The sequence below is a fragment of the Lethenteron reissneri genome, chromosome 1 (assembly GCF_015708825.2).
Source record: "Lethenteron reissneri isolate LAM-NWPU_2019-01 chromosome 1, ASM1570882v1, whole genome shotgun sequence".
Classification (NCBI taxonomy): Eukaryota; Metazoa; Chordata; class Hyperoartia; order Petromyzontiformes; family Petromyzontidae; genus Lethenteron; species Lethenteron reissneri.
This window is the reverse complement of record NC_083779.1, coordinates 8,937,805-9,081,983: the sequence shown is the minus strand read 5'-3', so window position 1 is coordinate 9,081,983 and position 144,179 is coordinate 8,937,805. Positions and strand designations below refer to the sequence as shown.

At 51.7% G+C, this 144,179-nt stretch overlaps 3 protein-coding genes across 5 annotated transcripts; all 3 read left to right on the top strand.

Annotated features, from left to right (window-relative positions):
- The first annotated feature begins 29,994 nt into the window (after positions 1 to 29,994).
- LOC133350044 (pyruvate kinase PKM-like) lies at positions 29,995 to 69,442 on the top strand. Of its 2 annotated transcripts, none has more exons than XM_061564134.1 (11): positions 29,995 to 30,151; positions 44,323 to 44,483; positions 45,847 to 45,938; positions 51,568 to 51,699; positions 53,005 to 53,191; positions 54,342 to 54,612; positions 56,176 to 56,326; positions 62,305 to 62,457; positions 64,081 to 64,247; positions 66,313 to 66,494; positions 68,982 to 69,442. In XM_061564134.1, the coding sequence occupies exons 2-11, from the start codon at positions 44,333 to 44,335 to the stop codon at positions 69,086 to 69,088; spliced, it is 1,593 nt and encodes a 530-aa protein (XP_061420118.1). In that variant the 5' UTR covers positions 29,995 to 30,151; positions 44,323 to 44,332; the 3' UTR covers positions 69,089 to 69,442. The 2 variants fall into 2 exon arrangements, with proteins under 2 accessions (XP_061420118.1, XP_061420041.1); XM_061564057.1 differs by lacking the exon at positions 64,081 to 64,247 and adding an exon at positions 63,065 to 63,231 and having other exon boundaries at positions 68,982 to 69,441.
- A 6,054-nt stretch (positions 69,443 to 75,496) lies between these two features.
- On the top strand, positions 75,497 to 138,282 carry LOC133354926 (neuroplastin-like). 2 transcript variants are annotated; one of them, XM_061572156.1, is made up of 8 exons: positions 75,497 to 75,691; positions 96,455 to 96,650; positions 119,969 to 120,057; positions 121,804 to 121,940; positions 123,503 to 123,791; positions 129,117 to 129,135; positions 131,286 to 131,357; positions 134,396 to 138,282. In XM_061572156.1, the coding sequence occupies exons 1-7, from the start codon at positions 75,619 to 75,621 to the stop codon at positions 131,341 to 131,343; spliced, it is 861 nt and encodes a 286-aa protein (XP_061428140.1). In that variant the 5' UTR covers positions 75,497 to 75,618; the 3' UTR covers positions 131,344 to 131,357; positions 134,396 to 138,282. The 2 variants fall into 2 exon arrangements, with proteins under 2 accessions (XP_061428140.1, XP_061428220.1); XM_061572236.1 differs by having other exon boundaries at positions 75,498 to 75,691; positions 121,804 to 121,934.
- Positions 90,764 to 96,154, top strand: LOC133360174 (neuroplastin-like). The gene has a single exon (XM_061578820.1). It carries the CDS (start codon positions 91,314 to 91,316, stop codon positions 91,647 to 91,649), a length of 336 nt encoding a protein of 111 aa, XP_061434804.1. The 5' UTR covers positions 90,764 to 91,313; the 3' UTR covers positions 91,650 to 96,154.
- Positions 138,283 to 144,179: the final 5,897 nt, after the last annotated feature.

Here is a 144,179-nt window from a genome sequence, read left to right as displayed (position 1 = left end):
GGCACTGTTCCCATTGCAAACCCCGCATCACCAACTCCATCAGCCGCTGGAACGTCGCGGGCGCGTTAGTGAGTCCGAACGGCAACACTCGAAACTCAAACAGGCCCATCGGGGTGGTGAATGCTGTTTTTGGCCGATCCTCCTCCGTCATCTCCACCTGCCAGTAACCGGACGCCAGATCGAGGGTGGAAAAATACCGCGCTCCTGCGAGACTGTCGAAGGTGTCGTCGATGCGGGGTATGGGGAAGGCATCGCCGAGCGTGACTGCATTTAGTTTACGGTAATCGACGCAGAACCGGGTTGACCCATCCTTTTTCGTTACTAGTACCACTGGGGCTGACCAGGGGCTCGCCGAGGGCTGAATTATGTTATCGCGAAGCATGTCCCCAACCGCCTCCTTGATCTGGGTGCGTTCGGGTGCGCCCACTCGGTACGCAGGGAGTTTGATGGGTCGGGCTGCACCGGTGTCAATTTGGTGCTTAACAAGGTCGGTCCGACCCACGTCCGAGTCGTGTTCGCTGAACACGTCGGCATACTCCCGCAGTAACTCGCGCAGCCGATCGGCCTCTCCCTTAGGTAAGTCCGCCCATGGTACATGTAACGCGTCGAGCAGGGGAACGACCTCGGCTCGGGGAGTCGGGCCGACTCGCCAGGCCAGGTCCTGCTCACCCTCAGGACGACCGGGGTCCTCAGCCCAGAGTGCGAACACCGAGTCGTTAGAGTGGCGTGCGTGCAGGGGGTGTACTGTGGCTATCGGGGTGCGCCGTCGCAGTATCGCTGGGGTATTGTGGGGGTTAAACATCCGCATAAACAATCGGTCCCCATCTGCGTTTACCAACGTGGCGGATCCCACAACCCCATACCGTTTTGCCAACTCCGGGTGAGGAGTTAGCATTACCTCCCCTGATGGTCGGAGCGCGGGGTCGGTGGGGGATGTTGCCACCGGCACCAGCATCTCGGTGAGCGGGCCGATGGTGACTGCCGTCGCCAGGATAGCGGCCACAGGTGCAAAGCGGCGGCGGGTTGGTTCTCGTCCCAGGAACGGTATCCGCTCGCCGTTGCTCTCCATGGTGGCGCATCGCTGGCGGGGTTGCACGTTGAGTCCCAACCGTTCTAGGAGGTCGGTGCCTGCGATACACTCGTGACACAACGCACTCGACACGTAGAACTCCTGCGTGCACACCTGGCTGCCTATGCGGACCTCTAGGGTGGCTCTCCCCAGCAGCCCCATTCCGGCTCCGCTCGCAGTGTGCAGCGCGCGGTCCGGGGCCTGCAGGTGACGCACGTCGACCCCGATCGCGCTGCAGTGCGCTGCGCTCACGAGCGAGGCCACCGCCCCCGTGTCCAGCAGGATTCGGGTACGCACTCCGTTTACCTCCCCTTCCACCAGCGACGTGGCCCCCGTGATCCCCGCCACCAGCTCCCGCAGCCAGTCGCCAGGAGTCACCGTTTCTGTGGGCGTTGTTGCTGGAACCTGTGTGGAGATCACTCGCTCGCCATTATTCTCACACCTTGTTTGTGTCGGGGCTACGTCGATTTCACCCCCCGGTGGTCCCCTCTCTAGGGGGGCCTTAGTGTTTGACCTTAGCTCTTGTCTAGCTCGGGCGACCTGAGGACAGTCCCTCACTAGATGCCCTCGGCGATCGCACATATAACATGCCCGGGAAGGGGTGGCGGCTCCGTAGTGGGCTCTCTGCCCACTCCCTCCTCCCCCAGTGCGCTGCTGCTCATACTCTGCTTCTAGTCGCGCTATCCTTCCAGTTAGCCCTCCTACCGTGGAGTCTAGTTCCCCCATCTCGGATCGGATGGTCTCAACGGAGGATTGCAGTTTGGTCATATTTGTATTCGTTTCCTCGCGTACCTGGGTTACCCTCTCACCTACTTGGTTTACCTTGTTGTCTATCTGGGTTACCTGGCCGGAGACATCCTTTATACCCGTTTGTATACCGGCAACCCATCCCGGGGTTGTCTCGCGGGACACTGGAGGCTCTCTTTCCCGGCCCCTTACCGTCCTTGCGAGCTCCTGTTCCTCCTCCTCGTCTTCCGAGAGCAGGCTCGCAATGGCGCGCTCTCGTCCCAGCCCCCGGAGCTGCGCGCGTTCGCTGTGAATTCTTTCACACTTACGTGCGCGCTCGACAAGGGTGTTAAAGGGAAGACGTGGGCAGCTCATGTCTGGCTGCCACCACGCCGTGCGAGACAGGTACCGCTGGATTTTCTCGGCGGCCAGTTCCTCAATAACATCAGCTGCGTACCCCGGGCGTGCGATCTTTGTTAACTCGCACACATCCTCGGCGTAATCACGTAGATCTTCGCCAGGTTGGCGCCGGCGCGCCTCTAAGGCCGATTTTGCTTCCTCCTCGTCACGCGTGCCAAAACGCTGATCGAGTCGGCGCATCAGCTCCTCTAGCTGTGTCTGTGCGCTCGCGGGTAACGCTTCTACAAAATCGGCTGCCCGCCCATCAAGATTCATATTAAGTTGACGTACTGCCTGCGCGTCCGTCCATCCATTAATTTCCTTGGCCCCTAAGAGATTGCGGGCGAATGCCTTCCACGAAGGGGCCCCCCGGCCGGTAAATATTAGTCTTATTTTAGCGTGAGGTAACGCGGGGGTCCATCCCACTTCTGACACCAATTTGTAGGGGCCGTCGGCCCCCGGGGTCCCTCCCGCCTGCATCCCCTATTCCGTTTACGTTACCCCACCTCCCTATTACTCGCTACGGTTTCGCCGGCATTCGAATGCGACGCCCCTACTGTTACAGCCTCGCGCCGCGCTCCCACGCTGCGAGCATACGTGCGCACATCATCGTCAATCAAACGCCGTGCTCGCAGTATAGCCCTGTGCGGCACGTTACCAATGCGCATCCGTATCCGACATGTAACGAACGTATGCACACACACACACGCCGCTCCGTGCACTCCAACTCCACACCAACTACGCAAGTTATGATCGCGCACCTGTATCACACACGGAGTGAACACACGCGACACCCACTCTTGCGCCGCTCTGCGCAGCGCTCGCCGTCTGCTGGCCGCTTGCGTTATGATCGCGCACCTGGGGTACGCCGATTTCGCACGACGAGAGCTTACGCAAACACAGTACCACACGCGTTCCCACACGCAACCCGCGCGCTCAGCTCCGCGCAGCGCTCACTCACGTGGCGAACCACTGTGCACACAGCGCACCCGATTACGCTATGAGCGCGCACCTGGGGGACGCCGATTACGCACGCTGCGAGCTTACGCACACACGGTACCACACGCGTTCCCACACGCTCACACTGCACGACAAGATCACGCGAGACCACGCTTCGCTATTAATGATTTATTACCTGATAACTAATGTTGAATTAGTGAGTCGACGAGGCTGGCCTATTCCACTAAACCGGCACCTATTCCCTATTTATCGGCTATGATTCTAATTCCCCTTCTTACTCACTGTTAAGTGTCCACGGCGGTCCGCTGATCCTTGTGTTAACCGCGTGCCTCGGTGCGTCGCACGGACGTCCGGGTCGCTGGCTCGAGCTGCGTCTGGTCGCCTGGCGCTGGAGTAAGAGGGCGATTTCCCCTCTGCGCTCCTCTATTTATCCTCCCTACCTCCAAAGGGGATGCTGCGCTGAACAATGGGCTCGTGCACCCCAAGCCCGCGCACGGCAGTCCCCAGGCGCTGTTGATATGCTAATCAGTGAGCGACGTTGGCGGCGTACATCCTAATTACTCCCTTACCCTTCCTAACAATGGGGCCTGCGCGCTCAAGCGCAATTATCCCAACCCCCCATGACTATGCGCAACAGCCCCTGTGACCCCGCTATTCATGCTGTCTCGTGCCTCCCCTGCTTGCCCCGTCGACTCGTGGGGGTGTGTGTGGGGGGAAATGCGCCTCAACCGCGGTGGCCGAATGCCCCACGCCGCGACCACACCATATTAAGGCCGGTAGCAGCGCCGCGGTACCACGTAGCACGGGGGAGGTCATCCAATTCCCTGATCGCCGGAAACCGTGAGAATTAATCCCGATAAGGGTCTCTCGGATAAAAACCGGTCGATCAGGTAACCTTCCCTTCCAGCTCTATGGGGGGGGGGGGGGGGATGCGTGCGGGTGTTGGGGGGCAGTGCGGTGGGGGAAGCCGGGCGGCTCCCTGGCTCGGCAGAGCGGCCCCGTCGCTGTGGCACCACATACGTTTCGGTTTATTGTCTTCGATGTTTGATTTCGATTGGCATCATAATAGCTCGGTGCTTTCAGCGGTCAAACTATCGAGAGAGAAAACACGTAATAATGTCTTGTAATGGATACGCTAAAAGTGTTATTATTATTGTCGTCATAATTCGTTTTCGCGTCGGAGATACTTAAGGCACTGCTTGTCATGATGATCTTATTGTTGCGACTCTCTGAGTGGAGGCGCCCAACTTTAGTCTTGTATTTAAAGCATAAACATAAGCAGCTTCTGTTTGGCCGCATAGAGGAGGCTAAATGGGGACGACGCCGGCTGGTGAAGAGATGGAGTGATGTGGTACAGGAGGATGTGGAGCTGAGTGGACTTGCCGATGACCGGTACCAACGGTGTCAAGATCGGCCTCTGTGGAGGAGGCTCGTGAAGGACGCTACTGGGCAGTTGGAGGCAGTCGCCCTCCTGCAACAACGGAGGGCAGAGGAACGACGCTCACAACAACGAGCGGAGCACCGGGCGGCTAAAGCACAGAGCATCTACCGGTCATCTCAGTCAGTCGACCCATGGCACCTGCAGGGTCTGTCCCGAGACCTCCTGCCAGCGAGCCTTGGACACTTCACGTGGTAGCCCCAAAGTGCACCTAGCCTGGCACAAGCGCCGTGGTGACGTCGCCTGTTGTTGTGGAGGTGGTGGAGGTTGTTATTATTGTGTGGGGGAGCGGTTAATGTAGCGGTTAACGAGCTATGAACCCGGTGACCCGGTGACGATTATCTGAACCAGTCCTGCGGCCTCCCCTTAGGTCGACTCAGCCTCAAATGAGTACCTGGTTCAGTGTGTAGTCAGAATCGCCTCTGTGGTGAGTATTATTTTGGGGCGTTTTGGGTGATGAACTCATGTCTGCACCCTCCCCCTCATCCCTCCCCCTCCATTCCCCCCACCTCATCCCTCCTGCCCCCTGCACCCCCCCAACCTCCGCCCCCCCCCCATCCCTCCACCCCATCGTTACCTCTCCCGCTCCCTCCATGCCCCCCACCCCACCCCATCTCCCACCCCCACCCCCTGCACCCCCCCAACCCCCACCCCACTCCAACCACCCCACCCATCTCCCACCCCGCCCCCTACATCCCCCCAACCTCCCCCACCCCGCCCCCCCTAATCCCGCACTCACAAACGCGCCCGTGATTGGGGGTCCCGGTGTGTGGGCATCCGTCTACAGTCGGAGTCGAGGGGAATGTGGACAGGAGCCCAACCCAAGCTAACTTTAGCACCCGCCGCGGTGTCGCAACAGAATTTCATCACAACCCGGATTATCCTGCGTGGCGTTCGCGCGCGTGCGGAGGTGGGGGGAGCGGTGGCGCTGCGGTTAGCGCGTTGACGAATATCGTAGGTCAACTCGGCCACAAATAGGTAACCCCTTCATAGGCGCTGTGACTCGCCAACAGCACTTGACCCAACAGCTTTCAGAAAGGCCCTCCTAAGTGTTGCTGCTACACCTCCACCGCTCCTCCCTCCCTCCCATGATGTTTGTTGCGAAAATCGTAATTTTTAGATAAATAGTACAGGGACTCCTCTACTTGCGAACGAGTTAGGTGCCAGAGGTCTGTTCGTAAGTCGATGTGTTCATAAGTCCAACTTTACTCCTGTCGATGCCAAACACGTTGTATGGCATTGTACACTAAACACGGGGAATGGCTTTAAAAGTTGTATAATCTCCTGTAGATGTAGATGCCACTGCTTCCTCGTGTTCTGTAGATGTAGATGCCACTGGTTCTTCACGTTCTGCAGATATAGATGGCACTGGTTCTTCATGTTATGCAGATGCCACTGGTTCTTCTTATTCTACAGATGTAGATGCCACTGGTTCTTCACGTTCTACAGATGTGAATGCCACTGGTTCTTCACGTTCTGTAGATGTAGATGCCACTGGTTCTTCGCGTTCTGCAGATATAGATGCCACTGGTTCTTCACGTTCTGTAGATGTCGATGCCACCACCGCCGTCTATTGCGCGGCGGTTGAACTTACGACTGTCGGTCCGAACGGGTAACTGGACGTCCAGGCAGGTTTGTTCGTATCTCTGAAAGTTCGTAAGTCGAGTGTTCGTAAGCAGGGGAGTCCCCGTACAACCGTTGGCCCAGCTCCGGACTCGTCGCGATACGGGGCACATGGGCGCAGTGAAGCCAATCGATGGGCAGCTGCACCCATCGAAGCACGCAGCGACATTCCCTCGCTTCTGGATTCCTATTTCAACCGGTGTTAGTTTACCTGGGGGGTGTGGCGGGGGGGTGGAGATGTCTGCAACTGGCTCGGTAGTGGGTGGGTGGGTTCGGGCACAGGAGAATTGAGGTGGTGCCGAGGTCAGAAAAGGCGGTGGCAAGGGCATTAAAACTAACAAGCATTTTAATTTTTATTTTATTTTTATTTTATTTTTATTTGTTTTTAATTTTTTTTTATTTTTATTTTATTTTTATTTTGCCGGATGCAAAGCCCCACTGAGTTACCGTGTAGCTGTTTTCCAGAAGAGGGCTGGCCATCACAAACGATACTGTAACTCAACAAAGTGGGGCTTATAATCATTATCACGTAAAGAAGTATAGTAGCAGTCGAATAGTCTAAATGCGTGAAGTTGACTCGAAATGTGGAGGGAAAGAAAACCCGGAGAACTCGGAGAAAAATCCACGCGGCCACGGGGAGAGAGCAAGAGACGCGCAAACTCGGGATCGAACCCACGGTCTCCTGTACACCAAGCGAGGTAGTTAACATCTCCTCTCCACCGTGGCGCCCCATTCACTAAGCCCACGGGCTAGTGATTGGGGTGTGTGTGGCTATGTACAATAAAACACATTCCTGCGGAGGGAGCTGGTAGGAACGTTGGGTTGCTCGGTCAATGGCCAGGGTCAACGGCGGCGTGGTGTATTCCGCAAATTTGGCCGACTGTGAGGGCGGGCACGAGCCGGCGTGAGTAGGTTAAACATTGCGTTTTATAAGGGCACCACGGGGTGACCAGCCCCTCCCCACCCAGCCCCGCCCCTCCCACCCCTCACCCAGCCCCTCCCCACCCTCCCCACCCAGCCCCTCCCCACCCTCCCCACCCAGCCCCTCCCCACCCTCCCCACCCAGCCCCTCCCCACCCTCCCCTCCCCACCCAGCCCCTCCCTCCCCACCCAGCCCTTCCCTGCACGACGGCCACAATAATCCCCTGTGGGCTGGTGTAACCAGGAGGTTCCTACCAGTATAAATGTCCACATGATGATGAGTCCATTTCATTGAGCTATCATTTGATAGGCCAAGGTCGCTTCTGGAAAAAAAGCTGAACAGCTCAGTGGGGTCTTAGCTGCTAAAATAAAACATAGTTTAGTTTTAAAAGTGAGCGAGGTGACTAGTGACTGGGGTGGGTGGGGGCTACGTTACGAGTGGAGTGACTAGTGACTGGGGTGGCTGGGGGCTACGTCACGAGTGGAGTGACTAGTGACTGGGGTGGCTGGGGGCTACGTCACGAGTGGAGTGGCTAGTGACTGGGGTGGCTGTGGGCTACGTTACGAGTGGAGTGACTGGTGACTGGGGTGGCTGGGGGCTACGTCACGAGTGGAGTGACTAGTGACTGGGGTGGCTGGGGGCTACGTTACGAGTGGAGTGACTGGTGACTGGGGTGGCTGGGGGCTACGTTACGAGTGGAGTGGCTAGTGACTGGGGTGGCTGGGGGCTACGTTACGAGTGGAGTGACTAGTGACTGGGGTGGCTGGGGGCTACGTTACAAGTGGAGTGACTGGTGACTGGGGTGGCTGGGGGCTACGTTACGAGTGGAGTGACTGGTGACTGGGGTGGCTGGGGGCTACGTTACGAGTGGAGTGACTAGTGACTGGGGTGGCTGGGGGCTACGTTACGAGTGGAGTGACTAGTGACTGGGGTGGCTGGGGGCTACGTTACAAGTGGAGTGACTGGTGACTGGGGTGGCTGGGGGCTACGTTACGAGTGGAGTGACTAGTGACTGGGGTGGCTGGGGGCTACGTTACGAGTGGAGTGACTGGTGACTGGGGTGGCTGGGGGCTACGTTACGAGTGGAGTGACTGGTGACTGGGGTGGCTGGGGGCTACGTTACAAGTGGAGTGACTAGTGACTGGGGTGGCTGGGGGCTACGTTACAAGTGGAGTGACTAGTGACTGGGGTGGCTGGGGGCTACGTTACAAGTGGAGTGACTAGTGACTGGGGTGGCTGGGGGCTACGTTACAAGTGGAGTGACTGGTGACTGGGGTGGCTGGGGGCTACGTTACGAGTGGAGTGACTGGTGACTGGGGTGGCTGGGGGCTACGTTACAAGTGGAGTGACTAGTGACTGGGGTGGCTGGGGGCTACGTTACGAGTGGAGTGACTGGTGACTGGGGTGGCTGGGGGCTACGTTACAAGTGGAGTGACTGGTGACTGGGGTGGCTGGGGGCTACGTTACAAGTGGAGTGACTGGTGACTGGGGTGGCTGGGGGCTACGTTACGAGTGGAGTGACTGGTGACTGGGGTGGCTGGGGGCTACGTTACAAGTGGAGTGACTGGTGACTGGGGTGGCTGGGGGCTACGTTACGAGTGGGCGAGGTGATTGGTGACTGGGGTGGCTGGGGGCTACGTTACGAGTGGAGTGACTAGTGACTGGGGTGGCTGGGGGCTACGTTACAAGTGGAGTGACTGGTGACTGGGGTGGCTGGGGGCTACGTTACGAGTGGGCGAGGTGACTGGTGACTGGGGTGGCTGGGGGCTACGTTACGAGTGGAGTGACTGGGGTGGCTGGGGTGGTGTCCGGTCTACATCAATATAACGAAGAGCAATGAAATGCCCGCTCGCCGTCGATGTTAACAATGAACGATGAAGCCATTCTCGCCGCCGCTGTTCTTCTCCTCCTTCTTGTGTTGTGCGGCCCCTCCTCTCGTCGCATCGACCGCTCCGTGGAGCGCTTCCCAACGCCGCGCCGATCATCGTCGGGGGCGACTTTCACCGCGGAGCTCGACATCAGAATGCGGGCAGCTCGGGGTTTCAGGCGGCGAGCGGCTGGTGGGGTGGGACGAGGACACAGGGCTCAGATTCATCATTATTATAATAATTAATTATTAAAATAATTATTTCGATTTAAAGCTTTCGTGACTGCAGGGATTCATCTTCTTGGTTCTTTCGGTAAAGTCACGTAGAAGGGAAGTAAACGTCGTGAGAATAATTTTATTATGTTTTATTTTTATTATTTTATTACTTCCCTTCTACGTGACTTTACCGAAAGAACCAAGAAGAAAAATAATTATTAATTATTATAATTATCGGTCGCCACCGCCGTTAGCCACGGTCCAGCATCGAACTCGGGGCTGCCGGGCCCGTTGGCGCGGTGGCGCTAACCGCAGCGCCACCGCTCCACGCACGCCTCTGCCTGCGTGTGATGGACTCAACGTTTGACACGGTTCGTGTTCACTCGGGTAGAGTATTCGCACGGGTAGTGAACGCGTTGTTAGTGTAGTACACCGCCCTGCTAACCTGGCCGACCTGAGTTCAATATCCCTGGCGTCTGCGGTGACCGATAATTGATTATCGATTATCGGGAGCCGCCCCGTGGACTCCCACCCGGCGGCTCGGCCAACCCACGCTGATCAATCGTGGTGAAGTATGGTCAAACAGACCGGCACGGGGGTGGGGGGGGGGGGGGTCATTGCCTGGGTGGCGCTTCGACCATCGTCACGACAATTTATTCCAAACCCGAGTGGATTGCCTCCACTGCCATCTGATATTTTCTAAATTTAACTCTTGCTATCCGATTATCTTTGCACGCACGCGCCTACACACACACACTGCACTGCGCTGCACAGACAGATTTATGACTCTGCTTTAAAGGTCAGTGTTGTGGGCGAATCTTTTTTTCTCAATCCCGTAAAGTAACGCTTACACAAGTCCTAGATTTGAAGCTTTCGTGACTGCAAGGATTCATATTCTTAGGTTTTTTCGGTAAAGTCACCATGTAGGTGAAAATTTTAAATTAATAAAAGTAAAATAAAATAAAAATCACGACGTTTCGGAGGCAACACAAGCTTCCGTCTTCCACAAGTGTCTGTCCGGTCCAGGGAAGCCTGGGTGAGACACCGTTTGCGACTGAGTGCATCCGCAGACAGAGCGATGCCTTGACGTGGCCGAGTTGATTGCATCGACTAAAAACAAATGTACACGCGTGAAAAGGAGCTTTAGAGATCATCGGATTCCACCAGCATGAATGGACATTCCGATGATGATTGTGACTGTGGGAGCCCGTTCTTTTTGCCGACTGCCGCAGCGGTTGGCGGTGCGATCCCGGCGGCCGCCCTAGTTAATTGTGCGGTGCCTGCGTCTGAGCCGTGATAACGCTCCGTCATGGAGGCCCTTTGGGTGAGATCGCATAAGTAAAAATGATAAAACGTCGTACTCGAATTGTAAATGTTGTAAGTGGGTTTAAATCTGCAGACCCCATTACTAATGGGCTGTGTCGGGTGGCTATCATTCCCCACAAACTTTGCTTTTGTGACCAGGACAGTGATATATTCTTAGGTTTTTTCGGTAAAGTCACGTAGGTAAAAACTTTAAATTAATAAAAATAAAATAAAAATCACGACGTTTCGGAGGCAACACAAGCTTCCGTTTTATTTTATTTTTATTTTACTTTTATTAATTTAATTTTTTCCCTACGTGACTTTACCGAAAAAACCTAAGAATATGAATCCTTGCAGTCACGAAAGCTTCAAATCTAGGACAGTGATATTTTGAAATGTACCTATTTTCAATGAGAAAACGTGGTGTGCATTTGCGTCATTCCTTAACCAAAAGTCCTAATCACAAAAGCAAAGCTTGTGGGGAATAATAGCCATCTTATATACTTTTGAGGCATACGCAATTAGAAAATAACACTTAGTACCCATGAACAAAAATCGTGTTACGTAGCGACATTATTGACACCTGGAATTTGGACATTTCTGTGAGCTGCTCGCAGACGGGTCCGTGACACGCAAGTCTGCTGGTGGCCCTGCTTGGCCCCAAGCCAGATACAGATGTCACGTGGGGACAGCGTCATCAGGGGCCGCGGGTCTCTGGCTGCTCGCAGGCAGCGAGCACGCGGAGTCGGCGATGAAGCCACCCCTGGCTCACAGAGGGACCGAGGGACCGAGTGGGATTCGAGAAGATACGGGGCAAGGCTGGGACGTCACTCAGACAGTGCCGGTTGAGAGTGAGCGAGCGACTGGGACCATGAACAGGAATCGCCACTGCCCAGACACTATAAACTAAGCTATAAACTAAACTATAAACTAAGCTATAAACTAAACTATAAACTAATCTAAAAAAAAACATTCCCCGCTAGCAACGCAATTTGACCACGGGAGTCTCACTATGAGACCTCCTTTACCAGTGGCAAAATATAGTAGTAGGTTTTTACCCTTTCGACTGGTACAAAAACTGACACCTCTATACAAGGCATCATGTCTGCAATAACCACAACACAAGCAGTCAAAATGCAAACAAAAAGAAACAAAAAGAAACAACGCTTTTGTGGTTATTGCGGGCATGATGCCTTGTATAAAGGTGTCAGTTTTTGTACCAGTTGAAAGGGTAAAAACCTACTACTATATTTTGCCACTGGTAAAGGAGATGTCTCATGGTGTAAATGCTTACCCCGAGCTCTCAATACTCTGATAGTGCGCTGTCTTTGAGTTGTACGCCTTTTGGCGTCATCTGGTCCAACACCAATGGAGACTAGGCTCTAAGAAAAGCTGTCTCGGCTGTGGACCAATCAACTTCAAGGACAGTGCATATCATTATCATCATCAGAGTTGTTTCTTTTTGTTTGCGTTTTGACTGCTTGTGTTGTGGTTATTGCAGGCATGATGCCTTGTAAAGAGGTGTCAGTTTTTGTACCAGTTGAAAGGGTAAAAACCTACTACTACACGGCAGTCTCGTTGGTAATGCGATCCAGTCTCCACCGGCATTACCGCGACCCACGCAGACTATTTTACGACTATTTTTTATTTTACAAGGTAAGGCCCCACTCTGAGCTATGCATCTCTTTTTCAGAATTGATCTGGCGATCACAAATGAGAGCTCAACCAAGTGGCTTATCATCATCACCACCATGTGGATATTTCTAGCAGCCAAATCGTGTAATCGCGTGATGTTGATTCTAAATGTGGAGAGGAAAACTACGACAACGGGGAGAGAGAGAGAGAGACACTCCAAATACACAGCAGGCGTCAGGGTCAGGATCGAACCCACGACCTCCTGCATACCAGGCGAGGTAGTTAACATCCCCTAGTCACCGTGATGATGATGAGAGAGAGACAGACACGCAAACTACAAATATACAGCAGCAGGCGTCAGGGTCAGGATCGAACCCACGACCTTCTGCCTACCAGGCGAGGTAGTCAACATCTCCGAGCCACCGTGGCGCGGTGTGATGACAGCCGGTGGTCGAGACTAAGAACGGAGCTGCGGTGGACGGAACGCGCCCCGAGATGACGTCCACCATGGAGACGGAGCGGTGAATCCAGCCGGCGTGCAGGAGCCAGATCCAGAGATGTTTATTTTTTCTCGCCTGGTATACAGGAGGTCGTGGATTCTATCTCTACCCTGAAACCTGCTGGATATTTGGAGTTAGCGGTGTGTGTGTCTCTTTCTCTCTCTCTCATCATCATCATCACGGTGGCTAGGAGATGTTAACTCCCTCGCCTGGTGCACAGGAGGTCGTGGGTTCGATCCCAACCCTGACGCCTGCTGCTGCTGTATATTTGTAGTTTGTGTGTCTCTCTCTCCCCGTGGTCGCATGGATTTTTCTCCGGGTCCTCCGGTTTTTCCCCTCCACATTTACAATCAACGTCGCGGGTTTAGACATATTTGGCTGCTGCAATATATTTCCACGTGACGATGATGATGATGATAAGCCACACTTGGTGGAGCTGTCATTCGTGATGACCAGGTCGCTCATGAAAAACAGCCACAAAGCTCAGTGGGGCCTTATCAGGTAAAATCTAAAAAATATACAGTATACAGTAGGTAAATATGACTACTGCTTCACAACACCATTCACTGGTGGTCGAGAGCTTTCGGAAAATATTCGTCCAGCACTGGATAGATCATGGCTGCTGCTAGATGATGATGATGACGATTATGACGATGACGACGATTATGACGATGATGACGACGATGATTATGATGACGACGATTATGACGATGATGACGACGATGATTATGATGATGACGACGACGATGATGATGACGATTATGACGATGATGACGACGATGATTATGATGACGACGATTATGACGATGATGATGATGATGATTATGATGACGACGATTATGACGATGATGACGACGATGATTATGATGACGACGATTATGACGATGATGACGACGATGATTATGATGATGACGACGACGATGATGATGACGATTATGACGATGATGACGACGATGATTATGATGACGACGATTATGACGATGATGACGACGATGATTATGATGACGACGATTATGACGATGATGACGACGATGATTATGATGACGACGATTATGACGATGATGACGACGATGATTATGATGACGACGATTATGACGATGATGACGACGATGATTATGATGACGACGATTATGACGATGATGACGACGATGATTATGATGATGACGACGACGATGATGACGATCATGATGCAAACTGGCCACAGCTAGCGAGTGATGAAGTCCTCTCTCTCCGCTGTACTGACTCGAGGTCGTCGGTTTGCCTGCCCCTGCCCTGCTGGGTCTGGCAGTGACGTTGTGAAGGCGGAATCGATGTCCCTGGGAAGCGAGATTAATGAGCAGCAGCAGGAGGAGGACAAAGCCGTCTGGCCGAAGTGTCGACGCCAATGTGCGACCACCCACCACCGGGTGTCGTGGCCAGTTCGCTTCAGAGTGGAGCCCGTTCCTAAAACCAACATCGGCGTCGATGTCATCGTCAGCCGCGATGAAGCCACCGGAACAAACCGATGATGGCACAAAAGGGAAATTTTTAATAAAACCCTCCAGTCGTGGTGCGACTCTGGGTCATCCAGAACAGACCGTCACGACACGATGCGAAGAAGGAGACGTCACAGCGATGATGATACTCCGCTGACTCCTGACGCCGTTGATAATGTTACTACACCACTGGTAATGTAGTTACTACGCCACTGATAATGTAGTTACTGCGCCACTGATAATGTTACTACACCACTGGTAATGTAGTTACTACACCACTGGTAATGTAGTTACTGCGCCACTGATAATGTTACTACACCACTGGTAATGTAGTTACTACGCCACTGATAATGTTACTACACCACTGATAATGTAGTTACTACACCATTGGTAATGTAGTTACTACGCCACTGATAATGTAGTTACTACACCACTGATAATGTTACTCCACCACTGATAATGTAGTTACTACGCCACTGATAATGTAGTTACTACGCCACTGATAATGTAGTTACTACACCACTGATAATGTAGTTACTACACCACTGATAATGTAGTTACTACACCACTGATAATGTAGTCACTACACCACTGGTAATGTAGTTACTACACCACTCATAATGTAGTTACTACACCACTCATAATGTAGTCACTACACCACTGATAATGTAGTTACTACACCACTGATAATGTAGTTACTACACCACTGATAATGTAGTTACTACTCCACTGATAATGTAGTTACTACGCCACTGATAATGTAATTACTACGCCACATATAATCTTACTACGCCACTGATAATGTAGTTACTACGCCACTGATAATGTAGTTACTACACGACTGATAATGTAGTTACTACACCACTGATAATGTAGTCACTACACCACTGATAATGTAGTTACTACACCACTGATAATGTAGTTACTACACCACTGATAATGTAGTCACTACGCCACTGATAATGTAGTCACTACGCCACTGATAATGTAGACACTACGCCACTGATAATGTAGTTACTACACCACTGATAATGTAGTCACTACATCACTGATAATGTAGTTACTACACCACTGATAATGTAGTTACTACACCACTGATAATGTAGTTACTACACCACTGATAATGTAGTTACTACACCACTGATAATGTCGTTACTACACCACTGATAATGTCGTTACTACACCACTGATAATGTAGTTACTACACCACTGATAATGTAGTTACTACACCACTGATAATGTAGTTACTACACCACTGATAATGTAGTTACTACACCACTGATAATGTCGTTACTACACCACTGATAATGTCGTTACTACACCACTGATAATGTAGTTACTACACCACTGATAATGTCGTTACTACACCACTGATAATGTAGTTACTACACCACTGATAATGTAGTTACTACACCACTGATAATGTAGTTACTACACCACTGATAATGTAGTTACTACACTACTGATAATGTAGTTACTACACCACTGATAATGTCGTTACTACACCACTGGTAATGTAGTTACTACACCACTGATAATGTCGTTACTACACCACTGATAATGTAGTTACTACGCCACTGATAATGTCGTCACTACACCACTGATAATGTAGTTACTACACCACTGATAATGTCGTCACTACACCACTGATAATGTAGTTACTACACCACTGATAATGTCGTCACTACACCACTGATAATGTAGTTACTACGCCACTGATAATGTCGTCACTACACCACTGATAATGTAGTTACTACACCACTGATAATGTAGTTACTACGCCACTGATAATGTCGTTACTACACCACTGGTAATGTAGTTACTACGCCACTGATAATGTCGTCACTACACCACTGATAATGTAGTTACTACACCACTGATAATGTAGTTACTACACCACTGATAATGTCGTCACTACACCACTGATAATGTAGTTACTACGCCACTGATAATGTCGTCACTACACCACTGATAATGTAGTTACTACACCACTGATAATGTAGTTACTACACCACTGATAATGTCGTCACTACACCACTGATAATGTAGTTACTACGCCACTGATAATGTCGTTACTACACCACTGGTAATGTAGTTACTACACCACTGATAATGTCGTTACTACACCACTGATAATGTCGTTACTACACCACTGATAATGTAGTTACTACACCACTGATAATGTAGTTACTACACCACTGATAATGTAGTTACTACACCACTGGTAATGTAGTTACTACACCACTGATAATGTCGTTACTACACCACTGGTAATGTAGTTACTACACCACTGATAATGTCGTTACTACACCACTGATAATGTAGTTACTACACCACTGATAATGTAGTTACTACACCACTGGTAATGTAGTTACTACACCACTGATAATGTCGTTACTACACCACTGATAATGTCGTTACTACACCACTGATAATGTCGTTACTACACCACTGGTAATGTAGTTACTACACCACTGATAATGTCGTTACTACACCACTGATAATGTAGTTACTACACCACTGGTAATGTAGTTACTACACCACTGATAATGTAGTTACTACACCACTGATAATGTCGTCACTACACCACTGATAATGTAGTTACTACACCACTGATAATGTAGTTACTACACCACTGATAATGTCGTCACTACACCACTGATAATGTCGTCACTACACCACTGATAATGTCGTTACTACACCACTGGTAATGTAGTTACTACACCACTGATAATGTCGTCACTACACCACTGATAATGTCGTCACTACACCACTGATAATGTAGTTACTACACCACTGATAATGTAGTTACTACACCACTGATAATGTAGTTACTACACCACTGATAATGTCGTCACTACACCACTGATAATGTCGTCACTACACCACTGATAATGTAGTTACTACACCACTGGTAATGTAGTTACTACACCACTGATAATGTAGTTACTACACCACTGATAATGTCGTCACTACACCACTGATAATGTCGTCACTACACCACTGATAATGTAGTTACTACACCACTGATAATGTAGTTACTACACCACTGATAATGTCGTCACTACACCACTGATAATGTCGTCACTACACCACTGATAATGTAGTTACTACACCACTGGTAATGTAGTTACTACACCACTGATAATGTCGTCACTACACCACTGATAATGTAGTTACTACGCCACTGATAATGTAGTTACTACACCACTGATAATGTAGTTACTATACTACTGATAATGTAGTTACTACACCACTGATAATGTAGTTACTACACCACTGATAATGTAGTTACTACACCACTGATAATGTAGTTACTACACCACTGATAATGTAGTTACTACACCACTGATAATGTAGTTACTATACTACTGATAATGTAGTTACTACACCACTGATAATGTAGTTACTACACCACTGATAATGTAGTTACTATACTACTGATAATGTAGTTACTACACCACTGATAATGTAGTTACTACACCACTGATAATGTAGTTACTACACCACTGATAATGTAGTTACTACACCACTGATAATGTAGTTACTATACTACTGATAATGTAGTTACTACACCACTGATAATGTAGTTACTACACCACTGATAATGTCGTTACTACACCACTGATAATGTAGTTACTACACCACTGATAATGTAGTTACTACACCACTGATAATGTCGTTACTACGCCACTGATAATGTAGTTACTACACCACTGATAATGTAGTTACTACACCACTGATAATGTAGTTACTACACCACTGATAATGTCGTTACTACGCCACTGATAATGTAGTTACTACACCACTGATAATGTAGTTACTACACCACTGATAATGTCGTCACTACACCACTGATAATGTAGTTACTACACCACTGATAATGTAGTTACTACGCCACTGATAATGTAGTTACTACGCCACTGATAATGTCGTTACTACACCACTGATAATGTAGTTACTACACCACTGATAATGTCGTCACTACACCACTGATAATGTAGTTACTACACCACTGATAATGTAGTCACTACACCACTGATAATGTAGTTACTACACCACTGATAATGTCGTTACTACACCACTGATAATGTAGTTACTACACCACTGATAATGTAGTTACTACACCACTGATAATGTCGTCACTACACCACTGATAATGTAGTTACTACACCACTGATAATGTCGTTACTACACCACTGATAATGTAGTTACTACACCACTGATAATGTAGTTACTACACCACTGATAATGTAGTTACTACGCCACTGATAATGTCGTTACTACACCACTGATAATGTAGTTACTACGCCACTGATAATGTCGTCACTACACCACTGATAATGTAGTTACTACACCACTGATAATGTAGTTACTACGCCACTGATAATGTCGTTACTACACCACTGATAATGTAGTTACTACGCCACTGATAATGTAGTTACTATGCCACTGACATTGTGGTTACTACACCACTGGTAATGTAGTCACTACACCACTGATAATGTAGTTACTACACCACTGATAATGTAGTTACTACGCCACTGATAATGTAGTTACTATGCCACTGACATTGTGGTTACTACACCACTGATAATGTAGTTACTACGCCACTGATAATGTAGTTACTATGCCACTGACATTGTGGTTACTACACCACTGGTAATGTAGTCACTACACCACTGATAATGTAGTTACTACACCACTGATAATGTAGTTACTACGCCACTGATAATGTAGTTACTATGCCACTGACATTGTAGTTACTACACCACTGATAATGTAGTTACTACACCACTGACATTGTGGTTACTACACCACTGATAATGTAGTTACTACACCACTGATAATGTTACTACACCACTGATAATGTAGTTACTACGCCACTGATAATGTAGTTACTACGCCACTGATAATGTAGTCACTACGCCACTGATAATGTAGTCACTACGCCACTGATAATGTAGTTACTACACCACAGATAATGTAGTTACTACGCCACTGATAATGTTACTACGCCACTGATAATGTAGTTACTACGCCACTGATAATGTAGTTACTATGCCACTGATAATGTAGTTACCACGCCACTGATAATGTAGTTACTACACCACTGATAATGTAGTTACTACGCCACTGCTAATGTAGTTACTACACCACTGATAATGTTGTTACTATACCACTGACAATGTAGTTACTACACCACTGATAATATAGTCACTACACCACTTATAATGTAGTTACTACACCACTGATAATGTAGTTACTATGTCACTGATAATGTAGTTACTACACCACTGATAATGTTGTTACTACGCCACTGATAATGTAGTTACTACGCCACTGATAATGTAGTTACTACGCCACTGATAATGTAGTTACTACGCCACTGATAATGTAGTTACTACACCACTGATAATGTAGTTACTACGCCACTGATAATGTTGTTACTACGCCACTGATAATGTAGTCACTACACCACTGATAATGTAGTCACTACGCCACTGTTAATGTAGTTACTACTCCACTGATAATGTAGTTACTACACCGCTGATAATGTAGTTACTACACCATTGGGAGGACTCAGTAGATAAGGCTTATGAGTGAAAACATCTGCGCTATGCCGGTCTAGCTGCCGAAGCACAGCATCATGGCTGGAACACAGAAGTCCGACCATTGGTGGTGGGCTGCAGAGGTTTTGTGGCAACATCTACAACCAGACTGCTTAGAGACCTGGGAATTAAAGGCCAGAGCCAGCGTTCGGAAATCAGAGCTGTATCAGAGGCGGCAGAAGGCAGCAGTCAGTGGCTCTGGATGAAGAGGAAAGACCCCAGCTGGGCCCCAAAGTGAGAGGGCCGGGAGGTATGCAGTCAACAATGCTTGACTCAGGGAGGAGGACACCCCTGCCATGCATAGTCCCATGGGATGTTGGCTATCAACAACAAGGCAACTCCTATGACTAATTGGGAATGGGACGCAAGCGTAGGATTGATCACCCTGTCGCTGGCCGCCTTTGGGGAGGGTGTATAGTATGAAAGGCCGAAACACCCTAGGAACCAAAGGTTCACTACTGACGATGCGCTCCACAAATTTCACCAGGCTCACTGTTCATGAACTCTTGGAAGTGTTTGCACAAAGGATAGTAACATCTCATCCTGTGTTCTTTGGAATCAGTGTAGGGCTTGAGTATAGCGTGCCACGCGTCCCCCGCCTCTGTTGCTATGCAAGCAAGCACAGTACAGTGGGGTGATGTGAGGTAATGGTTGTTGTTGTGACTTTAGGCGAAGTGGGTCGTTAAAGGTTGAAACAGGTGTCAGGGTAGCCGGGAGGACACAGGCCAGTGATTGGCTGGAAAGGTAATTGGGCATTAGCTGGCGTTGCTCCGGCGGCGAAAACAAGGCCACGTGACACGGGGGGGGGGGGCCAGGGGGCGAGCGATAAGCGGGGGGTTAGAGATAATTAGGGAGATTAATTGATGTGGGGATATAAGCCAGAGCGGAACGGAGAGAAGGGAGTCCTGTACGAGTCGGCGTCGTGGATGGAGCTGCAGTAATGGTGCCCGGAGAGTCGCAGAGCAAGTGATAGTAGAATAAAGTGTAGAGAGACAGTGTCAGTAGAGTAAAGCACGGAGAGACAGTGGTAGCGAGAACGCAGTGAGCAACCAGGGTAGCCATGCATCGGAAGGATGCAGAGTAGGAGAAACCGTAGAGACGACAAGCGTAGCGACAGTGAGGTAGAGAGATGCGGAGCGACGCGGAGCGGAGTGAGGGCACGGAGAGACGCGGAGCGGTGGCGCAGCAGAGAGACGCGGAGCGAGTTCGCGCCGAGACGCGGAGCGGTGGCGTGGCGAAGGTGGACTCTAAGAGGAAAATAAAGAGGAGAGAAAGACAACCCTTGTACGAGTCCTACAGTAGTATAAAGTCACTGTGTTGATGAGAACCCTCCGCCACCCGACGGCAGAGCCATTTAAATCGAGTCGTCACGTCACGTGGGCGAATGCGCCCGATTGATTTGCTTCTCATCGGCCAATCCCGTGTAGGAGGAGCAGGATGAATGTTGAGAAGCCCACGCGGTGATTGGTTGTGCCTCGAACTAGGACCCTTAGGGGCCATCCATTTAGTACGTACGCATGGAGGGGGAGGGGCGGTTAACCCAAATGCGTACGCTTGCGTATGGGGGTTCTACTGACAATGTACGCATAGGAAACGGGGTGGGGGGGGGGGGGCATTAAACCTCGATAATAATTTGTCTACATTGGCCTTAAAATGAGCCACAGCTCAGTGTCTACAGCTGTCAGACAACAAGTCCTGCCGGGAGAGGTGGGACTGTGGGAGAGGTGTCACTTCGTACACCACCGTACCCCTGACTGCTAGACATCACGCAGCTCGGCAAAATAAGTGGGCAAGGTAAGTGACTAAATTATTTAATAGCAACCGGTGGTGGACTATCTGTCTGCTTAAACACGTTAATATTATTAATATTTGATCGTTTCTGCGTGGATTAAATATCGGCCGTTCTATAGGATTGGGTTGGGGGTGCGTCAAGCGTATGTACGCAGGTGGGGGGGGGGGGGTCTAAAAAGTACGCGTGCATACAGGGAGGGCAGGAGGGGTCAAGTTTTGACAGATTTTTGCCTACGTACTCAATGGATCGCCCCTTATCCAACAGAGAAGAAGGGTCTTTTGCCCGTGTAATGAGAGAGCACCATCTAGGGGACGACAAGAGCTATCTGCATAAGCCATCACTGGGTACCTAATACCCAATGGGAAGTGTGGGATTCATCTGGGCCAAAGGTGACGGGCGGAGCTAGAGAGCACGTGCGAGAACAGTCGAGAAGGTTCTATGAGGGGGCGTGTCCGTAGGCGGAGCTTGCTCCGCCGAGGGGAATATAAGGCGGGGCAGTGAGGGGACACTTGGTCGGTGTGGGAAGCCTGGAGTCCGGACTGCGTCATCGCTACCCTCTACCAGATGTCGCAACCGGGTACCGGATACCCGTACCCTACCTGATACCCGGCTACCCGTACCCGGCCGGGTACGGGTACGGGTAGACTGTGAGTCACTGGTGAGTAACTGTTTGTCACTCATTTCCCAACGTCTTGTCTCTTCTCACAATTCAAGTTCCTAGAATCAACCCACCCGCGCCTGCAACATGGCTTCATCCCAGAGGTCGCAATTGGGTACCCGATACCCGTACCCTACCTGATACCCGGCTACCCATACCCGGCCGGGTACGGGTACGGGTAGGCCGTGAGTCACTGGTGAGTAACCGTTTGTCACTCATTTCCCAACGTCTTGTCTCTTCTCACAATTCAAGTTCCTAGAATCAACCCACCCACGCCTGCAACATGGCTTCATCCCAGAGGTCGCAATCAGGTACCCGATACCCATACCCTACCCGTACCCGGCCGGGTATGGGTAGGGTTCGGGTACGGCCGGGTACGGCCGGGTACGGGTAAGGAATCAAAACCCGTTTGCGACCTCTGCCCTCTACTCGCCACCGGCCACGTGGCGTTCCTTCCAGCGAAGCCATCTCTCCTCCCGGCGTGACGCCGTCAGCCGGTGGTGGACAGGGAGCGAGAGGGAGAGACGCGCGGGGACGGTGGAGCAGAGAGGGCGCGCGTCACGGCAGAGGGAGAGAGTGGAGCGGAGCTGGGCAGTGATATAATACAGAAAAACGCCAGTCTCCTTTTTGTATTTGATTGTCAACCAACACTGGGTAAAACAACAACATGGGCATTGTCGTTCTCTTCTAGCATGTGCACCAACAGGTGCACCAACGGTTCCACATTCACTCTCTTTTAGCCCCGCCCCCCTCCCAATACGTTCCATTCATTGGCTACCACATTCAGATAAGCCCCTCCCTCCCTCGTCCCCCCTTTAACTTGTATTTAAGAACTTGTATCTTGGAATCTTTGCCTCACTTGATACAGTAAATCTGGCTGTGACGGTCCCACCTGATGACGGAGACTTGTGTTGCCTCCGAAACGTAGTGATTTATTATTTTATTTTATTTCTATTAATATTTTTAGTAATTTTAAAAAATTTTACCTACGTGACTTTACCGAAAAAAACTAAAAGTATGAATCCTTGCAATCACGAAAGCTTCAAATCTAGAATCAGTCAACAGTTGTCGTGGAAGTGCTTTATTACGCCTGTTAAACGCCTGGCAGTTCACCGGGATTGGGCCAGACAAGCCTGACTCTGCTACTGCTGATTAGGCAATGAAAATGTCGAGACCGAGTTTGTGTTTAAATCACGCACTCCCAAGAAGCAAGGCTGTGCGGCTGACGGGATGAGTGCATAGTGCTTGCCTATATTCTTTGCGCGGAGGGACGGATATGATATATGTGTACTTATTCTTCTTTCATACGGCTGCTGGTGGAGATGCAGCCACAGACAACCCGCTTCGCGAGCCAGCGGAGTAGTGCATCATCTCGATTTAAAGCTTTCGTGACTGCAGGGATTCATCTTCTTGGTTCTTTCGGTAAAGTCACGTAGAATGGAAATAATAAAATAATAAAAATAAAATATCATAAAGAAATTTATTTTTTATTTTATTTTATTATTTCCATTCTACGTGACTTTACCGAAAGAACCAAGAAGATAGTGCATCATCATCATCATCATCGCTGTGATGATGTCTCCTTCGTATTGGTGGATCTGCGCATCGCGTTGTTGCACGTTGTGTACGGTCTTGTTCTGGATGATAACCCACAGTCGCACCACTACTCATGGAGAGTTTAAAATTTTCCATTTGTAACATCATCAGGTGTCCGCATCTACTGCTGCCATGGGTTTGTGCGGCGGGATGCGATTTAGGGTGGACCAGGAGCAGCTACGCGGATGGTCAAACACAGGGGTTCTTCTTGCGTTGGGTCCTTCACGTGTGATTATATATTTATTTCGTGGAGATCATTGACTACGGTTCAGCCCGACCTGTGCGGAGCTATCAAAACCCCAATCAACATCTTCGTCAACAACACCACGTGTGGCCTTGAAAATAAGAAATATACAATCGGCGACGATTCGGGCAATCGCCGTTCCTCACGGCGCGTGGTTAGAGGCGCCAGAGAGGGAGATGGTGGATAGTGTCTCTTTTACCCTCCAGCAAACTCCCCTATGCTTTTTTGGGTTGTACCGCGCCATGTCCGACGTTTCGCCACCCCCCCCCCCTCGCCCCAACCCACGTGCTGGGAGCTTCTTCAGGAACTAAATATCCCGTCGAGTAAAATTGCAAATCGGACTGTGGCGACCTCATACCTATGAACCCATACGGTTTAGCCGTATTCTTGTGGAGGGAAAGTGAGTTTTCAGGTCCATATGGCGTACAGCCGTTTCAATACGGGTAAAAAAATATACCATGTGAGACTAGGCTCTAAGGAAAGCTGTCTCGGGTGTGGACCAATCAACTTCAAGGACAGTGCATACATTATCAGAGTTATGTTTTTTTGTTTGCATTCCGACAGCAGGTATTGTGGTCTATGCAAACATGACTCCTTGTAAAAAAAAGGTGTCAGTTTTGTTGCCAGAAAAAAAGGTAAAAATATTATCAAATTATAAAAAAAAATAGAGTCTATTTGTTTGTGTTTCTCCCTTGCCATGGGACTTTGTCGGATGAGCGTTGAGGTTTATAAGGTCACGGGATGAACAATAAGGTCTGAATTGGTCTGTAATAAAGTCGGAGGCACTGATAAGGGGTTGACTGCTATGCGACCTGCACTCCATCTCCAAAATCTACGCAGAATAACCATCGCTCGTTCGCTTCCGTGTGGCTAGGTGGGAACTTCTTGACCTGGTCTCAAAAAAGGTCCCATTTTGGAGCTGCTCATCCCTCGCTATAAATGTCCTGATAGTGCATTGTCTTTGTACTGCTCGCCTTTTGGCGTTCTGTGGTCTGACACTGGTGGTGGGACTAGGCCACAAAGAAGGCTGCTGTCTCTGGTGTAGGCCAATCAGTTTCAAAGACAATGGCACGTGTTATGAGACCATGTTTTGTTTGCATGTTCACCACAAGTATGTGTGGTTAATGCAGTAAACTTGATTTCCAGAAAGGGTAAACATACCTATTCTTATATTTTCATACTTTCATACTAGCAAAAAAAGGTCCCATTTCACGTTGCATTGCATTGTTCGCAAGAGTTGTGCTATATAAGCAACGTTTCATTGATTGCTCCTTCTCCAGCACCCCGTCTCAAATGCGCCGATCCTCTTTCGCTCGCTCAGTCTCAGCGCCCACAACTCAACATCCGCACAGGGCACCGGCGAATACCAGGACACCGCGGTCTCGTAGCCACCACACAGTGCATCGTCGCGGCTCTCGAAATATTGAGTGTCCTTTGTTGTTGTTTAACCGAACTTGTTAGAGCCGTAACAGTATTGCGTACGCGGGTACTGTACGCGGTGACTCATCCCGACCCATACAAGTTCTAGCAAGCGAGTCGTATCCCAAGCAAGACGTCGTATCCCAAGACATTTTTTTCTCGTCAAAACTCGACGTATTCCAAAGTGGTTGTATACCGAGGTGTGACTGTAGTTTAATAAAACGTGTTGCTCCCGAAGACAACGTCTGTGACTCAGTTGGACTCGCTACAAATGTCCACATTATGGCGGTGATGATGATGATGATAAGCCCCACTTCGATACTAGTTTTTTTTACCCTTCTATCTGGCAACAAAACTGACACCTTTTTTACAAGGAGTCATGTTTGCATTGACCACAATACCTGCAGCCATAATGCAAACAAAAAACATAACTCTGATATTATATGCACTGTCCTTGAAATTGATTGGTCCACACCCGAGACAGCTTTCCTTAGAGCCTAGTCTCACATGGGTTGGACCAGATGACGCCAAAAGGCGCACAACTCAAAGACAATGCACCATCAGAGTATGAGAGCTCGGGGTTAAGATTTACACCATTGGAACCTCATTTGCCAGTAAAAAATATGATAATTGTTGTTTTTACCCTTCTATCTGGCAACAAAACTTGTTGTGCACCTTTTGGCGTCATCTGGTCCAACACCATGTGAGACTAGGCTCTTAGGAAAGCTGTCTCGGGTGTGGACCAATCAACTTTAAGGACTGCATATATTATCAGAGTTATGTGTTTTTTTTTGCATTATGACTGCAGGTATTGTGGTCTATGCAAACATGACTCCTTGTAAAAAAAAGGTGTCAGTTTTGTTGCCAGATAGAAGGGTAAAAAAAACAATTATCAAATAAATTTTTTACTGGCAAATGAGGTTCCAATGAAGCCCCACTTAGTTGAGCTATCATTTGTGATGGCCAGATCGCTTCTGAAAACAAAGCTACATCGCAGCTCAGTGAGGCTTTATCTGGTAAAATGTTCATTTTAAGTTGAGTATTTCTCGGGTCCTGCACTATTGTTGTTGATTTACTGAAGGATGATGGTGGTGGTGGTGGTTTTGATGATGGGAGGGCGTGCGATGGAATTTGTCCTTTTCGGAGTTGGCGTGGCGACGTTTTGTGAAGTCACGGGGTTATTCTTTTATTTGCCAATCTGCGGTGGCAGGAGGCTCCAGTTGAAAGTCTGAACAGGTAATGCAATTACACTATGAGACCTCCTTTACCAGTGGCAAAATATAGTAGTAGGTTTTTACCCTTTCAACTGGTACAAAAACTGACACCTTTATACAAGGCATCATGTTTGCAATAACCACAACACAGTCGAAATGCAAACAAAAAGAAACAACTCTGATAATGACAATGATATGCACTGTCCTTGAAGTTGATTGGTCCACACCCGAGACAGCTTTTCTTAGAACCTAGTCTCCATTGGTGTTGGACCAGATGACGCCAAAAGGCGTACAACTCAAAGACAGCGCACTATCAGAGTATTGAGAGCTCGGGGTAAGCATTTACACTATGAGACCTCCTTTACCAGTGGCAAAATATAGTAGTAGGTTTTTTTGTACCAGTTGAAAGGGTAAAAACCTACTACTACAGATAATGCAATTTTTATGAGCAAGCGGCTCGTGACGCAAATGCATCTGTGAATAAAGAGCTTCATAGCTCATCAGATTCCTCCATTCTAGATTCTCATTCCGACATGCGATGATGCCGTGCTCGATGGTAAGCCCACCGCTCTGTCTCTGCTTTTGTTTGTCTCCATGCGAGTCTATGGGTCTCTATGTGAGTCTATGGGTCTCTATGTGAGTCTATGGGTCTCTGTGTGAGTCTATGGGTCTCTATGTGAGTCTATGGGTCTCTATGTGAGTCTATGGGTCTCTATGTGAGTTTATGTGTCTCTACGTGAGCCTATGGGTCTCTGTGTGAGTCTATGGGTGTCTATGCGAGTCTATGGGTCTCTATGTGAGTCTATGGGTCTCTATGTGAGTCTATGGGTCTCTATGTGAGTCTATGGGTCTCTATGTGAGTCTATGGGTCTCTATGTGAGTCTATGGGTCTCTATGTGAGTCTATGGGTCTCTATGTGAGTTTATGTGTCTCTACGTGAGCCTATGGGTCTCTATGTGAGTCTATGGGTGTCTATGCGAGTCTATGGGTCTCTGTGTGAGTCTCTGTGTGAGTCTATGGGTGTCTAAGCAAGTCTATGAGTCTCTGTGTGAGTCTCTGGGTCTCTGTGTGAGTCTATGAGTCTCTGTGTGAGTCTATGAGTCTATGTGTGAGTCTATGAGTCTCTGTGTGAGTCTATGAGTCTCTGTGTGAGTCTATGGGTGTCTAAGTAAGTCTATGAGTCTCTGTGTGAGTCTCTGGGTCTCTGTGTGAGTCTATGAGTCTCTGTGTGAGTCTATGACTCTCTGTGTGAGTCTATGGGTGTCTAAGTAAGTCTATGGGTCTCTGTGTGAGTCTCTGGGTCTCTGTGTGAGTCTATGAGTCTCTGTGTGAGTCTATGACTCTCTGTGTGAGTCTATGGGTGTCTAAGTAAGTCTATGAGTCTCTGTGTGAGTCTCTGGGTCTCTGTGTGAGTCTATGAGTCTCTGTGTGAGTCTATGGGTGTCTAAGTAAGTCTATGAGTCTCTGTGTGAGTCTCTGGGTCTCTGTGTGAGTCTATGAGTCTATGTGTGAGTCTATGACTCTCTGTGTGAGTCTATGGGTGTCTAAGTAAGTCTATGAGTCTCTGTGTGAGTCTCTGGGTCTCTGTGTGAGTCTATGAGTCTCTGTGTGAGTCTATGAGTCTCTGTGTGAGTCTATGGGTGTCTAAGTAAGTCTATGAGTCTCTGTGTGAGTCTCTGGGTCTCTGTGTGAGTCTATGAGTCTCTGTGTGAGTCTATGACTCTCTGTGTGAGTCTATGGGTGTCTAAGTAAGTCTATGAGTCTCTGTGTGAGTCTCTGGGTCTCTGTGTGAGTCTATGAGTCTCTGTGTGAGTCTATGACTCTCTGTGTGAGTCTATGGGTGTCTAAGTAAGTCTATGAGTCTCTGTGTGAGTCTCTGGGTCTCTGTGTGAGTCTATGAGTCTCTGTGTGAGTCTATGAGACCCCGGGGTGTAATCGCTGTGGTTGGGGCTGGCACCAAGGTGGCTAACCCAAGGCTCTCAGCGGTGGCGAATCCGCGTCTCTGCGCTCCGAGTCATCCACAGCACAGGAGACGAGACGTCGAGGGCCAATTCACCGCGTGGCCATGGTCTCGCCATCGCGCCGCCCGCTTACCTGGCAAGGTCAAAGTGAAAACAGTTGAGTTGTGTTTGTAGATGTTTTTGCAAGTTGTTTGTTTACTTTTACAATACTTAAATTTCGATTTAAAGCCTTCGTGACTGCAGGGATACATCTTTTTGGTTCTTTCGGTAAAGTCACGTAGAAGGGAAGTAATAAAATAATAAAAATAAAACGTAATAAAATAATTCTCACGACGTTTCGGCCACAACGCAAGCAGCCGTCCTCAGGTGAAGACCAGGTCTGTCGGGGAGACAGCGTCTGAATGAAGCACCACCACGCTTGGAGCGTATATTTAAGCTGGGTTGGAAGGGGGGAAGGGCGCCTTGACAAACAAATTTGCATTTCAAGAGGAATTTAGCATATTTATGGGAAATGCAGATATGTGATTAGTACTATTTGTGAAATGCGTAGGAGGTGGGCGTGGCTCCTGAGAGGTGGGCGTGGCTAGTGAGAGGTGGGCGTGGCTTGTGAGTGGTGGGCGTGGCTAGTGAGAGGTGGGCGTGGCTTGTGAGTGGTGGGCGTGGCTAGTGAGAGGTGGGCGTGGCTCCTGAGAGGTGGGCGTGGCTCATGAGAGGTGGGCGTGGCTCCTGAGTGGTGGGCGTGGCTCATGAGAGGTGGGCGTGGCTCTTGAGTGGTGGGCGTGGCTCCTGAGTGGTGGGCGTGGCTCCTGAGTGGTGGGCGTGGCTCCTGAGTGGTGGGCGTGGCTCCTGAGAGGTGGGCGTGGCTCGTGAGAGGTGGGCGTGGCTCGTGAGAGGTGGGCGTGGCTCGTGAGAGGTGGGCGTGGCTCGTGAGTGGTGGGCGTGGCTAGTAAGAGGTGGGCGTGGCACCTGAGAGGTGGGCGTGGCACCTGAGAGGTGGGCGTGGCTCGTGAGTGGTGGGCGTGGCACCTGAGAGGTGGGCGTGGCACCTGAGAGGTGGGCGTGGCTCGTGAGTGGTGGGCGTGGCACCTGAGAGGTGGGCGTGGCTCGTGGGTGGTGGGCGTGGCTAGTGAGAGGTGGGCGTGGCTCGTGGGAGGCTCCGTGTGGGTGGGGGGGGCTCCTGAGTGGTGGGGGGGGGGCTCCGTGTGGGTGGGGGGGGCTCCGTCTGGGTGGGGGGGGCTCCGTGCGGGTGGGGGGGGCTCCGTGTGGGTGGGGGGGGCTCCGTGTGGGTGGGGGGGGCTCCGAGTGGGTGGGGGGGGCTCCGTGTGGGTGGGGGGGGCGGTATCGGGGCGTGGTGACGTCAGAGCCGGCGTGTCTATAAGAGGCGGCGGGCCGGGCCGGGTGTCAGCAGCGGCTCTCGCGGCTCCGCCTCTTCCTCCCATCAGCAGCAGCCGCCATCAGCAGCAGCAGCAGCGTCATCCTGCTCCTACCTCCTTCCTCCTCGTCGTCGTCGTTCACCTTCGGTGAGGCAGGGGTCGTGGTGGTGGTGGTGGTGGTCTCGTGTGCACACACAGATAAAGGTCCCCCGTATAGCCTTGAACAGATTTGGGGCAAGTGCTGTTAGCGAACACCTATGGGCACTAAACACACACACGGTGCACACACACACACAGATAAAGGTCCCCCGTATAGCCTTGAACAGATTTGGGGCAAGTGCTGTTAGCGAAGAGCACCTGTGCCCGGCCTTCATGGCACGGGATGGGTGGGTGGGTGGCCAGCACCACGCCCGGCCGCCTTTGTCTCCCTTGTGGCGATGTGTACTGCACACCGCGCCAGGCTACTCATCATTTGGGAATCGAACTCGGGTCACCGCAGCGCGCTAACCGCTGCACCACCGCTCCCCCCCCCCCCCATGTCAAATGCTCGCCTGCACACCAAAGACAAAGGTCTCCCCCCCCCCCCCCAGCGTAGCCTTCACGGACTGTTGGGGCAAGTGCTGTCGGCGAGAACCACCTATGCACAACAACAACCGCCGTCCGCTGCTGTGTGGCGGTGACGTCACCACGGCGCGTGTGCCAGGCTAGGTGCACCTGGTCGGTACTCGTTTACGGCTGAGTCGACCTAGAGGGGAGACGGGCTAGAGGGGAGGTCTCCCCACTGAGTGTTGGCCGTGAGGGCGGGAGTCGAACTCGGGTCGCCGGGTTCGTTTAGCGCACGATCGGTGGCGCTCTTCTGTCTTGAGAGAGTTGGGGGGGGAAATTCCACGTTCCTGTGGCGGGTCCAAGACGTACTTCGCGCATTGCTGGAGGCGGTGTGCTCGCTGTCCCACGCCGTCAAATGCTGGCGTCATCACCACCATCATCATCATCATCGTCGTCTTCATCAACCATGCCCAGTCCACTGCTGGTTGGTGGTCTACGTGCCGGCAACGGAGGCGGTGATTTGGGTGCCGTTAAACATTTACAGGCGTGAGATGGGTCGCGGAGTTTGCGTGTGTGTAGGTGTGTGTGTGTAGGTGAGTGTGTGTTTGACTTTGTGTGTGTGGCTTTGTGCGTGTGTAGGTGAGTCTTTGTGTGTGAGTCTCTGTGTGTGTGAGTCTCTCTGTGTGTGGCTCTGTGTGCGGCTCTGTGTGCGTGTGGCTCTGTGTGCGTGTGTGGGTCGGTGTGCGTGTGTGGGTCGGTGTGTGTGTAGGCGAGTCTGTGTGTGTGTGTCTCTCTCTGTGTGTCTGTGTGTGTGTGTCTCTGTGTGTTGGTCTGTGTGTGTAGTGTGTGTGTGTCTCTGATGTGTGTGTGTCTCTGTGTGTGTGTGTCTGTGTGTGTCTCTCTCTGTGTGTTTGTGGCTCTGTGTGTGTGTGTGGCTCTGTGTGTGTGTGTAGTGTGTGTGGCTCTGTGTATGTGTGGCTCTGTGTGTGTGTGTAGGTGAGTCTGTGTGTGTGTGTGTCTCTCTGTGTGTTTGTGGCGCTGTGTGTGTGTGTGTTGCTCTGTGTGTGTAGTGTGTGTGGCTCTGTGTGTGTAGTGTGTGTGGCTCTGTGTGTGTGTGTGGCTCTGTGTGTGTGTAAACAGTGACTGTGTGTTGATGGCTCTGTGTGTGTGTGTAAACAGTGACTGTGTGTGTAGTGTAGGTTTCCAGTTTGTTTTGGTTGACCAGGTGAGTGAAATCTCGAGTGACCGGGCTAGTCGCTTTTCAAGAGAGACCCTCGGTCTGTGTGGGTGTGTACGTGTGTGGGTGTGTACGTGTGTGGGTGTGTATGGGTGTGCCTGTGTGTGGGTGTGTTGTATGGGTATGTGTGTGTGTGTGGGTCGGTGTGGGTGTGTACGTGTGTGTAGGGGTCTGTCTGTGTGTGGGTGTGTTGTATGGGTATGTGTGTGGGTGTGTACGTGTGTTTAGGTCTGTGTGTGTGTTTAGGTCTGTGTGTGTGTAGGTGTTTAGGTCTGTGTGTGTGTGTAGTTCTGTGTAGGTTTGTGTTTGTTGTGGGGAGCGGTGGTGTAGCGGTTAGCGCGCTGCGCTATGATCCCGGCGACACGGGTTCGATTCCCGCTCACGGCCAACACCAGTGACGATTATCTGAACCGGTCCCGGGCCTCCCCCAGGTCGACTCGGCCTCAAATGAGTACCTGGTGTGGTGTGTAAAAATTGCCACTGGGGAGACAAAGGCGGCCGGGCGTAGTGTTGGCCACCCACCCCCTCGTGTACCGTTCCGGCCTTCATAAGTGCTCGCTAACAGCACTTGCCCCTACAGTCTGTTAAGGCTATAGGGGGATCTTTGTCTTTATCTTTGTGTAGGTCAGTGTGTGTGTGTAGGTCAGAGAAGACAACATCGACCTCCCTTATTTACAGGACGCATCGCCCTCGGGTCGTGTGCTGCTCCGCCCTCAATAGTCGCTCGCAACCAACACTTGCCCCAACAGCCCGTGTAGGCTATACGGGGGATCTTTATATGTGTGTGTAGGTCCCGACCTTCATCGGTGCTGCTGCTCAGAGGTCGCAACCGGGTACCCGATACCCGTACCCTACCCGATACCCGTACCCTACCCGATACCCCTACCCGATACCCGATACCCGTACCCTACCCGATACCCAGTTACCCGTACCCGGCCGGGTACGGGTAGCCGTTTGTGACCCTGGTGCGGCCGGGTACGGGTAGACCGTGAGTCATTGGTGAGTAATCGTTTGTCACTTATTTCCCAACGTCTTGTCTCTTCTCACAATTCAAGTTCCTAGAATCAACCCACCCGCGCCTGCAACATGGCTTCATCCCAGAGGTCGCAATCAGGTACCCGATACCCGTACCCTACCCGTACCCGGCCCTGTACGGGTAGGGTACGGCCGGGTACGGGTACCCGTTTGCGACCCTGGTGCGGCCGGGTACGGGTAAGGAATCAAAACCCGTTTGCGACCTCTGCTGCTGCTACTCTCTAACAGCACTTGCCCCTACAGCCTGTTAAAGGCTACACGGGGGACCTTAGTCTTGTGTGTGTTTGTATCGTTATATACCCTTGGAGGTTGCCGCCCTCCAGCAACAGCGGAGAAGCGACGCTCACAACAACGAGCGGAGCGCCGGGCGGCTAAAATGCAGCAAGTTGGCACGGTGGCTTGCACATCTGCCGGTCATCTCATTCAGTGAACCCCATGGCACCACCTGGGTCTGCCCCGTGACCCCACGCCAGCGGCGAGTCTTCACGCGGTGGCCTCAACGTGCACCTAGCCTGGCACAAGCGCCGCTTCGTGGCGAATGGCCGCTGTTGTGTGTGGGTGTCTACGTGTACGCAAGCGCGTTTGGGTCGAGGTGGGAGGAGCGGTGGTGTAGCGGTTAGCGCACTGCGCTACGAACCCGGCGACCCTCAAGGTTCGATTCCCGCTCACGGCCCAACGCCAGTGACCATTGTCTGAACCGATCCTGGGTCTGCTCCCCTAGGTCGACTCGGCCTCAAATGAGCACCTGGTGTGGTGTGTAGTAAACATCGCCACTGGGGAGACAAAGGCGGTTGGGGCTGGCCACCCACCCCCTCGTGTGCTGTGCCTGCCTTTAATAGGTGCTCGCTAACAGCACTGGCCCCTACAGTCTGTATTTGTAGGTTGGTGTGACCATGTATACGTGTGGGTCGGTGTACGTGTGTGTGGGTCATTGCGATTGTGTGTGTCATTGTGTGAGTGTGTGTGCGCGCGTGTGGGTGTGTGTGTGTAGGTCAGTGTGGGTGTGTGTGTAGGTCAGTGTGGGTGTGTGTGTAGGTCAGTGTGGGTGTGTGTGTGTGGAGGTCAGTGTGGGTGTGTAGGTCAGTGTGGGTGTGTGTGTGTGGGTCGGTGTGTGTGTAGGTCATTGTGTGTGTGTGGGTCAGTGTGTGTGTGTGGGTCAGTGTGTGAGTGTGGGTCAGTGTGTGTGTAGGTCATTGTATGTGGGTCAGTGTGTGTGTGAGTGTAGGTCATTGTGTGAGTGTGGGTCAGTGTGTGAGTGTGGGTCAGTGTGTGAGTGTGGGTCAGTGTGTGTGTGTGGGTCAGTGTGTGAGTGTGGGTCAGTGTGTGCGCGTGTTGGTCAGTGTGTAGGTCAGTGTGTGTGTGTAGGTCATTGTGTGTGTGGGTCTAGGTCATTGTGTGAGTGTGGGTCAGTGTGTGTGGGATAGTGTGTGCGCGTGTTGGTCAGTGTGCGCGCATGTTGGTCAGTGTGTAGGTCAGTGTGTGTGTAGGTAGGTCAGTGTGTGTGTGTGTGGGTCAGTGTGTGTTGGTCATTGTGTGTGTAGGTAGGTCAGTGTGTGTGTGTGTAGGTCAGTGTGTGTGTGTGTGTGTAGGTCATTGTGTGTGTGTGTGTAGGTCGGTGTGTAGGTCATTGTGTGTGTGTATGTCAGTGTGTGTGTGTGTGTGTAGATCGGTGTGTGTGTGTAGGTCGGTGAGACAAAATTGCCCTCGCTGATTTACAGGCTGCATCGCCCTCCGGAGTCGCGTGCCGTTCCCGCCTTTGAATAGTCGCTCGCTAACAGCACTTGCCCTAACCGTTTGCTCAGGACATAGGGGGGGGGGGAGATCTGTGTGTGTGTGTGCAAGTCGAGTCTGGTACGTGTGTGTGTATACAATGACCGTCCGTGCAGTGTGCGTGTGTTTTGTAGGCGAGAGAGACGACGCGTAGACGATATTCACCTAATCCCCCGCTCCAGTAGGTCTGCGTGCCGTGCCCCCGGCCTTAATAGGCGCTCGCAGACAACCCGCGTTCTCTGCAAGTCTCAACTGCATCGCATTCCATGTCGCCTCTGCTGCTGCTGCTGTTGTTATTGCTGCCAAACCACAGGGCACCGAGTGGCCTCCCCTGCCCCTGAAACCAGCATTTCTCGTTCCCTGAATTAGTGAGAAACTGGGCACACAATGCCACTAGTCACTCTGCACTACCACTAGTCACTCTGCACTATACCACCAGTCACCCTGCACTACCACCACTAGTCAGCCTGCACTACCACCACTAGTCACTCTGCACTATACCACTAGTCACCCTGCACTACCACTAGTCAGCCTGCACTACCACCACTAGTCAGCCTGCACTACCACCACTCGTCACCCTGCACTACCACCACTCGTCACCCTGCACTACCACCACTAGTCACCCTGCACTACCACCACTAGTCACCCTGCACTACCACCACTAGTCACCCTGCACTACCACCACTGGTCACCCTGCACTACCACCACTGGTCACCCTGCACTACCACCACTCGTCACCCTGCACTACCACCACTCGTCACCCTGCACTACCACTAGTCACCCTGCACTACCACCACTGGTCACCCTGCACTACCACCACCTGTCACCCTGCACTACCACCACTAGTCAGCCTGCACTACCACTAGTCAACCTGCACTACCACTAGTCACCCTGTACCACCACTAGTCACCCTGCACTACCACCACTAGTCACCCTGCACTACCACCACTGGTCACCCTGCACTACCACCACTGGTCACCCTGCACTACCACCACTGGTCACCCTGCACTACCACCACTGGTCACCCTGCACTACCACCACCTGTCACCCTGCACTACCACCACTAGTCAGCCTGCACTACCACTAGTCAACCTGCACTACCACTAGTCACCCTGCACCACCACTAGTCACCCTGCACTACCACCACTCGGCACCCTGCACTACCACCACTGGTCACCCTGCACTACCACCACCTGTCACCCTGCACTACCACCACTGGTCACCCTGCACTACCACCACTAGTCAGCCTGCACTACCACCACTCGTCACCCTGCACTACCACCACTAGTCACCCTGCACTACCACCACTAGTCACCCTGCACTACCACCACTGGTCACCCTGCACTACCACCACTAGTCACCCTGCACTACCATCACTGGTCACCCTGCACTACCACCACTGGTCACCCTGCACTACCACCACTAGTCACCCTGCACTACCATCACTAGTCACCCTGCACTACCACCACTAGTCACCCTGCACTACCACCACTAGTCACCCTGCACTACCACCACTGGTCACCCTGCACTACCACCACCGGTCACCCTGCACTACCACCACCGGTCACCCTGCACCACCACCACTGGTCACCCTCCACCACCACCACTGGTCACCCTGCACTACCACCACTGGTCACCCTGCACTACCACCACTGGTCACCCTGCACTACCACCACTGGTCACCCTGCACTACCACCACTGGTCACCCTCCACCACCACCACTGGTCACCCTGCACTACCACCACTGGTCACCCTGCACTACCACCACTGGTCACCCTGCACTACCACCACTGGTCACCCTGCACTACCACCACTGGTCACCCTGCACTACCACCACCGGTCACCCTGCACTACCACCACTAGTCAGCCTGCACCACCACCACTAGTCAGCCTGCACTACCACCACCCGGATGGAGACAAAGGCTGCCGGGCGTGATGACGCTGCCCCTCCCACCCCACCTCATGCCCCTTGCCCAGCCGACGTAGGTGCTACTCGCTAACAGCACTTGCCCCAGCAGTCTGTTAAGGCTTTGCGGGGGATCTTTGTCTGTGTGTTGACCACCAAGTGCGAGTGTGTGTGGATCTGTGTGGATCTGTGTGTGTGTTAATCAGTGTAAGTTTGTGTGTGTGTCAATGAGTGTGGGTCTGTGTGTGTGTGTTAATCAGTGTAAGTATGTGTCTGTGTGTGTGTTTGTCAATGAGTGTCTGTGTGTGTGTTTGTCAGTGAGTGTGGGTTTGTGTGTGTGAGTCTGTGTGTGTGTTAATGAGTGTAGGTGTAGGTGTGTTTAGGTCTGTGTGTGTGTGTGTAGGTCTGTGTGTGTTTGTCAGTGGGGGGCGGGGGTGCCAGGGGGGTGGGGGTGGTGAGTGATTGTGACGTGTAACCACAATGAAAATATTTGGCGGTGTAAATTTTTTAAAAAAGCTTAATTTTGGGTAACATTTTAGTGAATAAACGCGCGCATCTTCATAATCCAGCCGTGGATTGATCGTGGCTGATGATGATGATGGTTGTAGTACAGAGCTGCACACACACACGTGGTCACGAGTATAGCCTGCAACAGACTGTTGGGGCAAGTGCTGTTAGCGAGTAGCACCTATGACGGCCGGCACGGCACACGAGGGGCTGGGTGGCCAACACCACGCCCGGCCGCCTTTGTCTCCCCAGTGGCGATGTTTACCACACTTTCGCTGCACCAGCTCCTCGTTTGAGGCTGAGTCGACCTAGCCCGTGCACACACACACACACTCCCGCACCTACGCGTTGTTGATCACAGAGCGAGCCCCCCCCCCCTCCCGACTCCTTGCCCCCCACTTCGTGAGCTCCTGTAACAGCTCCGTGTAATTCTAGCGGAGCGAGCGACGTGGAGGGGGGCACGCTCGCACACCCTCGATCGGCACGCGCCCGCCTCGTCTCGTCTGGCTCTGACCTTTTGCCAAGGGGCTATTTTTGAGATGGCACGCCGCGCACCGAGGGCTATTCACGGCACGCGCGTGTGTGGTGTACGTGTGGTGTACGTGTGGTGTACATGTGGTTCGTGTGCGTGTCTGCCCGCACATACAGTCGGTGCATCCGTCGGTCATCCTTCAGTTCTTTCCTTTAGAACTGATTTTAGTTTTTTTAAGTTTTTGTTGTCCTTCCCCTCCCACCCCAGAACCTTTTGATTAGCGCAGTTGGTTACATATGGTGCTAAAGAAATTCAACATCCGCACTGAACGTAGACTCAGTGCTCCCATAGACTCAACACTGCACCATAGACTCAGCACTGCACCGTAGACTCAGCACTGCACCGTAGACTCAGCACTGCCCATAGACTCAACACTGCCCATAGACTCAACACTGCACCATAGACTCAGCGCTGCACGGGGACTCAGTGCTGCGCGTAGACTCAGCGCTGCCCATAGACTCAGCACTGCATGTAGACTAAGCACTGCATCTAGACTCAGCACTGCATGTAGACTCAGCACTGCACCATAGACTCAACACTGCATGTAGACTCAGCACTGCATGTAGACTCAGCACTGCACCATAGACTCAACACTGCATGTAGACTCAGCACTGCATGTAGACTCAGCACTGCATGTAGACTCAGCACTGCACCATAGACTCAGCACTGCATGTAGACTCAGCACTGCACCATAGACTCAACACTGCCCATAGACTCAACACTGCCCATAGAATCAACACTGTCCATAGACTCAGCACTGCCCATAGACTCAACACTACCCATAGACTCAACACTGCCCATAGAATCAACACTGTCCATAGACTCAGCACTGCACCATAGACTCAACACTGCCCATAGACTCAACACTGCCCATAGACTCAACACTGCACCATAGACTCAACACTGCCCATAGACTCAACACTGCCCATAGACTCAACACTGTCCATAGACTCAGCACTGCACCATAGACTCAACACTGTCCATAGACTCAACACTGCCCATAGACTCAACACTGCACCATAGACTCAACACTGCCCATAGACTCAACACTGCCCATAGACTCAACACTGCCCATAGACTCAACACTACCCATAGACTCAACACTACCCATAGACTCAACACTACCCATAGACTCAACACTGCCCATAGACTCAACACTGCCCATAGACTCAACACTGCCCATAGACTCAACACTGCACCATAGACTCAACACTGCCCATAGACTCAACACTGCCCATAGACTCAACACTGCCCATAGACTCAACACTGCCCATAGACTCAACACTGCCCATAGACTCAACACTACCCATAGACTCAACACTACCCATAGACTCAACACCACCCATAGACTCGGCACTGCACCTCCGATTATGCACGCTTGGCTACGTACGGTGCAAAATAAGTTCTGCATCCAGTGGGTCAACCCCATACCATCCTGGGACTGTCCACGTGACCTCCCCGCCTGCGAGCCTTCCTCGCACGTCACGCAGTCGACCCGCGGTGCACCTAGCCTGGCACATCCGTGAACCCGGGGGTGGGCTAACCCGCGGCTACGGAAACACCGCGGCTTTTTGACTGCCCCCCCCTTTTTGCGGGCAGCCGTTTAAAACAACAACTACAACACAGAAATATTACATTTTAACGCAAAGATCCCAATCAATTCGTGAAACGTCACGGTGAATGACGGTCATTCTGGAACGACCAGGACATTCCACAGTGACTCCCATGCACCGATGAATTGATTGTCATCTTTGCGTTAAAATTAAGTTTAAGATTTGAGTTGTTGTTGTTGTTTCCCATCCACCCACCTCGTGTGCCGTGCCCGGCCTTGGTAGGTGCTGCTGCTTGCTAACAGCACTTGCCCCAACAGTTAAGGCTATACGGGGGATCTTTGTCTTTGTGTGCGTGTCTGTCAATGAGTGTGGGTGTATGTCAATGAGTGTGTGTGTGTCAATATCTTCGCTTGTCAATTTGTGTGTGTGTCAATAACTGACTCTGTGTGTGTCAAACTGTTTTGATTAAAAAGTAACTAAGGTGGTGGCGGGGACAACTACAGAGACAGCAGTTTGTTCCGTCACCTATTTTATTTAAGCCGGAATGTCTGTCTGTTGAGGTCTCTCTGTAGGGGTATTGCCTGCTGCTGTGTCTCTGTAGGGGCAATGGTGGAGCCAGGATTTTCAGGTAGGGGGCAATCCCTCCAGCAATGAAAAATTATAGAGCAGTTAGTAAGTAAGGACTTCATCTTCTTGGTTCTTTCGGTGAAGTCACGTAGAAGAGAAATAACAAAATAATAAAAATGAAACGTAATAAAATAATTCTCACGACGTTTCGGCTACAACGCAAGCAGCCGTTCTTCACCTGGGGACGGCTGCTTGCGTTGTGGCCGAAACGTCGTGAGAATCAATTTATGATGTTTTATTTTTATTATTTTATTATTTTCCCTTCTACGTGACTTTACCGAAAGAACCAAGAAGATGAATCCCTGCAGTCACGAAAGCTTGAAATCGAAAAGTAAGGACTTGTCCCTTGCTTTTCATCCGACGCGTGTGCGGCGATGGCGCAGCCGTCGATCGAGGGTCGAATTCGAACCGCGCCGTGTGATCGGCATCGCGCTCGCTGGAGCTGTTGATGCCTTCAGGGAAGTCGTGTCAGCTGTAGACGCAACTGCGCACAATTCTGAGTCTCTTATAACCGCTTGCAGTTACTTATTGACAATTATGGACTCTGACTATTGTCCTATCTTCTCATAGAGTCCCTGGCGCGTAATAATATGCTACACAGTGGCAGTGGGGGTCGCAAAATTCCGATTTATTACTAATAAACCCCAATGATCCGATCGAAATTAGGGATTTAGATCGGATCATTGGGGGGGCACGTGCCACCCCCCCCCCGTGGCTCCGCCAGTGTGTAGGGGTATTGTCTGCTGCTGTCTCTGTAGGGGTATTGTCTGCTGCTGTGTCTCTGTAGGGTATTGTCTGCTGCTGTCTCTGTAGGGGTATTGTCTGCCGCTGTGTCTCTGTAGGGGTATTGTCTGCTGCTGTGTCTCTGTAGGGTATTGTCTGCTGCTGTGTCTCTGTAGGGGTATTGTCTGTTGCTGTGTCTCTGTAGGGTATTGTCTGTTGCTGTGTCTCTGTAGGAGTATTGTCTGTTGCTGTCTCTGTAGGGGTATTGTCTGTTGCTGTGTCTCTGTAGGAGTATTGTCTGTTGCTGTGTCTCTGTAGGAGTATTGTCTGTTGCTGTGTCTCTGTAGGAGTATTGTCTGTTGCTGTGTCTCTGTAGGAGTATTGTCTGTTGCTGCTGTCTCTGTAGGGGTATTGTCTGTTGCTGTGTCTCTGTAGGAGTATTGTCTGTTGCTGTCTCTGTAGGGGTATTGTCTGTTGCTGTGTCTCTGTAGGGGTATTGTCTGCTGCTGTGTCTCTGTAGGGTATTGTCTGTTGCTGTGTCTCTGTAGGGGTATTGTCTGTTGCTGTGTCTCTGTAGGGGTTTTGTCTGCTGCTGTGTCTCTGTAGGGTATTGTCTGCTGCTGTGTCTCTGTAGGGGTATTGTCTGTTGCTGTGTCTCTGTAGGGGTATTGTCTGCCGCTGTGTCTCTGTAGGGTATTGTCTGCTGCTGTGTCTCTGTAGGGTATTGTCTGCCGCTGTGTCTCTGTAGGGTATTGTCTGCTGCTGTGTCTCTGTAGGGGTATTGTCTGCTGCTGTGTCTCTGTAGGGGTATTGTCTGCTGCTGTGTCTCTGTAGGGGTATTGTCTGCTGCTGTGTCTCTGTAGGGGTATTGTCTGCTGCTGTGTCTCTGTAGGGGTATTGTCTGCTGCTGTGTCTCTGTAGGGGTATTGTCTGTTGCTGTGTCTCTGTAGGGTATTGTCTGTTGCTGTGTCTCTGTAGGGTATTGTCTGCTGCTGTGTCTCTGTAGGGGTATTGTCTGTTGCTGTGTCTCTGTAGGGGTATTGTCTGTTGCTGTGTCTCTGTAGGAGTATTGTCTGTTGCTGTGTCTCTGTAGGGGTATTGTCTGTTGCTGTGTCTCTGTAGGGGTATTGTCTGCTGCTGTGTCTCTCTGTAGGGTATTGTCTGCTGCTGTGTCTCTGTAGGGGTATTGTCTGCTGCTGTGTCTCTGTAGGGGTATTGTCTGCCGCTGTGTCTCTGTAGGGTATTGTCTGTTGCTGTGTCTCTGTAGGGGTATTGTCTGCTGCTGTGTCTCTGTAGGGTATTGTCTGCTGCTGTGTCTCTGTAGGGGTATTGTCTGCTGCTGTGTCTTTGTAGGAGTATTGTCTGCTGCTGTGTCTCTCTAGGGGTATTGTCTGCTGCTGTGTCTCTGTAGAGTATTGTCTGCTGCTGTGTCTCTGTAGGGGTATTGTCTGTTGCTGTGTCTCTGTAGGGGTATTGTCTGTTGCTGTGTCTCTGTAGGGTATTGTCTGTTGCTGTGTCTCTGTAGAGGTATTGTCTGTTGCTGTGTCTCTGTAGGGGTATTGTCTGTTGCTGTGTCTCTGTAGGGGTATTGTCTGCTGCTGTGTCTCTGTAGGGGTATTGTCTGCTGCTGTGTCTCTGTAGGGGTATTGTCTGCTGCTGTGTCTCTGTAGGGTATTGTCTGCTGCTGTGTCTCTGTAGGGGTATTGTCTGTTGCTGTGTCTCTGTAGGAGTATTGTCTGTTGCTGTGTCTCTGTAGGGTATTGTCTGCTGCTGTGTCTCTGTAGGAGTATTGTCTGTTGCTGTGTCTCTGTAGGGTATTGTCTGCCGCTGTGTCTCTGTAGGGTATTGTCTGTTGCTGTGTCTCTGTAGGAGTATTGTCTGCTGCTGTGTCTCTGTAGGGTATTGTCTGCTGCTGTGTCTCTGTAGGGTATTGTCTGCTGCTGTGTCTCTGTAGGGTATTGTCTGCTGCTGTGTCTCTGTAGGGGTATTGTCTGCTGCTGTGTCTCTGTAGGGGTATTGTCTGCTGCTGTGTCTCTGTAGGGGTATTGTCTGCTGCTGTGTCTCTGTAGGGGTATTGTCTGCTGCTGTGTCTTTGTAGGAGTATTGTCTGCTGCTGTGTCTCTCTAGGGGTATTGTCTGCTGCTGTGTCTCTGTAGAGTATTGTCTGCTGCTGTGTCTCTGTAGGGGTATTGTCTGTTGCTGTGTCTCTGTAGGAGTATTGTCTGCTGCTGTGTCTCTGTAGAGGTATTGTCTGTTGCTGTGTCTCTGTAGGGGTATTGTCTGTTGCTGTGTCTCTGTAGGGTATTGTCTGTTGCTGTGTCTCTGTAGGGTATTGTCTGTTGCTGTGTCTCTGTAGGGTATTGTCTGTTGCTGTGTCTCTGTAGGGTATTGTCTGTTGCTGTGTCTCTGTAGGGTATTGTCTGTTGCTGTGTCTCTGTAGGGTATTGTCTGTTGCTGTGTCTCTGTAGGGTATTGTCTGTTGCTGTGTCTCTGTAGGGGTATTGTCTGTTGCTGTGTCTCTGTAGGAGTATTGTCTGCTGCTGTGTCTCTGTAGGAGTATTGTCTGTTGCTGTGTCTCTGTAGGGGTATTGTCTGCTGCTGTGTCTCTGTAGGGTATTCTCTGCTGCTGTGTCTCTGTAGGGGTATTGTCTGCTGCTGTGTCTCTGTAGGGTATTGTCTGCTGCTGTGTCTCTGTAGGGGTATTGTCTGCTGCTGTGTCTCTGTAGGGTATTGTCTGCTGCTGTGTCTCTGTAGGGTATTGTCTGCTGCTGTGTCTCTGTAGGGGTATTGTCTGTTGCTGTGTCTCTGTAGGAGTATTGTCTGTTGCTGTGTCTCTGTAGGGTATTGTCTGCTGCTGTGTCTCTGTAGGGGTATTGTCTGTTGCTGTGTCTCTGTAGGAGTATTGTCTGTTGCTGTGTCTCTGTAGGGTATTGTCTGCCGCTGTGTCTCTGTAGGGTATTGTCTGCTGCTGTGTCTCTGTAGGGTATTGTCTGCTGCTGTGTCTCTGTAGGGTATTGTCTGCTGCTGTGTCTCTGTAGGGTATTGTCTGCTGCTGTGTCTCTGTAGGGGTATTGTCTGCTGCTGTGTCTCTGTAGGGGTATTGTCTGCTGCTGTGTCTCTGTAGGAGTATTGTCCACAAACAACAAAAATGTCTCTCCTCCTACGTAGACGGATTGCCGACCACGGGATTAAACCTACACCCCGGGGTCCATCCCCCCCCCGTCACCCCCCCCCCCGTCACCCACCCGTCACCCCCCCGTCCCCCCCCCCCCCCCCGTGACCCCCCCGTGACCCCCCCGTCACACCCCCCCCGTCACACCCCCCCCCGTCACACCCCCCCCCGTCACCCTCCCCCGTCACCCCCCCCCGTCACCCCCCCCCGTCACCCCCCCCCCGTCACCCCCCCCCCGTCACCCCCCCCCGTCACCCCCCCCGTCACCCCCCCCGTCACCCCCCCCCGTCACCCCCCCCCGTCACCCTCCCCCGTCACCCCCCCCCGTCACCCCCCCCCGTCACCCCCCCCCCCGTCACCCCCCCCCCGTCACCCCCCCCCCGTCACCCCCTCGTCACCCCCCCCGTCACCCCCCCCCCTCGTCACCCCCCCCCCCCCGTGACCCCCCGCCTGCTACAAGGGGGTTATTCTTGTGCATCGTGCGTGCGGCTGTGTGGTGGGGAGCGGTGGCGCAGTGATTGACGTGGTGGGGAGTGGTGGCGCAGTGGTTGACGTGGTGGGGAGTGGTGGTGCAGTGGTTGACGTGCGGCTGCACACTACAAACATGGCAGCCCGGGTTCAACTCCAGCCCACGAAGGCCTCTTCACCACGACGACGACGACTCATCTTGTCACATCTTGACCAACACCATCTCCCCCCCCCCCCCCCAGCTGAGACATCATGACCGCCCAGCAGCCGCACGCGCACGGCCACGGCCACGGCCACCACCACCACCACCACGAGGCCGACAGCTTCCTGCGCCACCTGTGCCACCTGGACATCGACACGGAGCCGATGGTGGCTCGCAACACCGGCATCGTCTGCACCATCGGTGGGTCCCCCCCCCCCCCTCCTCCTCCCCCTCCTCCTCCCCCACGTCGCTCCACCCGGCCCGGTGCCCCCCGATCGGACCAGCGCCCTCCCCCCCCCCCCCCCCCCCACGTCGCTCCACCCGGCCCGGTGCCCCCCGATCGGACCAGCGCCCTCCCCCCCCCCCGTCCCTCCGCCTGTCGATCGTCGACCCGTGGCGGTCGCTGCGACGCCTCCTCATTGACCCCGCCGTCTGACCCACCCACCACCCCCCTGGCTTCAATCAGCACCTTTGACCCCCTGACCCACTCATTCCATATACCTGCCCCCCCCCTCACCCAGCACAGACCACCGTGACACGGACAGTGTCCCTGAATTACACTGGTCAACAAAAAAAATATTTTTTTTTCTGGCCTGCACTTTTGCAGCTGTTCTAGACTAATTTCAGGGTGCTGATTCCAAATCTGATCTCAGATTTGCTCTATCACATCTCATTTTTATGCTATCGGCATACCCCATTTTCATTGATTTTACCCGAAATGAACTCTGTCACTTATGATTGCATGTTGTTGCGAGTCAGTGACTGCTTTAGTGTTAAAATATGGTGCTGTATTTTTAGGATAGTGTGTTTATAATATCATTTTATGTAGATATCACATTTATTTAATATTTTTCTTCTGAAGTTTTTATTGAAAATGCAATATTTTATATCTCAAAAACCTGATGTGATGATGCCAGATTTGGAATCAGCACCCCAAAATTACATTAATACCGTTGGAATCCATCCAGAACCGCCAACCCCCCCCCCACCTCCCTCCCACCTGCCCCCCACCTCCCCCCCCCCCACCTGCACCCCCCCTCCCCCCGCGAGGACGAATGCAGTGCGCTCGCGACCCCGTGGGGCAAGCGACGCTTTGGTCGACGAGTTTCCGTTTTATTTTCCTCCTTTTCTTTCCTCCCCCGCTAGCAACGCGACTCTGACCACGGGGAGTTGCCTCCCGCCGACGGACGGAAGGACGGACGGACGTGCAGAGACTGTTATAGCACGACTGTGTTTAGTATTTGTTTTGCCACGTGCAAGAGCCCCACTCATCTGCTGGGTAGAGCTCCGTCCGCTGTTTTCAGACGAGCGACGTGGCCATCACAAATCCCGGGTCAAATCGTCGCCGTCGTCACAAGGACATTTATAGCGGCAGCGGAACTTTTTGACCCACTGGAGGCTCGTTGGTAATCCGACCGCCGTCTTCACCGCAGTTATTGCGATCCCACCGGTGCCGACCGACGGACGGACGCACGGAGACTATTTTACCACGACCCCCATCGTCTCGCTAACCCCCAATGACCCCCGCCCTCCCCCCCCCCCCCCGTGCTGCCGTGCCCCCCAGGGCCGGCGTCCTGCGCCGTGGAGAAACTCAAGGAGATGATCAAGGGCGGCATGAACATCGCCCGCATGAACTTCTCCCACGGCTCCCACGAGGTAACGCCCCTCGCCCCCTCCCCTCGCCCCCCTCCCCTCGCCCCCCTCCCCTCGCCCCCCCCCCTCGCCCCCCCCCCCTCGCCCCCCTCCCCTCGCCCCCCCCCTCGCCCCCCTCGCCCCCCCCCTCGCCCCCCCCCCCCTCGCGGCTTTTCTCCCGTCTCTCCGTTTTCCTTCCGTGCCCGTCGATCGGTCGCGCGTTTGTTGTCGTCTCCCCCCCCCCCCCCCTCCGAGTGTAGAACCGCAGAGCTTGGGCGACTGTCGGAGATCGCGGTGCTCGGACCGCGATCCCCAACAATCGAGCCAAGCCTGGTTCTGCTGATGAGGCACCGCATGTCGAAACCGGCGCTTGCCTCCTCGAAAAATGTTTGCAGTTCGACGAGGCACCGAGCGCGGTCGAGATCTGTGCTGCGAAGCTTCGTGGCTGATGGATGTGTAAAAATACGGAACGTGGGAGGGGGAGGGGGGGGGAGGAGGAGGGGGAGGGGGGGGAGGAGGAGGGGGAGGGGAGAAGGAGGGGGAGGGGGGGAAGAGGAGGAGGGAGGGGAGCAGGGGGAGGAGGGGGGCGCTTCGAGATGGCCTCGTCTCTCCCCGCGCTGGCGCTCGCCGGCTCCGTACGTGACCCGCAAGTCGATTCGACTGGATGCCCGTGGGGGGTGGTATGGGTGGTGGGGGAGGGAATGGATTTCTTGAAGGGGTGGGTTGGTTGGGGTATGGTTTGGCACGGGAGGGGGGTCCAATTGCAGGGTCTGTGTGGCCCCGTGCCACCCTTGCATTGGCACGGGGCCACACTCCCCCCCTCCCCCCACCCTCCTCCACCCCCACCGTCGCCTCCGACCACCCCTCCCTCCCTCCCGCTAGATTCCTGCCGGTTTAGCGAGGGCGGCTTGGGTGGCGATGGCGGCGAGGACTCGAGCCTCCTGCAGACTGACGTGGCCACGGCCCCCTTAGGGGCGTGTGCTGGGCGCTGTGTGCAAGGCTGCGGCGTGGATACCGTGCAGGGGAACCATTGAATGCTACGCGTGGGAGGGCTACGTCGCGAGCAGAGGAGCCGCCGGTTGGGGCGGGGCGGGAGGGGTGGAGCGGTGGCGCAGTGATCGGCCATTGTGCTTCTCCCGGCGTTTTTAGGCCGAACATCGGTGACGAGGTGACGTCTGAATAGTTCCTGGGGCACCAGCAGTGGATAGATGATGGCTGGTCACGATGGGACGCCCGTTGCTATGGTAGCAAGATTAGTCCGTGCCGCGTGGGCGATCGCGGTTATGATCTTCAGTCTCCTTCCATATTCAACTATTTTATTTTATATTACCAGGTAAGGTCCCACTGAGCCATGTGGTTCTTTTTCAGAAGCGACCTGGTTATTGCCGATGATAGCCCGAGGAAGTAGAGCTCATCATCGTCATCATCGTCATCATCATCATCATCGTCATCATTGTCATCATTGTCATCATCGTCATCATCGTTACCATCGTCACCATCGTGTGGGAACTGATGGCAGCAGCTAAACACCCAAAAACGCGTCGATTCTAAATGTGGAGGGAAATCCCGGAGGACACGCAAACTCCAAATATACAGCAGCAGGCATCCGGGTTGGGATGGACCCCACGACCTTCTGAATACCAGGCGAGGGAGATGACATCAATATCAGCCGCATAATCTAAACGTGTCATGTCGGTTCTAAATATGGAGAGAGAAACGAGAGAACCCGGGAGAGATCCACGCGACCACGTGAAGAGCGAGAGAGGGAGGGAGGGAGAGAGGGAGAGACACGCAAACTCCAAATACACAGCAGCAGGCGCCCAAGGTCGGGATCGTACCCACGACCTCCCGTAGACCAGGCGAGGTTGTTCACATCTCCCAGCCACCGGGTGGGGCCGTGCCGAGCTTGCACCCTGGCAGGGAGGGGTCCTGTCCCAGGCGGGACGTTTGTCTTGGGCGCCCCGTCGCACCGGGGTGCCCCGTCGCACCGGGGTGCCCCGTCGCACCGGGGTGCCCCGTCGCACCGGGGTGCCCCGTCGCACCGGGGTGCCCTGTCGCACCGGGGTGCCCCGTCGCGCCTTGGCTGTGGAGGAGCCGGAGAGCCCGGAGTAAACCCAAGCAGCACCTCGTGACGTCACCCTGCCGCGTGCGCTTCGCGGGATTGTGCGGAGTCGCAGCCCGATTGTGTTAATAGTCCAGTTCCGGTAAAGTAACGTGGAAAATGCAGTGGGCGACTGTGTGCGACGGTGATGGTGAGCGCCGATTGCGAGTCACGGCGAGTCACGGCGGGCGGTGGTGAGTGACGGTGAGCGGTGGCGAGTGGTGGTGAGTGGTGGTGAGCGACGGTGATTGGCGACGCTGAGCGATGGTGCCGTGCCGCCTGACCTTTCCGATTTGCCGAACCCGACCGCACGGAATGGCCGCGGTTATTTTCGGCGGCTTTGGGCGAATGGCAAACGGCGCGTCCGAGGTAACGCGAGGTGCTGGACTTGGGGGGGGGGGGAGTGGGTAGGGGATGGGGGGAGGGGCTGGGGGGTGGGGGGGAGCTCAGAGTGGGGTGGGGGGGGGCCTAGCCCATTGTCAGCGAGCGGTTCGCGATGAGCGATCGCTCGTTACGAGACGCGGTTGCCACGGCAGCGGCGGTGTCGTCGTCGTCGTCGTCACGGTGAGCGGCGTTGCCGGACTCGCGATCCAAAGGGGTGTCCCGGTTCGACTCCATCTCCCGGCCGACGTGGCGGTTGACACGATGGGGGGGGGCGGCTTGGTTCCTGAATCCACCCCTGACGCCCCCCAGCAGCGCGAGCTGGCACGGCCACGGCGAGTCCCATTATTGGCAGGTTGTGAGTGTGGTGGGGGGTGAGGTGAATTGTGGGTAACTCCCGCCTCATTTCAAGGTGTTCTGGCCTTGCACCTCCGATTTTTAGCACGGTTTGCTACGTATGGTGCGAAAGAAGTTCTACATCCATACATACTGCCCACAGACTCAACACTACCCATAGACTCAACACTACCCATAGACTCAACACTGCACCATAGACTCAACACTGCCCATAGACTCAACACTGCCCATAGACTCAACACTACCCATAGACTCAACACTGCACCATAGACTCAACACTGCCCATAGACTCAACACTGCCCATAGACTCAACACTTCCCATAGACTCAACACTACCCATAGACTCAACACTGCCCATAGACTCAACACTGCCCATAGACTCAACACTGCCCATAGACTCAACACTGCCCATAGACTCAACACTACCCATAGACTCAACACTGCCCATAGACTCAACACTGCCCATAGACTCAACACTGCCCATAGACTCAACACTGCCCACAGACTCAACAGTACCCATAGACTCAACACTGCCCATAGACTCAACACTGCCCATAGACTCAACACTGCCCATAGACTCAACACTGCCCACAGACTCAACACTGCCCATAGACTCAACACTGCCCATAGACTCAACACTGCCCACAGACTCAACAGTACCCATAGACTCAACACTACCCATAGACTCAACACTGCCCATAGACTCAACACTGCCCACAGACTCAACACTGCCCACAGACTCAACACTGCCCACAGACTCAGCACTGCAGGTGATGTACAGTGTGCGAAGAGAAGTCCGCTAGAGCGGCCTCTAGCGGAGGCTTTACCCCCCCCCCCCCTTTTCCCGCCAGCGGTGATGCAAGCCGGCAGTTGCAGGGCTGCTCCTCGGCCTCAAACGCGCAGAGGAAAACAAAATTTCGGCCCCAACCGGGGAACGTTCGCCAATCGGCTGCGTCGGCCACGGTGTCTCCCGCTGTGATTTGGACGTTTAAATTGATCGGACGCCTGAAGGTCATGGGGGGTCGAGGTGGTGGGGGGAGGGGTGGGGGTGATCCCTGGGGGTGGTGGAGTGTAGGGGGTGGTGTTAGGCTGGTGGTGGTGGGAGTGAGGTGATGGTGGGCGTGAGGTGGTGGTGGGAGTGAGGAGGTGGTGGGAGTGAGGAGGTGGTGGTGGGAGTGAGGTGGTGGTGAGGTTGTGTGGTGGTAGGTGTGGTGGGGGTGGAGTGGTGTTGGGTGGGTGGGGGGGGCTGAGACCCAGGGTTGCCCGGTTTCCCCGTTGCCCGCCCCGGAATGCAAGGGGCTCGGGTGTCGCGATGCCGATTTTAGCCGCGTTGGCCGCACGTCCGTCGCCACCACCGCCCCCCCCCCCTCTCCCCGCGACCTTCAAGGAGTCTGCTGCTGCTGCTGCTCCTTGAAGGTCGTGGGGAGGTCGCAGGCGGCTCCAGAGAGTCACCGCGGCGACGACGATGACGCCGCTCGTATGATCGGCTCCTTCCTCCCCCTCCTCCTCCCGCTCCCCCTTCTCCCCCTCCTCCACCTCCTTCACCTCCACCTGCTCCTCATCAACCTCCTCCCCCTCCTCCTCCCCCTTCTCCTCCCCCCCTCCTCCTCCCCCCCCCTCCCCCTCCTCGTTGTCACCGCTCTGCGGTTGGAGCGCGTTCGCCGCTGTGTCGCGGGGTTCAAATGCGGCGGCCGCCCCGGTGAATGCCGCCGTTGTGCACGAACCGTTGCAAGCGCCGTCCGCTTAATTTCTGCAGTGGACGTTAAAAGATCCCCGCGTGGCAATTTGATTTTATTTAAATGTAAAAAAAGGAGATCCCGGTGTGACGTCGTTGGCAAAGAGTCCCGGCCACTGCGGCCCCCGGCGTGGCCGTGGTGGTGCCGCGTTCGGCACTTTCTCAAATGACGCTGAAAATTCCTCCTTTTTGGAATCGCACGGCAGCACGACACCACCCCCCACTTGGCCACCACCCCCCCACTTGGCCACCACCACCCCACTTGGCCACCACCCCCCCACTTGGCCACCACCCCCCCACTTGGCCATTACCCCCCCACTTGGCCACCACCCCCCCACTTGGCCACCACCCCCCCACTTGGCCACCACCCCCCCACTTGGCCACCACCCCCCCACTTGGCCACCACCCCCCCACTTGGCCACCACCCCCCCACTTGGCCACCACCCCCAGGTGGGTGCGAGATGCCCCCCCCAGGTTAGGGAGAACCACTGCTCCTGGCAAATCGTGCCGAGACTAGCCATGGGAACGGAATCGGAGGATTGCCGCCCTGTGCGATCCCAACCGAGGGTGACGTTTTTCAAATTTGACCAAGCGCGGAAACCGTGACGCGGACGCACGATGCCCCGCTCTTGCTGAACATCGGAATCGGAATCTTCATCTCGGCTGGCAGGAATCCGATGAGCTATGAAGCTCTTCGGTGGGAAATAAAAAAACAATGTCCACGATAATCTTTTAATGTCCCCCCGTGAGCAAAGCGGACGGCGCGTAGTAGTAGTATTCGTAGTCGTGGTAGTCGTAGTAACAGTATTACATTTGTACAAACCACCACCGTGGGATTAACCAGGGCGGCCACTGGAATTCGAACCCCCGAATCTCTGCGACAAACGGCGGTGGTTGTCGTCTAGAGCTGCCCGTGACCTCCGGGTGACCTTGCAGTGAGCAAGGGGAGGGCGGTGGACGGTCCCCGTGACGACTGCGGGCGTGTTGCCGGCCTTCGTCGGTGCTACTCCAGCGCAGCACTTTCCCCAACGGTCTGTTGAGGCTACACGGGGGATCTTTGCCTGTGCGTGTGTTTGCAGTACCACGCGGAGACGATCAAGAATGTGCGCGCGGCCACGGAGAGCTTGGCCAAGGACCCCTACAACTACCTGCCCGTGGGCATCGCCCTCGACACCAAGGGCCCCGAGATCCGCACCGGGCTCATTAAGGGGGTAAGGGCTCCCCTTCAATTCTGCACCTTTCCCCGAGGCCCCCCACCCTGCACCCACCCTGCACCCCCTCCCACCACCACCACCAATGCAGACTCAATGCCTTGCAACTCCGGCTGTTTTATTGCCAGAAAAGGTAAAAAAACCTAAAACCAGACTTCTAATTATACTCTTAGGTTGTTCGGTAAAGTCACGTAGGTAAAAATAAAAAATAATAGAAATAAAATAATAAATCACGACGTTTCGGAGACAACGCAAGTCTCCGTCATCAGGTGGGACCGTCACAGCTAGATTTACTGTCTCACTTGAGACAACTTGAGACAGTAAATCTGGCTGTGACGGTCCCACCTAATGACGGAGACTTGTGTTGCCTCCGAAACGTCGTGATTTATTATTTTATTTCTATTATTTCTATTATTTTTTACCTACGTGACTTTACCGAAAAACCTAAGAGTATAAATCCTTGCAGTCACGAAAGCTTCAAATCTAGAAAGACTTCTAATTATAGTAGTAGGTTTTTACCCTTTAAACTGGTACAAAACTGACACCTTTATACAAGGTATCATGTTTGCAATAACCGCAACACAAGCAGTCAAAATGCAAACAAAAAGAAACAACTCTGATAATGGTAATGATATGCACTGTCCTTGGAGTTGATTGGTCCACACCCGAGACAGCTTTTCTTAGAGCCTAGTCTCCATTGGTGTTGGACCAGATGACGCCAAAAGGCGTACAACTCAAAGACAGTGCACTATCAGAGTATATAAAGGTGTCAGTTTTGTACCAGTTTAAAGGGTAAAAACCTACTACTATATTTTGCCACTAGTAAAGGAGATGTCTCATAGTGAGACTTCTAATTACTTGTCCATACTTTGACACCATAGATCTATAACGTCACAGCGCTTGCCCCGACGCACTGCCGGGACCGCCGCACGGCGGGAGAGAAAGCCGATCCCCTTTTTAAATCCTTTATATTAAGTTCACTTGCTTGCTTGCTTGCGCGCTTACGACCGTGCAAATCTTTCGGTCGTTTTTTAACCCACTTCCCGTGATCCAATCGAGCTGACATTTTGCACACAGACTCGTTGTGCGTGACAATTTATTTTCGTGAAAAAAAATTTCCAAAAATTTCCACTTTTTAGGAAAAAAAAAAATGCATATTTAATTTAAAATACCAATGTGATCAAAATGAAACTCTTTCTCAAGAAGAACAGAAATTAATAATAAAATAAAACCGATGCCACGCATATAAAGGATTTATAGTGAAAAACTTTATTTTTACGGGTTAATTTTTTGTCTTCTGTCCAGAGCGGCACGGCGGAGGTGGAGCTGAAGAAGGGCGCCACGCTCAAGGTGACGCTGGACGACGCCTTCATGGACAAGTGCGACGAGCACACCCTGTGGGTGGACTACAAGAACCTGCTCAAGGTGATCGAGGTCGGCAACAAGGTGTACGTGGACGACGGACTCATCTCGCTCTGCGTCAAGGAGAAGGGTGAGTGAGCGGTGGCGGTGGTGACGCGCTCGCTCGCTCCGCTGCCGATGCCTGTCGCGTCGTCGTCATCACCGCCGTCATCGCCACCGTCATCGCCACCGTCATCACCACCGTCATCGTCATCATCGCCGCCGTCATCATCACCAACATTGTCGTCATCACCACCAACATCATCACCGTCGTCATCGCCACCGTCATCACCACCATCATCATCACCGTCATCACCACCAACATCACCACCGTCATCACCACCATCATCATCACCACCGTCATCACCACCAACATCATCGCCGTCATCATGGGACCCCCTTTGCCAGTACCAAAATAAACTAATAGGGTTTTTCCCCTTTTTTCTGGCAACAAAACTGACACCTTTTGCAAGGAATCATGCTTACATTAACCACAATACTTGCAGTCAAATGCAAACATTTGACTGCGTCATCTGGTCGAACACCATATGAGACTAGGCTCTAAAGAAAGCTGTCTCTGGTGTGGACCAATCAGATTCAAGGACAATGCATAAATTATCAGAATATTGTTTTTTGTTTGCATTTGACTGCAAGTATTGTGGTTAATGTGAGCATGATTCCTTGCAAAAGGTGTCAGTTTTGTTGCCAGAAAAAAAAGGGGGAAAACTCTATTAGTATCATCACCGTCATCACTACCGTCGTCATCACCACCCTCGTCATCATACGTTTTCGCTTATTAAACTTTTCGTTAATTGAGTAAATGATTCTTAACATGTATTAATCTTATTTTTATGCCGAGTGTCTGCTGCTGCTGTGTCCTGTACAGCGCTTTCATATATCCTTGATTAAAAGCTGCTTTACGCATGGAATTATAATTATCATCGCCGCCATCATCATCACCACTGTCATCATCGTCGTGGTCTCTCTCCACTGCTACATGGAGGCCTACGCAGGCCTCCATCATCATCATCATCATGAGTCGTGGTCTCTCCACCTCCTGGACGAAGGCCTTGCCTACCTAGGCCACCGCCGCCATGAGCCACTGACCGGTGAAAGTTTAGCGGCTGTCTGCCTACCTCCGTCCACGGCAGCCCAGGTCTCTCCCACAGCGACGCCTCGTCCGTCCGGTCCGCGTTCGTTCGGCCGCACAACGTCTGACGTTTCGCGCCGCCCCCCCCCAGGGAAGGACTTCATGATCACCGAGGTGGAGAACGGCGGCACGCTGGGCAGCAAGAAGGGCGTGAACCTGCCCGGCGTGGCAGTCGACCTGCCGGCCATCTCGGAGAAGGACATCGGAGACCTGAAGTTCGGCGTGGAGCAGGGCGTGGACATGGTGTTCGCCTCCTTCATCCGCAAGGCGGCCGACGTGCACGCGGTGCGCGCCGTGCTCGGCGAAAAGGGGAAGCACATCCTCATCATCAGCAAGATCGAGAACCACGAGGGCGTGCGCAGGTGAGGGTGGCGGGGGCGATGGTGGCGGGGGCGATGGTGGCGGGGGCGATGGTGGCGCGGGCGATGGTGGCGCGGGGCGATGGTGGCGCGGGCGATGGGGCGGGGGCGATGGGGGCGGGGGCGATGGTGGCGCGGGCGATGGTGGCGGGGGCGATGGTGGCGGGGGCGATGGTGGCGGGGGCGATGGTGGCGGGGGCGATGGTGGCGGGGGCGATGGTGGCGGGGGCGATGGTGGCGGGGGCGATGGTGGCGGGGGCGATGGTGGCGGGGGCGATGGTGGCGGGGGCGATGGTGGCGGGGGCGATGGTGGCGGGGGCGATGGTGGCGGGGGCGATGGTGGCGGGGGCGATGGTGGCGGGGGCGATGGTGGCGGGGGGCGATGGTGGCGGGGGCGATGGTGGCGGGGGCGATGGTGGCGGGGGCGATGGTGGCGGGGGCGATGGTGGCGGGGGCGATGGTGGCGGGGGCGATGGTGGCGGGGGCGATGGTGGCGGGGGCGATGGTGGCGGGGGCGATGGTGGCGGGGGCGATGGTGGCGGGGGCGATGGTGGCGGGGGCGATGGTGGCGGGGGCGATGGTGGCGGGGGCGATGGTGGCGGGGGCGATGGTGGCGGGGGCGAATGAGTGACGGGGTGAGGGGGTGGTGAGCGGGCGGTGAGTGGGGTGGCGAGTGGGTGTGCAGGTTCGGAGGCACGGGGCGGTGAGCGGGGATGGTGAGCTCTAAAGATGGCGATGTGGTAAAGATCGCGAGTTGTTGTGCTGAAGAGTGGCCAACGTGTGAGCGATCGTGCCGATGGACATGAAAATGGGGAGAGGCGGCGGTTCAAGTTTGTGGCGTCCCACGGGGTGAGAACGCTTCTAAGAGACCGGCGTGGGAGAGTTTCTTTCGCAGGAGTGAGCCGGCTCGTCTCCACAACGAATAACGTTCAAAAGCGCGGCGACGAAGCGGAATGCTTTAAATCGGCGAGAAAGCTGGCCGCACCGTCGAACGAGAAGCGGGGAAAATATTTGACGGAGACAAATCGACGCTAGGAAACGATAATTCCTCGTTGGCGCCATTCGGCCCGATCGCAGCGCGATTGCAATGTGTGTGTACATTGAACTTCTTTCGCACCCTACGTAGCCAACCGTGCTCATCGTAGGTGCGGCGGGGGGGGGGGGGTGAAGGACAACCAACTAAACACAACAACAAGCAGCAGTTCTAAAGAAATGAGTTTGTGAATCTGGATGATGATTATTTAAAAGTGCCATAGCTCCCGGTGGCTTCCAGATGCGTTGGAAGGAAGAGCGTTCCAGACGGTCACAAAAGCGCCCGATGCCGCGTGGATGTTTCTCCGGGTCCTCCGGTATTTCTGTCCTAATTTTTTTCATCGACGTCACGCGTCTCCGTGACGACGACTACGATAAGCCCGCTTCGTTGAGCTGTCGTTTGTGATGATTGCCAGGTCACCTCTGAAAAAGAACTGTCGCTCGGTGGGAGCTTTAACGGGCGAATAAAAAGCTCTCGGTTCGAGTTTAGTTGTAGTGACGGTGCGTGCGGTGTCGGCGATTCTCTCCGACGAGGTTCGACGAGGTGCTGGAGGCGAGCGACGGCATCATGGTGGCGCGTGGCGACCTGGGCATCGAGATCCCCACGGAGAAGGTCTTCATCGCGCAGAAGATGATGATCGGGCGATGCAACCGCATCGGCAAGCCGATCATCTGTGCCACCCAGGTGCCCGCCCCGTCCCTCCCCGCCCACTCGCTTGTCCACTCGTTCGCTCGGTCGCTCGCTCACTTGTTCGCCAATTCATTCGGTCGCTCGCTCACTTGTTCGCCAATTCACTCGGTCGCTTGCTCACTTGTCCACTCATTCATTCGGTCGCTCGCTCACTTGTTCGCCAATTCACTCGGTCGCTCGCTCACTTGTTCGCCAATTCACTCAGTCGCTCGCTCACTTGTCCACTCATTCACTCAGTCGCTCGCTCACTTGTTCGCCAATTCACTCGGTCGCTTGCTCACTTGTCCACTCATTCACTCGGTCGCTTGCTCACTTGTCCACTCATTCACTCGGTCGCTCGCTCACTTGTTCGCCAATTCACTCAGTCGCTCGCTCACTTGTTCGCCAATTCACTCAGTCGCTCGCTCACTTGTTCGCCAATTCACTCAGTCGCTCGCTCACTTGTTCGCCAATTCACTCGGTCGCTCGCTCACTTGTTCGCCAATTCACTCAGTCGCTCGCTCACTTGTTCGCCAATTCACTCAGTCGCTCGCTCACTTGTTCGCCAATTCACTCAGTCGCTCGCTCACTTGTTCGCCATTCACTCAGTCGCTCGCTCACTTGTTCGCCAATTCACTCAGTCGCTCGCTCACTTGTTCGCCAATTCACTCGGTCGCTCGCTCACTTGTCCGCCAATTCACTCGGTCGCTCGCTCACTTGTTCACTCATTCACTCGGTCGCCGCTCACTGTTCGCCAATTCACTCAGTCGCTCGCTCACTTGTTCGCCAATTCACTCGGTCGCTCGCTCACTTGTTCGCCAATTCACTCAGTCGCTCGCTCACTTGTTCGCCAATTCACTCGGTCGCTCGCTCACTTGTTCGCCAATTCACTCAGTCGCTCGCTCACTTGTTCGCCAATTCACTCAGTCGCTCGCTCACTTGTTCGCCAATTCACTCAGTCGCTCGCTCACTTGTTCGCCAATTCACTCGGTCGCTCGCTCACTTGTTCGCCAATTCACTCGGTCGCTCGCTCACTTGTTCGCCAATTCACTCAGTCGCTCGCTCACTTGTTCGCCAATTCACTCAGTCGCTCGCTCACTTGTTCGCCAATTCACTCAGTCGCTCGCTCACTTGTTCGCCAATTCACTCAGTCGCTCGCTCACTTGTTCGCCAATTCACTCGGTCGCTCGCTCACTTGTCCGCCAATTCACTCGGTCGCTCGCTCACTTGTTCGCCAATTCACTCGGTCGCTCGCTCACTTGTTCGCCAATTCACTCAGTCGCTCGCTCACTTGTTCGCCAATTCACTCAGTCGCTCGCTCACTTGTTCGCCAATTCACTCGGTCGCTCGCTCACTTGTTCGCCAATTCACTCAGTCGCTCGCTCACTTGTTCGCCAATTCACTCAGTCGCTCGCTCACTTGTTCGCCAATTCACTCAGTCGCTCGCTCACTTGTTCGCCAATTCACTCAGTCGCTCGCTCACTTGCTTCGCCAATTCACTCAGTCGCTCGCTCACTTGTTCGCCATTCACTCGGTCGCTCGCTCACTTGCTTGTTCGCCACTATTCACTCGGTTCGCTTCGCTCACTTGTTCCGCCAATTCACTCGGTCGCCGCTCACTTGTTCGCACTATTCACTCCCCGGTCGCTCGCTCACTTGTTACGCCCATACTCAGTCGCTCGCTCATTGTTCGCCAATTCACTCGGTCGCTCGCTCACTTGATTCGCCAATTCACTCAGTCGCTCGCCTCACTTGTTCGGCCAATTCACTTCGGTCGCTCGCTTCACTTGTTCGCCAATTCCACTCGGTCGCTCCGCTCACTTGTTCACTCAATTCACTCGGTCGCTTCGCTCACTTGTTCACTCATTCACTCAGGTCGCTCGGCCTCACTTGTCGCACTCATTCACTCAGGTCGCTCGGCTCACTTGTCCGCTCATTCACTCGGTCGCCTTGCTCCACTTGTTCACTCAATGTCACTCCGGTCGCTCGCTCACTTGTTCGCCAATTCCACTCAGGTCGCTTCGCTCACTTGTTCACTCAATTGCACTCAGTCGCTTCGCTCGACTTGTTCACTCCAATTCACTCGGTTCGCTCGCTCACTTGTTCGCCAATTCACTCGGTCGCTCGCTCACTTGTTCGCCAATTCACTCAGCGCTCGCTCCACTTGTTCGCCAATTCACTCAGTCGCTCGCTCACTTGTCGCCAATTCAACCTCGGTTCGCTCGCTCACTGTTCGCCAATTCACGCGGTCGCTCGCTCACTTGTTCGCCAATTCACTCAGTCGCTCGCTCACTTGTTCGCAATTCACTCAGTCGCTCGCTCACTGTTGCGCCAATTCACTCGGTCGCTCGCTCACTTGTTCGCCAATTCACTCAGTCGCTCGCTCACTTGTTCGCCAATTCACTCAGTCGCTCGCTCACTTGTTCGCCAATTCACTCGTCGCTCGCTCACTTGTTCGCCATTCACTCAGTCGCTCGCTCACTTGTTCGCCAATTCACTCAGTCGCTCGCTCACTTGTTCGCCAATTCACTCAGTCGCTCGCTCAACTTGTTCGCCAATTCACTCGGTCGCTCGCTCACTGTTCGCAATTCACTCAGTCGCTCGCTCACTTGTTCGCCAATTCACTCAGGTCGCTCGCTCACTTGTTCGCCAATTCCCTCGGTCGCTCGCTCACTTGTTCGCCAATTCACTCAGTCGCTCTACTCCACTTGTTCGCCAATTCACTCAGTCGCTCGCTCACTTGTTCGCCAATTCACTCGGTCGCTCGCTCACTTGTTCGCCAATTCACTCGGTCGCTCGCCTCACTTGTTCGCCAATTCACTCGGTCGCTCGCTCACTTGTTCGCCAATTCACTCAGTCGCTCGCTCACTTGTTCGCCAATTCACTCAGTCGCTCGCTCACTTGTTCGCCAATTCACTCAGGTCGCTCGCTCACTTGTTCGCCAATTCACTCGGTCGCTCGCTCACTTGTTCGCCAATTCACTCGGTCGCTCGCTCACTTGTTCGCCAATTCACTCAGTCGCTCGCTCACTTGTTCGCCAATTCACTCAGTCGCTCGCTCACTTGTTCGCCAATTCACTCGGTCGCTCGCTCACTTGTTCGCCAATTCACTCGGTCGCTCGGCTCACTTGTTCGCCAATTCACTCAGGTCGCTCGCTCACTTGTTCGCCAATTCACTCAGTCGCTCGCTCACTTGTTCGCCAATTCACTCAGGTCGCTCGCTCACTTGTTCGCCAATTCACTCAGTCGCTCGCTCACTTGTTCGCCAATTCACTCAGTCGCTCGCTCACTTGTTCGCCAATTCACTCAGTCGCTCGCTCACTTGTTCGCCAATTACTCGGTCGCTCGCTCACTTGTTCGCCAATCCACTCAGGCGCTCGCTCACTTGTTCGTCCAATTCACTCAGGTCGCTCGCCTCACTGTCCGCCAATTCACTCGGTCGCTCGCTACACTTGTTCGCCCATTCACTCAGGTCGCTCGCTCACTTCGTTCGCCAATTCACTCAGTCGCTCGCTACACTGTTCCACGCCAATTCACCTCAGGTCGGCTTCGCTCACTTGTTCGCCAATTCACTCTGTCGGCGCATCCACTTGTTCGCCAATCACTTCAAGTCGCATCGCTCACTTGTTCGCCAATTCACTCAGTCGGCTCGCTAACTTGTCCGCCAATTTCACTCGGTTCGCTCGCTCACTTGTTCGCCAATTCACTCGGTCGGCTCGCTCACTTGTTTCGCCACATTCCACTCAGTCGCTTCGCTCCACTTGTTCGCCAATTCACTCAGTCTGCCTCGCTCACTTGTTCCGCCACTTCACTCGGTCGCTCGCCACTGTTCGCCCAATTCACTCAGGTCGCTTCGCTCACTTGTTCGCCAATTCACTCAGTCGCTCAGCTCACTTGTCGCCAATTCACTCGGTCGCTCGCTCACTTGTTCGCCAATTCACTCGGTCGCTCGCTCACTTGTTCGCCAATTCACTCAGTCGCTCGCTCACTTGTTCGCCAATTCACTCGGTCGCTCGCTCACTTGTTCGCCAATTCACCGGTCGTCGCTCACTTGTTCGCCAATTCACTCAGTCGCTCGCTCACTTGTTCGCCAATTCACTCAGTCGCGCTCACTTGTCGCCAATTCACTCGGTCGCTCGCTCACTTGTTCGCCAATTCACTCGGTCGCTCGCTCACTTGTTCGCCAATTCACTCAGTCGCTCGCTCACTTGTCGCCAATTCACTCGGTCGCTCGCTCACTTGTTCGCCAATTCACTCGGTCGCTCGCTCATTGTTCGCCAATTCACTCAGTCGCTCGCTCACTTGTTCGCCAATTCACTCGGTCGCTCGCTCACTTGTTCGCCAATTCACTCAGTCGCTCGCTCAGTTCGCCAATTCACTCAGTCGCGCTCACTTGTTCCGCCAATTCACTCAGTCGCTCGCTCACTTGTTCGCCAATTCACTCAGTCGCCCTCGCTCAGCTTGTTCCGCCAATTTCACTCAGTCGCCTCGCTCACTTGTTTCCGCCCAATTCACTCGGTTCGCTCGCTCAACTTGTTCGCCCATTCACTCGGTCGCTCGCTCGCTTGTTCGCAATTCACTCGGTCGCTCGCTCACTGTCCGCCAATTCACTCGGTCGCTCGCTCACTTGTTCGCCAATTCACTCGGTGCTCGCCTCACACATTGTTCGCCAATTCACTCGGTCGCTCGCTCACTTAGTTCGCAATTCCCTCGGTCGCTCGCCTCACTTGTTCGCCAATTCACTCGGTCGCTCGCTCACTTGTTCGCCCAATTCACTCGGTCGCTCGCTCACTTGTTCGCCAATTCACTCGGTCGCTCGCTCACTTGTTCGCCAATTCACTCGGTCGCTCGCTCACTTGTTTCGCCAATTCACTCAGTCGCTCGCTCACTTGTTCGCCCAATTCACTCGGCTCGCTCGCTCACTTGTTCGCCAATCACTCGGTCGCTCGCTCACTTGTTCGCCAATTCACTCGGTCGCTCGCTCACTTGTTCGCCAATTCACTCGGTCGCTCGCTCACTTGTTCGCCAATTCACTCGGTCGCTCGCTCACTTGTTCGCCAATTCACTCGGTCGCTCGCTCACTTGTTCGCCAATTCACTCGGTCGCTCGCTCACTTGTTCGCCAATTCACTCGGTCGCTCGCTCACTTGTTCGCCAATTCACTCGGTCGCTCGCTCACTTGTTCGCCAATTCACTCGGTCGCTCGCTCACTTGTTCGCCATTCACTCGGTCGCTCGCTCACTTGTTCGTTAACTTGCCCACCCCCTCCCTATCCAAGTCCCCAGCCAATGCATAACGCACGCTTGCTCTGCTGTCCGCGTGCGTGCTCTGCTGTCCGCGTGCGTGCTCTGCTGTCCGCGTGCGTGCTCTGCTGTCCGCGTGCGTGCTCTGCTGTCCGCGTGCGTGCTCTGCTGTCGCGTGCGGTGTGCTGTGTTGTCCGCGGCGTGCTGTGTTGTCCGCGTGCGTGCTCTGCTGTCCGCGTCGTGCGTGGCTGTGTTGTCCGCGTGCGTGCTGTGTTGTCCGCGTGCGTGCTCTGCTGTCCGCGTGCGTGCTCTGCTGTCCGCGTGCGTGCTGTGTTGTCCGCGTGCGTGCTCTGCTGTCCGCGTGCGTGCTGTGTTGTCCGCGTGCGTGCTGTGTTGTCCGCGTGCGTGCTCTGCTGTCCGCGTGCGTGCTGTGTTGTCCGCGTGCGTGCTGTGTTGTCCGCGTGCGTGCTCTGCTGTCCGCGTGCGTGCTCTGCTGTCCGCGTGCGTGCTGTGTTGTCCGCGTGCGTGCTCTGCTGTCCGCGTGCGTGCTGTGTTGTCCGCGTGCGTGCTGTGTTGTCCGCGTGCGTGCTCTGCTGTCCGCGTGCGTGCTCTGCTGTCCGCGTGCGTGCTGTGTTGTCCGCGTGCGTGCTCTGCTGTCCGCGTGCGTGCTGTGTTGTCCGCGTGCGTGCTGTGTTGTCCGCGTGCGTGCTGTGTTGTCCGCGTGCGTGCTGTGCTGTCCGTGCGTGTGCGTAGATGCTGGAGAGCATGATCAAGAAGCCTCGGCCTACTCGCGCGGAGAGCAGCGACGTGGCCAACGCTGTGCTGGACGGCGCCGACTGCATCATGCTGAGCGGGGAGACGGCCAAGGGAGACTACCCCCTGGAGGCCGTGCGCACCCAGCACGCGGTGGGTGGGGCGGGGCGGGGTGGGGTGGGTGGGGCGGGGTGGGGTGGGTGGGCGGGGCGGGTGGGGCGTGGGTGGGCGGGGTGGGACGGGGTGGGTGGGACGTGGTGGGTGTGGGCGGGTGTGGATGGGCTTGGGTTTGGGTGGGTGGGTTTGGTTGGGTGGGTGTGGATGGGCTTGGGTTTGGGTGGGTGGGTTTGGTTGGGTGGGTTTGGTGGGTGGGTTTGGTGGGTGGGTGGGTTTGGTGGGTGGGTGTATCACTGGTAGATCCGTAAGCTTGTAAGAGTGTGAATGTGTGAGCACGCAAGTGGGTGTGTGGGTCTCTGCGTGGGTGGGTGGGTGGAGGCTAATTGTGTGAGTGGTTGAGTGGGCGAGTGAGTCAAGCGGGGTGACGAAGATGCCACTCGGACATCGGAGCTCGCAGCACACCGATGGCTCGCTCGCTCGGACAGCCACACGAGCAACCAAATCGTCATCTCATTGAAACCGATTTTCTCCCGGTCGTCTTCCCCCCACGATTAACCCGGCTGCTTCTGTTGTGGCCGGTGGTTGGCGGCGGTTGTTGGCGGTGGTGGTGGTGGCGGTGGTTGGCGGGGCTCCCCTGGGGCAGATTGCCCGCGAGGCGGAGGCCTGCATGTACCACCGCCAGGTGTTTGACGACCTGCGTCACGCCACGCACGCCACTCACGACCCCACCGAGACGGTCGCTATTGGCGCCGTCGAGGCCTCCTTCAAGAGCACCGCCTCGGCCATTGTGGTCCTCACCACCAGCGGAAGGTAGCGCCCCCCCCTCGCCCCCAGCGGCGGGGCTGCATGGTGCTGCTGGTGCAGTTGTTTGGGGAGAGGGGGGGGCGGCTGCCGACGATGCACGGGGGGGGGGTGTGTGAGATGCCACGGGGCGGAGTGTTATTTTTGCACGTTGCTTTGTGTTGTTGTTGTTGCTGCCCCCTTTGGATTGCGTCGTTTGTGGCTTGATTTTGTGTTTTTTGTTGGTGCCGCGAGCATGTGCCTGCAGCTGCCTGGAGAGGAAGTGATGTCACCCCAAAGTGACTCCACAGGAAGTGACGTCACTCGCTGTGAAGCAACGCGTGCCCGGGATTACGGGCGGCCATGTTTGTTTTTTCCTGCGTAGAAAAAAACAAATTCAAGTCAAAAATCGAATTCGAACAGGAAAAGAAAAATGTCCGGAGCATCTTCTCTGCCCAAAGGAGTTGCTGGCAATTCGACATTGCCATGGAATGTGGCAGTGTTGTCAATATAATACTCACATCAACACCTCCACCACCACCACCGCTGTCTCCGCCCATCATCATCACCACCACGAAAATCATCACCACCACCACCCTCTCCGCCCATCATCATCATCATCACCACCCTCTCCGCCCATCATCATCACCACCACGAACATCATCACCACCACCACCCTCTCCGCCCATCATCATCATCATCACCACCCTCTCCGCCCATCATCATCACCACCACGAACATCATCACCACCACCACCCTCTCCGCCCATCATCATCATCATCACCACCCTCTCCGCCCATCATCATCAGCAAACCACCTCCCACCACCACCGCCCCCCCCAACCCCGCCCCCCCCACCCCCCCGCGCGGCCCCCCATAGATTGCGCGGGAGGCGGAGGCGGTGATGTTCCACAGCCAGCTGTTTGAGGAGATCCGCCGCCTGTCGCCGGAGACTCGCGACCCCTCGGAGGCCACGGCCGTGGGCGCCGTCGAGGCCTCCTTCAAGTGCCGCGCCAGTGCCATCGTAGCCATTTCCAATTCGGGAAGGTAAACACGATGAAACCTTTGAAACGACCGGTAAAGTCACGTAGAAGGGAAGTAATAAAATAATAGAAATAAAACATAATAAAACAATTCTCACGGCGTTTCGGCCACAACGCAAGCAGCCGTCCTCAGGTGAAGAACACGTCTGTTGATAAGACAGAGTCTGAATGACACGTCCTAGGCTTGGAGCGTCTATTTAAGCTGGGAGGGAAGAGGAAGAGCACCTTGACAAAAGAATTTGCATATGAAGAGGAATTTAGCATATTTATGGGAAATGCAGGAATGCGAATTTACAGCAGCAGATGTTAGTGTAAATGCGTTTGGTATTACCTTAGAGTCGCGGCATCTCTTCAGAAAGGTGAGAGACTCGATTAGCTGAGCCTTCTTATCACGGAGCTTGTTGAAGGATCTCAAAGTTATGTGGAATCCCTCCCCGTCACGAAAGCTTTAAATCTAAACTTTGAAACGTTTTTATTCTACCGGGTGTAAGGCCCCCCCGACCCTGAGCTGCGATAATCTTAATGTAGCTCTCTTTCAGAAGCGACCCTGGCCGTCGCAAACGATGGCTTCAAGCAAGTCGCTCATCACGGATAAATGTATAGCAGCAGCCACGTGACTCTAAAACGCGCGACGTCGATTCTGAATGCAGAGGGGGTAAAAAGCGGAGGCGCCTGGATTAAAAATTCCACGCGGCCACGGGGAGAGAGACAGAGAGACAGAGAGGCATGCAGACTTGAGAGAGACAGAGAGATATGCAGGCTTGAGACATGAGAGAGACATGAGAGAGACAGAGACATGCAGACTTGAGACATGAGAGAGACAGAGAGACATGCAGGCTTCAAATTATACAGCAGGCCTCGTCAGAGCCTGGCCCGGCCCGGCCTGGCGGGCAACCAAGGTGGCGACCCCAGGTGCCTGTTAAGACGATCAGCTGATCCAGGGGTGGAAGGGTCATTGCCCGAAACGTCAGCCATTATGTATATAATGATAGATCTAGGTGTTCCTTTCTATGGCAGGGCTATTGAGGAGTGCCGAGGCTTTGTGATCGGCATAGGTGTGGGGAGTGCTGGGATGGTTTACGCACCGTCGACGCTTATTTCTCACGGCGTAGCAGTGTCATCTTCGCCTTCCTGTGGTCTTCTCAACTCTGACTTCCTCCCGACACTTCTTCTGCCAACGCATCTTCAGTAATTCTCCATCCTCCATCTTGCGCGTTTTAACGGTGGAATCGGCTCGACAACTCTCAGTACGTACGTCTGTCCGTGTGTGTGTCTGTCTCGTCCGTGTGTGTGTCTGTCTCGTCTGTGTGTGTCTGTCTCTGTGTGTGTGTCTCTGTCGTCTGTCTCTGTGTGTGTGCACCTGGGTGTTGGAGCGGGGGTGCAGCGGTTAGCGCGCTGCGCTACGGGCCTGGCCACCCGAGTTCAATTCCTGGTCATGGCCACCTAAACCGCTTGTGGGCCTCCCTTAGGTCCACTCGGCCTCAATTGAGTACCCGGTGCGGTGTGTAAACATCGCCACGTGCCGTGCCGAGCCTTCGTAGGTGCTGCACGCGGACAGCACTTGCCCCAACAGTCTGTGAATGCTATACTGGGACTCTTTATCTTTGATGTCTCTATCTGCGTGTGCGTGTGTGTGTGTGTGTGTGAGAGACATCGCCTGCATCTCCCCCCCTGACTCTCCAGTCGCTCCGCTCTGCCGCTCACCTCGCTGGCGCTTGAGTGCGCTGCCGCTTAACTGGCTGCTTGCGGCTCGCCGGTGATTGGTCGATGAACCCCTAACACTTTGCCTGCGTTTTCTGAAAGCTCGCAACAGCGTCTCGGATCATCACCAGCACCACCATCATCATCACCAGCACCACCATCAGCACCAGCACCATCATCAGCAGCACCACCATCATCACCAGCACCGCCATCAGCACCAGCACCGCCATCATCACCATCATCACCATCATCACCACCATCAGCACCAGCACCATCATTATCATCACCAGCACCACCATCACCACCAGTTCTCATCGCCACCTCGTCGCGAGCTAACACGCCGCTCCGCTCACCCGTCCGGCGTGCAGGTCTGCGTACCTCATCTCTAAGTACCGCCCCCGCTGCCCCATCCTGGCGGTGACGCGCACGCCGCAGACGGCGCGCCAGGCGCACCTCTACCGCGGCGTCTTCCCGCTGCTCTACACCTTCCCTGCCAAGGAGCCCTGGGCCGACGACGTCGACGCCCGCGTCAACTTCGCCATCACCATCGGTGAGCCGCACCACACCACACCATCACCATCGGTGAGCCACACCACACCACACCATCACCATCGGTGAGCCGCACCACACCACACCATCACCATCGGTGAGCCGCACCACACCACACCATCACCATCAGTGAGCCGCAGCCGCCACGCCACGCCACCACTCTGCCACCACCACCGCCCTGCCACGCCACCGCTCTGCCACACCACACCAAGCCACGCCACTGCCTTGCCACACAACCGCTCTGCTACGCCACCACCCTGCCACGCCACCACGCCACACCACGCCACGCCACACCACCGCCATGCCGTCATGCCACTGCCACCACACCGCCACCAACCTGTCACGCCACCCTGCCACCCTGCCACTCCGACCACACCACCACCCTGTTACCACCCTGCCACACCACCACGCCGCTACCGCACCACCACGCCGCTACCACTGCCACACCACCACACCACTACCACCCTGCCACACCACCATGCCACTACCGCTCCACCACGCCGCTACCACACTACCGCACCACCACACCACCACAATACCACACTACCACACCACCACGCCGCTACCACTGCCACACCACCACACCACTACCACTCTACCACACCACCACGCCGCTACCACTCTACCACACCACCACACTGCCACACCACCACACCACTACCACACTACCACACCACCACGCCGCTACCACACCACCACACTACCACACCACTACACCGCTACCACACCACCACTCCGCTACCACACCACCACACCGCTACCACACCACCACGCCGCTACACTAGCACACCACTACCACACCACCACTCCACCACACCACAACACCACTACCACACCACCACACTACCACACCACCACACCACCACACCACCACACCACCACACCACCACCCCACCACACTACCACACCACCACACCACCACACCGCTACCACACCACCACACCGCTACCACACCACCACACTACCACACTAACACACCACCACACACCACACCACCACACTACCACACTACCACACCACCACACCACCACACCACCACACTACCACCACCACACTACCACACCACCACACTACCACACCACCACACCACCACACTACCACACCACCACACTACCACACCACCACACTACCACACCACCACACCACCACACCACCACACTACCACCACCACACTACCACACTACCACACTACCACACCACCACACCACCACACCACCACACTACCACACCACCACACCACCACACCACCACACCACCACACCACCACACCGCTACCACACCACCACCACCACACCACCACACCACCACACTACCACACTACCACACCGCTACCACACCGCTACCACACTACCACGCCACTACACTACCACACTACCACACTACCACACCGCTACCACACCACCACACTACCACACCACCACACCACCACACCACCACACCACCACACCGCTACCACCACCACCACCACACCACCACACCACCACACTACCACACTACCACACTACCACACCGCTACCACACCACCACACTACCACGCCACTACACTACCACACTACCACACCGCTACCACACCACCACACTACCACACCACCACACCACCACACCACCACACCACCACGCCACTACCACCCTGTCATGGCACCAACGCCACATCGCCACTGCCGCAACGCCACCACAAACCTGCCACACGGCCGCCACCACCACCCACCCTATCGTGGCACCACTCACGCCGCCGCCGCCGCCACACCGCCACCACACCGCCACCACCGCCATCACCACGCCGCCAGAGTGCCACATCACCTCCGCCACGATGCTATCACGCCGGCACTAAACGCTGCCACCTCCCACCACCCCCCCGCCCCCCTCCCCCCCCAAAGGAAACGTGTAAAATATCAAGTTGATCCCTGTGTGATCCTCGGTCAGTCCCTAGTTTCCCATTTCTTTCCCGGTCAATCTCCCATTGATGCCCCGTCGATGCTGCCCAGTTGATCCCCCATTGATCCCCCATTGATCCCCCATTGATCCCCCATTGATCCCCCATTGATCCCCCATTGATCCCCCATTGATCCCCCATTGATCCCCCATTGATCCCCCATTGATCCCACATTGATCCCCCATTGATCCCCCATTGATCCCCCATTGATCCCCCGTTGATCCCCCGTCGATCCCCCGTTGATCCCCCGTTGATCCCCCGTCGATCCCCCGTCGATCCCCCGTCGATCCCCCGTCGATCCCCCGTCGATCCCCCGTCGATCCCCCGTTGATCCCCCGTTGATCCCCCGTTGATCCCCCGTCGATCCCCCGTCGATCCCCCGTCGATCCCCCGTCGATCCCCCATTGATCCCCCATTGATCCCCCATTGATCCCCCGTCGATCCCCCGTCGATCCCCCGTCGATCCCCCGTCGATCCCCCGTCGATCCCCCATTGATCCCCCATTGATCCCCATTGATCCCCCATCGATCCCCGTTCTTTCCCCCCACGCTGCAGGCAAGAACCGCAAGTTCATCCACAAGGGCGGCGTGGTGATCATCGTGACCGGCTGGCGCCCGGGCTCCGGCTTCACCAACACGATGCGCGTCATCGTCGCCGAGTGAGGGGCCCCCGGTGCGGTGGGGGGGGGGGGTCCCGGGGGGCCGCCCCCCACCAACGCTCGCCACGCTCTCCTCCCTCGTAGTCATCGTCGTCGTCGCCCATCCAATTTTCCCTCCTTTGCAGTCCCTGTGTGCCCCGGTGCAGTCACACCGCCTGCACACGGCCGCGTCACCGCCCGCGTCACCGCCGTCACCACAGTCACCAGATCTCGACATCCGGACGGCGGGCAAACGCCAGAATCGAAATAATGAGAGGCCCACGTGGTTAAGGAGCAGGCACCGCGATCTGACATCGGTGAAGGGGGCCCGGTGAGCCGTGGGAGGGAGTGCGGTTGGGTTGGGTTGCTTTGCCGTGTGTGTGAGTCGGGGGGGGGGGGGGGTGGGCGGGGGGGTTAGCAAGCGATCTGCCTGTGTGTGGTAGTGTGGTGGAGGAGTTGACCGCGTTTCTCACCACGCTGCTTGCACTGAAACGAAAATTATTCAAATGTAACGGGAGTACCGGAGGGGGGGGGGGACGTTCAATAAAAGGTGTGCAATACAATCCCAAAACCCCACCGTGCTTGGTTATTCGCGACGGGGAGACGCGATGGGTCCGCTACGCTGCGACATCGTTGAGCGGCGTCGGCTCAAGGCGAACAAAGAACGGGCCGCCGCGTCGCGCGGCGCTTTCGGATGCGCTTCTGCGGCCGTCTGGAACGCTCTTGCCTCACCAATTGTTCTTCTTGGTTCTTTCGGTAAAGTCACGTAGAAGGGAAGTAATAATATTTTTATTATTTTATTACTTCCCTTCTACGTGACTTTACCGAAAGAACCAATAAGATGAATCCCTGCAGTCCCGAAAGCTTTAAATCGAAATTCACCAATTGTTATTGTTGGGAAGCCACTGAAGGGCTATGCACGCTCGTGCATTGCTAAATCGTCTAGATAAATTCGTTTCAACATGGAACGAGTCAACAGGTACGTCAATCATAACCATAGACCACGCGAACTCCGGTCATCCTCGCAGCGGCTTCTGGCTGGGCTACCGGACAAAGACGGCGGCGCATTCGGATGCGCTTCTGCGGCCGTCTGGAACGTGCTCGCTTCCGATATTAGGACGCCACTGGGAGCGATGCACTTCTAAATCATCATCGCGATTGACAAACTCATTTCTTCAGAACTGCTTTTTGCGTTTAGTTTCCTTCCCCCACCACCGATGAGCACGGCTGGCGATGTACGGTGTGAAAGAAGTTCAACACACACACTGCCCATAGACTCAACACCGCACCTCCAATTAGCACGGCTAGTGATGTACGGTGCGAAAGAAGTTCAACACACAGGATGTCCCGTCCGGCGATTCCTCCGAGCCACTTCTAACAAAGACCCCAGGCGCTCGACTCTTGGCCACGGCTAAACTAGTTTTATTTCACCAGGTAAGGCTCACTGAGCAGTGTAGCTCTTTTTCAACAGCGACCCGGCCACAGACGATAGCTCAACAAAGTGGCTTATGAGCTGGAAATATATAGCAGCAGCCAAATGGTCTAAACGAGTGGCGTTGATTCTACAACTGGAGGACCCGGATGAACAATCCAAGCGACCACGGAGAGTGAGAGAGACACTGCAAACTCCAAATATACAGCAGGTGTCATGGTCAGGATCGAACCCACAACCTCCTGCATACCAGACGAGGTAGTTAACATCTCCTAGCCACCGTGATGATGATAATGATGAGAGAGACACCGCAAACTCCAAATATACAGCAGGTGTCATGGTCGGGATCGAACCCACAACCTCCTTCATACCAGACGAGGTAGTTAACATCTCCTAGCCACCGTGATGATGATAATGATGATGAGAGAGACACCGCAAACTCCAAATATACAGCAGGTGTCATGGTCGGGATCGAACCCACAACCTCCTGCATACCAGGTGAGGTCGTTGACGTCTGGACCTGCCCCGACCCGCGGGGGAAGGCAGCCAGCAGCCACGCGGAGAGGAGGAGCCAGGGCGAGTACGGCTGCACCTCGCGACGGCCATGGGATGTAGATTAGTCCACACTTTGCTCTACCGCCTGGGAGTTTGTCACCATCTGTGCGTGACCCACCAACCCTCACTGTTGCCTTCCACGACCCTGGATGACAGGCAGCCACAGGCAGTGTATCCATCACCACCACCACCATCGCTGCTTGGCTAAACACCGCTGTGAATAGACACGGACAAAGATCCCCCGTACAGCCTCGGACTGTTCAGGGCAAGTGCTGTTAGCGAGTAGCACCTATGAAGGCCGGCACGGCACACGAGGGGGTGGGTGGCCAGCACCACGCCCGGCCGCCTTTGTCTCCCCAGCGGTGATGTTATCGACACCGCCACCAGGTACTCATTTGGGGCTGAGTCGACCTGTGAATAGAATTCGCAGCATCTTGACTTAAAGCTTTCGTGACTGCAGGAATTAATATTCTTTGGGAGTTTCGGTAAAGTCACGTAGATAGAACAATCAAATAAAAAATACAAAGTGAATACAAAATAACACGCCGTTTCGATCGCAATAAGTACCTGATGACGATTGCTTGTGTTGCGATCGAAACGTGATATTTTTTTATTAACTTTTTTTTATCTACGTGACTTCACCGAAAGACCTAACTAATACAGGTAGGAACAACAGTTCCACACTGCCCACCAGGGAGTATTTGTCTGTCGTGCACGAATGCGCTGTCCAACCAAGTGCCTACCTGCCCACTCCGAAGGAACGTGTTAGAATACACACACACGTGAACGTCCGTGGAACGTCCACAAGGTGGCGAGGGTGAGTAACATAATAAACATTATTTTAGTGATGCTGCTGCTGCTGCACCATTGGCTGTGATGGTGCACAAACAACTAATTTCTTAAGAACTGCGTTCTGTCTTTAGTTTAACTACTGGGTTGTTGGCTGTCCTTCCCCCGCACCTCCGATGAGCACTTGGATACGTACGGTGCGAAAGAAGTTCAACATACAAGTCAACAGCTTTGTCAACATAAGGGGCCTTTAATAAATGACGTCACGCACCTGGGGGGGGGGGGTCAGACATTTGACGATAGGGGGGTTTTGAGAAATGTGACGTCACATCAAAATGCGCAACTTTAAATAAATATAGACAACACGTTCTACTTAATTAAATAGACTTTTTAATAAAGTTTTCTACTACAACATCAGAGTGCAGCGCCACATTAAATACGCACTACAATGACAATAGTTTAAAGCGATTTGAAGCATGTTTTATTTTTGGAGGGGGGGGGCAGAGCTTTGTGACGTCATATTTGAGGAGGGGGGGGTCTGACTTTTTGTGACGTCGTGTGACGAAGGGGGGGGGGGGCAAAAATCGTCCAAAATCGCGTGACGTCATTTATGGACGGCCCCTAAGGAGCATAAACCATCACGTGGATCCTCGCAGCGGCTTCTCGCTGGCCATCAAACAAAGATGGCGGTCACTGCGTCGTCCGGCGCTTTCAGATGCGCTTCTGCTGGCCGTCTGGAACGTTCTTTCTTCCAATATTCAGAAGCCGCCGGAGCAGTGCACCTTAAAATCATCTTCGTCGAGAGTGAAAAAAAATTAACCCTTAAAAACAAAGTTTTTCACTATAAATCCTTTATATGCGTGTTCAATGGGCCACAACCCAGCCCACATTGGTCTTTGAAACGGGCGGCTAGAGTCCTCTCGTCCTCTGGCTTGAGATGGCTGCGACCTATGGGTCAGATGATTGCCTGCCACCATTAAGCAATTGGTAATTAAATATAAAAAAAATACCTAAAAAGTGTTAAATTTTGGAAAAAAACTTTTCACGAATAGAAATTGTCACGCACAACGAGTCTGTGTGCAAAATGTCAGCTAGATTGGATCACGGGAAGTGGGTTAAAAAACGACCGAAAGATTGTCACGGTCGTAAGCGTGCAAGCAAGCAAGCAAGTGAACTTAATGTAAAGGATTTAATGATTTGCGTTCGAACTGCTTTTGGGCCGTCCATAAATGACGTCACGCGATTTTGAACGATTTTTGACCCCCCCCTCCCCGTCGTCACACGGTGTCACAAAAAGTCAGACCCCCCCCCCTCAAATATTACGTCACAAATTTCTGCCCCCCCCCCAAACCATATTTCCATTTTGAAAGTAAAACATGCTTCAAATCGCTTAACTATTGTCATTGTAGTGCGTATGTAATGTGGCGCTGCACTCTGATGTAGGAGAAAACATTAATTAAAAAGGAGGCGTTGGAAAGCTGAAATTTAGCATAAAATTCACTTGAAAATATTCAACGTCGAACTAAAACTGCAGATGTTCAGAAAATTATATTGAAATTATCTTGTACTGTAATTATTAAATATTAAAAGTAATTATAACTATAAAAAAAATACTTAACTTTGTAGTAGAACGAAGCAAAATGGAGAGTACAATTATAACAATCATATATTCATTCTACAGACTGAAAAGCCATGGTAGAATCATTAGAATCAAGATTTTTAATAACAATAATTTAAAACATTTTCAAAATGTATGCTTCTCCATTCTCCCATGGAGAAGCAAAATGCTCCTTCATGGAATAAATAAAAGGTGACCTTAGTAAATTTAAATAATAAAATAGTTAATAATGACAATCAAAAACACATTCCTGCGGAGGGAGCTGGTAGGAACGTTGGGTTGCTCGGTCAATGGCCAGGGTCAACGGCGGCGTGGTGTATTCCGCAAATATGCCCGACTGTGAGGGCGGGCACAAGCCGGCGTGAGTAGGTTAAACGTTGAGTTTTATAAGGGCACCACGGGGTGACCAGCCCCTCCCCACCCAGCCCCACCCCTCCCACCCCCCACCCAGCCCCTCTCCACCCAGCCCCACCCCACCCTCCCCACCCAGCCCTCCCCACCCAGCCCCACCCTCCCCACCCAGCCCCTCCCCACCCAGCCCACCCCCCACCCAGCCCCTCCCCACCCTCCCCTCTCCACCCAGCCCCACCCAGCCCCTCCCCACCCAGCCCCTCCCCACCCTCCCCTCTCCACCCAGCCCCACCCCTCCCATTTTTGGATGCACGACGGACGGACGGACACAATAATCCCCTGTGGGCTGGTGGAACCAGGTGGTTGCTACCAGTACAATCGTAAATGTTGTGGCTTTGCTCTCCAACACACCGGTGTTGCTGTACTAGTTTCGAATTCATCTTCTTGGTTCTTTCGGTAAAGTCACGTAGAAGGGAAATAAAAAAAAAACTTTTATCTTTTATTCTTTTATTATTTCCCTTCTACGTGACTTTACCGAAAGAACCAAGAAGATGAATCCCTGCAGTCACGAAAGCTTTAAATCGAAATTTAGTTCTGAATTGGCAAGGTTCTGTTTACGTGACAAACCTTACTAATTGTCTGTGTCGGGTGGTGGCGGGTTTAACGACACAACATTTATATATTTACGCGATCTAACCCACCATAAAATACCTATTTTGTGGTTATTATTGATCGCTAAAGGTCCCTGAGTGTTAAAACTGCCTAGCATTGATTCTAGATTAACCTAAGAATATGCCTAGCATTGCTCTACCGCATTCGGTAGAAGTCTTCCAAACAAAGAAAACGTAGACTCACCTTCCAGAAGACGGAAGCCATGACTCATCTTCTACCGTGCTCGGAAGATATCTTCCGAACTTCGAAATAAAATGCAAATACATCTTCTAGAAGATATAAATATGGCTCGTCATCTACCGTACTCGGCAGATGTCTTCCTAACTTAAAAAAAAACTTAGACACTACTTCCAGAAGACAAACGATGACTTATCGTCTACCGTGCTAGGAAGATTCATATCAACATCTGAATAAAACCCAGATACATCTTCCAGAATACATTATCCATGACTCATTATTTATATATTCTAGATTTTAAGCTTTCGTGACTGCAAGGATTCATACTCTTAAGTTTTTTCGGTAAAATCCCGTAGGTAAAAAATAATAATAATAAAAATAGAAATAATAATAGAAATAATATAATTATTTATACCGTACTCGGAAGATTTCTTTCGAACATCTGATAAAAAATGTTTTAGTTACAAATGTACAAAAATATTCTGATCAGCTGGTGATGGCTGAAAGAAAATTGTGTTACTTTTGAGTGCACTTTAAAATAAAACCGTTTTCTTTTAAAAATAAATGTTTAAGGAGTTTATTTTTTATTGTCTTTATTTTAACAATTTATTAATTACAAGAAATATTTTTTGATACGTTTAAAAAATACTTTTCGAATAACTTAAAAAAAACACACAGATACATCTTCCGGAAGACGGAAGCCATGACGTCATCGTCTACCGTGCTCTGAAGATTTCTTCTGAACCTCCAAAAAAAACGGACAGCCTCAATCTCCGGTGGGCGGTAGCCAATGAGGCGTTGGTGTCACTTAACATAATTTATGCGGGTCACGTGACGCCCGCGGACCAATGGGGTGCGAGAAGGAGCCGCTTTAATAATCCTGCACTTCGCCCTTGACGAAGACGGTGTTGGCGGTGGTTGTCGGGGCGTCTCTCGGCGGCCGCGCTCTCTCGCCTCGACGATGGCGCTTCCCCTCGTCGCGCTCGTCGTCGCCCTGGCAGCGTTGTCGTCCTCCTCCATGGCGGCTCAGCCCGGTGAGAGGGAGGGGAGGGAGACGGAGGGAAATGTCACGGCGGGGCGCGATTACATTTGGTAGCGCGGATAAGCGACACCAGCGGTCATCTTCGCGCCCCGTTGGTCGGTCGCGTGTCACGTGATGCGATCTCGGCCAATGGCGTTCGCTGTTGGACTCGCCGTCGCTTATTCGTGCTGCGAATTGTAAACCCGCGGTATTTTATCTGAGGCGTTTTTATTCCTTCACATTTTTAATGTTTTTTTTTAGATTTTTTTATTTAAATTAAACTCGTGGAAAAATTTACAGTAGCGACGGCGTGGTCTGGATACGGCGTTCGCGAGACCGGCGGCTTTGTCATCTTGAGAGCGAGCGAGAAAGCAATGTGAATGTTGCGTGCGATGCGCCCTGCATGTTTGACGATGTGCAAGCCGCCGGTCTTGCTCCATCCACTGCTGGACGAAGGCTTCCCTCCCCGAAGCTTCCCCCCCCAAGGCCTCCGCACCCCCCCCCCCCCCCAGAAGCCTCCGCACCCGCAGCCACACGACACACCACGCACCACGCTCTGCGATATTGACAAGCCCCTCTACCCAGCGCCGCTTCGCGCAAGATCTCATTTACCCGCTCAGTTCGCGTGCTCCGTCTGTTGCGGTTTTTGCTGGGCGTCTTGTTGTGTATGTGTGTGTGTACATGTGTGTGTGTGTGTACATGAGAGTGTGTGTACATGTGAGTGTGTGTACATGTGAGTGTGTGTACATGTGTGTGTGTACATGTGTGTGTGTGTACATGTGTGTGTGTACATGTGTGTGTGTGTACATGTGAGTGTGTGTACATGAGTGTGTGTACATGTGTGTGTGTGTGTACATGTGTGTGTGTGTGTACATGTGTGTGTGTGTACATGTGAGTGTGTGTACATGTGTGTGTGTGTACATGTGTGTGTGTGTACATGTGTGTGTGTGTACGTGAGTGTGTGTACATGTGAGTGTGTGTACATGTGAGTGTGTGTACGTGTGTGTGTGTGTACGTGTGTGTGTGTGTGTACATGAGTGTGTGTACGTGTGTGTGTGTGTGTGTACATGAGTGTGTGTGTACGTGTGTGTGTGTGTGTGTACATGAGTGTGTGTACGTGTGTGTACATGAGTGTGTGTACATGTGTGTGTGTACATGTGTGTGTGTGTACATGAGTGTGTGTACATGAGTGTGTGTGTGTAGTGGGGAGCGGTGGCGCAGCGGTTAGCACGCTGAGCTACGAACCCGGCTCCCCGAGTTCGATTCCAGCTCATGGCCAACACCAGTGACGGTTATCTGAACCGGTCCCGGGCCTCCCCTAGGTCGACTCGGCCTCAAATGAGTACCTGGTTCGGTGTGTAAACATCGACACTGGGGAGGCAAAGGCGGTCGGGCGTGGTGCTGGCCACCCACCTCGTGTGCTGTACTGGCCTTCATAGATGCTTGCTAACAGCACTTGCCCCTACAGTCTGTTACAGGCTATACGGGGGATCTTTTTTTGGTGGGGGAAATAGATGTTTAGCTCATTCCTACATTATACATACATATGATTCTGATATCTTCCCGCTCTGCATTTAGAATCAACATCACGAGTATTTAGAGTGTTTGGCTGCTGCTATACGATGACGATGATGAGCCCACTGCTATCATTTGTAAAAGCCAGGTCACTTCTGAAAAATAACTACATGGCCCAGTGGGGCCTTACCTGGTCGTATTAAATCAGTTTAATTAGAATCAACGTGCGTTCAGATGAATTGGCTGCTATAAATTCCCACACTACGATGATGATGATGATAAGCCCACTTCGTGGAGTTATCATTTGTGATGACGAGGTCACTTCTGAAAAATAACTACATGGCCCAGTGGGGCCTTACCTGGTAAAATAAAAAATAGTTGTTCCCTCCACGTTTAGAATCGACGTGCGTTCAGATGAATTGACTGCTTTACATTTCTACGTTATGATAAGCCCACTTCGTTGAGCTGTCAGTTGTGATGACGAGGTCACTTCTATAGCTCCGTGCGACCCTTACCTGGTATAAAATAAAATAAAAATGTGTAGTTTGTGAAGGGATTCATCGCTTGGCAGTTCGCTCCTTTGCTATTCTCGATCATCGCCTGTCCATCATGGTCGTGTGAAGGACGCCTCGTCAAGCCCAAGGCACCGAAGGATATTTCTTAATAATGCGAATGTTGTCGATAACATTGCGGTGTGTTTCTCTAATTGGTGTTGTTCCTTTCTTCGTCTCTCAGTGACGTTCCCAGCACGCGTGTGTGAGTGTGTGTCACGTTTTCTTTCAGTTTGTCGGATCATCGTGAAGCAATTAATATTTTATGTATGTGAGTGTTGAAATTCTTTCGCACCGTACGGAGCCGACCGTGATAATCGAAGTTGCTGGGGGGGAAGCCAACAAATTAAACGCGAAAAGCAATTTTAAAGAAATTTGTTTGACCGATTGTCGTCCGATTTTTGTGCGTATTTATATCTTCTCACAATAATTTAACGGTGAATTATTATCGGTGTGAATCCACAAAGACAAAGATCCCCCCCCCCCGTATAGCCTGAACAGATTGCTGGGGCAAGTGCTGTTAGTAAGCAGCAGCTATCAAGGCCGGCATGGCACACGAGGGGGTGGGTGGCCAACACAACTCCTGGCCGCCTTTGTCTCCCCAGTGGTGATGTTAATTACACGCCACACTGGTGTGATGCCACACACACAACATTAAAACGTGGGGTTTTGCCATCTCGCAAGGTTCAAATTAGTACCACGTTGTGAAAAATGTAACATCGCGGCTGCCAATGCATTGACTGACCCCCACCCCGTCATAGAAATGTGGAATTCCTAGGAATATCTTCGGCATGTTAGAAGAAACTCGGTGACCACCTCCCCCCACGTTCATTTGATGTGGAAGCAACTTTAACTTTCGATGCGTCTCTCTGCATTTCTCTTCACGTCTCACCATGCGTGCCTCTGTGTCTGTCTCTCTTCGTCTCTCTGTCCCTCGGCTCTGGGATTTTTCCATTGCCAGCCAGAGACTGAACTCTGTTTGCTCAATGTCGAGTGATTATTTTTTTGTTTTGTCATTTTGAGCCGCGTTTGCGCGTTCTGAGACCGCGATGAAGGAAGCGATGGTTCACTGCAATGCTAACCAGAGACCAAAGACAAAGATACCCCGTATAGCCCTAATAGGCTAGAGGGGCAAGTGCTGTTAACGAGTAGAACCTATGAAGGCCGGCACGGCACACGAGGGGCTGGGTGGCCAACACCACGCCTGGCCGCTTTCGTCTACCGAGTTCCGATGTTTACACACCGCACCACGCACTCGTTTTTGAGACTGAGTTGGCCAAGAGGAGTCCCAGGACCAGTTCAGATAATCGTCACTGGTGGTGTTGGTCGCGAGCGGGAATTGAACTCGGGATCGCTGAGTTCATAGCGCAGTGCGCTAACCGCTAGGCTTACCGCTCCCCACTGACCAGAGGCCACCATTCTGTCTACCAACAACACATCACGTCTCATTCACCTCGACAAACCCTCTCGTGGTGGTGATGTGGGTAGTGCCTATATCCAGTGGCAGCAGATCCATTCCAGTGACTCTGGTCTTCACAGTGGGATGCAGCGTTTTCCCACGTGCTCTGTATGCGAGAGTGAGGTTAATCCCAGGACCCTCAAAATAACACGTTCCTTCGGAGTGGGCAGGTAGGAACTTGGTAGGACAGCGCATTCGTGCACGACAGACAAATATGCACGACAGACAGACAAATAATCCCTGGTGGGCAGTGTGGAACCTGTTGTTCCTACCTGAAACTCGGTTCTTAAACCTGTAATTAGAGATAAATTAGGCGCGTGACCAAATTTAACGAGATGTTTTAAGCAGAATCTGATTGGTGTATCTCCCCTTGACTATATCGAAGCAGTGTGAGTGTGGTCGGTGTACATTACAACGTCAACAAAATTGGCATCAGCGTTTCAATAAAATCACGTGAGTTATGGGTCACAAGATCGCGTAGAGTCGAGTGTTTGCCGGTGTGAGGAGCACCCTTTATAGCTGCTGCTGCTACTTGCTAACAGCACTTGTCCCAACAGTCTGCTAAGGCTACATAGGTGGGATCTTTATCTTTGTGTGCATGCGAGGGTGTTTGACATTGGGGAAGCGATGCTTGTAGAAATTAGCACGCTGTGCTACGAACCTGACGACCCAAGTTCCATTCCCACTCACGGTCGTCACCAGTGACGATTATCTGACACGGGCCTGGGCCTCCCCTAGGTCGACTCGGCCTCAAAATGTGTACGTAATGCGGTGTGTAAACATTGCCACTGCGGAGACAAAGCCGGCCGTGCATGGTACTGGCTACCCCCCCCTCCTCGTGTGCCATGCCGGCCTTCATAGGTGCTCTCCAACAGAACTTGTCCCAACATTCTGTGAAGTCTACACGGTCGGGGGGATCTTTGTGTGTGCATCTTTATAAAGTATCCTCACATCGGCCTTCGCGGTCTGTAACAGGAAGCGCAAAGGTTTGCGTTTCTTCTCGAACACGAGCAGTTGCGATGAATCGAGACCGGGTCCCCTGGTCTCCGATGTCACTGTGGCCCCTACCTCCTCTAGCGTGCGCAGCTTGCCGCGGTCTTGCCTCATGCGGGCTGTGCGCGTTGTGAAATGTCTGTTCACGCACGGGCGCAGATGGCGGAGCTGCAGGCCCGAACTGAACAGCTGTGAAAAAAATCTTTGTAGCTCATCGGATTCCTCGAGTAAAAATAAATATTCTGATTCTGATATTCCCCTCCACGTTTAGAGTCAACATCACGCGTTTAGAGATATTTGACGGCTGCTGTAAATTTCCGCATGATGAAGAGCCACTTGAATTTCGATTTAAAGCTTTCGTGACTGCAAGGATTCATCTTCTTGGTTCTTTCGGTAAAGTCACGTAGAATGGAAATAATAAAATAATGAAAATAAAACATACAATAATTCTCCATTATTTTATTTTATCAAAGAATTCTCATTATTTTATTGTGTTTTATTATTATAATTTTATTATTTCCATTCTACGTGACTTTACCGAAAGAACCAAGAAGCAGAGCCACTTGGTCGCGCGATCATTTGTGGTGGCACAGGTCGCTTCTAAACAAGAGTTATGTAGCAGCTCAGTGGGGCCTTACCTGGTAAAATAAAACAAATATTTATTTTCCTCGAGGCCAAATGGTAGCGCGCTGAGCACATTGGATTAGAGGTGAGCCGAGAGAGACGACGCAGAGAGACACAAGACACCAAGGGAATGTGACGTGGAGATAGGCACAGGGAGAGGTGTCTATCTCTCTGTCCGCCACCACAGAGTGACCGATTGAGAGATCAAGGCAGAGACAGATGAGAAGCATTCGGACAACGAACATCTGACATGGAAACACAGGGAGAGATATAGGCAAGCGGAGACATAAGATCCCATTTATAGATATTATCGCCTTTTCAGGTCAGTGCTGTTAGCGAGCACCTATTAAGGCCGGCACAGCACACGAGGTGGCGGTGTGTCCACCGTTTGTGGCCTGAGTGCTGGTGTCTACAGACTACCAGGTAATAATTTCAGGCTGAGTCGACCTCGGGGAGATAAAGTACTGGTTCACATTTTACTTGCAACTGACATTAACCATGGCAAGTTTCGTAATGCAGGGTGCTAATCATGATACCGCCATTCCCCCACAGACAACAGACAAAGATTCCCCGTATAGCCTTAAGATACTGTAACAGCAAGTGCTGTTAGCGAGTAACTCCTATGAAAGCCATTACAGCACACGAGGGGGTTGGTGGCTAGCACCACGCCTGGCTGCCTTTGTCTCCCTGATGGCAGTATTTAGACATCACACCAGGTACTCATTTGATGCTGTTAGGGGAGACCCAGGACCGGTTTGGATATTCGTCACCGGTATTGACCGTGAGCGGGAATCTAACTCTGGTTTCCGGGTTTGTAGCGCAGCGCACTAATCGCTCCACCGTCACTCCCGAGAATCTAGCTCGGTTCATAGCACAGTGAACTCGCTACACAACCAACCCACAGACGCACTCGGAGGGACAGACACCGAGAATTGGAGAGAGACGGACATTGAGACGGTAATTATCACGCATGGAGAGAAAGACCGAGACACACACACTGCGAGTCTAGTTTCTGTGGATGTCGATGTACAGCTGTCTTGGCAATCCACTGCTGGATGAGGGCCTACACAAGCTACGTTGAACTTGGCGGTTATTTGACCACGGATTCTATCCTTGCGCATGGTGGCAGCAATGTGTGTTCAGGAGCCCCCAATCCTATTGTCGAGGGCTGCTGGCACACGATCAGAGGCCTTCTCCCAGCCTCCAGGCGAAATGGACGTCGCAAATTTTGACAGCGAATTTCTGCGTGCCAAGTCGGTGCCGGTTTTATTGGGGGGTTGGGGGGGCTTAAAAAACTGCTCATGAGGGTAATCGTACAATGGACTATGCATTTTGGGTTTTTTTTCACCAAACTGCATTGGTCTAATGGGCCCGTCTGTATCACGCGGTTTCAATTATAAACGGCTTAAACGATTTGCGTGAGCACTTTTTTTGGGCCCAAAAAAAATGTGCTCGCACACATCTCGATGGAACGTCACCCCCCCCCCCCCCCCCCCCCCCGTTCATATACTTTCATCACAATTCAGTAAGGCAGCGTGAAAGTGACTTTCGTACCGAGTCTTAATTGTAGCCCTGCAATGTAAATGGGAAAAGTTCTTTTTAGTCTTAACTCCTTAATAATAATAAATAGGGGGAAGACATTTTAACAAATTGGGTCACTGGCTTTTTTGACTCAACAATTCTCTGTCTTTTTGGTTACTCGTGGGGTACGTTTTGCCCCAAAACCGAAATGTCATTCTGAAAACTCGCACTAGTGCGGGTAAGCAGGTCGTGAGAATTCCCAAACATTCTTTCAATCCACTGCTGGATGAATGCCCCTCCCTGCCGTGTACACATCATCGTCAGTCATGGCGGTCGCTTGACTATACTTCGCCAAGCTGGTCCGGGTAGATTAATGAAGTCAGGGGGACCCCAGCACCTGTTAAAATATCACTCGGCACTGGTTTTAAGTCATGGCTAGCCTGGAGAACTGAATTGAGTTCAGAACTCGCAAACACTACCTCGTGCAGGAAGATCCCCTGTGTTTGACCATACGCGAAGCTGTTCCTGGTCCACCCTGAATCGCATCCCGCCGCACAAACCCATGGCAGCAGTAGATGGGGACACCTGATGATGTGGGTCATCATCCAGAACAAGACCGTACACAACATGCGGCAACGCGATGCCCCGATCCACAAATACGAAGAAGGCGACATCATCAAGTTCATTTATTAGGTATAGCCCTGTGAGCCATTCGGCTCTTGAATCGGGTGCAACCGCAACAAACAAAAAACAAAAACATGGACAAAAATATCTTAAAGTGAATATGTGACTAAGTACAAACAGAAAATCCAAGAAAAGACAGCAAAATATTGCAGAAAAAAAATCACTGTACACCAACGTTGTGTGCAAAAATCCCAGTGGGATGCAAGTCAAACAACCAACAACAACCACAAGACAACTTAGATTAAGGCCATCTGTCTAACTCTGTACTACAACAAACAAACATGGCTAAACCAATACACTTTTCGAAATCGCCAAAATAAAGCCATGAAAGCAATGAAACAGTGATCATAGGAACTGTGACGGAATTTTCACAATAAATGGCATAAACATGTACTACCAAAACCCTGCAGCCATAGACTGATGTTGATGATACACTACTCCGCTGGCCCCTGACGTGGTTGTCTGTGGCTTTTGACCACATTGAATGTGAAATGTTTAGTGGTTGCTCTGCATCTACACCAGCAGCCATACAACAAGAAGAATTTGATGGCCATCAATCCAACCCAAGTCACCGGGTTTCTTAGCCACGGTGCGCTAACTCGCCGTGGCACCGTTCTTCCACCAAGTTGATTGGTCGCCGTTTTTTTACCGTCCGAGGAGCCCACTCAGACTACGGTCTCTTTACAGTCGTGGCCTGGGCCCATAATGGGATGAAGCTAAACACATTCCTTTTTATATATATATGAGGGGACTAGCCTAACCATCTCGCCCACACACCCCCTCCCCGAAAGACTAAACCAAGATACATTTTTATTCATATCGCCTTATTAAATACAGTAGAGCCCCTCTTAACGACCACCCATGTTAATGACTAATCGCTTAACGACAGGCCACTAGAGCCCAATGTGTAGTGTATAGTATATAGTAGTTTAGAGTAGTGTAGTGTAATATAGTGTAGTGCCTCCATAGAGCCCAATGTGTTCGCTTACCAACCGTTCCCCTGTTAACGACAGGCTGTTGTAGGTACAGTAAATATTAATTAAGGCTTTGATTAACCGTGTTTCTTTTAATATTATGTGTTTTATAATATTGTTAGTATCTTATGTATTAATATCCATTATATAAATATAAAGTACGTTTTTTTGGGTGGATAACTTTCGATCCTATCGGAATGAATTATACCTTTTTAACGTGTATTTCCTATACTTGCTTAACCACCGGTTTCGTGGAACAAATTATCGTCATTCAGAGGGCTTCTACTGTACTTCACACTTCATATGACAGGCAAACCAAATGTAATTTTCCCGCAATCTGCCACCTTTCCCGGCGGACTGTGAAGCCCCCTCCGCTGGTGTAATGTCATCGCTTTCCCCTTGTGTTGGATGACTTTAGCCGGGGTGCGATACGGACAAAAAAATGATCCTCTCGTTTACCGCCCACAAACGGGCCGTCGCTTGGCAACGGCGGAGGGATTCGTCAGCTCGCTCTCCCGCGTAGGCGACGAAGATGAGAGAGAGGAAGGGAGAGCGAGCGAGGGAGAGAGCGAGAGTCCCCTTGCATCGACACCGCCTACGTAAATCATTCACGGGTCTGTTGGAGCTATAATACTGATCAAGGTCAAAGCGATATTCCACTCCTGTAGTCAACATCCCGCCACCGCAGCGCCCAAAATGAACATTGAAGAAGCATTGCTCAGATAATTTTTTACAGTCCTGAACCAGTGGTACAAATTCCACATTTTTGTGACATGAGGTGGTGGTGGTGGTGGTGGTGAATCTATCCCCTGGACAACCACGGTTGACATCCCCACAGTGGTACTCGTTTTAATGACCCCATAGGGATGATGGGCCGAGGTCAACTTCCAAACCGGGGTGCAAGACTTCCTCACTCCACAGCCGAGCCACCCGGCCAGGTATAGCTTACGATGATATTAATTCAGTGAATCGGTATTCGCATAATTCTTGTATAGCTCTCAAGGGATTTCAAGGAGGCCCGGCTTCACAGATGGATATGGTCTGCCAGTAGTGGCCAATGTTGCAATGTGGTCTTACCTATTTAGGTAATTAGTGGTTCATTTTATAAGTGAGCATATTTAGTACTTGACACCTGCACACACGGGGCCGACTCTTTTTCTTTCTAATACACACCGACGACGGTATTAACCAGGGTGGTGGCCACGGCGGGGGCATCGAACCGCGAACTCCTGCAACGAACTGCAAACACGCGCCACCACCGCTCGTCAACGTTTCCACCCGTACGTGCTTCAGTGCCGTGCGTGTAAATGCTAGTGTTGATTTTTGCGGCACCAGTTACCATTAACATAATTTATCCCCCCCCCCCCCCCCGGATTTCCAAAAGCTCCCCCACTAGATTCCATCCTCGCCCCCCCTCCCCACGCCGCTACCCTACCCACCTTCGGCCGCCTCGCCACACATCCTCACCGACTGAGCGAGTTGCCTACGTGTGCTTACACACGCCTGCACGCTCGCTCACGCCGAGTGCCAGAAACGGTGACGTGCATTGTACCGATTCGTCCAGTCCCTTGGCCTTTTTTGTTATCCGTAGCGCATGAGCCCCAAGGGTGGTGTGGGGCGGTCGCTATCTCCGGATGTGGTGGAAAACCTCACCGTGGAAATTTAGTGTTTTTTACACTGAAGAAACGATTATTTTTGCAAAACGCTGCGTGATGACGCTACGCTGTGGTGAGACCGGCTGCAAAATGCCAAATCTCCTCGTGATCAACGGCTCGGGCGATTAATGATGACTGCACATTCGCCTTCGTATTCTTAGATGAGCGGGCAACCCGACAGGGCGAGTCCAGCAAAGGATGGACGATGGCGAAGAAATCGCTGCTCTATGAGGAATGTGAGGGATCCTCCAGAATGATTCCTCCATTATTATATCTTGACGAGCCTCCAAATTCGCACCCGTATAAACGCTGTTGCAATACACAAAGCGGTTCAAAGCAGTTTTTTTTTCCTTGAATTTTGTAAACATGTATGTTGAACCTCTTTCGCATCGTACGTAGCCAACCGTGCAATTCGTAGGATGCAATCGCTGATATTCCCTTACTCTTCCCCATTTCGGTCTCCCCTGAAGGCCGAAGTTGACAGTTCCATTATGATGCTGCTTATTCTTTCTCCAGCAGCGCACCGTCAGTGTTGGCACTTGCATTTGCTTCCTCCCCCCGTTTGTCAGTACACCACACACACACACCCCCTGTATTTTCCCTACTGGGAACAGAAATAAATGTAATTGTGTTGTTCTGCCACACATTGAAACGTCACTTATAAAATGGTCTCGATCACAGCCATTTGTCGCGTTCGTCCGCGGTGATGGCGGCAGCAGTGGCGGTGTGGATATAGTTTCCTATTCTTGGCGTAATGGTCAGCGCGCCAGTTTGGATGTCACGTGCCGCCGATGTTAGCCGTGCTCTGGAATCGAACGCAGATGGGGTCTGGGTTTCCACGGGGCAGCCTGCTCACCCGCCGAGACTGTTCTGGACATGGGGTGTATAACAACAGTCCATCGCCCAGCAGTTGATTGACACCGGCTGTGACCGACACTGTAACTCTTGTCTTAATGCACTATAAGACGATATTAATAACGATAGTGGATTGCTGCCACAGTGGTGTAATGGTTTGCACGCTGGACTTGCAATCAGAGGTTGCCGTTTCGATTCAATTACATCCCCCCGCTCCTCCTAGCCTCTCTCCAGCTAGCGGCGTCAACGGGTTCACCAAAGTCAATCGCCAGGTCACCATGGGTTATTCTCATCTCTTCCAAGATGTCCGGCCAGTTTAGAAGAGTAGGCCCAAGTACAAACCCTAGTGATTGGGCCCTCCTAGAGCTCTTGTCTTGTGGTGCGAGCAAGCAGTTGCAGGGCTGCACCTTTACCGTTTTAGTTGACCGTTTGGTGGCTAGGGGATGTTAGTTTCCTTGCCTGGTATACAGGAGGTCGTGGGTTCGATTGCGTGTCTCTTTCTGTCCCTGTGGTCGTGTGGATGTTCCTCCGGGGTTTTCCCTCCCCATTTAGAATCGGCATCACACATTTTAGAGTTATTGTCTGCTTTAAATTTCCACGCTATGATAAGCCCACTTCGTAGAGCTATCGTTTGTGATAACCAGGTCGCTTCTGAAAAAAAGAACCCTTTTATTTAGCTCGTTGGGCCCTGACCGTGTAAAATAAATAAAATAGCTTAGTTTAGTCTGTCGCGTTTATTTTTAACGACGCCTTACGGCACGACCCCAACAATCGCATTGGAGAGGGCGGCACAACCGCGAGCAAACCGATGCCAGTGGGTGGTGGTTCTGCGCCTGGTGTTTTTTTTTTACGATCAGTGGAAACAAGAAGATGCTCGGTGTAGTCGGCATTTTGCTTCGTTCATCATTTCGTAAATATGTTTTTTTTTTACTTTGCTGTACCGCTTGCGGTGTTCGCTTGTAATGCCACCATTTTAACACGTAGTAGGAGGCTTTCGCGACCAATATCATCCACAGCAAGAGGCTTTTATGGGGTTAGATCGCGTAAATATAAACGTGTCATTAAACACCGCCCCCCAACTAATAACCCAACCAATAATAGATATCCCATTGTAATTTATGTGAATCCATTTAACCCCCCCCCCACCACCCTCTGGTCTTCGCACCTGATTTGCTCACAAGTGACGACGTCGCATTTGTACCCCGCTCTATTTCAGACCGAAACAGGAGGAGGATTTCTCCACAGCCCTCTGGCTGTAGCCTCATGATGCTTGGTTATAATTACCGGCGAAATGTCACGGTACTTGAATTGTAAATGTAGTGGATTTAACTCTCCAACGAACAACCAGTTAGTACTGAACTAGTAACGAATCGGCACGTTTTCCTTGACGAACCTTGCTAATTGGCTTTGTTGGGTGGTGGCGGGTTTAACAACACATTTATATTTACAAGATCTAAGCCCCAAAAAAACCTCTTGTGGATAATCGCACCGTTTGTTGCACACGGGGATGTGGGGCGAGCCGAGGGTAATTCATATTCTGTGCACGCTTCTCTGCGGCCAGCCCTGGGTAGAAGATTTAGTACATGAAACGAATGTGAGAGAGAGGGAGAGTGCAAATCAATCAATTGTTCAGAGGATCAATAAAGTATGGCCCTTATTGCGTGCACACACAAAAACAGACAAAGATCCCCTGTGTAGCCTGAACATACTGTTGGGGAAAGTGCTGTTAGCGAACACCTAATGAAGGCCAGAATGGTACACGAGGGGTTGGGGTGGCCAACACCACGCCCGACCGCCTTTGTCTCCCCAGTGGCGACGTTTACACACCGCACCAGGTACTCATTTGAGTCAACCTATGGGACACTCAGGACCGGTTCGGATAATCCTCACTTTCGTTGCCCGTGAGCGGGAATCGAACTCTGGTCGCTGGGTTCGTAGCACCGCGTGCTAACCGCTACACTATCTCGTGTGCACACACACAGACTACCCACCCCCCTTATAGGCTTAACAGATTATTGGGGACAAGTGCTGTTTGTGAGCGTCTAAGGCCGGCCTTGCACAAAAGGGCTGGGTGGCTGATGTTTACACATCACAGCAGGTGCTCCTTTTGAAGTCGCCCCCTCCTGAGGCCCCATGACCTCGGTCACATGTTCATCGCCCGATTTTTGGTTGCAAGCGGGAATCGAACTCTGGTCCCCCCCGGTTCACGGCACAGCACGCGAACCACCGCACCACCACTTCCAGTATAACATGTCGTGTTGTCCATCCTCTGATTAGAACGGTTTGGCTACATACGGTGTGAAAGAAGTTCAACACACACACAAGCTGCCCATAGCCTAACACTACCAATAGACTCAACACTGCCCATAGCCTAACACTACCAATAGACTCAACACTGCCCATAGCCTAACACTACCAATAGACTCAACACTGCCCATAGCCTAACACTACCAATAGACTCAATACTGCCCATAGCCTAACACTACCAATAGACTCAATACTGCCCATAGCCTAACACTACCAATAGACTCAACACTGCCCTTAGCCTAACACTACCAATAGACTCAACACTGCCCTTAGCCTAACACTACCAATCGACTCAACACTGCCCTTAGCCTAACACTACCAATAGACTCAACACTGCCCTTAGCCTAACACTACCAATAGACTCAACACTGCCCATAGCCTAACACTACCAATCGACTCAACACTGCCCATAGCCTAACCATACCAATCGACTCCACACTGCCCTTAGCCTAACACTACCAATAGACTCAACACTGCCCATAGCCTAACACTACCAATAGACTCAACACTGCCCATAGCCTAACACTACCAATCGACTCAACACTGCCCATAGCCTAACACTACCAATAGACTCAACACTGCCCATAGCCTAACACTACCAATAGACTCAACACTGCCCATAGCCTAACACTACCAATAGACTCAACACTGCCCATAGCCTAACACTACCAATAGACTCAACACTGCCCTTAGCCTAACACTACCAATAGACTCAACACTGCCCATAGCCTAACACTACCAATCGACTCAACACTGCACATAGCCTAACCATACCAATCGACTCAACACTGCCCTTAGCCTAACACTACCAATAGACTCAACACTGCCCTTAGCCTAACACTACCAATAGACTCAACACTGCCCTTAGCCTAACACTACCAATAGACTGCCCATAGACTCAACACTGCACCTCCAATTCACACGGTTGGCTATGTACCGTGCGAAAGAAGTTTAACACGTATACGCACACGCGCATCGCGTAAGTCTAAAATCCGGAGTGTTTTCTTTTTCCTCCGTGTGCAGTTGGACTGAACCTTGAGCTGGGATTCATAAATCGTGTATATGAATGCATTCTGGAATGGATTTGCAACGCACGTTTGTCCTCAGAAGCGTTTAATTTGGCCACAGTAACATTCTGTTCCACGCCGCACAGCGAGATGTCAATACTTTTGGCAACTGCATTTTATTCGTTTCGTAACAAGGGCCCCTTTCTAAAGGATGTGTTGTCTACTCTTCCGTGCCGGTCAAATGCCTTGGAAGAGGTGGGCTTACCCACACATGTTTGTTTGTATGTATAGTAACTCTTTATTTATTATTTAGGGCACTTCGCGCAGGTAACTCAACTTAGACGGGGATAACGCACATATCACTTGTGCCAGGGATAACGCACAGGGATGGCACGCAGCTAGCGACGGCGTGAAGACAGCGATGTGAAGACAGTCGACCCCGATCCCACGGCAGCCCCGACCCTTGCCTCTCACCTTCTTTTATTCCCGGCGTGGCCCTCACTCTGGCCCCGGCCACACCCCCTTTCTCAAACCTTCTACCCCATTCCCAAACTTCCCAGTTGGTTCTCCTTCTGCGATTTTCCCCTCGTGACCACTGGGCCAAGCACTGTCTCCACCCACGCACTGTGTCTACCCCCGCACTGTCCCTACACATGTATGTATGTTGAACTTCTTTTACACCGTACGTAGCCAACCGTGCTAATCGAGGGGCCGGGGAAGGACCACAAACGAAAGACAAGAAAACAGTTGTAAAAAAATAAGCTTGTCAATCTAGACAATGATTGAAAGGTGCACAACTTCCTAAGAAGTGCATCTAAAAGCGCCACTCGATGCCGTGACCACCGTCTTTATTTGATAGCCAGCCAAAAGCTGCTGCAAGCGAGGATGACCGCAGTTTGCGTGATAGTTTATGCTCCTCTCTGCTGGGTGGACACAGACGGTTGGAGGTGGGAAGGGGGATATTGGTGGGGGGGGGGGGGGTAAGAAACTTGCTCCATTGCTTCAACTGACAGTCCTCTGGATTGCAAATCTGGTGAGTTAACCATTACAACCACGGCAGTCTCCCCAAAGCCTTGGAAAGCTGTAAAGAAAGGACCAAGACTTTCCCTCCGGTGGGTGGGTGGGAGAGTTGATGGTTGTTGAGTAAGTGAGCCTGATGCAATGTGTAAGCTTCATGTGTGTGCGCGCGTGCGTGTGCGTTTCCTGTTATCAGAAATAGTTTTTCGTCCTTTGAAACCTTAACCCTGTAGAAAACAGCCCACATCGATCGCAGAGTTCAAAAGAAAGCTGGGCGATAAAAAGCAGTGCCTGAGTGTCGTTGAGCCCCGGGTTTAGCTAGCAGCTGTGTTGCCGACTGCGGTGTGCGAGGAGCTTCTGCGTGCGTGTGTGACCTCTCGTCTTCACGCACGCACACGCGCGCCGCGCACACACATTGGAAAAAAAACCAACAACAACAATGGCGGCACCCAGTCGGTTTCTCCAAGTCGCCCATGTCGGAGACGAAGTTCACCGGCGACTCGGCCGAGCTGTTCTGCGAGGTGGTGGGCTCGCCGGTGCCGGAGCTGCAGTGGTGGTTCGCCGAGACCAACCACATGGACGCCTTCCGCCAACTGTGGGAGGGCGCACGCCGGCGCCGCATCTCCGTGACCACGGCCTACGGCTCGAACGGCGTCAGCGCCCTGCGCATCGCGGCGCTCACGCTCGAGGACTCGGGCGTGTACGAGTGCCGCGCCAGCAACGCTCCGCAGCGCAACGACTTTCGCCGCAACCCGGCCATGAGCTGGATCCGAGCGCAGGCAACGATCCGGGTCGTCCCGCGTGAGTGACCCCCCCACACCCCTGCCGCCTCTCCCGCGCTTTTGCCGGCGCCAAGAGGTGTGTCGGCGGCGCTGGGCGACGGCGTCCACGCTCGCCGCTCGCAAGACGACCCCGCGGGGGGTGAGACGGTGTCGGCACGTGGAACCGGTTTGCGAGCTGTGCTGGTGTCCAGGAGGCTGCTGCGATGCACCAGGGTGGGCGATAATGCAATAACAAAACTAAGTCAATGAACATCTAGGGCTCTCGTCTCCGGCGATTGTTGCTTCGGTGATGGTTGTTGCTGCAACAACAAAAACATTGTTGCCTAAATCTGGACGAATTCAATCGCTGCCTCTTCCACCCCGCCCCCCCCAACCTAATAAACAACTGCCATAATCGGATTGCTTGCAGAGGTCACGTGACTAACGGGGGTTTGTACTCTCAATAGACCAACCATTGTGCATCAAATAGACGTCTCGGCAAACACATTTTATAAATTGGCTTTTAAGGAATTCCTCTCGTTCTCTGCCATTTACCACAACACTTTGCCATTTGCCTGCTAAGTAGCCCGTACAGTTGCTCGTCGTAAAATACATTGCCGGTGCTGATTGCCGGCAATTATTGTCCCGAACTATAATCTGAGTGTATGCACGTGCGCTAAACTTATTTCGCACTGCCCGTACGTAGCCAACCGTGCCACATCTGAGGTGCGGCGTTAGGGTGGGGGGGGGACAATAAAACTAAACGCAAAGAACCACGGCTCTTTCGTGACCACCAAAATTGACGATTTGCCGCCTCCGTTCAACCATTTTCTCAGTAAGTCGCAGGCGACTTTTGTGGTGTTCTGGAGCGTAATTCGGCTGTTGCTATAAATCTCCACGTGGTGAGCTACCGTTTGTGATGGGTAGGACACTTCTGATGAAGAGCTACGTAGACTCAGTTGGGTGGGCCTTGCCCGGTGAGATAAAAAACAACAACGTAGTTTAGTTTTAGTTCAGTTGGCGCAACCGGCGGCGTGGTGCCGGCTCTGGGGGCTTGCGAGCGCGCCCCCCGAGCTCGCTATTATTGACCAGAGACGCAGATTTTTGCAATTCGCCGTTTTTTTTAGAGTCGCGCCTTGACGTCTTTTAACGTTTCGTGGAAATTTCTGCCGCGGGAAGATTTTTTCCCCAAGCAATTTTGTTTTAATTAATTTTATTATTATTATCATCGCCATTTATTATTATTTTATCGCCCACTTCCACCTTTGCTTGAGTATTTTGTCATTTTTAAGTAGCACAGCTCCTGAATCTCTTCCACTGCCACCTCCCCCTCTCTCCACGGTGGTCGTCCTGCGACGCGTAGCCGTCAGCCTCCCCAGCAAGTTTCTCCCTCAACGTGGTCCTCCTCCTCCTCGTCCTCCTCCTCGTCCTCCTCCTCGTCCTCCTCATCCTCCTCCTCGGCAAGATGACGGATCCTCCCCTCGGAAAACCGACGTTCCTCCTCCTCCTCCTCCCGTCGACACCAACCATGTTCCCTCCGGGCCGTTCCTGCCGAAAAATGATCCCCCAATGAACCCTCAACGATTGCTTTTGACTCCCTTAAGTCCAAGCCGCCCTTCTCCCCGCTGCTGCTGTTGTCTTCCCGCTCACTCGCTCGTCCGTTTGTGTCCAAGCCCCGTCCGTCGTCCCGTTCGTCCCTGTGTTTGTTGTTTGGTGGTTGTTGGTCTAAGCCAAGGGTTCTTCAATGAAAGGGGGCCTCATGGGGGTCGGGCGACATCTGGCCCATGAAGGTTGTCTTTGTTGTGACTCACGCAGAGCTGTATAGTTCACCTGGACAGATGGGGAGATGCGGGGTTAGTGAAAGGTAAGTTATGGATGTTGTATGCATGTATGTTGAACTTGTTTCTGCACTGTACGTATCCATCGGTCATAAGCAGAGATGCAGCGTTAAGTCTATGGGCAGTCATCTTCTTGGTTCTTTCGGTAAAATCACGTAGAAGGGAAATAATAAAATCATCGAAATCTTCCCCTTCCAGCCCAGCTTAAATATACGCTCCAAGCGTGGTGGTGTTTCATTCAGACGCTGTCTCCCCGACAGACCTGGTCTTCACCTGAGGACGGCTGCTTGCGTTGTGGCCGAAACGTCGTGAGAATTATTTATTGTTTTATTTTATTATTTCCCTTCTACTTGACTTTACTGAAAGAACCAAGAAGATGAATCTCTGCAGTCAACGAAAGCTTTAAATCGAAATCTATGGGCAGTGTTAGTGTATGGGCAGTATGTACTGTGTGTTGAACTTTCTGCACCGTACGTAACCAACCATGCTTATTGGTGGTGCCGGTGGGGGGGGAGATGAACGATTAAAAAATGTGATAAGTGAGCGAGAGAGAGCAGGGCAGCAAGATGTAAAGACCAGAGAGGGGTGACCCGTACAGATGCTGTGATGTCGCAGTGCCACAATGTGACGTCACGACTTTTCTGCAGTCTGTTCTCTTAATAACGCAAATTGGCTTCGTATGAACACGATCGAGTGACCGGAACTACGTCCGCGCGAGTGTGAATGAGCGGTTGTGACCGCCGCCTCCCGGCGTAGCATCACAACAAGGCGTTGGGATGCTGCTGGATCCTTCTAGACGCGTGACCCCACCCACCTCGGTCTTTGTTCGGCCCTGCGGTTACGCGTTTCGCGGGTTATCGCAGACCGTGCTGTACCCCCCACTATGTTACGTAGTTTTTTATTCTAACGCGGTGTTCTTCAGGAACGCCACGACTACTAGTCCTGTCTTGTAGGAGAACAGACTGCTCTGAAGGGTCGCGGACCGACGTTCCGTTTCGTTGCGACGGCACCGCGCCAGCTTTACGGGTTGACCCCCACCGTATGCAATCGAGTTGAAGAGCCCTGGATTAGACTAATCTTTTATTGTTTTTATCAAAATAACTTTTCTGCTTATTAGTTTGCACTGTCTGGTTCCCTCAATCCTTTCCCTTTGTTGTGTGTCAAGTTGTAGTTTTAGTTTTTTTCATTTATGATTTTTAGGTTTTACCAACTGCTGATGGAAGAACCCCCAACTGTGTGTATTTTCCTGCTTGTAGGTTTTTCTTTGACGTCGTTTTGTGAGCAGTCGTCCGGCTAGCGGACCCAAGTGATGAACAGCGAAACAAAAGTGCACAGTCGAAACGTCGAAAGTGCGAACCGATTTTTTAAAATAAAAAAACCTATACGCGAAGATCTGCCTTGAAAGCTGGGGTACATCCGTGAAGACTTACCCGCTGTGTCATTTCACTGCTGGGTGAAGGCCTCGCCAGACCTTGCGGGTTGTGGGTGGGGTTTTTTGACCGTTCGATAAGTTGGTGAAAACGAGGAGCATAGGACTTGGGAGCTTTGCAGTACAGTACAACAGTTGTTTTTTTTCTGCGCTACCCACTGCTGCTCGCCCACATCTTTACTTGAGGACAAAAAAAATATTTTTAATTTAAAAATCGTAATTCGCATACCAACAGGAATGTAATCCTAATCGTTGTCGCCGTCATCATCAGCAGCATCATCATCATGATCATCGTTGCCTTTATCGCTCGACCTGAGGATAGCCGGGCACGCACCCGCCGTTTCACGTGATGGCTCCAATGAAATCCAGTGCAGAAAACTGCACGGGCACTCGACAAAACCGGTTTGCTTGGTGAACACTGCTCGCACCTGCCCCGCTCCCTGACGCAGTTGGGCGTTCTTCATCGTAGTAGTCTTCGGTCTCAGTCTGGTCCGTGAACCCACAGGTGGGCTATTTAGTCGAGTCTCAGTCGGAGGGGTTTCATGGAGTCCATCGTAAATTTAGTCGGACTCCCGAGTGGTGCCACACCGTGGTTAGATGTTAACTACCTCGCCTGGTGTACAGGAGGTAGTGGGATTCGATCCCGACCCTGACGCCTGCTGTATTTGTGGAGTTTGTGGTGTCTCTCACTCTCCCCTCGTGGTCGCGTGGATTTTTGATGCTGGTCCTCCAGTTTTTCCCCTCCACATTGAGAATGAGCATCACACCTTTTAGAGCATCTGGCCGCAGTACATTTCCAAGTGATAACCGCTGCTGGGTCTCGCCTTGTGGAGGGTTACGTCAAATATCTCCTTTTGTCCACTTGCACTTTCTGAGCCGTGCCAGCAAGGTAACGGGTTGTTTTCCCACCGGCACTTTTTTACCTGTCCTGTTACGCCGGCCGTGTCTCTGGCCCTGGGGGGGAGTGCGTCAAGTGACGTTGCACAATGCGTGATATCACGTTAAACGACGTCATCTACGTGCGTCTTGATATCACGAATTGCGCGCGTGATGTGGGGATCGCGCGTTTAATTCAACCAAACTCGTGCCCTTCCCGGACCAGCGCCACGTTGGTTCGGCACATGGCCAGCACGGCTCGGATTGTGTGCCAGTGGCAAAAAGAGGTGAAAAAAATTTACCCGTAATAACAAAGTTTTCACTATAAATCCTTTATATGCGTGGCGGCTAGAGTCCTCTTGTCCTCTGGCTTGAGATGGCTGCCACCTATGGGTCAGATGATTGCCTGCCACCATTAAGCAATTGGTAATTAAATATAATTTATTTTTTCCTAAAAAGTGTAAAATTTAGGAGTTTTTCACGAAAATAAATTGTCACGCACAACGAGTCTGTGTGCAAAATGTCAGCTCGATTGGATCACGGGAAGTGGGTTAAAAAACGACCGAAAGATTTGCACGGTCGTAAGCGCGCAAGCAAGCAAGTGAACTTAATATAAAGGATTTTTAAAAAACATAACTACTGCTCGCTTAACATAAGTCCATACCTCTCCCCCCACCCGACCACCGCCCCCCCCCCTCCACAAACGACAGATTACGATATCAAGACGTCGCCCGACATCACCCTGTCCAACAAAACGACGGAGGAGAGGCTGCAGTGCAACCTCACGCTGCCCCAGTCGTTTTCGGCGAACGAGATCAATTGTCACTGGGAGAAGGACGGAGAGCAGATCGGGACGGAGCAAACGGTGCAGATCACCGCTTCACGCATCGCCACCTTGGACTATACGTGAGTCAAAGCTAACGCTTTAAACTACTTAAGCTATGTTTTTATTTCCCTTTACCATGTGAGGCCTCAACTGCGCTATATATATTTTTACGGTTGATCGTCGATAATCCGGCGCGTGATAATCCACCTTCCAGCATTATTTGGTGGTCTGCAGGCCGATCGGGCGGAACCGAAGGCTGTAACCAACCAGTCCGGTGATCGGCACCATGGGCGTGACAGCAAAAGTAGCTTTGCTCGATTTCGGTGTTCATAGATTGTATACGGTACATTATACGTTACATAAAACAACTTAAACAATTAACATACTGCATGTGTATATATACAGTACACACACATTTTCACATTACTAATTTATAAAAAATACTAGCTGTACTACCCGGCTTCGCCCGGGACTTGGATCCACCACGCCCGGCCGCCTTTGTCTCCCCAGTGGCGATGTTAATACGCCACACCAGTTACTCGTTTTGAGGCTGAGTCCCTCCCTCACCGCTCTCCCTCCCTCACCACTCTCCCTCCCTCACCACTCTCCCTCCCTCAACACTCTCCCTCCCTCACCACTCTCTAGAGGACGTGAAACTTTGATGAATTTACCTCAGAGTCGCGTGGTGGGTGTCGAGGCCTAGCACGTGCAGAGCCTCCGGCCTCGCCTAAATTGCCCACCCGGCTGAGGCTTCCCCCCCCCCCCCCCCCCGCGCTACAATAATACTGTGTAATCGCTATAATTTTATAATCTACCGACCCTATAATAGTAATTGCACACATTGTGGTGGGGGGGGAGTGAAGAGGACGTGAAACTTTGATGAATTTACCTCAGAGTCGCGTGTTAATGCGTGCGCCTATTTTTAACGGGAATTAAAAATGGCGTCCACCCCGCGGCTACCCGTTGCCAGGGGCAACCGCCGTCCAATGAAACTGCATATGGTCCGGCGACACACAGACACACACACAGACAGACAGATAGACAGACAGATTCGCGATTTTATATATATAGATACAGTGGGATCCGGCGAAAGTGCGTGTAATTCATTGTTCTCCGCAGCGCCGGTCTAAAGGCTGTATCGGTCCGTTAATTTTCGAAACACGTTGAAACAAGAGCGTACGTTGTATGTATATCACCCCATGCAGAGTCTTCGAGATTGGAGTGGTAAGTACGGTACAGTAAATACGGTAACTTTACGATTTCATCTTTATTTTTGTCTTTCTATGTTTATGCCAATTCCAAATAGCAAACAGATGTGAAACACTGAAAACAACATACAAACAACACCTACAAACATAATGTTATACAAGAATGTGCAAAAATTAGCTATTTTTAATTAATTATGATGAGTGATTATCCGGCGTTTTTTGAAAATACGGCAACCCCTCCCCCCCCCGAAGCCGCCAGATAATCGATGATATCCTATGTAGCTCCTTTTCAGAAGCGACCTGGCCAAAAATGATAGCTCAACGTTGGGGCTTTTCACGTGGAAGATTTACAGCAGCAGCCAAATACGCAACTCGTGTTTGTTTATAAATGCGGAAGGAAAAACCGGAGGACCTCGAGAAAAATCCACACGACCACGGGGGAGAGACCCACACAAACTCTAAATATGCAGCAGGCGTTGGTCTCGATCGAGCCCACGACCTCCTGTATGCCAGGCGAGGTCGTTAACTTTGTGTTAGAGAGACGGGGGGAGCAGGGGCGCAGTGGTTTGCGCACTGCACTATGAGCCAGGTGGCCCAAGTTCAATTCCCGCTTGCGACCAGTAACCGTGGCGAAATATTTAAACCGGTCCTGGGCAGCCCCTGGGTCAACTCGGCCTTCGACGAGTACCTGGTCCGATTTGTTAAACATCGTCACTAGGGAGACAAAGGCGGTCGGGCGTGGTGCTGGCCACCCACCCCCTCGTGTGCCGTGCCGGCCTTCATAGGTGCTCGCGAACAGCACTTGCCCCAACAGTCTTAATGGGGGATCTTTGTTTCTTTGATGTGTAGTCCTCGCTGTGACCCAAATCCATGGATGCTGACTGTCTAATGCACGGCTCGTTAATTATTAAGTCGTCACCTGGGGAAAAGCGTTCTGGCCTCAAAACGATTCTCCTCTCCAAACTCTCGTCGTCCCTGGAATGTTTTAATGAAACTAATAATACAAATATATTCTTGGTTCTTTCGGTAAAGTCCTTTTGATTAAATCACAATTTAATGATACAAACTTACATTTTGAATTGCACACGTGGATTACAGAACTTACATAGTTTTACTAGCATCGGTCGTTGTTTGGAAATGTAAGTGGGCTTGGGACGTTTCAAGTGTAAGGTCCACTGAGCTATGCAGCTCTTTTTCAGAACAGACCTGGCCACAGATGATAGCTCAACGAAGTGGCTTATCGCCCCAGGGAGAACATGCAAAATCCAAAGAATACAGTAGGCGTCAGGGTCGGGATCAAACCCGTGACAACCCACCACGCTAACTGAACGCTTCTGAGGACAAACGCACAATGTAAACGTTAGACAATCCACGCTCTACGCATGAATCTTCTCCCGCTCGTCGCTGTGTTTTACCCTCGTGCCCTTGGGAACGCCCTTGACATTATTAAGTCGACCTCCAGCAATCCATGCGACTACGGGGAAAGAGAGACGCACAAACTCGAAATATACAGCGGGGCGTTCAGGTCTGGGGCAACCCCGACGATCTCATGCATGCCATTTTTCAATGTAAAGCTTTCGTGACTGCAGGGATTCATCTTCTTGGTTCTTTCAGTAAAGTCACTTAGAATGGAAATAATAAAATAATAATACATTTCTTGTATTCTTTTATTATGTTTTATTTTTATTATTTTATTATTTCCATTCTACGTGACTTACCGAAAGAACCAAGAAGATTCATGCATACCAGGCGAGGGAGATGACATCTCCTAGCCACCGTCTGGGAGGAAATCAGAAACGACCCACCACACTAACCGAACCCCTCCTGAGGACAAATGCGTTGGAAGCGTTCCCGAATCCATGCTGTACGCGTGAATATTTTTTTTCCCGCTTCATTTCCCGCTCATCGCTTATCTCTCCCCCCCCCCCCCGTGCCCTTGGGAACGCCCTTGACAACACAAAATGGCGTACCATTTCCTCCGTGCAGGAGGATCCATAGATCTGCCTCGCGCAACAAGCGATGGCGCTTCCTACATTGGCACTCCGCTGGGCTGGCGGCAAGGAGCGCGTGCGGCCGATTAAACAAGCAGGGTGCCTTTTTGTTGTTGTTGTCGCCGCAAATTGCCCGCGGAAAATTTGGGGAAGAATCGTGCCAATAGCGAAATCGATGTTGCCATTGCGTTTTTGTGGGTGTTAGTTGGGGATGTGTGGAGCGGTAGTCTAGCGGTTAGCGCGCTGCGCTACGAACCCACCGTCCCGAGTTGGATTCCTGCTCACGGCCCAACACCAGTGACGATTATATTAACCTGGTCCTGGGCCTCCCCTAGGTCGACTCGGCCTGTACCTAGTGCGGTGGGTAAACATCGCTACCTTGGGTGGCAGAGGCAGCCGGGTGTGGTGCTGGCCACCCACACTCGCCTCGTGTGCCGTGCCGCCCTTCGTAGGTGTGTCTCGCTCGGAGCACTTGGCCCCAACAGTCTGAGGCTATACGGGGGATCTTTGTCTTTGGGGGGGAGGGGAGTGGGGGGGTACAGTCGCATTATGACAATTTAATTAATGAATTAAAAAATAATTCCCACCATTTCTCAATCTATCAATCCGCCAATGATATGAATGGGTTCCCACTTTGATCGTTTAATACATTTTTTTGACCGTACATCACCACCCTGGTCAGTGCGTGTTTTGTGATGTTAGCCGTGGTTCATATCCTACTACTGTTTTTATTTTACCAGGTAAGGCCCCACTCGGCTGTTTTCTAGCTCTTTTCTCAGAAGCAACCTGGCTATCGATGATAACGAAGTGGCTTGTCTTCATGTGCAAATATAAAGCAGCAGCCACATGCTGTCAACGCGTGACGTTGATTTTAAATGTGGAGGGACCCACAGAGAGAGAGACGCTAACTCCAAATATACAGCAGCAGGCAGTAGGGGTTCGGATCGAACCCTCGACCTCCTGTATACCAGGCGAGGTAGTTGACATCTCCTAGCCACCGTGGCGCCCCAATAGCACAGCTTGCAATCATTTGAGGGACTTTTTTTGGTTATTTTGACCTTTCCAGAATAGTTTAGCTGGGTGTGCCGTGCGCGTGCCGTGCGAGCGGAAAATGTTTGTGGCCTGCTCGCTCGTGTCAAGCCCTGCACGACCATTTTGTGGCGAGTCCCATTTCACCATTGGAACCTCATTTGGCAGTAAAAAATATGATAATTGTTTTTTTACCCTTATATCTGGCAACAAAACTGACACCTTTTTTTACAAGGAGTCATGTTTGCTTGGGTGTGGACCAATCAACTTCAAGGACAGTGCATATATTATCAGTTATGTTTTTTGTTTGCATTATGGCTGCAGGTATTGTGGTCTATGCAAACATGACTCCTTGTAAAAAAGGTGTCCGTTTTGTTGCCAGATAGAAGGGTAAAAAAACTATTATCGAGTCCCATTTCGTTTGCGTCGTGCTGTGCGAGCGTGCCATGCGATCCTCGTGCCCGTTAGTGATGTACAGTTTGCCGCACACCCTGCTGGGGCAAGTGTAACGATCAGCGTCCGACTGGACTTTCTTAAATCTGCCCCCCTCCCCATCGCTACCCGCCCCGGAGTGAAAGAAGAAGAGATGGGCAGAATGCCCTCCCTCCTCCACCTCCTCAGAGAGAGGATATTTCCAAGAGCTCACTTCAGTGGTGGTCCCTCCAATGTTGTCGCCGGCACTGCGGCTTGAGCAGCCAATTGCAGGGTTGCACCATTGCATTTGTCTAGCTCCATCTTCCGCACCTCCGATTTAGCGCGGTTGGCTACGTATGGCGCGAAAGAAGTTCAACATGGATGTATATGTTGGGTGTGCCATACCGTCGTCGTTTGCGATGCCCTTAAGCAGCAGCTGTTAAAGTGGTGGTTTGTGACACACCGCCCCCGCTGCCTCTCCCATCTGGGAGGAATCGAACTGGGGTCATTGGCTTTGATGGTCCATTGTGGTCACCACTGCGGAGGCAGCCACTACCCTCCTGCCCTGCCACGTTATTTACCAACAAAGTCACGGGGGATCAAAGGTTGTTCGATTTTCAATGCTTGGCTTGACTTCGCCTCTCCGCGTGTTTGCGAGTTAAACAAAGAAGCTCCTATGTGGGAAAGATCACCAACAGCGCTCCTTTGTTTGGGAACTATTTTTATTTGGGGTCGGGGGGGAAAGACCGAATCGATTGGTAACGCTGTTGTATATGTTGGTTATGAAAATTTGTTATGTTGTATGCGTGCGTGGGTGAATTATTATGTTGTATGTGTGGGTTATGAATATTCAGTGGAAATAATAATAATTAATGAAATTTGGCCAAATGTGTAATTATCCGGAAATATGTTAATTATGTAATTACGCACATTTTAATTATGCCAATTCGAGAGGTAATCGTATTAATTATGCGAGTGGGTGTAATTATGATAACGCAAGTCGTTATGATAACCAGACCCCGGTTCACCCCGTTATCGCTTTAACATTTACTGAGTATGTATTAGTGTGTTTATTAAGGTCACCAAGTTCAAATCTCAACGCAGAAACAGATCTTATGCATAGATTTCAGGAAAGAATCACACAACCACTTCTGTATTGATCAATTTATTACTAATTCAACCTTAACTATGATATAGTATGCGAACTCTCAATCCCGGAACGTCAATACGGCATCAATACAGTATCATCAACGATTGTCTGATTTCACTTTGACAACTGCACATGGATCCCGCATAACGCGATGGTTGTTAGTGAGAGAGAGAGTCGTTAAAACATGCAAATACTATGCTAAGAAAACCTTAACGTTAATGAATGATTATACTCAATATTGTTCACGCAGTACCGCACTCCTTATTGATCATACGCAACCCTTATCACGTTGTTAACACCTTGGGTCACGGGACAGTTGAATATTCTGTAGAGGATGCGAGTACGTGCGGCGATTATGACTGAAGGATACTTGAAAGATTATACGGCGATAAAAAAAAAAACACAATCAAAACAGTTACTATTCTTAAAGGCACCAATCTCAACAGATACATCGGCAGGTTATCTGACAGCAGAACGGCTCGGAGTAAGGGCCTGCGACGGTGCTCCTTTTCCGAAGATCGTTATCTTATACCAAGTTTACTAATTGGGGACCAGATCACCTGATAAGGATCCGGTGGGCCACCACTCCCCACGTGAGCGTGGCTCGGCGGAAGGAGGTGCCAAGAATCAGTTCGTATTGATGGATCTGTTGGGAATTTATGCGATTAAGAGTACAGCCCACTAAATATTAAAGATAAAAATTAAGAATACTCTTATACGACGGAGGCCACCACTCGGTCTCGTTGTGATGCCTTCCCAGCCACGGATGACTTATGGGTTCGAGTGTGTTTGAGTGGTAAGAGTTGTCTTGAATAGTCAGTGTTCGGAGTCGATTCTTTATGTCAAACAGACGCCTGGTGGTCGTGTGGTGAGGGGGCGGTGCGCGTCATACGTATCAGGCGCTCCCCTGTCACCGTGGTGAATTGGCTCGGATGGCTGTTGATACGCTGTCGCAGTTCGGAACCCGGTCGGTAGGTGGCGCCCACAACTCGCTCGTAGCGTGCAGCGCTGGATCGTCGCCAAGTCGCGACGCTCACCACCGGCGGCAGCGGAGACCTCCGGCGGCAGCAGAGATTGACGAGCTGAAGATGAGTCGAGCCGACCCGCTGGTCGCAGCTCGCTCCTGAGTCGACCCTCCCGGTCGAGCTCGCTCCTGGGTCGGCCCGCTGGTCGCCCTCGCTCCTGAGTCGACTCTCTGGTCGCACTCCTGAGTGGACCCGCTGGTCGCGCTCCTGAGTGGACCCACTGGTCGCACTCCTCCTGAGCCGACTCTCCCGGTCGCGCTCCTGAGTGAACCCGCTGGTCGCACTCGTTCCTGAGTCGACCCTCCCGGTCGAGCTTCTGAGTGGACCCTCCCGTCGCACTGGTTTCCAATGTTCAGGATCCGTTCCTTTATGCTGAAAAATCCCCCTGGATCCCGCCCACAAGGCGGGGCTTCCGATTTTTGCTGTGTCAGGATCTGTCCGTAGGCAGGTGTGTCCATGTGTGTGTCCGTATGTCCTTGTGTGCATCACTGACGGTATATTCCGTTGTCAACTCCCTCCATAAAACCCACGAGCAAACAACCAGATGTTACAAATTGTCTCGAAGTCGTCTCTCTGTCTGGGTGCAATTTATCTCTTGTCTGGCCTTCTTCATGAACCCAAAACACAGACGTTACAAATCGTCTCATAGGCGTCTTTGTTCGTGTTGCACAACCTGGAGGGAGGGGCAACACTCTCTCCGACCCGGCGCACAAAGAAATGGTTAAAAGTTTTAAGTTAACATTTGTCCCTTACTATTTCACAGTTATGATTCTGTATGTAACCTAAGGTCTGTCGTTTCCCATCGTGGTTCCCGACCCAAGTGTAGGTGTTTCCCCGAGCGTACACACACTCCTATCCCGCGCTGCGGGGATACAAAGACGGCCGGGATCTCCCTTTCTCTCCGACCCTGGGTTTAACATTGTTTTTTTTTTTTATTATGTATTTATATTCGACCTGGTGGTGATTCATCCCGTTATCCTGGCTTTTCCATAAGTTTTACTTTTGTCTTTTCATGCATATACTTATTACTATTAATTTATTTCCGATATCTTAGGTTAAGGGGTAAGTTTCTTGATCCTAGGAATTCGTATTCCTTGGTGCCTGGATGGTTATATAAGCGGAATATAGTTTACGGTGAATAGCGTTAACATTGATGTTATGTGCGATATTATGTATTGTGATGTCTTTAACTTAACTTGTTTGTCAGGGCTTTACTGACACGAAGTTGCATTCCATAGCCCGCAGTCTTTGCCCCACCCTATCTCTGCTCGCCGTTGTTGTTGCCTGCCGTTAATTCAAGGCCTCATTAATTTCCGTCACCCCTGAGTAGGTGAGGGCGGTTGAACCTTGGAGTCAGTTCTGGTTTTTGTCTGCCTGCTTCTTCTTGTGTCCCCTGACCCCGGGAGTTATTATTCTACTTTATGGCCTGTCGAAGCCCCACTCGCTGTTGCTGGGCTGGTGTTGTTCCCGGCTTTTTGCTTACGTTTGCAGTTCGCCGTGCTCTTGATTTCCTTCCCTCTTCAACCTTATATTGACTATTCGCTCCTGTCTGGGTGCGATTCAATTTTGACTTAGGAAGGTTCTGATTGTCATATGCTTCGGGTCGAATTGTATAGAAAGTATTGAAGTATGGAAATAACATTTCATATTGACTTAATAATGGTGATGGTTCAGTAGGCGTAACTTGTGGCCTGGTTTAATTGGAGTGGGTGTGAATATCGATAACTTTAGCCTACCCTGTTGTTAAATTCCGACTTTAACGTTACTTTAATAGCAATACAGAATAATTGAGCTTTTTGTCTTAACTAGGCGAATGCGAACTTCTGGTGACCCCGCAGCCTTGTTGTTCAGCTGGGTCTGCCTCCTTGAGAGATATACACCACTCTTATTCTCGTCTCACTGTGGTCATCCAACCTTCTGCTCTGGGAGTGTTATTCTTACTTTCAGGTCAAAGGCCCCCTCACATCCAGACGCGCAGGGTTGTTTACATCAGCTCCCCCCCTGTGCACGTGTTCTAACTAGCTCGGAATTCCTGAACACACAATCAGTGATGATTCCTGGCTTTCTGTGGTTGTGATTTAGACAAAGGCGCCTCTGTTTTCTTCCATTGCCTTTGAGTCGACACTGCCCTATTATTTGCCCATGTGCTGAGGTCATAGAATTCGTTTTGACTTCAGTAATATTAACATTCAGTATTGGATTAGCAAATGGGCAATGGTTCATTGATGTAGCTCGCAGCCTGGTCTCCAGTTTGAGCGAGCGCGAGGATCGATAATTTAGCCTACTCTGTTGTTGAATTTCGAATTTTGACGTTACTTTAAAACCATGCAGGATGATTGGGCTTTTGCCTTAACTATGTCTGGCTGACACTCCCACTGTCTCTGCCGCCTGCACGGGTGACATGTGCCCGTTCATCAGGCCTTATCTTCCCTTGAAGCAACGTTGTAAATTCTGCCATCCTAGCCCTCCTCCGGTTCATTACTTAACAACACCTGGTGTTTTGCAGTTTGCTGCGCTTGGTGTGTTTCACTCATTAAAAAACAAGTAAAAAGATAATATATAAAAATCATCAAATATTATTAATCTCAATTATGGAAGAAGGGTTAGTATACAACATTCCGCCCTTTTAAAAATGACCAGTGGTCAAATGGCCACGGGTTATTTTTAAAAATATGTATACCCTTCTTCCATCATGAACCATCGATTGTCCTCAAGTTTTGCTGCTATTCCTTACAACGCGCGCGTACGTGTCACAACTTAACAGGTTATATGTGACAAGAGAGAGAAAAAAAAATTCTAAAGGAAGGTAAAACGATAAGGGAGGGAACGTTATTCTATTGACTACATGTTATAGGAGATATCGTTAAAAAGATAGTCTCTACGGTTATTCTTGGGTGGCATCATCAGGCCTTGGCTCTATCCCTGTTCCTGGGCTCGAATGGTATGTGGCTTGTGCCTGCGATTAATCTTTTAAGTTCGGCATTCATTTTGGCCACACGGTATGTTAAGGTTAGAATAGCCAGGACTAGTATGATCATCCCTGTTGCCCCTGTGATTCCCATCCCCATCTGTTGATTTCGCTGATATCCAGCCACTTCGGTCGCCCAAGTAAGATCTGTTATGTTAATCTCTGATTCGCTGAGGGATAATTTCACCATATGGAATTCTTTACTGTTCAACAAGTTGGACAGAGTGCTGCTTATCTCAAACTTGTGGCCTCGGAATGTGTCTACGATTTCTACCTCCGCTTGGTGTAGGCTTTTGTCTAGGTTATATAATACCTTGTCCCCTATGCGTACGAATGTTCCTCTTGGTATTGTGACCAGTGCGACGTGGCTTGGAATCGGAACTTCCATGGTTATGGAGTGTTGATCGGTGGAAACAATTGCCGTGTCTAGAGGGGTGCTAATCAACCACTGGGCATTAGCTATCATGGCCACTGTTCCGGTTCTTTCTTTGGGTTTACTTAGCTTAAACTTGCAAGTTTCCTTGGAGCTTAGGTTTGACAGACCACACATTAGTTCTGCTGTATTGGTCAGAAATGGTTCCCCTGGGCAGAGCCAATGAACCTCTTTCATTATTTGACACAGGTTTAGGTCAGGCACCAGGTACTTAAGGGGGCCTTCTTCCTGGTAGGCCACCACTAAGGGAGTTTCCATCTTGGAGTAAATGTCGTTATTCCATGTACCCACGTTCAATACTGTCCGCAATCGGAATACATTTCCGGGTTTAACCAGGGGTAAATTTAGCAAAAACGCCAGCTGTCTAGTTTGGGGGTCCACATGTATGGGTGTGGCTGTACCCATGTTGAAGGCAATTTGTACTTGAGTTGGACTGATTGTTTCCGGGGATGCTGCTTGTAGCACATCTTTTATCAGTGTTGGAGTTACCAGATATGACGGAATTTGTCCTTGTATAAGATCACTGACGCTGCCGCTGATGCTACGCAACAAGTCTTGGATCACCCACTGAATTGGCTCTCGAATACTCTCTTCTTCGTATAGACCTCGGATTGCAGAACTCAATTCTTGGAATGTTAAGTTAATCATGATAGAATGTAGGTTTACGAGAACCACGGTGTCTCGGAGGGTGGATCCCATTTCGACCAGATTCTTTTGTTGGTGTTGTATTTGCTGATGGATCTGATGCATATCGAGCTGTAAATTCTCGATACCTTGCGTGAGGTGTCCAATCTTTACGGCGTTGGATATGGATACTCCTAGTGTGATTAAGGAGCTAAAACCGGATAGTATTCCAAAGACCCCTCCCAGGCCGATAGACCTCTTGGAACGTGTTAGGTTGACAGTGGTGGGGGGAAGTATCATGGTTCTTTGTAATTGCTTCAGGATCGTTCCGATATTCTGTTCACTATATCTTAGGAAGTCATAATACCATATTCGGGTTGCTTGGGTGGCTTGGGGTGGTAACTTCCCGAAGTGCTTCTTTACCACCAAGGCAGGTTCCAAGGAGACATAGACTTGTTGGGTTACTATTTTCGTTTCGGTTACTAGGAAGCTGGAGGAGTCTCTCAGCATCACCCCGGATTCTGGTCCTGGCTTGATCAGCTCTTGGCTCCCTTCTAGCTTGACAAGGTACGTTAGCAGGAGCGTGAGCAGGAGGGCTGCCATTCCCTGGAAAACATGTTACATATTATTGTAGTGTGATAAGCCCATTAGTTTAGTCCCCCCCCTTTTCCACCTTTATTCCTCATCTCGCTCCACCAGCACAGGGTACGGTTTGATTTGGTTGATGTGCACCCACTTGTATTGCTGCTCTCTTCCTGTCTTTGTGATTTTTAGCTGATATACGACTGGGGACATTTTGTCAACCACCTCGTGTGGTCCTGTCCAGGAGGGCAGGAATTTCCTGCACTTCTGTTTCCTTTTCTCGTAATTGAGGTACCACACCTGGTCTCCTAGCTGGTATTCTGCGTGGCTGGCTTTTTGGTCATAGTATGCTTTGCTCCCCTGAGCCTCTACTTGCAACTGGTCCCTGACCATAGCGAATGTGCTCTGTAGGTGACTATTGAGTCCCGTCAGGTATTCAGTTGGCGTCATTGCCGTCGGGGTCTCGTCCTCCGCTGGGACATATAACAGGTGTACTGGGAGGGTCATTAGCCTCCCTGTCATGATCTCGAAGGGTGTCCTGCCTGTAGCTCGGTTGGGTGTGGCTCGCATGGCCATCAAGACTAGGGGTAGTTTCGTATCCCAGTCGCGGCCCGTGGTAGACACATATTTCTTTAGGAGGCTCACGATGGTCCTGTTGGCTCTTTCCACCTGTCCTGAGGATTGTGGATGGTATGCGACATGTAATTGTCTTTTTACTCCCAACATCTTCCACACTTCTGTGATGACCTCGGCTGTGAAGTGGCTTCCTTTGTCTGAATCGATCGTTGACGGTAGGCCCCATCTACTGAATATTTGGTTAATCAGTAGTATGGCGGTTGTTTCCGCGGTGTTGTTGGGTGCTGGTAGACACTCTGTCCATTTAGAGAATGCACAGGTCACAGTTAGCATGTACTTGTTCCCTTTGGTTGATCGGTTGACAGGTCCTATCCAGTCGATTTGTAGGTTGGACCAAGGATAATCTGCTCCCCTCCTCTGTAGGGGTGCCCTATGCTGTGAGGTCGTTGGCTGGTACTTAGAACACACGAGACAGTTGGACACATGTTTGTGTATGTCTACCCCCATTTTTGGCCAGTAGGCCACCTGTCGCAGCATCTGTCCCGTATTCACCTCGCATCGGTGGCCGCTACACGGTTCATTGTGGGCGTGTTGTAACATTATTTCTCGATATTGAGAGGGGACTACCCATCTAGGTCGACCGTCTTTTTCGTTTGTGTATACCAGTAGCCCTTTTCGCATTGAGAACCTTTTGATTTGGCTATGCATGATCTCGAGCTCTTTGTTGTCATTCAAGTTGTCAGTAGTGATTGGTTTTCCTGCTGGATCTTGGATATGATCGGCGAGTGTCTTTAGTGTTTCGTCCTCTTGTTGCATTCTGATCAGGTCTTCGGAAGGCTGGGCACTGTTCAATTGGGCTCTGGTTCCAGCTTCTGCCGGGTTCTTCCCACTTCGTGTGACCAGTCCTATCACGGCGATGTCTTGGTTCGTCGACTCTTGTTGTCCGTCTCTGTCGGTTTGGTCTTCTAGCTTCCACGGGGTGCCTTCCAGGCTTCCCACTTTTGCTATAGCATCTGCTTGGTCGTTCCCAGTTTTCTCTTGACCAGGTATCTTGGAGTGTCCTTTGACTTTCTTCCAAAATATCTTCATATCCTTGTTCTGAACCATCTTATCTATGGCCTCGAATAGTTCTCGATGGCGAATTGGTTTATTCCTATGGTTCTTCATCTCGTTTTTTTTCCATATGGGTAGGTGGTGCAGGAAGCTGTGCTGTACGTAGTTGGAATCAGTGCACACCACCATGGTCCGTATTTGGTTATCGGATGCCATCTGGACAGCGATGTGTACCCCGACCAACTCTGCATACTGGTTTGACTTTGGTCCCAGCTGAAATCCCTCTTGAATCCCTGCGAGTGGGCCAGTTTCCCAAATGACTCCTGACCCAGCGTGAAGCTTGTTCTCCTTCATCTTGGAGCATCCATCGATGTATACCACTGGTAGGTCGGCACATGTCTCCTTCCTGAAGGGCAGGTACCTGTTGTCCTCCGGAGGTATCTTTTCGTCCTCTGCTTCCATGCTGTCAAAGGTACAATCATGTAAATCGGCAAGACCTTGGGCCATTGGACTTTTCTTGTTCTTTGCGTATTTCACTGTGATTGGTAGGCCTTGGAGTGTCAGTGCCCAGCTGGCTATTCGGCTGCTGGTTACGCGGCCCTCTCGAATCTTCTTACTGTTGAGGTATGCCAAGGATTCATGATTCGTTTCCAGGATGATCCTCTCTCCGTTCAACAAGTTCCGAAAATGTTGTATGGCCCAGATGTTTCCAAATATCGCCTTCTCACACTCGGAGAACTTCATCTCCACTCCCCGGAGGGCTTTGCTGGCATAGGCAATAACTCGTTTCTCTGCTTCCTGTCTCTGGTACAGTACCGAGCTGATACTATGATCTGAGTATGCGGTCTCCAGGTAGTATTCTTTCCCTTTCTCTGGGTATGCTAGGCAGGATGCCTCTGTGATCTGTCGTTTTAATTCTTTTTCTGCGGCTTCCTGTTCCTGTCCCCACTCCCATGGTTCGTCTTTTTGCAGTAGTTTGACTAAGGGTCGAACGATTCCTGCGTAGTCGTCCACGAACTGTCGAAGGTAGTTGCAAATCCCTAAGAAGCTCCGAAGGGTCGTGACTGTGGTGGGCGATTTGAGTGCGAGGAGGGCTTCAAGTCTTTTGGTTTGGGGTAACATTCCCTCAGTGCCGACCTGGAGCCCGAGGTAGTCCACCCTTTTGCGTGCCCACTGTCCTTTTTGTATTGAAATCTTTGCGCCTGCTTCCTTTAACTGCTCGAGGGTATGCTGGAGGCTCTCGAGGTGTTCTTCCCATGAGGAGTCCTTGACTAGTATGTCGTCGACGTAGACGATGGTGCCTCGCTCTTTTGCGTCGCCCATCGCCTTGTGGAGGAATATGTTGAAGTCTGCAGGTGAGTTCGAGTATCCGAACGGGCAGCGATTCCAAGTATACTGTATTCCGTTGAAGGTGAAGGCCAACTTGTATTGATCGGTTTCTTTTACTGGCATGGTCCAGAAGCCATTTGCTAGGTCCATTGTGGTGAGTACCTTTGCACCTTTTATTTGGTTGAGACCGTGGTCGATTTCTGCCATTGGCCATCGAGATAGGGGAACTGTTTTATTGAGCTGTCGGTAGTCGATCGTGAGTCTCCATTTTCCCGTGGGTTTTAGTACTGGCCAAATGGGTGAGTTGTAGGTCGAGTTGCATTCCCGGATTATGTTCTTTTTGAGTAGGTTCTCTAGGGTTTCTTGGATCGATTCATAGGCGGCCAGTGGAATCTTGTATTGCTTCACGTATACCGCTGGTGCTCCCTCCAGTGTGGGAATGGATACCACATGTAGGTCGGTTTTGCCACAATCATAGGAGTCTTTGGAGAACAGGGAGTTGTATTTTTGGAGCAGTTGTCGTAGCTCGTCTCGTTGAGTGTCGCTCTCTAGGGCGTCTGCTGCTTCAATTTGTTGTTCTATTTGTTCTTCTATTGTAAGGACTCCTTTCTCTTGGTTTGGATCTAGGGCCTTCGTGGTTTCGGGCGGCTCGGTTGAAAGTTCCTTTTGCGTTACTATTGGTTGAGTTGCCTTGGCTTCATCCGAGGGTAATACGCTCTTGCCCTTGTATTCTCCTTCATCAGTTTGCAGTTCGTCGGTTTGGCCTCCAGGGGGCGGTGTATACTCCATGAGGGGACGGTCATTTGGTGATACTGACTCTAAGTCGGCTTCCTTTCGGTCTTCTCTCAGTCTGTTAGTCATTAGCTGAGTGATTCGAATTCCTGCTGGGAGCTCGTCTTCGTTCCTGATTGTCGTTGATAGGTCGTCGAGCTCTTGTGTTATCACTTGGATTCCCGTGGAGTCTCTCATAACGTCTTCATCTTCTGAGTCCCTTTGTTGCTCCGGCATTGACTGTGCCCAAATTTGTCGGGATTCAAGGTTCATAATGGGTTTCAGGCGATTCAGTAGTTCGATCCCAATAATCAGTTCTTTTCCTGGGTATTGTATGACATATAGGGGATGGTTCATGTTGATTTTGTTGAACGTCAACTTCGTCATAACTTTGCCCAATGGTCGCATGTGGGTCCCTTCACATCCTGAGTAGGTAAGTTTACTTGGCATCACTTGTAGTGTTTCATTCTTCCTCTGGAGGGCAGTCTGGAGTTCGTCAAATAATTCTCTGGATATCATGGATATTTCTGCTCCAGTATCACAAAGGCCTTGGCTGGTCAGGGTGTCTTGCAGTATTACTTCCACGTGGACTCGTCCGACTGGTCCTACGGGAATCAATTCCCCCAGATGGTACCCTTTTCCTTCTGGTACCACTTCGGTGATTGCTTCGAGGCTTCTTGTCTTCTCTACGTTCACTTGGGCTACCTTTGCTCTGGGTGTGCCCTCCTCCTGTGTGGGTATAGTTGGTATTCTTCCCTTCGCTACTTGCATGGAAGTCTTCATACTCCCTAGGAGCTCTTTTTCCATCCTAATGTGGTGAGCATATCGATTCCTGTTAGCTAACGGCGGTCTATGCTCTATTGCTGGTGGAGGCGGCAGTAGGGGACGATATGGTGACTGGTTTGGTGGGCGTCGGCCTCCGCGGGGTAGGTGTGGCCCGTCACTCTCTCTTCCTCGTCCATAATTCCAGCCTCCGCCCTCTTCTGAATTCCATGGTGGTGGCGGCTGTGGGTGCCAAGTTCCTCTGGCCTCGTTCCTCCCCCCACGTGGAACGTTATTCAGCGTGTTGTGGACGGGTGTCGATTCTATTGGGTTAGGCGCCCTCTCCTGGGGGAATTCATGTCTACCCCGTGTGGCGCTAATATTATTCCTTGGAGATTCGCTTCCCTCCAGATCGAGGCATTCTTTATCTCTGGTGACGATGTGGGTTTTGGCTATGCCAGTGGTTTTCCGTCCGTTCACCCAGGCCGTGTGGGCCTTGCTTTCAATCTGGCGTAGGGAGGCAGTCTCGGGGTCCAACATCATTCCTACTATTCTCACTATTTCAGGTCTCAATGATTGGAAGAACATCACTTTTAAGACTGTCTTATCTCCCTGGGCATTGTCCACGTCCCCTGCGTAATATGCTTTCTTAAGGCGTAGGAGATAATCTCGTGGGTCTTCGTCTACACGCTGGGTCATCAACTTTGCCGCGTTCAATCCTTCGGATAGTGTGGAGTATTCCCCAAATCTCTTAACTACTGCTCGGCTCAATTGTTTAAAGTCACTCTTCACCCTATTTGGCAGGGAGGCTACCCATGGTCTGGCGGGTTCATGTAGGCTCCTTGATAATAAACATGCCTTTTCTGCTGATTTACCCAGACCCCGGATCTTAGCCTCCTGTTCTACTGTAGTTATGTGAGTGTGGATATCCCTGTTTTTGTTATGTGGATCGAAATAGGGAATTCTCACGAGTGCTTTGTCCATTAGTTTTAGTGTCTTACTGTTAAAAGTGTGTTGTTCGTCATCAGTGGTGTCGGTTCCTGAGGAGTGCTCCCTTGAGCTACCCTTGTCTCCACTATCACTGTTGTCATGTGTCCCGTGTCTGTGTCGTGATCTCCCTCTGTCCGAGGATTCGTATCTGTCCCGTTGCTTGTGTCTCTTGTTTTCCTTATGTGGGTCTTGTGATTCGTGCTTGTGGGTTGGTGTGCGTGATCTCCTTGAGCGGTGTCTATGTGGTGAGTGTTTTTGTCCTCGACCTTCATGCTGCCTACTACGTGTGTGGTGCCTGCTAGGTGAGGTGTTGAATTTATGTTTGTCTCGTGCTTCATGGTTATCGGGATTCCTGTCTCTGGGATTTTTGGTGCGGGTGGTTTTGCGTGGGTGATTTTTACATGTCATGCGTCCCTCTGGTGAGCTCTCTCTGGTACCCATGTCGTGTTGGTCATTGTCAGAGGAGTCAGTGTTAGATGAGCCGTCACCATCACGGTGGCTCTGCTTAACATAACTTTTGTAGTGCCTTTTGCACCTGTTACGTGGGTCAACTTGGCTCGGTGATTTCTGCTTATCCCATGGCTCATGCTTGTGTGATGTGCGTCTCTCTGGTGAGCTCCTGTTATCCGTGTCGTGTTGGTCATTGTCAGAGAAGTCAGTGTCAGATGAGCCGTCACCATCACGATGGCTCTGCTTAACATCACTTTTGTAGTGCCTTTTGCACCTGTTACGTGGGTCAATTTGGCTCGGTGATTTCTGCTTATCCCATGGCTCCTGCTTGTGTGATGTGCGTCTCTCTGGTGAGCTCTTGTTACGTGTGTCGTGTTGGTCGTGTTTGTGCGAGGTGCGTTTCTCTGGTGAGCTGTCTCTGTCATCTGCATCATGTCGGTCATACTTGCGTAGCGTGCGTCTGCCTGGTGTTCTGTTTATGTCATGTTTCCCGTCTTGCACCAGCTCCGCCCTTTCCCGCTCTATCATTACAGTGTATCCTGATGACTTAGGGTTAATTATTTGTCTCTCTCTAACGTTGGGGTGGTCGGCCTCATGTTTTCCCGTTTGTATTATTATTTCCTCTTCTCTCTCCTCGATTTGCGAGGGTGTTACTTTATCAAAATTGCTTTGCATAGTAGCCACACTCATTGTGGGATCTGGCCCTGGGCTACGTCCCCGTGGCTCGGAGTGTGGTAAATTGTTACTCCCGTATGTGTTCTGTGTATCAACGTCTGGGTGTTTCACTGGTGCATTTAGTGCGGATTCTTTCTCTCTCACGAGGGCGTGCAGACGCTCTACCTGCACCATTAAGGACAGTTTCTCTTGTCTCTCCCTTTCAAATTTTTCCTCATTCCATAATCTTTCTCTGTCTGTCTGTGCGATGAGATACGAGTCTACCCTCGCTATTTCTGCAATTTTTACGTCACGTTTGGCTTTGCCACATTTCATCACGTCCTTAAGTAGTTTCCTTCTATGGGCCTTAACATCTTCTGTATGGCTCCCCTCCCATATATCTCTCTGCTCCGTCTGCTGGCTAGCAGTCCGTCCAGTACGTTTTAACACAAATTCCCGATATTGTTTTTCCATAGATTCCATCTCCTCCTCAGAGGTCCACTCTGTATCAGTGTTATGCGTTGGTGTGTCAAACTCAGAATGTTGTGGATCCTGTGCCATCTCTATTATGTAGTGTGGTTAATAGACTTAAGAGTGTATCTTAATTCTAACATCTCATGTGCGTCGTGAGTTACTCTAGAATTCCCTTTCAGAGCACATATAAACAATTGTATCACAGGATGCGTCAGTTTAACTCGAGCAAATAATCTCAGCCCAGCTGTCTTTGTTATACTCTGCTACTCTGGTACCTCCCTTCAGAGCGCGTTTTGTTTGTATACCCCCGTTTACAATCACAAGGCAACGTTAGTTCACAACACTTTGATTAACACATCAGTGATTCGTTCCTGAATTCATGCATAACTGTCTGCGAGAGGTCCCGGGTTCAAATCCCGGACGAGCCCCCATTATGTTGTATATGTTGGTTATGAAAATTTGTTATGTTGTATGCGTGCGTGGGTGAATTATTATGTTGTATGTGTGGGTTATGAATATTCAGTGGAAATAATAATAATTAATGAAATTTGGCCAAATGTGTAATTATCCGGAAATATGTTAATTATGTAATTACGCACATTTTAATTATGCCAATTCGAGAGGTAATCGTATTAATTATGCGAGTGGGTGTAATTATGATAACGCAAGTCGTTATGATAACCAGACCCCGGTTCACCCCGTTATCGCTTTAACATTTACTGAGTATGTATTAGTGTGTTTATTAAGGTCACCAAGTTCAAATCTCAACGCAGAAACAGATCTTATGCATAGATTTCAGGAAAGAATCACACAACCACTTCTGTATTGATCAATTTATTACTAATTCAACCTTAACTATGATATAGTATGCGAACTCTCAATCCCGGAACGTCAATACGGCATCAATACAGTATCATCAACGATTGTCTGATTTCACTTTGACAACTGCACATGGATCCCGCATAACGCGATGGTTGTTAGTGAGAGAGAGAGTCGTTAAAACATGCAAATACTATGCTAAGAAAACCTTAACGTTAATGAATGATTATACTCAATATTGTTCACGCAGTACCGCACTCCTTATTGATCATACGCAACCCTTATCACGTTGTTAACACCTTGGGTCACGGGACAGTTGAATATTCTGTAGAGGATGCGAGTACGTGCGGCGATTATGACTGAAGGATACTTGAAAGATTATACGGCGATAAAAAAAAAAACACAATCAAAACAGTTACTATTCTTAAAGGCACCAATCTCAACAGATACATCGGCAGGTTATCTGACAGCAGAACGGCTCGGAGTAAGGGCCTGCGACGGTGCTCCTTTTCCGAAGATCGTTATCTTATACCAAGTTTACTAATTGGGGACCAGATCACCTGATAAGGATCCGGTGGGCCACCACTCCCCACGTGAGCGTGGCTCGGCGGAAGGAGGTGCCAAGAATCAGTTCGTATTGATGGATCTGTTGGGAATTTATGCGATTAAGAGTACAGCCCACTAAATATTAAAGATAAAAATTAAGAATACTCTTATACGACGGAGGCCACCACTCGGTCTCGTTGTGATGCCTTCCCAGCCACGGATGACTTATGGGTTCGAGTGTGTTTGAGTGGTAAGAGTTGTCTTGAATAGTCAGTGTTCGGAGTCGATTCTTTATGTCAAACAGACGCCTGGTGGTCGTGTGGTGAGGGGGCGGTGCGCGTCATACGTATCAGGCGCTCCCCTGTCACCGTGGTGAATTGGCTCGGATGGCTGTTGATACGCTGTCGCAGTTCGGAACCCGGTCGGTAGGTGGCGCCCACAACTCGCTCGTAGCGTGCAGCGCTGGATCGTCGCCAAGTCGCGACGCTCACCACCGGCGGCAGCGGAGACCTCCGGCGGCAGCAGAGATTGACGAGCTGAAGATGAGTCGAGCCGACCCGCTGGTCGCAGCTCGCTCCTGAGTCGACCCTCCCGGTCGAGCTCGCTCCTGGGTCGGCCCGCTGGTCGCCCTCGCTCCTGAGTCGACTCTCTGGTCGCACTCCTGAGTGGACCCGCTGGTCGCGCTCCTGAGTGGACCCACTGGTCGCACTCCTCCTGAGCCGACTCTCCCGGTCGCGCTCCTGAGTGAACCCGCTGGTCGCACTCGTTCCTGAGTCGACCCTCCCGGTCGAGCTTCTGAGTGGACCCTCCCGTCGCACTGGTTTCCAATGTTCAGGATCCGTTCCTTTATGCTGAAAAATCCCCCTGGATCCCGCCCACAAGGCGGGGCTTCCGATTTTTGCTGTGTCAGGATCTGTCCGTAGGCAGGTGTGTCCATGTGTGTGTCCGTATGTCCTTGTGTGCATCACTGACGGTATATTCCGTTGTCAACTCCCTCCATAAAACCCACGAGCAAACAACCAGATGTTACAAATTGTCTCGAAGTCGTCTCTCTGTCTGGGTGCAATTTATCTCTTGTCTGGCCTTCTTCATGAACCCAAAACACAGACGTTACAAATCGTCTCATAGGCGTCTTTGTTCGTGTTGCACAACCTGGAGGGAGGGGCAACACTCTCTCCGACCCGGCGCACAAAGAAATGGTTAAAAGTTTTAAGTTAACATTTGTCCCTTACTATTTCACAGTTATGATTCTGTATGTAACCTAAGGTCTGTCGTTTCCCATCGTGGTTCCCGACCCAAGTGTAGGTGTTTCCCCGAGCGTACACACACTCCTATCCCGCGCTGCGGGGATACAAAGACGGCCGGGATCTCCCTTTCTCTCCGACCCTGGGTTTAACATTGTTTTTTTTTTTATTATGTATTTATATTCGACCTGGTGGTGATTCATCCCGTTATCCTGGCTTTTCCATAAGTTTTACTTTTGTCTTTTCATGCATATACTTATTACTATTAATTTATTTCCGATATCTTAGGTTAAGGGGTAAGTTTCTTGATCCTAGGAATTCGTATTCCTTGGTGCCTGGATGGTTATATAAGCGGAATATAGTTTACGGTGAATAGCGTTAACATTGATGTTATGTGCGATATTATGTATTGTGATGTCTTTAACTTAACTTGTTTGTCAGGGCTTTACTGACACGAAGTTGCATTCCATAGCCCGCAGTCTTTGCCCCACCCTATCTCTGCTCGCCGTTGTTGTTGCCTGCCGTTAATTCAAGGCCTCATTAATTTCCGTCACCCCTGAGTAGGTGAGGGCGGTTGAACCTTGGAGTCAGTTCTGGTTTTTGTCTGCCTGCTTCTTCTTGTGTCCCCTGACCCCGGGAGTTATTATTCTACTTTATGGCCTGTCGAAGCCCCACTCGCTGTTGCTGGGCTGGTGTTGTTCCCGGCTTTTTGCTTACGTTTGCAGTTCGCCGTGCTCTTGATTTCCTTCCCTCTTCAACCTTATATTGACTATTCGCTCCTGTCTGGGTGCGATTCAATTTTGACTTAGGAAGGTTCTGATTGTCATATGCTTCGGGTCGAATTGTATAGAAAGTATTGAAGTATGGAAATAACATTTCATATTGACTTAATAATGGTGATGGTTCAGTAGGCGTAACTTGTGGCCTGGTTTAATTGGAGTGGGTGTGAATATCGATAACTTTAGCCTACCCTGTTGTTAAATTCCGACTTTAACGTTACTTTAATAGCAATACAGAATAATTGAGCTTTTTGTCTTAACTAGGCGAATGCGAACTTCTGGTGACCCCGCAGCCTTGTTGTTCAGCTGGGTCTGCCTCCTTGAGAGATATACACCACTCTTATTCTCGTCTCACTGTGGTCATCCAACCTTCTGCTCTGGGAGTGTTATTCTTACTTTCAGGTCAAAGGCCCCCTCACATCCAGACGCGCAGGGTTGTTTACATCAGCTCCCCCCCTGTGCACGTGTTCTAACTAGCTCGGAATTCCTGAACACACAATCAGTGATGATTCCTGGCTTTCTGTGGTTGTGATTTAGACAAAGGCGCCTCTGTTTTCTTCCATTGCCTTTGAGTCGACACTGCCCTATTATTTGCCCATGTGCTGAGGTCATAGAATTCGTTTTGACTTCAGTAATATTAACATTCAGTATTGGATTAGCAAATGGGCAATGGTTCATTGATGTAGCTCGCAGCCTGGTCTCCAGTTTGAGCGAGCGCGAGGATCGATAATTTAGCCTACTCTGTTGTTGAATTTCGAATTTTGACGTTACTTTAAAACCATGCAGGATGATTGGGCTTTTGCCTTAACTATGTCTGGCTGACACTCCCACTGTCTCTGCCGCCTGCACGGGTGACATGTGCCCGTTCATCAGGCCTTATCTTCCCTTGAAGCAACGTTGTAAATTCTGCCATCCTAGCCCTCCTCCGGTTCATTACTTAACAACACCTGGTGTTTTGCAGTTTGCTGCGCTTGGTGTGTTTCACTCATTAAAAAACAAGTAAAAAGATAATATATAAAAATCATCAAATATTATTAATCTCAATTATGGAAGAAGGGTTAGTATACAACAACGCGCACGGCGGCACGTGGTGGTGAACAATTGGCGTGGTGAACGCTGGCGGGGTGAATCATTGAGCAACTTGTGATGGAACGATTTGAAGGTCAACTTCCTGCCTAGGACGGGTTCTAAACCCGGGGATCTCCCAGTTAATTGTTTTCATTATTTTGTGAATGTAGCGGCCTCCAGTCACTTCAGGCATTACGTATATACGTTGAACTTCTATCGCACCGTACGTAGCCAGCAGTGCTATTCGGAGGTGCGGGGGGAAGGACAACAGACTAAAGACAAAAAGCAGTTGTAAAGAGATTAGTTTGTCCATCTCGGGGTGGAGGAAGCCGACTTCGCTGAATAAAATCGACTGCCAGACCCCGCCCCCCACCCCCTGGTCGGCGTTTGCCCCCCATGCCACCCAAAGCAACCAACCTCTTGTGTCGTCCCTCCCTCCTTCCTCTCTCTCCTTTGCAGGATCGCCAAAGCCAAGGCCGAGCACTCGGGCGTCTACGTCTGCGTCTTCCAAACCTCGCCCCTTGCCAAGGGCAACATCACCGTGAAATGTACGTGTGGCGTGGTGGGGCCGGCATGACGCGCGCGGGCGGGCAGGCGACAGGGTGGTGCTGGCGACAGGGTGGTGCTGGCGGCGTGGTGGTGTTGGTGGCGTGGTGGTGCTGGCGACAGGGTGGTGGTGCTGGCGGCGTGGTGGTGTTGGCGGCGTGGTGGTGTTGGCGGCAGGGTGGTGTTGGCGGCGTGGTGGTGCTGGCGGCGTGGTGGTGCTGGCGACAGGGTGGTGGTGCTGGCGGCGTGGTGGTGTTGGCGGCAGGGTGGTGTTGGCGGCGTGGTGGTGCTGGCGGCGTGGTGGTGCTGGCGACAGGGTGGTGGTGCTGGCGGCGTGGTGGTGTTGGCGGCGTGGTGGTGTTGGCGGCAGGGTGGTGTTGGCGGCGTGGTGGTGCTGGCGGCGTGGTGGTGCTGGCGACAGGGTGGTGGTGCTGGCGGCGTGGTGGTGCTGGCGGCGTGGTGGTGTTGGCGGCGTGGTGGTGTTGGCGGCAGGGTGGTGTTGGCGGCGTGGTGGTGCTGGCGGCACGCCGGAAAACATCCGCGCAGCAAGAGGGGCCCCGGGTTCGATTCTCGACCTCGAGCGCCTTTTTCTGCGTGGCGATTGAGTGGCGATTGCGTGTGTGTGTGTGCTCGTGGGGAGCGATAGTGTAGCAGTTAGCGCTACGCTGCGCTATGAACCCGGCGACCCGAGTTCGATTCTCGCTCACGGCCAACACCAGTGACGATTATCTGAACCGGTCCCGGGCCTCCCCTAGGTCGACTCAGCCTAAAATGAGTACCTAGTGCGATGTGTAAACATCGCCGCTAGGGAGACAAAGGCGGCCGGGCGTGGTGTTGGCCACCCACCCCCTCGTGTGCCGTGCCGGCCTTCATAGGTGCTCGCTAACAGCATTTGCCCCTACAGTCTGTTAAGGCTACACGGGGGATCTTTGTCTTTGCTCGTGTTTCCTCCTGGGTTCTCTCGTTTCTTCCCATAGCTCATGATAAACCATTGCATTGTAACTGGTGTGTGTGTGCGTGGTGGCCATATATGCATGTACACGTTTGTGTACGTGTACCTGTGCATAGCGGAGAGCGCTAGAGTAGCGGTTAGCACGCTGCGCTTTGAACGCGGCGACCCAGAGTTCGATTCCCGCTCACGGCCAACATCGGTGACGATGATCTGAACCGGTCATGGGCCTCCTCTAGGTCGACTTGACCTCAATTGAGTACCTGATACAATGTTTTCTATTATTGGCAACAGGGAGACAAAGGCGGCCCGGCGTGGTGTTGGCCACCCACCCCTTCATGTGCCGTTCTAGCCTTAATAGTCGCTCGCTAACAGCACTTCCCCCAACAGTCTGTGAAGGCTATTGGGGGATCTTTGTTTTTGTGTGTTTCAATGCTCATGTGTTTGTATGTATGTTGACCTTTTTTCGCACCGTACGTAGCCAACCGTGCTTATTGGAGGTGCAAAGGAAGGACAACAAACTAAACACAAAACGCAATCCAAAAGAAATGCGTTTTCAATCTAGGTGATTTAAAAGTTCACCGCTCCAGTAAGCTTCCTCATGTCGGAAGGAAAAGTGTTCCAGACGGCCGCAGAAACGCATCCCAAAGCGCCGCGCGATGCGGTGACCCATCTTTGTTCGAAGGTTAGCCGGAAGGCGCCGCCGCTGCTACTGCTGCGAGAATGACTGGAGGTTGGCGTGCGTGCGTGTGCGTGCGTGTGTGCGTGCGTGTGCGTGCGTGCGTGCGTGCATGTGCAGCTTGGCCAGAAATCACGACCCACAAGAAGTCCGAGAACCACGGGGAGGGCGACGCCGCCGAGCTGGTGTGCAAGTGCAACGGCTACCCGGACGTCGACTGGACCTGGAGTTACAAGCCCAGAGACAATGATGTCAGTGTGCGTCTCCTCTCTCTCCCCCACACGCGCACGCCACCGGTGGCGTGTGCGTGCCGTGTCATAGCAGCCAAGTATTTTTCGATTTAAAGCTTTCGTGACTGCAGGGATTCCTCTTCTTGATTCTTTCGGTAAAGTCACGTAGAATTGAAATAATAAAATAATAAAAATTTTACATAATAAAATTATTCTCACGATGTTTCGGCCACAACGCAAGCAGCCGTCCTTAGGTGAAGAATAGGTCTGTCGAGAAGACAGTCTGAATGACAGACCTATTCTGACTTTACCGAAAGAACCAAGAAGAAGCAGCCAAATACTCAACACACTCGCTTCACCACTCGCTCGCTTATTCACTCACGGATGCCCCGGTGGTGAGATGTTATCTCCCTCACCTCATATACAGGAGGTCGTGGGTTTAACCCCGACCCTGACGCCTGCTGTATGTATATTTGGAGTTGGCGTGTGTCTCCCCGTGGTTGCGTGGATTTTTCTCTGGGTGATCCGGTTTTTCGCTCGTTTAGAATGCGTTTAGAGTATATGGCTGCTGTAACTTTTTAGATGGTAGGCCACTTTCATCGAGCGCGCATTTGTGATAGCCAGGTTACTTTTAAAAAAAGAGCTATATAGTAGGTCGGTGGGGCCTTACACCTGATAAAATATTATAGTTTTTAGTTTAGTTTATTACCTCATTCACAATTTTCCACGGGGGCCTCTTCCCTCTACCGTTTCCCAGGATGCTTCGCTTCATTTCCGCACGGCGCCCATAAATCGGTGACTACGAAGGGTGAAAAACTTGACTGGTATATATTTATATGCAGAGACTCCTCCACTTACGGACATTTGACTCTGCGAACATTCAGAGAAACGAACAAACCTGTCCGTATGTCCAGTTGCCTGTTCTGACCAAGAGTCGTAAGGTCAACCGCTGCGCAATAGATGACGGTGGTGACATCTGCAGGAGATTATACAACATTTAAAACCATTATTCCCTGTGTTTAGTGTACATGCCGTACAACGTGTTTGGAATCGACAGGAGAAAAGTTGGACTTAAGAACAGATTGATTTATGAACAGACCTGGAACCGAACTTGTTCATAACTAGAGGAGTTCCTATACACCACTGGAACCTCCTTTGCCAGTAGCAAAATATGATAATTGTTTTTTTACCCTTTTATCTGGCAATAAAACTGACACCCTTTTTTTACAAGGAGTCATGTTTGCATTGACCACAATACCTGCAGTCAGAATGCAAACAAAAAACACAGGTGCGCCTTTTGGCGTCATCTGGTCCAACACCATGTGAGACTAGGCTCTAAGGAAAGCTGTCTCGGGTGTGGACCAATCCACTTCAAGGACTGCATACATTATCAGAGTTGTGTTTTTTGTTTGCATTCTGACTGCAGGTATTGTGGTCAATGCAAACATGACTCCTTGTAAAAAAGGTGTGAGTTTTGTTGCCAGATTAAAGGGTAAAAAAAAAACAATTATCAGAGGAGTTCCTGTATATTTATTTATTTTGCACTCTCTCCTCTGCTCGCTCACCAACGTGTGGGTGACACCCGCCAGAACGTGGTGGGGGTGACCAACGGCTCGCGCGACGGGCGGCTCACCATCGCCAGCACCGGCAACCAGACGGTGCTGTCGCTGCACGGCCTGGTGGTGGACACGGACGGCGGCGAGTACACGTGCCAGGCCACCAACAGCGAGGGCACCGCCACGCACACCTTGCTGCTGCGTGTGCGCAGCCGCCTCGCCGCCCTGTGGCCCTTCCTGGGCATCGTGGCCGAGGTGGTCATCCTCATCGCCATCATCTTCATCTACGAGAAACGCAAGAAGCCCGACGATGTGCCCGACGGTACGCACGCGTCGCCACGCGTCGCCACGCGTCGCCACACGCCGCCGCTAAACGCATGACGGCGCCAGGTGCAGGCCTCCGCGAGGAACCGCCTTGCGCTCAAGCATTTTGTGTTTTTTTTTGTTTACCGTGTGGAAGGTGGCATCCTGCCGCTTGGTTAGCCTGCCCCCCACCCCCACCCCACCCCACCCCACCCGGACACCTAAAAAAACGTCTGTAGGGGTTTGAGGGATTAGCATTGGGTGGTATATTAGGGGTTCCGTGAGCGGCTGGGGGATGCACGATGAAGTGTCGAGAGATTGTGGTGTTGTGAATTTCTACGGCCTCCGGTGTTCTTACCTTTTGTTTAGGTGTCAGTGGCGCATCTGTAAACAGTGGCCGTTTGTTTAGCCATAGCCACTCGCTGCGTAGCCTGAAACCGCCCCTCGGCCGCACCTGGCATGCGTTAGCCTGTCGTCTGGCACGGTGCGGAGGATAGAGAGGCGTGAAAGACACGGTTTTTTTAAATGAGCGGTTTTATGTTTAATGGAAATGTTGTTGTGCCTGGCAAAAGGCTAGTGTGCTTTCTCACACACAACAAACAAAGACAAAGATCCCCTGTGTAACCTGTAGCAGACTGTTTGGGAAAGTGCTGTTAGCGAGCACTTATGAAGGCCAGAATGGCACACGAGAGGGTGGGTGGCCAGCACCATGCTGGCCAACAGCAGTCGCTCTAGAAGCGTGACTGTTGTTTAGGTAGCTGGGATCTCATTCTAAACTAGACTATTAGCGTAAAATATTTTTTTTTATCGGATAAGGCCCCACTGAGCTATACAGCTCTTTTTCAGAAGCACCTGGCCATCACAAATGATAGCTCAACGAAGTGGCTTATCATCATCACCACGTGGAAATGTATAGCAACCAAACACTCTAAACGCGTGATTTGGGTTCTAAATGTGGAGGGAAAAACCCGAGCACCTGGAGAAAAAGCCATGTGACCTCGGGGAGAAATTGCAAACTCCTAATCTACAACAGGGGAAATCCGCCAGGTGTTGGCGTCTGCGACCCGCGAGTGAAGTTGCTGCTAACTCTGCGCACACGCGAGGACCGTGCAAAATGATACAACTCTTGAACGTGTTGTGACTTGCGTGGATTTTTAGTTGCGGAGAAGAAAAAACTTTTTTTTTTCTTCCGAAAGTGAAATTTGAACGCTGCTCAAAAGTGCCCATAGATATAATAATATTAATATATTTTTTTATGCCATTGCCTTGGGATTTTTGTTAATGAAACTCCCCTTTTCTTCCTTCCCCTCAATTGCCTCTTGTCTTATATCTGGTGGTAAGTGCGACCTATTACAAACGCATGCCGGTTTGTGATGTGGTGGTTAAAGTCTGGAGTGTCCAAAGTTATTATTTTTCTTCTCGTTTTTTTTTTCGGTTCTATATCTTTTGTCGTTTGTCTTCTGTTTGTATCGTGAGAGTCCCGTTCAGTTCAACGGCATTTTTTAAAATTATTATTTAACTTTTAAAAGGTTTCTTACCCCACCCCCACCCCCACCCCCCATGGCCATCATCTCCGGCAATCCCCGCACTCGCCACCTGTGCCTTTTCGTCTTTTTCGTTTGGCTGTCGACGAACCGGCGCGTCCCCTACGCCACTGGGATTTCCACATTCCACATTGTCGCTGATAGGGGGTGGCTTAAGAAATGTGAGCCGCTGACGCCCGGTTTCTCCCGAGCGGTGCGTTTATTCGCATTGAGTAAACTACATCGTCGTTGCTAGGGTGCAGGAGGGGCGGCCTACCTTAGCGACAAAAAAAAACGCGACAAATTTCAGCGGAGGATTTTTTGGGGTTTGGTTTTCGGTTCCTTGCGCAGCCTCCCGTTTCGTTTGGACTCAAGCCGACAATGTTGATAGTCATACGCTTTAGCCCGTTCCCCCCACCGCCACTGGTGTACACATAAACATTCTGACACCCACCTGTCCTCCGTGTTCTCTCCACCTGTCCAGGTTTGTGTGGTGTGTGCGTGTCTCACCACCGCCCCCCAAATGCCTTACACGTGACATCGTCCCGGCATAGCAGAAATTGACGCCCGTTTGGAATTGTTGGAATCGCCGAGACGGCGCAGGTCGATTTACCGACGTTGCCGTCGGAAGCATTCGGCTTTTGGTTCTGAAAGCTCCGCTATAATTGCGGGTTTCACGACAAACCAAAATTAGGTTTAAAAACAAAAGCACACGCGAGCACGCACGTGCAGGCCCGTTCCCCGGGTTTTTTTTTATCCCCCCCCCCCCCCCCCCATCAATCGAGAAAGCCACAATCGGCGTGGGGGAGTTTTTTTGGGTCATCTTGAGTTCCAATTCCAGGGCGATGAGTCGATTCTGCTTGCGCAAGGCGAGGCGTGTGGCGTACGCACGCCGCGTGTGTGTGTGTGCGCGCGTGCGCACGCCATGTGTGTGTGTGTGTGTGTGCGCGCGTGCGCACGCCATGTGTGTGTGTGTGGGCCCGGCGCCCAGTGCTGTGAGAGTTCTTTGTTTTTGTTTCCGCGCGACGCCGCCGGTTGTGTTTTTGTTCCTCACTCGCGCCGCGTCGCTTTTGTTTGACCGCACAAAGTTTACGAAACGCAGGGAGGTCGCCGGGTTGGATCGGAAGGTCGCAGGACGTCGAGCAGGAGGCGTCTGAGGGTCACGGGTTCCAATCTGGGTTACAGCCACCGACCGAGACTTACACCGGATTGTCTCAAATGTTAGCGAGGTTGATTGGTCTCACAGCCGGTCCCCCAATGACTGAACAGCAACACAAAAACAGCAAAATAACCCAACACTTTCAATTGGGTTCTGCGCTTAATTGAACTAAATTCCGGCTCCGATAATTAGGAGTACGGGTTTGACTGTTGTGCGGCAAAGGTTCCTCCCGTATGGCAGAGCGGGAGGGAAAGTGCTACCCAACTAGAAGGAGTCTCAGAAGTAGCTCTGTGACCTCCGCTTCCGTGGGTTTCCCAGCGGTACCGCGCTGCTCTGCGAGGGGTACAGTGCGGGCGCTTAGTCTCTCGCGACGATTCGGACGCAGATAATGCAATCGGGATGCAATCTTTTGGGGGAAATTCAACAGTTAAGGCAAAGCAAGCGAAACGGCTGCGTTTGTGAATTGTTAACCACTGCTGAAGTGAGTCGGTGTGTGTGTGCGCGCTTGCGCCGTGTTATCTATTCTGTGTGTCGGCGTGTGTGTGTGCACGGATGTTGTTGCGCATTGCTTATGGCTCTGTGCGTGCGCGTTCGCGCGTGTGCTAGCACGCGCGCGTGTCTGTGGTTTTGTTTGTCCTTGCGTGTGTTTAATATCATGCCGTGCTTTCCTGCGATCTGTCCCCCTGCGCTAAGACGGACCGAGGCCCCCAACCTGAACCTCCGCCACTTGCACTCAACCCAAATAGGCCGCCGAGAATGCCGCCACACAAACAACATCACACCGGGGGTTGATTATGCTTCAAATTTACCGTGACGTTGTTCTGTTGAGATCGCCAATGATGGCTACACTGTTCTTGTAATTAATTGGTGACGACCCGATTTTTTAATTGAACCCCCCCCCCACTCCCTCGGGTATCATGCAAGCGAGGACTTTCCGTTGCAAGAATTCTGATCGTCCCGCTAAACTGAAATATTTTAGCAATGGGCATCCACCAAGGACGAGTTGCGATGGCGCCTCTGTCGTCGATTATAATAATTATCCATCGTTGGACCCCGGAATGTCGGTACGTGAAAAAAACAAGACGCTACGCTGAGATGCATGCGGCTGCGTTTTAGAAACCATGTAAATTCTAATGTTGCATCCAAAGTCTATTGTACAAATTAACTAAGAACAGTTGAACCAAGCTCTTAAATTTCGATTTAAAGCTTTCGTGACTGCAGGGATTCATCTTCTTGGTTCTTTCGGTAAAGTCACGTAGAAGGGTAATAAAAATATAACATAATAAAATAAAATAATTCTTACGACGTTTCGGCCACAACGCAAGCAGCCGTCCTCAGGTGAAGAACAGGTCTGTCCTCAGGTGAAGAACAGGTCTGTCGGAAAGACTGCTTGCGTTGTTGCCGAAACGTCGTGAGAATTATTTTATTATGTTTTATTTTTATTATTTTATTATTTCCCTTCTACGTGACTTTACCGAAAGAACCAAGTAGACCAAGCTCTTAAGTTTTAATGAACTCGTTCAGCTCAATTAAATTCTAATTAAACAGTCACAGGGTCACAATTACAATCCGCAGCGTCTAAAAGTCACCGCGTGTCAAGTCGCCACCGATCGCCATGAAAGACGCCGCTCGGCATCTGCCACTTTTAAAATAAATAAATCTCGAAATTGCCGACATTCTTCCCGATCTTCCTTGCTACCCTACTCCTATCCTTTACATTCTCCTCTACGTGGCCACGGGAACACACGCGCGCGCACACACACACCTCTTCGATTTCACCTCCGAGTTATTCGTCTACGGTATAAATCCTGAGGATCTCCCATACCCCTGGTATCCAACTCGATCCCCCGTGCGGCCTGCCCGCCGTGACGCGTCGCACACGTATTAACCGATGCCGCCCTCAGGTTCCGCTGCGTTGCCTAGTTTCGGACAAGTGGCCTTTGCCTAAACGAGCAAAATTTGACGGCAAAATCCATTTCTGACCCGGCGACCTTTCCATTGTTTTCCCCCTCCCACTAATTGTGTGGATGTGACGATTGGAGTGTCGTGCCACGCGCGACTCTCCCGTGCCGGTCTCGGGTGTCGTACCTGCTACGCGCATTTGCTCGGAGCGATGTCCCGACGGGTCCGCCGCGCGAGTTGCTGCGCACACTGCTGTTGCGACGCTGCTGCTGCTGCTGCTGCTGGTGCTGCTGCTGCTGCTATGCTGCTGCTGCTGCTGCTGCTGGTGCTGCTGCTGTTGCTATGCTGCTGGTGCTGCTGGTGCTGTTGCTATGCTGTTGCTATGCTGTTGCTGTTGCTATGCTGTTGCTATGCTGTTGCTGCCACCGCTGCTTCTTCGAGAAGTTTACTTTCCGAAGAATCGGCTTCCACCCTGCCCCCGCTCCCCCCTTTCCGGCACGCACGGCGAAGACCTCGGGAGTCGTGCCGGAAAGCAACGCGCGGTTCGGCACGACTGCGTCGTCCGCGCGCCCCGCGTCTCGTGCCGAGTGTGACTCTCGTTGTAATTGTTTCGGGAAGTCGTCGTGGCACGTGATGTCGTTACGCGCGCACGCGTTGGTTGTAACTGCGCCCAAGTTTGTGCCCTAACTTTCTCCCTTCTCTTTCCTCTTCCTCCTTTCTCCTACGGTGACGTTTGCCCACGCGGCCGCCTTCTCAACAGATGACGACCCAGCTCCCCTGTGAGTATTACTTCCGGTCGCACTTCCCGGTTTTGGCGGGTCATGTGGCGTGGGGGGGGGTTCTGTGTTTTAACCATACTTTGCCACACTAACTAAACTAGTTTTTGTTTCACCACGTAAGGCCTCCACTGAGCTCCGTAGCTCTTTTTCAGGAGCGACCTGGCGATCACAAATTATATCCCAACGAAGTGAAAATTTATATCGGCAGCCAAATACTCTGAATGTGGAGGGGAAAAACTGGAGGATCCGGAGAAAACTCCACGCTAACCACGGGGACGAGAGAGAGACTGCAAACTCCAAATATGCAGCAGGCGTCGGGGACGGGATCGAACCCACGAACTCCTGTGTACCAGGCGAGGTAGTTAACATCTTGCCCCCGGTAGCAGTTGGATGAATGATGGTGGTAGGGAGGCTCAGGACCGTTTTTTAGATATTTTTCTCACCACTGACGTTATCCGGATTTTCGATCTCGGATCGTAATCAGGTTCCCCGAGAGTGAGTTTAATGCGTAGGCTTCGTGACCAATATCCTCCTTAATAGCAACATCCTCCTTAATACCAATATCGTCCATAATACCAATATCGTCCTTAATACCAGTATCATCATTAATACCAATATCATCCTTAATACCAATATCATCCTTAATACCAACATCATCCTTAATACCAACATCATCCATAATACCAATATCCTCCTTAATACCAGTATCATCATTAATACCAATATCCTCCTTAATACCAATATCATCCATAATACCAATATCAATAATACCAATATCATCCATAATACCAATATCATCCAAGGGTGCGTACCACAGCGCTGACGTGGCGAGCGGTAAGAGCACGTCGGGCCAAGCCATTCGAACCCGGCAGGCCGCGCTGGTGAACGTTGTGCGTGGCGTGTTAGTCGTAGCCGCCACGCGCCAGGGGAGACGTTAAAGATCCCCCTCGACGTCGTTGGGGAAACGGGGGGAGGGTTCCGCTTGTGTGTGCGGGCGTCACGGTACCGCGTTTGCCAAATTTGTCTCGGGTTGGGATCGCACAACGCGAGGCGACGTGGGCGCCTGCCGTGTAGCTACCGCAGTCACTTGTCGTGTTCTTGAAAATCAGCAGCGCTGCGTGTATGAGAACGAGAGCGCCAATATGTATGGTGCGAAAGAAGTTCAACATACGTGTTCTCCTATAACGCAGTGTATTGTTTTCATAACGCGAATTGGGTAGATGTTGAATGTTGTATTATGGAACACGGTTTTTCTGTAACACGGGACGCGATCGAGTGACCTGCCGCGCGATTAGAAACGAGTGGATGTCACGGCTGCCTCTGCATAACATCCGCACAAGGCATTGGGATGCTGCTGGATGCTTCTAGATGCTAGCCACGCGCCCTCAGTCTTTGTTCGGCCCGCGTACGCATTTCACGCATTATCGCGGACCGTGCTTTACCCTTTCGATTTAAAGCTTTCGTGACTGCAGGGATTCATCTTCTTGGTTCTTTCGGTAAAGTCACGTAGAAGGGAAATAATAAAAATAAAACGTGACTTTACCGAAAGCACCAAGAAGATGTGCTTTACCCCTCCATTGTTTATTATAACGCGTTTTTTTATTCCATCAAGCGGTGTTCTTTAGGAACGCACCTCCCACCGCGTTATAGGAGAACCAGGCTGTACTCGATGTACAATATAGTAACCGCAGCTAAGTTGAACCTCGTCGTCGTGGTCGCACACACAGACACACACAGACACGCACAGACACGCACAGACACGCACAGACACGCACAGACACGCACAGACACGCACAGACACGCACAGACACGCACAGACACGCACAGACACGCACAGACACGCACAGACACGCACAGACACGCACAGACACGCACAGACACGCACAGACACGCACAGACACGCACAGACACGCACAGACACGCACAGACACGCACAGACACGCACAGACACGCACAGACACGCACAGACACGCACAGACACGCACAGACACGCACAGACACGCACAGACACGCACAGACACGCACAGACACGCACAGACACGCACAGACACGCACAGACACGCACAGACACGCACAGACACGCACAGACACGCACAGACACACACACACATGCGCGTGACGCCTGCTTCGTGTCCCTGTTGTCTTTGCAGGAAGAGCAACTCCACCAACAATCACAAGGAGAAGGTTCGTCAGCGCAATACTAATTAACTTAGTATACGGAGGTAAGGCTGCGTGCGAGGTGGGTTGGTCTGTGCAATTTGTGAGATTGTGAGCGCGGACATGTGCCCCTGTGTGTGTGTGTGTGTTTGGGGAGCGGTGGTGTAGCAGTTGCCACGCTGCTCCTCAAACCCGGCGAACCGAGGTTCGATTCCCGCTCACGGCCAACAACAGTGACGATTATCTTAATCGGACCTGGGCCTCCCCTAGGTTGACTCAGCCTCATGAGTAGCTGGTGTATAAAACATGACCACTGGGGAGACAAAGGCGGCCGGGCGTGTTGTTGGTCGGCCACCCACCCCTTCGTGAGCTGTGCCGGCCTTCATAGGTGCTCGCGAACAGCACTTGCCCCAACAGTCTGTTAAGGCTACACGGGGGATCTTTGTCTTTGGTACTAGGAAGCAGTAGTCAAGCGGTCAGCGTGCCACGCTCCGAGCCCGGCGACCCGAGTTCGATTCCTGCTCACTGCCAACATCGGTGACCATTATCTGAACCCCTGCTGGGCCTCCTCCTCTAGGTCGACTCAGCCTCATCATGAGTGTACTTGTTGTGCGGCGTGTAAACATCGCCACTGGGGAGACAAAGGTGGCCAGGCGTAGTGCTTGGCCTCACCCACCACCTCGTGTGCCGTGTCGGCCTTCATAGGTGCTCCACGCTAAGAGCACTTGCCTCAACAGTCTGTTCCAGGCTACACGGGGGATCTTTGTCTTTGTGTAAGCGTTAGCGCAGCGTCACGAACCCGGTGATGCAATTTCGATTCCCACTCGCCACCAACAGTAACAGTGCATGAGTGACGAGTATCTGAGCCCGGTCCTGGGCCTCGCCTTGTTTTGACTCGGCCGCAAACCAAATACCCGGTGCATTTAAGTGTATGGTAGACATCGGCACTGGGGTGTGATGCTGGCCACCAACCCCCCTCCTCCCCCCTTGCAAGCTGGGACACGCTTGCAAATGAAGGGATTATGTCGGGGCCACACCGCAACCGTTCTCCTACACGAATCATCGGACATCTATTGTTGTTGTCGTAACCGCAGCTCGCTCTGCTTGCTACGGTTATGACCGCGGCCGCACGCGCCGTCGTGGCCGTTAACCGTCGCCGGAATCCTGTGTCGCCGGCGTGCGGTGACCGCGAGCGGTTTTCCATGCGGTCGGTTTACACACACACATGGGGTGTGGGGCCCCCGAGATGCGATCGCCTTTCATCCCGCGCCCGCCCGCCCGGGGTTCATCGCGTTGCCGAGGTGGCTTAACGTCTCCCGCGTTTGTGTTTACGTTTGAGCGACAGTTTATTTTTCTATCCTCTTGTCAAGCCGTGTGCCAGACGCGTGCCTCCCCCACCCCTACTAAGCGGGTCCTGCGATTTGAATCATCCCGCCCACCCCCCCACCCCCGGCGGTTAGTATCAACAACACTCACCAGGAGCGTTCCAACCAAAAAATAAGAGACTCCTTCAGAGCGTTAAATGCGCGAGTTTTTTTTGGTCCACCCCCCCCCCTTCCCGTTGGGGTGCAATGGTTCTCACGGTGGACCGCCAGAGGTCACACCGGGGTTTAACGCTGCCACCTGGCACGCCAGCGGTCAACTATGAAGCGGGTTTCTCAAATCTCCTCGGCCCCACTCCCGCCACACACCCAGCGATGTCACACGGGGTCACCGCAGTGTGGCTGCGATTAGCGGGTTGCGTGGGGTGAAGTGTGGGTGGCTTGTCTCCACACCTCCGATTTAGCGCGATTGGCTACGTACGGTGCGAAGGAAGTTCAATACACATACGTGATGCCCATAGACCAATGTGACCCATAGACTGAACACTGCCCAGAGACTAACATTGCCCAAATACTAACACGATCCATAGACTCAACACTGCCCATAGTCTCATCTCTGCCAGTACACTCAACACTGCCCAGAGACTAACATTGCCCATAGTCTCATCACTGCCAGTACACTCAACACTGCCCAGAGACCAACATTGCCCATAGTCTCATCACTGCCAGTACACTCAACACTGCCCATAGACCAACATTGCCCATAGTCTCATCACTGCCAGTACACTCAACACTGCACCTCCGATTAGCATGGCTGGCTACGTACGGTGCGAAAGAAGTTAATCACACACACACGCATAACGAGAAGTTTGACCTGCGCGGAAGACTAGGCCAAGTTCCCCTTTAGAAGAGGTCCTCCGCAGCACCTTTACACCGTTTACAAGTTGCCGGACACGACGCTAGCTGCGGTGACCCTGAAAACAACTTGCGATCTGCCTCACGATGAAACGGCTCTCATTGTCCGCCATCGCCCCAACATAAACACGCGTGGGGGGGGGTCCGTTCCTCCGTGCTTTCCCTGACGCGAGTGAATCGGTGAGGGCCGGATCATCGGTCAAGCCCCTGTGTGTGTTGTACGTACGTGCGTTGAGCTTCTTCCGCACCGTACGTAGCCAACCGTGCTAATCGGAGGTGCAGTGCTGAGTCTATGGGCAGTGTTGAGTCTGTGGGTAGTGCTGAGTCTGGGCAATGTTGAGTCTACGGGCAATGGCGAGTCTACGGGCAGTGCCGAGTCTATGAGAGTGCCGAGTCTATGAGAGTGCCGAGTCTATGGGCAGTGCCGAGTCTACGGGCAGTGCCGAGTCTACGGGCAGTGCCGAGTCTATGGGCAGTGTTAGTCTATGGGCAGTGCCGAGTCTATGGGCAGTGCCGAGTCTATGGGCAGTGCCGAGTCTACGGGCAGTGCCGAGTCTACGGGCAGTGTTGAGTCTACGGGCAAGTACATATGTATAACTTCTTCTGCACCGTACGTAGCCAACCGTGCTGATTGGAAGTGCTCCACTCGGGACCCTGTCGGGTGCAGCAGTGAGAGGTGTGAACTAACTGGGGTGCTCCACCCCTTGGATGTGACCGCAGCAGGATTCCACGCTACGTCCGAATCTGTGCTTGGTATAGGAAGAGAACGCCAGTCCTGTTGGCTGGAGCTATGTGTGCTTGTTGAGGTCTGTCCCCAATGTTTATTCCGATTTCCTCTCTCCCGCCCCCTCCCCCCCCCCCCCAAGGTTTAGCGTTGCCGCTTCCTCCTTGGCCCGGCTTGTGGCAGCCGCTTCTGTCCTGCTCAAAGCTCCATCAGCAACCACAACAACACCACCACCACAACGACACCACCACCACAACGACACCACCACCACAACGACACCACCACCACAACGACACCACCACCACAACGACACCACCACCACAACGACACCACCACCACAACGACACCACCACCACAACCAACCCTCTGCTTTCGAAGATATACGCGAGGGCACGCGCACGCACACACACAATTCTATATTGAACGAACGTATGTGTAGGTGTGATGATAATAATAATGATAATCGTTCTAATTTTGAGTATTACGTGTAATTTTTATTTCCCTTTCCAAACGTCTTGTTTTCTCCCCATCCCTATTCGCGCGCGTTCGTGCGGGCTTAGCTTGTTTTAGCTCACTGGCGCAATAACTTAACAACGTGATCCCACCGTGGGGGATAGTTTTACGGCAATCGTTGGCCGGCAAGGAATCAACGATGGGCAACTGTGGGCAACCATGGGCAAGCATGGCAAATTGGGCAGGGCAGCAGAATTCGTTTGGTGATTGTCAACTGCTCGGTCAGTACAAGATCACAATGGCAACGCGACCAAGAACGTTCACGGCACTCCCGCACGCTCCTGTCCAACGAAGTCTCCCCTCTCCACCAGATCCTGCGGCGGCTGCTGCTGTGGCTGCCGCATAGAGATCTGCAGATTCCTATCGGAGACTATAGACTCGCACACCGGTCGAGACCCATACACACACAAACTCGTCAGTCTGCCCTGACAGTCACACTCGCCCATCCCGCCATCTGGCCTTGGGCTCGCATAGAGATCTGCAGATTCCTATCGGAGACTATAGACTCGCACACCGGTCGAGACCCATACACACACAAGCTCGTCAGTCTGCCCTGACAGTCTTACTCGCTCATCCGACCATCTGGCCTTAGACTCCCGTAGAAATATGCAGAATCGTACAGGAGACAGACCCGTAGACTCGCGCTCCCAACGGAGACCCTTGGACTCGCGTAGAGACCCAGATCCCCGTGCAGACCACCCCCAAAGTCTGTCCCGGCAATCGGCCCTTGCCTTTTCCGCACACACACACACATCCCACCCAGCGTAGCGGATTGATCAATACAACTCACTGCACGACGGCCTTTCTATCTCGCTCTCACCTGCCCACATCGCACGCACGCACCGGACGTCAATCGGCCCTTTCTCTAACGGAGAGGATGGGGCTTGATGTCATCGGTTGGGCCGCGCCACGGCTGAAAGTTGCCATCGCCAGTTGTGCTCGCGACGGATCGCTGCGGTGGGATCCGTTCAACATTTTTTGGGCCAATGAAGCATTATTAGGTTACTTTTGAAGGCACACGAGTTTTGTTTATTTTTTCCCATCGCAATCGGCGACTGCGGAAACAGTTTTTTGCCGGCAAACTATTTGCCCTTCAATTTCCTTCGGTACACCCCCCACCCCCAACACACCCTTCGGCCTTTACGTTGCAAACATTTTGTAAAACGTTCGCAGGAATTTGGGGTCTGGAAAATCACGAACTTGGGCGGGCGGGGGGGGGTCCCTCGCCGACCAGCGGTCGGTGAACGGTAAACAACGCTTGAAGCCGCTGTGGTGGTGCCGCTCGTTGATTTGACCGCGCCAAGGTTGCGCCGACAGTGCCGCCGCCAGCGCGCCGCAGGGCGGAGGTGCGACTCCCCGTCCACGCGACTCCCCGTCCACGCGACTCCCCGTCCACGCTGGCAGCGCGATCGCCAACGCCGCGAGCGCCGACGTCCCCTCTCGGCCTTGTCCACACCACCAGCCCCTGAGCCGAACCTTCCGGCTGCATCGTCGTTGAGACCGCCAATAAAGCACGGCAGTCGCGAATGCCCGCTGCTGCTGCTGCTACCAACCCCCTATACCAGGGGTCGGCAACCTACGGCTCCGGAGCCGCATGCGGCTCTTTACGGGCTGCTTCTTGACGATGAGTACGTATGTACTCAGATGCATTGCGGCTCTTGAAATACTGAATTTTGTACCGAATTGGAAAGAAATGGCTCTTCTTGTTATTTTGGTTGCCGACCCCTGCCCTATACCATCCGGGATTGTCTTGACGGTCATTGGGTCTCGTACGGGAGGGCGGCTCACGCGAATCCGGTCACAGAAGGTCACACGTTTGGCGCGACGGTCCTACGCTAACTGCATAAAGAAGGGGAAGGTCTCGTACACAGTCGGCTTTTGAGCCTGGTGATCTGGGCAAGGCACATTGAGCGCGGTGGTCACGTGACGCACCCTGTGGGCACAGCTGCAGCAGCAGCAGCAGCGCACCTCTGCGCGTTGCAGCTCGGCGCGTGTTTCCGGCCCCACGACGCCTGCTGTTCGTGACGAGGAGGGACGGTCTCACCGTTCGCCAGGGGGGAGAGGCTCTGCGAGGTCACGTGACCGCTGCCGCCCCCCCCCCCCACCTCGTGGCGTGAGTGCGTGCAGTTTTTACAAAATAGGTTGTAACGCACACGTGTCCGTGTCGTCGCTGCAATGGGGGTGTGCCATTTCTCTCCTGCCGTCCCACGAATTACTGAATTACTCGCTCTGTCTCCGTAGAAGCTTATCCTTTTGTGTTGGTGCATGACTGTGATCGTCGAAGCGTGTGATTTAACAAAGTTATATCGTTGCATGCCTTCTCTCCCCCCCACCCAACCCCCTCGCCCTCCATCGCTAAGAGATTGCGAAGAGAATTTTAACGATGAGTTGGATTCCAAAGGGCGGAGAGATTATTTTGTTTTTCTTTTGCGCTCTCCACGTGTGGATTTGGCATGACGGCCGCCGGCGGGTTAAACAATCTTTAACCGCGGCGGCCACAGTGGCGAGGTGTCGCCTCGCCTGGTATACAGGACGTCGTGGGTTCGAACCCGACCTTGACGCTGTATATTTAGAGTTTGCGTGCGTGTCTCTCTCTCTCCCCGTGGTCGCGTGGAATTTTCTCCGGTTGCTCCCCTCCACATTTAGATTCGATATCACGCCGTTAGATTATTTGGCTACTGCTTTAAAATTTCCACACGATGATGATAACACCACTTGGTTGAGCTATCATTTGTGATCGCCAGGTGGCTGCTAAGAAAGAGCTGTGTATAGCAGTTCAGTGGCGCCTTACCTGGTAAACAAAAAAAATCGTTGAAAGAAATCAAACATAAAAACTCCGCGCTAAAACAAAAATGCAGTCGGATTACTAGCGGCCGGGGTGTGAAAAATATTTATAATTTTGCCGTTTAAAAAAAAAAAATCTTGCCTGTTGTTAATCGTGGCGTTAAGTACTTGGTGGAAATTCAAAATTTGCTGACGATTGTGAATCTGTAGCGCGCTACTCCTATCGCTCGTAGCTCACCCCGTCCGCTGGGGATTTATTTTTTTTGGGGGGGAGGGGGGGAGGAGGAGAGTTTGTAATTAACAATTAAACATCATTGCATGTTTTTTTTGCGCACGCTCCCGTGTCGTTGCGCCGTGTGTGTTTGTGTGTACTCATTTAACACGACCGCTTACTCCTCGATGAAGGGGGTGGGGGGTTAATTTTAGTTTGTTTTCATTTCGTGGAATCGTCGTCCGTCGCGGTGACTCAGCCACGCGGCGTCCTCACGGATATCTTCCGTCACGGCGCTGCTCTCGGCCGCTCGGCCGTTCACCATCACGGGGAACGGACCCCCCCCCCCCCCCCCCCCGTACGTTCCGTGTAAATAATCTCGCTTCCTTGGAGTTTCCTCTCATTTCTGAGCGCACGCGTGCCACCCACGCACCCGCTCACGCACGCACCCGTCGCTTCATTCACGGCCGTGTCACCGATTGTATTTCTCCCCCGTTCAGAAAATAAAAGACTGGATTCTGTTGTTTCGCCCGGCGCTCCGGTTTACACCACCACCCACCCACCACATTTGCGGAATACACCACGCCGCCGTTGACCCTGGCCATTGACCGAGCAACCCAACGTTCCTGCCAGCTCCCTCCGCAGGAGGAATGTGTTTATTTGCGTGCTGGTCAAACTGTTGTTGTTTTTTATTCTCCTGAGCCGGAATTTGGCCAATTTTAAGTGCAGAGCCAACTTTTGTTAGCGGGTCCGCCCTGGTCCCGTCACATCACGCGAACCCTCACCGGGGCGACACGTTGAAATTAAAGTTTGGAGACGATGACGATGGGTAAATAACTCTGCGTTGTGCTGTCCTCCCGAGAAGTGGGACGACTACCACAAGAGATGAGCACCAGAGATTTGTGAAACGGCAGCAACGCTCGATTTATAAGTGTCCCTCCGAGGGCTGCCCCCGTGCCTCCAATCGTGACCAGACGCACACCGACATCAACCCTGCACGCGTTACACAGACGCCTTGGCACTGAATCCGGCCCCCAAATGTGAACTGTGGCCTGTCTCCCCGACAGACCTGGTTTTCACCTGAGGACGGCTGCTTGCGTTGTGGCCGAAACGTCGTGAGAATAATTTTATTATGTTTTTTTTTCCTTCTACGTGACTTTACCGAAAGAACTAAGAAGACGAATCCCTGCAGTCACGAAAGCTTTCAATCGAAAAAATTCATCATTGCCTTCATTTATTATCGAAATGTTTTTTTTAATACGCGATCGGCTCTCCGTAGCAATTATAGCAACAGGTAGCAGAGTGCTCCATTGTATGTTCCATTCGCCGCAGGTTAGCTCACACGGGCAACGCTTCACCGTAATGTGGCTTTTAGTAATTGGGTTTTACACTTTTATCTGGCAACAAAACTGACACTTTTTTTACAAGGGATCATGTTTGCATTAACCACAACACTTGCGGTCAAAATGCAAACAAAAAGAAACAACTCTGATAATGTATGCACTGTCCTTGAAATTGATTGGTCCACACCCGAGGCAGCTTTTATTAGAGCCCAGTCTCACATGGTGTTGGACCAGATGACGCCAAAAGGCGCACAACTCAAAGACAACGCAAACATCCCTTGTAAAAGGAGTCCGTTTTGTTGGCAGATAAAATGATAAAACATAATTATTCATATTTATCACGTCTTCCGCATTTGCCTCTCGGCGTACGGCTTTGTGCAAAGACAAAAGATCCCCCATGAGTTTAGCCTTTACCAGACTAGGGGCAAGTGCTGTTAGCGAGTGGCAGCACCAATGACGGCCGGAACGGCACACGACGAGGGGGTGGGTGGCCAACACCACGCCCGGCCGTCTTTGTCTCCCCCAGTAGCGATGTTTACACACCGCACCAGGTACTCGTTTGAGGCCGAGTCGACCTAGAGGAGACCCAGGACCGGTTCAGATAATCTCCACTGCTGTTGACAGCCGCCGCCACCACTATCATCGTCATCATCTTAACACGTACGAAGAGGCTTTCGCGCCCAATATTAACCACAAGAGGTATGTTTTTGGGTTAGATCGCGTAAACATAGAAATGTGTCGGTAAACCCGCCACCACCCGACACGGCCAATTAGTGAGGTGGCCAATTCGTTACTCGTGCGCCACTAATCGGGTGTCCGTCGGAGACTGCGGCCACGTCAACGTTGACAATGGCACACCGCACCATATTTCTCAGCTGCTATTCAATTATTACTGGTAGGAAACTCTGGTTACACCAGCCCACAGGGAATTGTTGTGTCCGTCCGTCGTGCATCCAAAAATGGGAGGGGTGGGGCTGGGTGGGGAGGGTAGGGCTGGGTGGGGAGGGTAGGGCTGGGTGGGGAGGGTAGGGCTGGGTGGGGGGTGGGAGGGGTGGGGAGGGGCTGCCCCGTGGTGCCCTTATAAAACTCAACGTTTAACCTACTCACGCCGGCTTGCGCCCGCCCTCACAGTCGGGCATATTTGCGGAATACACCACGCCGCCGTTGACCCTGGCCATTGACCGAGCAACCCAACGTTCCTACCAGCTCCCTCCGCAGGAATGTGTTTTATTTTACCAGGTGATTGTAGCATACAACCGGTTAAGTGCCGAACGTGTCACGAATTAGCCTCGTTTGGTTTGCGTTACGATCTGTGTGTCGGGTGGTGGCGGGTTTAATGACACACATTTTATATTTACGCGATTTAACCCCCCAAAAAAACCCACCTCTGATCGTGGGCTCACCATCATCGCTATCAACATGTCACTAAGATGGGATTGAGATCAAAGCCTCGGAGTCCTGCTGCCATCTAGCGGGGTCTTGGGAGTGGCGTGGAGTCTCTCCCGTTTCACCTCTCGCCGGCTTCCAACCTCGTGGCCACGATCGGGTTGCTATCCACTTATTATTTGTAAAAAAATTAACCCGTAAAAACAAAGTTTTTCACTATAAATCCTTTATATGCGTGGCATCGGTTTTATTTTAGTATTCATTTCTGTTTTTCTTGAGTAAGCGTTTCATTTTTATCACATTGGTGTTTTAAATAAAATATTACATTTTTTTTTTCCTAACAAGTGGAAAATTTTGGAAAAAAATTTTCACGAAAATAAATTGTCACGAACAGCTCGATTGGATCACGGGAAGTGGGTTAAAAACGACCGAAAGATTTGCACGGTCGTAAGCGCGCAAGCAAGCAAGCAAGTGAACTTAATATAAAGGATTTAAAAAATGTTTTATTTTATTTGACCAGGTAAGACCCACCCCACCACGAGCTGCATGGCCAGTTTTTTATCCATCGCCTATCCCCAGCCGTCTTTATAGCGAGAACGAGAACTCAACACTTTGCTCAATAACACACACTCAATAACACTCAATAACTCTTAATAACACACACACACAATAACTCACACACACACACTCAATAACACACACTCAATAACTCTTCATAACACACACACACAATAACACACGTACACAATAACACACACACTCAATAACTCTTAATAACACACACATAATAACATACCCACTCTAACACACTCAATAACACACACACACTCAATAACACTCAATAACACACGTACACAATAACACACACACACTCAATAACTCTTAATAACACACACACTCAATAACACACACAATAACACGTAATAACACACACACTCACTCTAACACACACTCAATAACACTCACGCTCAATAACACACACTCAATAACACTCAATAACACCTATACACAATAACACACACGAAATAGCACACACACTCAATAACACACACACATCTTCTTGGTTCTTTCGGTAAAGTCACGTAGAAGGGAAGTTTTGTTTTATTTTTTATTATTGTATTACTTCCCTTCTACGTGACTTTACCGAAAGAACCAAGATGAATCCCTGCAGTCACGAAAGCTTTAAATCGAAATTTAACACACACACACTCAATAACACACACAATAACACACACACTCAATAACACACAACAACCGCCATTCGCCACTAAGTGGCGGTGACGTCACCACGACGCTTGTGCCAGGCCAAGTGCACCTTGAGGCCACGTGAAGTGTCGAACGCCCGCTGGCAGGAGGTCACGGGGCAGACCCAGGTGCCACGGGTCGACTGACCGAGATGACTGAGATGACTGGCTGATGCACCACCTGTGCCCCCTACTGTGCCAACTTGCTGTGCTTTAGCCACCCGGCGCTCCGCTCGTTGTTGTGAGCGTCGCTCCTCCGCCCTCCGTTGTTGTTGGAGGGCGACTGCCTCCAACTGCCCAGTAGCGTCCTTCACGAGCCTCCTCCACAGAGGCCGATATTGACACCGCTGGTACCAGTCATCGGCAAGTCCACTCAGCTCCACGTCCTCCTGCACTCCATCTCTTCTCTAGCCCGTGCCGCGCCCGTTTAGCCCCCTCGATTCGGCCGAACAAAAGCTGTTTAGGCTTGGGCATGCGGGCTACATGGCCCAGCCAACGCAGCCTTGCCTGCCGGAGGTGCTCACCGATGGGACTTTGTCCAGATCTTTCGAGGATTTGTGAGCTCCTCACACAATCCAGCCTGCAGGTTAAACCCAGGATTGATCGTGGGCAGACCAGCCTAAAAGTTTCTAACCGGCGAAGACGTTCCATTAGTGGGGTCCACGTTTCGCAAGCATAGAGAATGGAGGGAATGACTGTGGCCGAGAAGACCCGAAGCTTCTTGCGGAGCGACAGACCAGGTAGGTTCCACACAGCTTCACGCAACTGATGAAAATATAATGCCGCTCGACTGATTTGGAGTGAGACCTCTGCTGTTAACCGGAGTCAGTCAGGAGCGCACTACCCAGGTATGGGAAACTCCACAACTGCCCCATCACCGATTGGGAGTTGTGGGGGTGGAGTGCCCGATGGTAGAAAATACCCAGGCAGGTGCTTCGTTTTGGTAGGGCTGATGGTACACACAAACACTCAATAATACGCACACTCAATAACACACTAAATAACAGACACAATAACACACTCAATAACAGACACAATAACACACACTCAATAAGAAGTGCTCGCAAACAGAACTTGCCCCAAGTCTGTTTAGGCTATACGGGGTATCTTTGTCTTTATAGTGTGGGGAGCGGTGGCGCAGTGGTTAGCGCACTCGCGCTACGCCGACCCGAGATCGATTCCTGCTCACGGGCCAACACCGGTGACGATTATCTGAACCGGTCCTGGGCCTCCCCTAGGTCGACATCTCCACTCGGGAGACAAAGGCGGCCGGGCGTGGTGCTGGCCAACCACCCGTTCGGACCTGCGACAAACAGTACTCGCTAACAGCACTTGCCCCGAGCGGTCTCTTACGGGATCTCGGTGTGCGTGTTTAGCCGGATCGAGGGGGCAAAACGGGGCGCGGCACGGGCTAGAGAAGAGATGGAGTGATGGGTGAGTGAGTGGCACAGGCTAGATAAGAGATGGAGTGGTGGGTGAGTGAGTGGCACAGGTTAGAGAAGAGATGGAGTGATGGGTGGGTGAGTGGCACAGGCTAGAGAAGAGATGGAGTGATGGGTGAGTGAGTGGCACGGGCTAGAGAAGAGATGGAGTGATGGGTGGGTGAGTGGCACGGGCTAGAGAAGAGTTGGAGTGATGGGTGAGTGAGTGGCATGGGCTAGAGAAGAGATGGAGTGATGGGTGAGTGAGTGGCATGGGCTAGAGAAGAGTTGGAGTGATGGGTGAGTGAGTGGCACGGGCTAGAGAAGAGATGGAGTGGTGGGTGAGTGAGTGGCACGGGCTAGAGAAGAGTTGGAGTGATGGGTGGGTGAGTGGCACGGGCTAGAGAAGAGATGGAGTGATGGGTGAGTGGGTGGCACGGGCTAGAGAAGAGATGGAGTGATGGGTGGGTGAGTGGCACAGGCTAGAGAAGAGATGGAGTGATGGGTGAGTGAGTGGCACGGGCTAGAGAAGAGATGGAGTGATGGGTGGGTGAGTGGCACGGGCTAGAGAAGAGATGGAGTGATGGGTGGGTGAGTGGCACAGGATGGAGAAGAGATGGAGTGATGGGTGAGTGAGTGGCACGGGCTAGAGAAGAGATGGAGTGGTGGGTGAGTGGGTGGCACGGGCTAGAGAAGAGATGGAGTGATGGGTGAGTGAGTGGCACGGGCTAGAGAAGAGATGGAGTGATGGGTGGGTGAGTGGCACGGGCTAGAGAAGAGATGGAGTGATGGGTGAGTGAGTGGCACGGGCTCGAGAAGAGATGGAGTGATGGGTGAGTGAGTGGCACGGGCTCGAGAAGAGATGGAGTGATGGGTGAGTGAGTGGCACGGGCTAGAGAAGAGATGGAGTGATGGGTGGGTGAGTGGCACGGGCTAGAGAAGAGATGGAGTGATGGGTGAGTGAGTGGCACGGGCTAGAGAAGAGATGGAGTGGTGGGTGAGTGAGTGAGTGGCACGGGCTAGA

Excerpts from the sequence above, each read along its gene's own strand:
- LOC133360174 (XM_061578820.1), top strand. The coding sequence starts at position 91,314 with ATGTCGGAGACGAAGTTCACCGGCGACTCGGCCGAGCTGTTCTGCGAG.
- LOC133354926 (XM_061572156.1), top strand. The coding sequence starts at position 75,619 with ATGGCGCTTCCCCTCGTCGCGCTCGTCGTCGCCCTGGCAGCGTTGTCG. Across the intron at positions 75,692-96,454 it reads CTCCATGGCGGCTCAGCCCG|ATTACGATATCAAGACGTCG; the intron begins GTGAGAGGGAGG and ends CACAAACGACAG. Across the intron at positions 121,941-123,502 it reads CCAGAGACAATGATGTCAGT|AACGTGGTGGGGGTGACCAA; the intron begins GTGCGTCTCCTC and ends GACACCCGCCAG.
- LOC133350044 (XM_061564134.1), top strand. The coding sequence starts at position 44,333 with ATGACCGCCCAGCAGCCGCACGCGCACGGCCACGGCCACGGCCACCAC. Across the intron at positions 51,700-53,004 it reads GCACCGGGCTCATTAAGGGG|AGCGGCACGGCGGAGGTGGA; the intron begins GTAAGGGCTCCC and ends TCTTCTGTCCAG. Across the intron at positions 54,613-56,175 it reads AACCACGAGGGCGTGCGCAG|GTTCGACGAGGTGCTGGAGG; the intron begins GTGAGGGTGGCG and ends CTCTCCGACGAG.